The 144,179-nt window shown below is 40.6% G+C and overlaps 1 protein-coding gene across 1 annotated transcript; it reads left to right on the plus strand.

Annotated features, from left to right (window-relative positions):
* Positions 1–22,568: 22,568 nt before the first annotated feature.
* Positions 22,569–101,382, plus strand: ATXN10 (ataxin 10). The gene is made up of 11 exons (XM_030960534.1): positions 22,569–22,660; positions 26,871–27,062; positions 28,189–28,271; positions 44,716–44,812; positions 45,698–45,862; positions 56,368–56,448; positions 61,486–61,651; positions 65,335–65,443; positions 66,399–66,568; positions 84,145–84,208; positions 100,671–101,382. The coding sequence occupies exons 1-11, from the start codon at positions 22,572–22,574 to the stop codon at positions 100,856–100,858; spliced, it is 1,404 nt and encodes a 467-aa protein (XP_030816394.1). The 5' UTR covers positions 22,569–22,571; the 3' UTR covers positions 100,859–101,382.
* Positions 101,383–144,179: the final 42,797 nt, after the last annotated feature.

The raw sequence follows: 144,179 nt of genomic DNA on the forward strand, positions 1-144,179 counted from the left end.
TTGAAGGGCACTGAGAAAATGAGCTGCTGTTTTTTTCTCCTAAAGATTTTTTCCCTTTTTTTTTCCCCCTAAACCCACAAGATTTCCCAGATCTGCAGATGCACTGCTCACTGGGACGGGGTCAGAAAGCCACTAAAGCAGAGTTCCATGGACATGGGCTTACCTGGGCAGGGGCACAAGGACTCTGACCAGGCACACGCAGTCAGTGAGGCAGGATCTGGAAACCCCCTCTTTGGCAGTGGTGTGGTATTCCATGCTTGGAATAGAGGCTGCCTCTAGAGCCTGTCTGAACCCAGGACATTCCTCTGACTGCCCTGGGGGATCAGAGACCCTGGCAAGGGGCTCAGAGACCTTGGCATGGAGTCAAAAACACCTGTGCCTTTGATTTTAGCCCATGGAAACAATTACCAACTTTGGGTGAGGAGTTACAAGCCACAAAGGTTTGAGTAGAATGACAGTGAATTTATCACAGGGTGAAAAAGTAGAATTTTGGGGTTTTTAGAATGGGGGTTCAGGAGGCAAGATGGAGGAATTTGGGTGTGTCCAGTCTTTCTTCTTCTTGTCCTCCATCTTCTGCTGTGATGGTGACACTGTTTGATTGGTTTAGAATAGAGACAGACTGTCTAACATAGGTAATAGGTATTGGAAAATTGTTGTAAATAATGTACATGTAGTTTTTAGTATAAAAAGATAACACCACCCTGAAGGCAGTCAGTGTGCCACAACCCAACCTGCTGGACAGATCTCAGCAGGTCAGGAAAATAGTGTTTTAGATAACAAAGAATAAACAACCTTGAGAACCAGAGCCGAAGAATCCTGGCTCCTCCTTCGGCTGGGAAAAAGACTTGCTAACACCTCAGTGTCATCTCAACACCAGAGACCTCTACAGGAGCCTCTCTGTTGGGAGAGAAATGGGAGAGCAGCAGCTCCATGAGGTCAGCAGAGCCTCTCCAGAGTCTCTGCAGCAAAGCTCAGCCTCCCATTCCCTGGACTCCCATCTCCTCTGACACACATTGGCAGGGCTTTGGCAAGAGGGACAGGGACCCACCTGCTCCATCCTCCCACCCATGGTGGTTCAGGATGACCTGGTGACATGGAGAGGCCGTGGTGCTGGACTGATGGCTGTGTGCTGTTGGACCCAGGGATGCTCAGCAGCCAGAGTGCAGCCCTGGGAGCCCATGGAGGGGAGGAATACCCTGGAACTGGGGTTCCAGGGGCTCCTTGTACCCAGCCTGCCCTCCCACCTGCTCAGCTGCTGGGACAGGGCCTGGATGGTTTCTCTGGGGCCAGCCAAGGAGGTCCAGGGCCTGGGGGGTTCTGAAATTATCTAAAGCAGAGCCATCCAATTACTCTCTGCAACTGCACTGGGGGCAGGACATTTTGACTTTCATTTCTTCTTCTGGCAATGATATTAAAAGCCTAAACTGATGTCCATTGAAGTTAATGAAGAGTTCCTGATTTATCAGGCACACAGCATTTCAAAGAGACCTTGAACAAGCGTTTTACTTCTTCACGTTTTATCCATTCCTTCTGTGTATGGAGATTATGTAGATAGGTATCAGAAAAACCCACATTCTGATATTTTGTAAATAAAAGCCAGTTGTACTGAACCCTTGGGTGGCAGACTCTTTGAGAGAACGTGGAACTGTTATTAACTGCTTTGTCTTTAATATGTATCTTTAGCTGTAGAAAAATGTTAAGAGAGGCTTTGGAAGTGTTTTAAATTCATAACCCAGCAACTTGATAGAAAGAGTGGAAAGGCTGTCTGGGACCACTGCAAGGTGGCAATAGTTACTGGGGAGGTCAAAAGGGAAAATCTCTTCAGCAGAGAGCACAGCTCTGCCCCCATGTTCTGGGGGATGCTCACAGGGTGGTTTCCATTGGCTCTTGCTGTGGAATATCCTGAGCTGGGAGGATCCTGAAGGGTTGGTCTGATCCTGCAGAGCGAGTCCAAGGGCTCAGTACCCTGAAGTGCTCCCACCTACAGCTCTTGGTCCTTAGGTCCTTCTTTCCTTGAACTGTCAGAAGCCTTTAAAATGACAAATAACTACTTTTGGGGTGGGAGAGATCATTTTCTCCCTATAAGTGGGAGAGAGAAAAATGTCATACCAAAAATAAAGCATAGCTATAACCAAATTAGCCATGACTAATTTACATGTGCTCTGTTGGGGGCTATCAGATACATACAAGTTCAACAAATCACCTTCAAACCACAGAGGCCTCACTCAAGGCTGTAAGTCTCACATATGTGAGGTTAAAGGAAATCCAAGAATGCAATTACTTGCAGTATGTTTTTAAAAAAAGTTTACATGAGGTTTTTTGAAGGAGTCTGTAAAAGCAGTCTATCTGCAGCTATGTTCTGCTTATTTAATCTCCTTTTCAATTCTAGTGGTACACACGTTTTCCTCCCTGCCCTCTACAGTTTGGCACCTGCCAGGCTCTCTGGCATTTCTTTGGAATATCATGTAAGCCACTGGGTTGATGTAAACTGCTCTCTTGTGTAGCTGGTAATTGTTCATGAAACTGAACTCATGCTCAGATAAGGAGCCTTTGGATAAGTGCAGCCTTGGGTCTGCCTCAGAAATGCATCACACTGAAATGACTGAGTAGCATCTGTCTCTGAAGTTACCCTGCATGCGTGTCTTGTCCACACAAGTTTCTTTGATTCTCTTTGAGTTGCAGTTCATGGTCTGAATTTGCTTTTTTGAAGTCCAAGGAGCATTGCCATTAGTTTTGACCAGTGAATTTCAATATTTTGCTAGTTCTCTCCCTAACATCTGTTTTCCTTTTGATTATTCTACAATTCTTAATGCATTAGATCCTCTATAACATATCAACCGTATTTTTTATTTACCAAAAATGAAACTCTTGAGAGGGGGGAACCCAAGAAATATTTGACAGGCTCTATGGATCCAAAGCTGTTTTCCACATGGCCAGATTTCTGAAGATCTGCAGATGCCTAGTTACATTGTCATAAGAGTTAAGACAGATTAGCTATCTGTGGTATTTTGGTATGTCAGTGCATTTTATTATCTACCCCTTAATCTCAAAATTTGGCTGTATAACAAATAAGAAAGTATGTGCTAAGGTATTTACAGAAAGACATTTTTTAATGACATCTTTCTGTGACTAGAACATGAAAACAGAATATATTGAACTTGCTAGGAAGTAACATTGTGTTTTCCCACTGTCCATCCTTAAATTTAAACCAGAGATTATGTATGTAAAACTTGCAGCAAATTGAGCATGGTATTGACCCTTCAGCTGGGACTGAGGACTAGAAATGCCAGTATTTTATAAGAGTCCAAGGCAATATGAATGAAACAAACACAACCAACCTAGACAGCAGTCACTCATTAAACAGTAGAAGAAAGTCACTGATGCATGAGCTGCATCCTCTCCACCTTAATAAATCTCACTTGAAAAGTGATACTGCCACTTACCCTGTCAGCACCAAGCTGCATCATTCCTAGTCTCACAGGATTTGTCCTGTTGGCCTATTATTAGCCATGTGATGTCAGCATCCATGGCTGGGTTTTATCAGAAGCCAGGGGGTGGAATTGTCCCAGGTCACTGTGGAGCTCACTGATGGAAACAGAAGCACTTTTCTGTGGGAAAGGAAGAGAGAAAAGGCTTGGACAAGAGGGATACCTTAGGCTTCAGCAGCCAGGTAGACTTTAGGTGCACATGTTTTAGGTGAAAGCATCAGATCTCACCAAGGCTCTTTGATATTGAAACCATTTTAAGTTTTCATTATCAAGCGCTTAATTCTCTGCCAAACAGCATGCCCTGAAGTGTCAACCTGACCTTCAAAATTCCCACCTCCTGCCTTGGGTCATGAGGGATGCATGCTGCATCTCTGCAGTCTCTCAGTTCCCTGTGGAGCCCAGTTTGTCAGGTGGGCCAGCCCCTTTGCTTCTCAGGCACTGGACTAGACCAATTCTATGTCATCTCTAGAATAAACCAAATATTCTGAAGGGGGCCTGGTCCTAGTTGTCTGTCACAGACATCTTTTATGAAAAATCCTTTCCTTAGGATTTTTCCTCCTGAGAGGCTGAGAGGCCTCAGGAACAAAATGTAAACAATGATTATCTGCTGCTGTGGAATGCAACAGGTGGATCTGTGATTGGTCTCATGTTGGATGTTCCTAATTAATGGCCAATCACAGCCCAGCTGGCTTGGACAGAGAGTCCGAGCCACAAACCTTTGTTATCATTCTTATTCTATTCTTAGCTAGCCTTCTGATGAAATCCTTTCTTCTATTCTTTTAGTATAGTTTTAATGTAATACATATCATAAAATAATAAATCAAGCCTTCTGAAACATGGAGTCAGATCCTCATCTCTTCCCTCAACCTAAGACCCCTGTGAACTCGGTCACAGTTGTCATACAAACTTTGAACAAAAAGGTGATAAAAATATAAGAAATCTTAGAATGGAAAATGGAGTTTGAAGGAAAAGTGTCTGCAGCCAATGGTATTACAATGCTGCTGAAATTAACTGTTTGTGTTCCAAGAAAGGGCATTCATTTATACAAAATGTCCCAAATCCAAGGCAATTCTGTTCCACAGGTGGCCATGTAAATGTGGCAGTCAGGCTGTTCTGCTGGAAGAGCCTGCCTTCAGCTATATTGCTTGAGAGATTGCAGGTGTCCTACAGCAGCATAGAGCTGTGACTGTGCTTACTTTGGGATTATATTTTGAAATGGGAACAATGAATTCAGAGTAGAGCAGGAGAAGCTGCATGACTTTACTTAGTTCTAGTTGTGTAACTGGATTAAAATGGCATTGCACAATAGCAGACCTGTACTTGACATCCCAATTTTTCTTCCTTAAAGGGTTTTCCATGCCTTCAGCTGCCTTTTTTTTAAACTTGTGGTAAGAGTTAGGATGCCAGTTTGGAGGGGTTAGATATGTGTTTCAGCAATATTATGATTACTTTTTCTTTAGCTTTTTTAAAATGTTGACATATGAAATATAAATTTTTACAAATTCAAACAAATAAACTGGCTTTAAAACCATAATACATGTTCATTTTAGCAGCAGATCTGTAAGGAAAGCAGGGTAGTGTCTTTATTGTTAAAAGCTGCTGCTAAAGGGATGCACACAAAAAGCTGTTTGCAATGCATGGAAGGAAGCTTGATCTGGTCTGGGAGAAATCAGTGCCATCCACTTGGAATTCATCCATCAGCAATTAGCATTCCTCCACACACATCTCCTTTCCAGGATGTGCCCATTTTTCTGCTCCTGTGAAATGGAGCTGTGCAGTATGGCAGAGCATGGCCAGACGCTCAGAGGAGCCAGCACAAACCAGAGGAATCAGTCTGGAGCAGAGCCCTGGGACTGTGGGAGGAATGATGCTGTGGTCCCACTCAGTCTGATTTTTACACTGCAGTGTATTTCCCCATGCATTTGTGCAGTGTTTTGTCTTGCCAGCATCTCAGGGCTGACAAATTATGGGCAGAAGCAAGAGCCAGACTATCCAGCCCAGAGATAATATTCTTGCATTTAAGGAATTTCACCTCATCCCAGGCAGGTAATGGAAAGCAGGTCCAGCAGCTCTGCTCTCTGTATTGCAGCAGCTTTTCTTGGCTTCACCCTTGCTGTCCTGCTGCTCTCCCAGTCCAAGGAGATATTGTGTCTCTACTTCGTGTGTTTGTTGCTGTCCTTGGCTCCTGAGCTTCTCCTGGCAGTGGGATGCGATTTTGGAGAAAATGAGGCTTGACTGCAGATGTGAGGCAGCTTTAGGAATCTTAGTCCAGTTAAATTCCTCTAATGAAAAGTTTGTTTTGTATACAAAGTCTAGCTAATGCTAGAGTTTTTTGCTAAACCAAGATAGGAGAGAATCCTGAAGTCAAAACAATTAAAGGAACAAAGTTTCCCTTTCTCCTCTGAACCCACAGGCCAGTAGATTTAGTTGACAGAGGGATTGGAAAATCTGATACATGCAGACAGATGCAGACATGTACAAGATACATAAAGTAGTTACCTGTAGGCATAAGGATTAGCATACAAACATACTGAGATTTGTCCTTGCAAAGATGGGAATGCCAGCACAAATACTGAGGTGGTGGTTTCTATACATGACATAATGATTAATTTTTGAGCCTTGATAATGTGTTATCTATTCTGTGGATGAGCACAGAAGCAATCTGTCCCTCTGATGGCTCAGGGCTGCCTGCACAGGCTTAGGTATCTGAAACTGGCTGAGATCTTGTCAAGGCTCCTTTACAGCCTGCCTGGGCTCTGAGTGCCCCTCTGGAAGGTGTGTTTCTTCCACAGCCCCTGCATCACTTCTGCCAGGCTGCTGTGGGTAGCACAGCTAGCCCAAATCACCTATCTCTGTTCAGGTGCCTGAACTGCTCCCTTCAGGAACCTTGTTGGAGCCTGTATTCAGAATTTTGACCATAGTGGAGTTTTGCCATTGGGAAGACCAACACACTGTGGAAGGAAGAAAAAAATTAGGATGGATTACATAGGGATTGCCTGACTAAAATGCTACCAGCTGTGTGTTGGAGCAGGGAGTTCTGTTACTGCAGGGAGGAAAGGAAGAAAAATGCCCACTTTGTTAGCTGAGAAAACCCAATTTGTAAAGTTCAAATCTGTGTTCAGACCAGAGTCCAGGGTTATTTTGATCAAAGGGGTGAGTACAGCTTGCTGAGGACAAAAACAGGCAGGGAGGGAGCCAAGGCTTTCAGCCACCAGCTTCTCATATCTTGGGAGCATTGGGCCTGGATATGGCTGTCTGGGAGTGAATAAGTGCACAAAGCAGCCACATTTGGGGGCACTGAGGCTCTGGTAGGCAGATAAAGCACGAGGAGGAGATTAGATTGCAGTGTGTTGATGGAACATGGGTTTTGGAGGACAGCAGGAGGAACAGAAAGAAAAAGACAGTATCATGTGCAGAAGATATGGTTTTGAAAGTATTGTCAATTATTAGAATTTCTGGATTTCCAGAAGGGTTCTCCTTGTCCAACCATTGGTGAAATTCCCTGCTGGCAAGGAGCTGTGTCCTTGCAGGAGGTGCAAGGAATTTGCATGTGATGGTCACTGCAGCAGAGAATGGTCAGTTCAAAATCACACTTGATTTAAGGTAGTGAACCATACCAATGACAGGGCTTATGATGTTGTAAAAGAAGAATCTGCATTGCTCAGGGTTATTTAAAAACTGTCTTTACTGAATCACTGTTTGAGTCAACAAGATGAATTTAACAGCACAAACCACTCCTGCTCACCCCTTTTTAATTTTTTTATCTCTCTGCATGTTGTGCTTTTGTCCTGAAAAAATACAAATAAGTGATCCTAACAACACCAGTCGTTTGAAGAAATGAAAATGCTGACAGGAGGGAATGGCTCAGCAGCAGAGAGCAATTTGGTACTTAGGGTTGCAGAGGCTACAGAGAGCTTCAAGTGCTGCATTCCCAATGAGAATACCACTATTGATTTATTTCATAACTTCACCTGCCTCTCACTGATAGACGGCTGCTTGTTTTGATCCCTGGAAAACAGTTCTGCACAATAACATAGGTGCATTGAATGCTCCAAAGGTCAGGCAGCTTGAGCATGGGAAAATATTTGTGAATGAGGCCCAAAAAAACTACTGAAAGAGGTGATTTCTGGCTCAAAGATTAGTCTTCATTTAGAGACTGAGAATTTATTGCTGCCCAAACCAGCATTATCAGCTTTCTGTCAGCAACAATCATCAGGATTTCCTTTCCCAATCAACATGAGCTGTGACCTCATCGCTGCAAAGGTGAAACCCTGACAGGGATTAAAGGCCAATAGAAAGAAATGAGGTAGCAGGGCTGAACAAAGAGGAGCTTGTTACACAGCAATGGCCAACTCAGGCAGAATGTTGCAGCTGAAACACGAGCCACTGAACTGAAGGCAAAAAGGAGTATTTTTAAGGGCCTGAGTAATGCTTGGTCTCCCCATCTTTCAGTGGAGAAGGAAGGCAGACTGCTGTCCTTGCCATCCGAAATTTTTGAAGTGGGATTAGCATAGCCTTGTGGTTTGTCAAGTGTTTAATTGCAATTCTGCAGGGATGCAGGCTCAAAGACACTGGAAGCCAGTTTAACAATCATGCCTATCATTACAGACACCAAATTGCTCCTGTGCACAAATAATATTCAGCAGTCTGAAACAGAGAGGCTGAGTCTAGGGCAAGGTTTAGAACGTGAAAAGTGATGAAAGGCAAATACATGTCTGATATTCATCAAAGCAACTTAATCCATGGTGGAAGAGTGAAAAGAGGTAGAAATGGGTTTAGGTTGTTGATCTGTGAGTTGCTAGTTTTTTCAGTCATCCCCCAAGTTCCTGGAACCAACAAGTGAGGCCATTTTTTGGGGGGGGATTCCTTCCTCTTAAAGGTCACCCCTGACTCCCACAATATCTTTTTATCCTAAAACCCACCACAGACTTGGTTCAAGTCCCTGTGCAAGCCATAACTTTCAATGAACTCTGGAAAAATCCCTTTGTCAGTCACCAACACACCCCTGCCTTTTCCAGCAGAGGTAGACTCGTGCTGTAGTCCAGATCCAAGTCTCTTGGAAGTTTATGGCATCCAGGATGCTTTCTGCATGTTTCAAATATCTTCAGCCCACCAACACAGGATAGCATCTCCTCGTGCTGTGTGCTGGGCTCTTTCAAAAAGGGACAGGATCATTTGACCTCTCACTGGAGCACAGAAATCCCCTAACAGGGCTCAGGGTACTTGACACCTCATGGCATGAAGTCTCTGGGCTGCAGCCTATTGTGAGGCTGCAAGTGGAGGATTAGAAACCAAATCCATCTCAAACATACAAGAATAATATTGAATTTGATGTGGACCAGATACTGTCATATTCCACATGCTGTACTTTGAGCACCTCTCAATCCAGCACAAAGAATCCAAGTGAATCTTAAGCAGAAAGGATGAAAGGAAACATTCTTGTTATAAGTACATGCATAAATCAGGTTCCTTGCTGATGCTGAGCAGAAACTATTCAGAATAAAAATATCTCCAGCCTACCCATTATAGAGTTTCTGTGAGGAATCAATGCATCTTTAAAACCTCCAAGGTGCTTCATTTTTTGTATTTTAGAGATTAATGTTAGCACAAATACAACAAAGTTAAGTCCTTTTCTTGTAAAGAAATCACCATCTCAAGCAGTCTGGTTGATCCCCAGCTCCCAAAAGGTGGAGCTGCAGGAACTGCCTTCAGCAGCTTCTGAAATGTTTGTAAGCTTTCTCCAAACCCTGAGGTCAAGCCATGTGGATAATCCCCAGCCCAGCATTAGGATGCAATGTTCATAGCTGCAGAGGGTAGCCTGGCTGAAATTCAACTAATGATGAAAACCTCTGCAGCAGCTCTTGAAGGCTGGGCACAGTCTGTGTCCTTTCTGGGCTGATTTGGGTGATTTGGTATGGCTAAAACGTTTCACTCAATGGCAGCAAGATATTTAATTGTATGAAAACCTTAGAAATTTTAGATTTTTAGATGCTATGGCTTGAGTTCCTTTCTTTTAGTACTCTCAGCTTAAATAAATATGAAGCTGATTGGGGTAGAGGAATAATGAACCCTGTAGCAAAACCCAAATTTATGAAAATTGCATGGATTGATGTTTGGCAAACTAATTTCCATGAATAGTTTATTAATTTATATGATTTCTTTTGTTTTTCAATTTAATTTTTATTACCACCTGCAAACAAAGTTAATTTTTCTCTTTTTTTTCCCCTCCATCAAGTCTTCAGAGGTGATTAAAAAGGATCCATTTCAGTTGCTGTCTTTCTTGAGAAGTTATTGTTTTGAACAACTTAATTTTGTTCATGCTATTTATGCTTCACGCAGAAATAGCACTGGCTCTCCAGGCACAAGAAAACTAAAAAGAATGCAAGGCTTCAGTCTATTTTAAAGCTGGGCTTGAAAATTTTTCCTAACTGAGAATGGAGGAAGTTTTGCAGATTTTTACAACGTATTTTAACGACAAACTCAGAAGTCTCGTATCTCTTGTTCCCATGTCTTTGTCAGGAGTGAAACTGGAAATTTCACACTGGCGTGTGGCCTAAGGCACCTGTATCTCCCTCAGCTCACAAGGCATACTGGCAGTCCTACCAAACCTCTTATCCTACTGAATTAAGATATGTTCCTTTGAGATCTTTTCCTGGTATGTTTGAGTACCTTTTTATTTGTATTATAATCAGCTTGAAAGCATGCCAAGGGAAAGAGCTGTGCCCTCCACAACAGCACCTATTAAAGGCAGAGCTCAGCATTACTCAGCTACAACTATCAGAGCCTTCCTCATTTCCTCCCTTTCTCTGCAAACACACTCTAATCTGGAGTGAGCTAGAACTATATTTTTTTCCCCTGCATAGATTGAAGACAGACTTGGTGTTTGTATTGGCACAGGGCCTGACACGGCATTTGTGAGGATGAGCCACAGGCATGTGTACTTCAGCTAGGCTGAGCTAGGGAAATGTCTGCTAAAATCAGGAAAAACCTTCTTCCCCTCTCCCTCTGCTTCCAAACCAATAAGGCAAGGGGGAAAACACCCTTCAGGCTTCTCATTTGCAACCTGTGGCCACAAATTCCTCTCATCTCTCTTGACATGCACACATGAGGCCCCTTCACAGGGCTGGGCACCATCATGGCTGCACCAGCATATTTTGGGAGGTGGCTTTTGCATGGATGCAAGGGGAGGAAGACAGAAGTGGCCATACATGGCACTTTTGCTTTCTTCTCCAGTAATTTGTGAGGCAACACAGCTAAACTTGAATGGAAGAGAAGATAATATGGCCCTAATATGGGCAGTAATTGAGCATATTCTGAACTAGGACACAGTGGAGAGATGTCTCCAAGGAGGCAGTTATAACTCTGTTATCTGAATTTTGTCTCTGGTGTGCTCCTGGAGTAGCCCTGCTCCCAGCCCCAGTAACTTACTGTGATGAGCAAAACTCCACGTCATTTTACAAGGATATGTTCTGTAGTAAGGTTAATCTGAAATGTACAGAGGAGGGGTTTGCTGTGTGGAGCAGGGAATGAATTGTGGGACCTTTTCACTCGGCGGCCATCAGTTCAGATCTCACCCAAACTGGTACCAGCCAAACTCCCCTATGCCGACTCTCCTGCTCTTGGGTGCCTTTCACAGGGAATTGTGGCTTTTTCACTGCTGCCCCAACATCCACTACAAACAGCTCCTTGCTTGGTAACTTCCCAGAGACAGAGTGGTCCTGTACCAACCGAGCCAAGAATTAATCCCTTTTCAGCAGCTTCTTGTAGCTATTCTTGTCAGTGGCAGCCCTAGTAAGCTTTGCTTTCAAAAAAACATCTACTCTCCACCTGTGCTCAGCAGTGTGTTGCTCATCTCCTGGAGGTAACTCCTACAAAGTATCTTGGTTTGCAGTATGACTGGAAAAAATACTGTCAGTTCAGTTCATCAGATACTTTGAGTAATTAACAGTATTATTTCTGCTCCTAAATCAGAAAATTTGGTCTGGATTTTTTAATTTTTTTTACAATATTCCTTGAGACTGTAATATTGGCACTTAGTATTTGCAGTACTCTCTACTTATATTGTGATTATAAAAGTAGTTGTGTGTTGTCATTCCTACCCAAACTGGGATACACTCTATTTACTCCTGTTTTATCCAGATGCTGCAAATCCTTTAATGAACTTTTCTTTCCCCCATCAAATTAAAATTCTCATAAACATTTTAATCCTCACTTCAAAATTGGGAAAATTTCAGAGAATAATATATCCAAGAAGGAAAAAAAAATTACTGTTTTTGTAAAAAAAAAAAGGAAAATCATTTTATTTTATCTAAATTCAAAAATGTGCAAAGGTGATATCATCCAAAATTTAGAAAGCTTTCCAAAGAACTGAGTCAGTTTTATTGACTCTAACAAACTGGATATAGTGTGCTAGGGGGTTTTTGTGATTCTGAAATGGATAAAACCTCTTGATGTTTAAGGTTAGGAAGGGCTAACTGACACAGTCACCTCAGCATCTCCTCTAAGTAAATTATTAAGAATGCAAAGGTAGAAAAATCAGGAAACTGCAGTTAATATGTTTCCCTGATAGATTCCTCAGTCATTTATACCTCCTCTTTTTGTTTAATCATTAAATCAGTCAATCTTTCCTGCTTCACATGTATCTAACTTCTATCGCTGTGTAGCGATCTCAGACAACTTTTCTCTCAGAAACCCTGCAGGGATTAACAAGATGTTTTTATAAATCAAAGGCAAAAAAATTTTAAAAAAGAGATTTTTTTTTCTATAAGTAGTCTGGCTTTACTTTCTTTGGAATTTTTTTCCCCTTTACTCTCAATAAGAAAAAATAATCTCCCTACCTGGCTTACTGTGAAGTGCTCTTTGCAAGTTTCTTAAATGCAAAGGACAAGTAGGATGGTGGTTTTAAAAGAGATTATTGGACAGAGTGTCTGAAGAGGTTGAAATACAACTTTAAATAGAAGGTATTTTTAAGAATTTGGGCTTGAGGGAAAAAAGTTGCTGTCAGCTCAACTCTTTGTTTGCCAGAGGTCAATGAATGATGAGGAAGAGATTACACAGCAAGCAAATAATGTTGAATAACGAGTTTGAAACTCTTCTGAAACTTTAAGCTTGTGTTTACTCCTTTTGTTTCTTCTGCATTGGTCTGAAAAAATCTTTTTAATCAAAGAAATCAACATCTGGAACAAATATTGATTTGTCATGTAGACCACAGGGCTCAGCAAATGTTCTTGCTGTTTCTGGCCTTGGCAGACTGAGTGTGTGGTTATGGCTGTGCTGTACCTGCTCAGAGGATGTACCCTGTAGGGTTTGGTCCATCCACCCCTTCTTGGGAATGTTTTCCCTTGGATGTAATTCTCTAGAGCTATCCATGACAGGCATCTTTCTGCCCTGTGCTCAGATAGGTCTGGACAGCCCTGTGCTGTCCTGTCCCAGGATGGAAGAGAAAAGATGCAGATGTCACTTTTGTTCACGAGCTGCCTGTGGTTTCCTTGGGTTTGTTCTAGCTCTGAGCTCTCACAGCACTACAGGTGCTGTGCCATCTGCCCAGCACAAACTGCAAAGTTCATCTTCCTTTCCAGCTCTGACTTGTCTTCCCAAAATTCCCAATGCTCTGTGGGAAGGTGGCAATGCTGGTTATCACATCCTGCCCTCTCACACTTCCTGTCCCTTGCTCCTGCAGGCCCCCATCTCCTGCCTTGTGTCGTGGTACGTGTTGAACCACTCCATGGTGGATCAGCATTGGGAACTAATAAAAATAATAGCAAGAATATGATCATGCAAAATTGGAGCTGGTAAATCCAGTCACCAGCCCACAGGGATGAGGTGTGGGACACCAGCAACCAAGAGCAGCAGGAGGAGGAAGGGCAGAGAGTCCTGGAGTCAACTTCCAGCTTTCCTGCTGGATCAGCCCTCTCAATCAGCTTCTCTTCTACTGGGTCACTGAGTGATAGACCTCAAACAATGGAGCAAGGATGGGAAGTGGCCCCCAGGGCAAAGCAGGACTTCCCCTTTCTGTCAGCTCCAACATCAATCTGCAGCCATCACGTGCACCTGGCTCAGCTCCCTGAGCCAGACCACCAGCAATCACCGCTGGAGGAAGGAGGCCAGACCAATTCAAGGCAGACTATTTAAGTCAGCTTTGGCTTCTGAAAGTTCAGTCTCCTGCAGGATACTCACTGCTGTTCCCTCCATCCTTGCCTACCTACCAGGGAATACCACGGGGTAGAAGTAGGGCCGTGAGGTGCACTGGCAACCTCCTGTTGATGTTTGCCACTGCACCAAGTGCTGAAATATATCCCAGTTAATGACACCCCAGTACAATACCAGTGTGCCAGAACAGAGCTACATTTCTCTTGTTTAAAGGAATATATGAGAGGATAGCCTGTTGAGAATGAATGTATCCTCTGAAATAAGGAGAGGAGCTCCTTAGAAAGGCTCCTTCCAGCATATTAACAAGTATCGATACTGGAGTAAAGCAACCCAGCTTGTTTAAGACTGGGATCTTTGTTAAACAGTGAATGCAAGCTGAATGTACTGTTGTGTTTAAATCTCAGCTGTCATTAATGGGATGGGAGAGGGGAGGAAGAAAAGACAGAAACAACCCATTCATGACAAAACCAGTCACTGTTTCTTCCTTTACAAACAAAGGAGGGGGAAAAAAGGAAAAGAGCTCTCATAAGAACCTGTATGAATTTCCTTAAGAGAGTGTACTTTAGATGGAGAATAAGTGAAATTCTGTGAGATGTTGGGGTTACCAGGGTAACAATGTTTTGAATACAAAACCAAATAGATGTATGAGCCCAAAGTAAATCATTAATGTGCATCAGTATATTTGAGATGGGTTGGAGTGACTTACATATTGTAGTCCTTCTTTATTTAATATTTCAAAAGTGTTCTTTGATTTAAAAGCAAACACTTAACAGGCCTCTTTTCAGACAATTATGTCCCCTTTTCTACAAAGCACTCTGAAAAGAGACTAGTCATTGATGCCATCTAATAGAACAAACACACAAATTTGATGGAGTCAAACAGAATAAAGGGGCCTTGGTACATCAAGGAACTTAAACATGGGCATTATTTTAAGCTTGGTAATCATCCCAAGACTACTCTGTTTCTTGCAAACTTGCATTCAGCGCCCTGCTGAATTCAAGCTTACATGGACAATCTGCAATATACTTTTTGACTACAAGGAACATTTCTTGGTAGCTATTTTTGAACTAAATCTTTCTATAATAGATGAAAAGAGTTGTTATAGATAGGCTGGGGCTGGATGCAACTGTTTCCCAATCAAATATCTTCTTATTCATACCTGTTTTCCTTGTTTAATACAATTAATTCCGTCCAGGAGGTGTCTTCATAGTAACATGATAAAAAACAGCAAAAGTAAGTTAAATGGTCAATTGAAGAGATCTCTTACAGGATCCTAAATTAGCCCTGGCAAGTACTGAACCAACTGGTTAACAGTTGCTAGCAACTGTGAGTGATTGCTTTCTTCTCAACATTTCTTCCCATCCTCACTGCTATTCTAGGGACATACTCAAAGCTTGGGCTTCATAATTAGTAGGAGTAAAACACAGTCATTTAACAATGCCACTAAGCTGGAACAAATGGAGTTACTTTGCTTATTGAAGTTTGGGGCAAACACCAGAGAATAATGTCATAGAAGAGAAAAAACATACTGCATGCCTAAGGTTATGGAAGGGAATTAAACTCTGACTTGCAGTTAGAAAATCGTTGTAACTACTTTCCTTAGTCCAATAAAAGAAACTCAGTTCTTCTCTGAAATAGGAAGTGTTAAATTTGTGGCAATTTACTAAATGCTGGAGTTTTTGCAGTTCACACTGTACTTGAATGATTATAAAAAACAAGTTCTTAAGCGCTGAAGTAGTGTTTCTTCCAAGGATTATTTTTGGAAGCTCCTATTTGCTGGATGTTATTTGTGTCCCTTTCCAAGTGGATACAAATGGGAATAAGGAGTTCACCAATGTGAATAAGAACTCCTCTGGCTCCTGCAACTCTGCTAATGGTCTGACCAAACACACCTTCCTGGGGGAGAGCAGCTGCATGGTTTAAAGGTCAGCACAAGAGGAAGGGGAGCTCTGCGTCCTTCCCTGGGAAGCTCCAGCCAGATGACAGTACCACACCACATCACTACTGACAGTTCCTTGAGCAGATTCCTTCCATGGGCAATTAGCCTTCACAAAGCATGAACAGACTAGTTTTTTATGAGGAGACTGAATTTTAGCTGACAAATTAGACAGGTTCCCTGAGGCCAGAGTTATGCGGCTTTGCCAGTCTCACTAAAAATGTGATTTATAACAGATTCCTCAGCAGAGGCACTCCTTGCTTCAGGAATGAAGGTGCACACTGTACTCAGACTCTTCATCTAACCTGATGATCTTACAAACCTTTGTCTTGTGCAGGAAAAATTGACTGTTACTTGCTTTTGACTTATCAAGTGACTCCTCATCTGTCCATGAATGGATAGCGGGAAACTACAGTGCATATTTAGAAGTCAGGCGTGCACTGGTGTAAATAACATTTTAGGAGGTAAGAGTATATTATGTTGGGAAGTTAAGTCAGATGTAGCTGGATGGAGTTTCTAGCTGTGAAAACAATGCAACAGATTTTGTCTAAGATGTGTCTCTGGCTTTTGATGACTCTGGCATACAACAGAAGCAGAGGAGCAGAGGTTGTGGTGCACAGGACTGCACTAATTATACGTGAAGTATCTCACCCTGCATGTTCCCAGCACTGGGTGCTGGGCAGGTGACTCCTGATGCCTGCTGGTTGTGATGCACCCTGGGGGCAGGATGAGCCAAAGTGGCTGTTCCATCAGTGCAGGGCAAGCAAGGGTGAGAGGCAAAAATAAACTCTACCAGACACAAATATCATATTGGGCTTTGTTGCCTTTAGTTCTGCCTTTAAACCAGACCACTCTGAAAGGGAGACAAAAAAAAAAAGTTTCCCAAAGGTAATGGAAGACTCAGAGTTTTTGTGCAGTTGCAGAGTCACAAAAATAATGGGCAAGGAGAAAAGGGAAGAGAGAAGTCAGGCCCCAGACCCAATTCCTGCCAACTGAGGCTGCACCTCTGACTCATCACAAGGTTTTCTCCTTGTTTCCCCCTCTGGTGAAACCACTATTTGTATTCTGTGAATATCAGCACTTGCTCAGATCAAAAAGCAGGCTCACCCATCCCTGACAGTGTCTTCAACATGTCTGTGTTTGCATGGAATTAACAGTTAATATTTTAATTATTAATTTATATTACTTAATAACTGCCTGCTATGTTACTGAGGTATGAGGCACACTCAGAGACTGGTAAGGTATGGGAGGGGAGGCTAACAAAGCTTAGGTAGCCTAAATCTAGCAAGTGGATAATGTGTGGCACACAGATGCAGACACAGGGGGCTGATTTTATTTGGATGAGTTTTGGACTTAAGGAGAACACTGCACAGGTGAACAGATGGACAAATGTCTCCTTCAATATCTGCTTTTATCTCCATGTGAGCTTGGAAATTTATAACTCTGAAGTATTATTACTCCCAGTCATTAAAGAATGTGGGATTTTTGAATTTAGAAGCCTGTCATAGACATACAAATAATGACTTCTGCAGGGGCCAAATCTTATAATCAATAGATGGAGATGGAAACTATCAAACTTTACTTATATTTGTGTCTGTTTAAAAAAAATGTTAGTTAAAAAAAATTAATAACCTATCACTTTAGTCTTCTGACATGGCCTTGTGGAAAAAGACATATAAAACAGGAATGGATCAAAGCTTCTCTTCAGATACATAACTAGACAAATGGTTTTGTCCAGTCCAGCCTTTACATACTGGTTTAAAAGAAACTGAATTTTCTTTTTTGCAGACCTGCAGGTATGACAGGGAAGTTTCATCAGATATTTCTTCAATGGGTTAAGGTTTTGAAATTTAAAGGCAACAAAATATCCTTATATATGAACCTTCTGAAATCTTCAGATGATGTTATTTTAGTAGCAATATTTGTTTTGGTTTTTTTTTAAGTTTAGGTTGTGTGTTTCTTTCAATGAATATTAAGCTAGGATAGGAAAATTCTGAGAAAATAAATTCTGAGGTTTTTAACTAGAACTTCACAAGATTCATAGTATTATATCAAAATGAATGCTCACAATTTTCAATAACTTTTTTCTTGTAAGTATCTCAGCTTTTCTTATAGCTGCAAAAATTGACCAAGATCTAAAGAAAAAGATTCTGTAGAACTGAAATTTAACCCTTTATTTCTCCGTTCTATCAGTCTAGCAACTCTATGTAACTGCATATATTTTCTCCTTAGAGACAAATAGATCATGTATGTAGCAACTTCTAGTTACCAGTAGCATCTTCTCAAATATTATTCCTTAAGATGAAATTAGACATTAGACTGGCTTTCATAAATTCTGCAAAAGCAAACTTTGTAGGTATTTGTCTCCTAACATGAAGACACCAATCCCAGGCCTACTGCTCCCACCTTACAAAGCTTATCTGCTGACAGATGTTGTACATAAAGGCTGAGATTATTGTGCTTTAGAATCCTAAGTTATCCTGAGTTGGAAGGGACATGTATCCTGTGATTTTAGTGTACAATAAAGATGAGCAGACTAATTAATATTTCACAGATGGAATTAACAAATTTAATGGACTCTACACCAGCAGTGAATAATAGAAACTCTGCACTTGAATGGTTTTAGGCGGAGTTCTGCTGCCCACTATTTTACCTCCACTAGATGTCAGGCTTTTGACAGAGCTGGAGTGGTTTAATCTCTATTTTTCAGTATGAAGCTTGGTCAGGATCACAGCTACAATTCTCCAACTCCAAGCACCAGCAGTAACCCAAAATAGGAGATACTCTGAGTCGCTGTATGGGTTTTTCTTGCTCTTCATTCTTTTATGCCTTGTTTTTTCCCTGCAGCAAAAATTTCTCAGCATTGACAAGGTACACCAATGCTGGTAAATGGGAGCACTTCCAAGGAATGTGGGATTCCCTGTGGGCATTTCCCTTTGCTCCTCCATTCACTGTCTTGACACATCTGTTCAGGAAGACTATATAATAACTGGTGAGTTCCTCGAAAATATTCAAGCATGTGCCTCTTCACTCTCTGAGAGCAACCAGATGGCGGGGAACTTTTCAGTTATTTCTGCTCCCTAGTAGGTATATTTATTTCTATTTTCTGGGAATGAGATACAGTTTCAGTGAGTATTCCCCTCTCTCCAACAGCATCTTTGTGAGATATCTGAAGGAGCCAGGTTGGCCTCCAAGCTCAGCAGATGAATTACATTTTCCAAGCAACAGAAGGCAGATAGCATTTCCAGGGCTTTGCACAGGATTTTGTAAGACTTTGCTCACAGATGCTAAGCCGTGGCTGTCACAGTCCCCAAAAAGTGAGTTTCCCATGTGGAGCTCAGCAAATACAGAGCAATCCCAGCAGGTTTAATGTGCATGTGGAGAGTGACTCCACACTGTGCAAGAGCAATGAGTCTGCTTGAACTCCCTGTCCTGTGCCACAGAGTGACTCCACAGAAGCACAAAAGCCTGGTGAGCTCAGCACAGAGCACAGAGTTGATTTATGCGCACTGCCTTAATAGCAGCTTTTTGGCTGTTCAGTTGTCTGGGCTGCTGAAGTCCAGAAAAGCTGTTGCTGCAAGGAAAACCAGGAAAAGCCAAGATTTTCACATGAGAGATGAGATCTGATTGTATTTCTATGAAAAATGTACATGATATGGCAAAAGTGTCAAATCTAGCTCCCACTTCACTGCTTGTTGGGAGCATTTTCACACTGGCTTCTAGGACCTAAAGTAACACTGGAATAGTGGAAAAGGTCACAAGAGGAGACTAGTAAGTGCATGCTCTCACCTTCACAGTCCTCCTCAAGAATCCTTCTTTATCACAAAACCTTAAACAAGACCCTTAGAACTTACTTTCAGACATGTTGTCTCTATGCAGCATTTCTGCAAGCTCATAGCTTACTGCCACATTCCCCACATCCAGCTTTTTTCCTTCAGCCTCATGACTGGAGTCAAGGGCAGCCTGCCTTGTGGAGAGAGATGTCCTTCCCTGCTTTGTGTAAGCCCTGCTGCATCCCTGTCCTTTCCTACAGAAATTAAACTGTGGCAACCAATTTCTTTCCCCTGCAGCAGTGTTGAACTATATACTACTCACTATCATAGAATCATGGAGTGGTTTGGGTTGGAAGGGACCTTAAAGAGCATTTCATCCCACTCCCCTGCCTTGGGCAGGAGCACTTTCCTCTAGAATAGGTTGCTCCAAGCCCTGTCCAGCCTGACCTTGAACACTTGCAGGGATGAGGCATCACCTGACACTCAAGAAGAGGTGGAATCAGTGACTTTTTTAAGGTTTAGTTTCCTCCAAATTTGTGTTAACTCTGTAACAGGGACATTCTTTATCCATGAGAATAAACTCCTAAGCAGAAGGAGGCCTTTCCCTGGCACCTCATAGCATGGGAAAAGCTGCAGGATAACACAAGCTAACACACACAAAACCTCCTTGAATTCAGCACCATCCTTCTTACAATTCAGCTGCATTTTCTTCTGTGCCAGACAAACCCCCGACTCTAAATTCTACATATTATAAATCAACTGCTACATGAATTCATGTACCATGAAATTCCCCAGGCTACCAGGGAACCAGACTTTGGGTACCAGATATCCTCAGCAGCATCTCTTTCACCCAGCTGACCGGGGCAAGGATAGTGTCTTTCCACATGCTTATGCCATTGGCTGATATGATGAGGATAATGCTGATCCCAACAAAAACACTCCATGCAAATGTGGCACAAAACCTTTGTGAAGGGCAGATGACAGTCACAAAATTCCTCATTGCCTCTAAAAACTGGTCTGCATCTAACAAATGAGGCAAGAGTCCCTGCAGTGACTCGGAGCCTGGCAACTGTGCAGCTGACAGCATTTCATCTGCATCTCCTTCTCAGAAGACATCACTGGTTTCCAGGACAAAATGCAAGGGCTTTGAACATCTCCTCTGAGGCCCTGCAGGCTTTTTTTTTTTTCCAGATGGAGGGATTTATTTCTTATAAAGAATTAAATTTATTTATGATATTACATAACAAACAAGTGACACATAAATCTCAACATCAAAAATAACTGCTCTTTTATGGCCTTCAGACACATGTGTAACACCTCACCTGAAGCCAAATAAACTCTGTAGCTGGCTTCAGATTGCAGTAGTTATTCTTGGGTTCGAGACAGTCTGCAGTATCCATTTCATATGGATTCTGTTTTAATTCTGATGTTTAAAAAGATGGTGCTACCTCCTCTCAGATCTGCTCTTCCTCATCTTAATTTAGGTGTTCAGAATTCCTTGGCAAGGTAAGGAATGCCTGTAATTTGCCCAGTGTAAGCAGGAAACTGAGGGCATGATGGCAGGGTGTGCTCCACAGATTTAGCAACAGAGGCTAATGAAAAGCATTTTTCCAAGTGCATCGATCAATTTCACTAGATCCCATTAAATAACAGAACAAAAATAAAAGCTTTTGGTCTACAGCTTCAAAGCTGTGTGGGCTAAGTCATACTTAATATAACACAGGCCCAAAATAAGAGTCAGAAAACGAGTATTTATGCCGGAAACATATAAAATATTTATGCTGCAGGATTTGCTTCTTTACTGTAATTTTTTCCAGAGCCCAAATTTTATCTTCTGATGGAAGCTGCCCCCAGTAAAAAAGGGGCACAGTCAGTGTACATATTGAGATTAGAGCAAGTGGCCCTCTGACAACATTTGAGGTAGGAGGGATTCAATGTCTTTGACCTGCTTTGCCTCCTGCAGAGCCAGCATTTGCTGGAGTGGGGCAATTTTCTTCCAGAGTCTTAGCTAAGACAGGTCCTTCCCTGTTTCCAGCTTCAAACACTGTTGCCTCAAGAGTGTGGTCTATCTCTTAATTTGATGGAGAATTCTTTAAAAGAAATTCTGCATAGCCTTATTTTCAGGTGTAGTTGACTCTAGGAGGAGTGTTTCCCTTGTAGATCCCTAAAGCTGTGCTAAGAAAAAGAAATGTTATTTAGACTCTAAACTCCCTGGGGGAAAAGCTGCATCTTTAAGGGATCTGCCTGTTGTTCACAGAATTAGGTAGATCAGATGAGCTTAGCATACAACATCCACGAGTGATCTGGAAAAAAACGTTTAATTTTATAATTTTATAATCTATATAAGAATTGGCTGGATGGTTGAACTCTAAGAGTGTCTTCCCTGTCCCTGGAAGTGTCCAAGGCCAGGGTGAATGAGGCTGGGAGCAACCCGGGACAATGGAAGTTGTCCCTGCCCATGGCAGGATGTGGCACTGGTTGAGTTTTAGGGTCCCTTCCAAGCCAAACCAGTCTGTGATTTGATGCTGATTGTCTGACAAAGCTTTCTATAGTGTTTGGCCACAATTAGTCTTTTTAACCGCTGGAAGGTTAATGGTTACCTTCCACTACCTTACCACACACATACAGATGAATTTTTCATACAAGTTTAGAAAATGCTGAACAATGTTTTTAGAAAATAAATATTAAAAATGTAACATTTACTTTAAAAATATTTTAAAACCTGAAGCAAAGTAGTATTTACTTCAGAGAATCGCAGAAAGGCTTGGACCGGGAAGGACCTTAGAAATCGCCTATTTTCACATCCCAGCCACAGGCTGGGAAATCTCTATATAATTAGGATATCAAGCATGAAATAATTATTCGCGCATTTTATGTGTTTTTATATTAATTTAATATTTGTTTTGTTTAGACACGGGTATCCCCAAGAGCACACGGGGTGCGGTGTGGGGCGCGCAACAGCAGCTGCGTGAAGAGAGCGGGCCGCGGTGAGTTTCTGACCGCGGCAGCTCAGGTACGAAAAGAAAAGGTGGAGGGGAAGGAAAAACATGGAAAAGGCAAAGATAAAGGACCCGATAAGGAAACAGACAGGGAAATGCCACACATCTCCCGGCCAGAGCGGCCATCTTCCCGCTGGCTCCGCGCACCCTCCCAGCGCAGCCGGGGGGCGGCACCGCCGCCATTTCCGCGCGGCGGGGGCGGAGCGGGGCCGGGCCGGGGCGGGCGATGGCGGCGGCGGCGGCGGAAGCTTTGCCCGCGGCCCGCCTGGAGAGCGTGCGGGCGCTGTCGGGTCTGTTCCGGGAGGCGCAGCCCAGGTAGAGGGGAGCAGGGAGCGGCGGTGCCGGTGGATGTCGGGCAAGACTCGCCTGGGCTCCCAGCGAGGTCCTGCCCCTCGTGGAGTTGGCTGCGGGATGGAAAAGGGGCTCTCCGTACCCCTACAGGGGGTGAATCAAGTGCCTTTTCCTGGGGCTGTGTTTCTGGGGGGTGAGCTGTCCCTTCTCCTGTCCTGCCCCAGGGGGCCCATGAGGAGCTGCAGTGAGCTCAGTCCTTGTGCCTGTCGTAGGGAGGAAAGGTGTTTGTCTCTTAGTCGTGGGTGGCATAAAATGTCCTGGAGATACAGAATGGCTTGGGTTGCAGGAACATGACAGCTCATCCCATCCCACCCTTGCTATGGGCAAGGAAACCTTCCACTGTCCCAGGTTGCTCCAAGCCCTGTCCAGCCTGGCCTTGGGCATTTCCAGGGATGGGGCAGCCAAAGCTTCTTTGGGCAACCTGTCCCAGGACCTCACTACCTTCACTGGGAAAGATTTCTTCCTAACATCCAGTCTAAACCTACTCTGTCAGACTGAAGCCATTGCCCCTTGTTCTGTCACTTCAGGCCTGTGTAAATAATTTCCATCTTCCTTGCAGGCTCCTGTCAGGTACTGAAAGGCATCATTTAGGTCAGCCCAAAGCTGCTCTTCTCTCAGGCTGAGCACTCCCAATTCTCTCAGCCTTTCCTAATAATAGCAGAGCTGCTCCATCTGTCTAAACAACAACACCTAAACAGGTGCCTCCTCTGAATTCTCTCCCAACAGCTCCATGTCCTTTCGATCCCACGGCTCAAGGCAAGTGGGGTCTCACCTGAGCAGGGCAGAGAAGCAGAATCCCCGTCCCCTGCTGCCCACGCTGGGGGCTCAGCCCAGCACAGGGGGCTCTGGCTCCAGCACACAGGGCCAGGGCACGGCCAGCTCTCACCACCAGCACCCCAAAGTCATTCTCCCAGGGCCTCTCCATCTGCTCATCCCCGAGGATTCTCCTTACCCAGGTGCAGCACCAGCACTTCGTGTTGTTGACCGAGTTGTTGACACTTGGCTGTGTGATTTACTTGAGGCTTCCAGTGCTTTTAGTTGATTTCTTTATGCTTCCTTTACTAAGCTACAGAAAAAAAAAAAAAAAAAAGAAAATGGCTTTATTTTGTTCCTGGGAATGTTGTGAGGATAAGTACTTTAAAGGCTTTTTAGGGACTGCTTACAGGAATGGAGTTGTGCAAGTACCTAAAACTTAGAGTGGAAATGCAGAATTGTAAATTTGTGGATTTGATCGCGTCGTTCCTGACTAATTTTGTGGGGGGTTTTTTTGAGCTAATCTTTTGAACACAGTTTCATTACTGTTTCTAACTCCATGTTCACTAGAGTGGTATCTTGCAGAGCTTCAGTTTTTAACAATCAAACAGGTCTTACAAGTAGTGACAGTAATCTTCCTTTTGGCATGGGTGCAGGAATTCTGACTCTTTCTTTTGACTTTACAAGAAATTGTGCGTGTCTTCCTTGTCCAAGAGCTGGGCTGCTGTGCCCTTTGCCTCTGCTTCCTTTTGTATTCCTGCAGAACTTGCTGTGGAAATGAAGGACAGGTAGCAATAGCAAAATGTGGAGTTGCTGTGTTAGGCACCCAGATACAGGAAACTGAAGTTTGTGGAATACCCACAGAGCTGTTCTGGATGGATTTCAAGGGCTGTTTACAATGCAAGGTATTTTTTAATCTAAAATCCACTTAGGGGGCTCTTTGGTAGTTTTATAAATTAAAAATTAGGGAAAAGATGTTTTCCATTTCAAAAATATATTTTAAATATTTATAGCTGCTTTCTATGTGAATCTTTGTTGTACTGCTGTAACTGTAACAGTTTTAAAAAACTGTTAGTAAGCATTGCTGTGGAACAGTTTTCTCAAGTCAGTCTTGACTAGTTTCTTAATATCAGCTAAATATTTTCTGCTGTTCTTGCTAATTTGAGGAATTTTTTTTTTATTCAGAAGGACGGTTTTATTTAAATTCCTTTGTAGTATGCACTCAAATTGCAGTGCTATTGAATGCTTAGGTACAAGAGTCATATGTTAAGTTTTCTCAGAACAGAATCCTGCTCTATCAAACAACATTTAAGTCAGTCTGTGTTCATTTGGAATACCTTTGGCTTGCTTGCTTAGGCTTTCAGATTTGATTTCTGCCCGCAATGATCTGGCTTGAGCAGTCTCATAGTGTTTAAGAGACAGATTTGGAGTTCTGTCTCTCCTCAATGATGTAAAAAAATCATCATCTTCCACGTTTACCCCGAGGACAGACACTTCCTTGTGTACCCCGCACTTGTTCCATTAGGACACACAAAGTTTTCATCTTCATATTTTACTGGAAATGTCTGTAGTCTTAGGTTTTCTTTTACCTTCAATCTAATTTTAAAAGAAAAATTGTCACAGCAGCTCAGCGTGCTTCTGATCCAGTGTCTGACTAAAAGTTCTGTTCTGCTGCATAGCTCTGCTAGGAGAGTGGAGCTTTTCCAGCACAAGAATAACTGTTATCCTTTTACCCATTTAGTCACAAAAATGTGCACAAAAGTTCTTCTGGCTTCTTTAATTTCTCTTTTTACCAATTTAAATAAGTGAACGTTGTACAGTAGTATGTCTTGCACTGACCACTGGGTTCTGTATTTTGCAGTTGTGTCAGGAAATGTTTGGTTTCATGGGATAATCCAACAAAAGGCACAGGCAGATAGAAGGAAACTACAGTGGGCTGAGTGTTCCCATTTTAAAGTAATGTCAGAGTTTAAGAACTTGGAACAGCAAATGGTTTTGCTCAGTGTAGAAAGCACTGAGCTGTGTAGAAGCACACTGGCTGGGGACTACCTTACCAGACTGTAGCTCTTGTGACATTTAGAAAAACTTGTCTCTGGTGCATTTCCCATGGGGACTGTGGTATGTCAACCACTGAGTCTTCTCTTGGCACATCATGAGGTGGCAGGAGCTACACTGCTTCTTGTAAGCTGAAGGTTCAAGTTCCATGAATATATTGTCTTCGGTCTTGAAACCAAAACCAAATTCCAAACTTTCTTTCTGGTTATGTAACCTCTGCTATTTTCTTTAAGACTGAGGACCAGCTCTGCTTTTGGTCATTGTTTTTTTTGTGCTACTTTGGTATTTTCCCTTCAGTATTGCACCACTGTAAAATGTAACTTCTTCCCCATAATGCTCAAGTGATGCTTTTTAATGTTTCAGTGTAGATGGAGAACGTGTAAATATATTGGTCTTGGTCAACTGTGAGGTTGCAGAATAAAATACATACTTCCTGGAGATCTGAAACTTAATGTTGTGGTAATTTACTGACATTAGTGTATGTTGTTGTATTTCTTAGCACACTCTCCTTTCTTTTTAAGTTTCCTCCACCCCCTAACAGACCTCAATATTGGAGACCCTGTCCTGTCAGTATGATGTAGCCTAGCATAAAAGTGTCACTATTGCAGCAGCAAATCTGATAAGGAACTTAGAAAATGTGAACTCTGAGTAAAGACTAAGAGAGTTTTGTTTAGTCTAGGAAAGGAAACATGGCAGGAGCAGAGGTGGGAAATAATGGCTCCAGACACATCCAAGGGTGTGCTTAGGGACAAGGTGGATTGGCAGTGTTTGGTTAATGTTGAACTTGATGATCTGAAGGATCTTTTCCAACCTTGCTGATTCTATGGTTTGATTTATGGATGTGATCACTTAGGAAAGAGGAGGTAAAATTTCTAATTGTGCAAATGTGTAGGCATTTGAGTGAGCATCAGAATGCAGGTAATGCCATATCACCCAGTAGTGTTTCATCAAGAGGATTTTTAATTCTCCTTTAGGAAGAGTTTTCTGCATGAACATTTTATTTAATGCTACTTTGCATTTCCTCTCATCTCATGCAGTGTCATGTATATACCTACCAGCTATACATATTAGGGAGAATTTTTTGTTTCCTTTTCATTAAAATTCCAAAGAGCTGTTGAAAAGTCACGAGGAATACTAAGGCAATGCCACTCTCCTACAGCCCCTTTTCTGAAAAGGCTAATGGGAGAATTGTGTCAAGTTTTTATTCCTTCGACTTAAAATTTCAACTATGAGTAGTTGAATACTCAGAATAGTTAAAGATTGCTGCAGAAAATCTTTGGGTTTACAATAAGAAGTGCCAGTGTCATAGGCTTTTTGGTAGGAGTGCATTTTTGTTTTTTCTTCACCACAAATTTATGTATTTCAGAGAAACGGCGGAAGAAAGTGTATTTCAGGATGTCCTGGACATCCTGACAAGCACCTCAAGTGCCATTGAGCAGAGCTGTAAGGACTCCTGTGGAGTGGCAGATCTAGACACCTGCCTGCTGCTCATAGCAGAGTGCTTCAGGTGTCTGAGGAATGCCTGTGTGGAGTGTGCCAAGAATCAACATGTCTTGAGGTACAGTTATTAACCCTTTTAGCCCAGACCAAAGTACCACCGTCTGATGTCGGTGTGGTTTTATAAAAGAGACTCTTATTTTATATTGCTGTGTTAGCTGATTTATTAACTGGCATTTCCTGCTTGATGGAATCGCTTGAATTCAGATATGCAAGAAACAAAAATAGCTGACCTATTTGTAGGCCAGTTTGGGGCCCTGCTCAGCAACAGAACAAAGTATTTGGGTCCACAATCCAAGTTGATTACACAAATGATATAAGCCTGTTGGAAGCCTGACTGTAGCACTATCCTTTTTTTCTCTTTCTTTAATTTTTTTTAATAACATAATGAATAATTAAATGGTTATAATAATCAGTTACAGAATTAGTATGTCTTTTAAGGTTCATTTAAATCTGTCTGGCTTTCCTGGGAAAACACAGCATGTAAAACTGTGCATATTAATCCTGATATATATATATATATATATATACACACAAGCAAGTTGAGCTTAAAGGATATTAAATCAATCTGGTTCCTTAAGTTATTTAGCCTCTCTATTCTTTGCAATGCAAATCATTCTGAGAGTCTACCTGTGGTTTCTCCTCACTGGAGAAAGGATAAATGATTACTTGGCCTTCTCTGCTTCTCTCTGAGAGTTGTGGATGTTTCCCTTTGAGCTGGCCCTGTTGTTTTTTGGTAGCTGTCACTAATTGCTTTGTTGGCATTGAAAATCCTCCAAGTTTATTATGAAGTAAGATACATGACTCTTGTTCTGGATGCTTGACCTCCAGACAAAGCAAAGTTTTTACAGAAATAAAGCTGTTTAAATTATAGGAATAACTTGATAATGTTTAATGTCTGATAGGAAGAATAGCAAAAAATGAGGAAAGGGTACTTAGCTCTGAAGGTTCTGTGCCCAAAATTGGTAAAATGCAGAATAATGTAATAAACTCCTTTGATTTGCTTCTGATGGTAGTAATGTGGCTGCTGATAGGCAGGCAGCAATGTAGGAGAAAGTATTTTTGTTTCAGAGGTCCTGAAGATGCTAAACATTTCCTGTTAACTTCAGTGAAAAGCCTTTTAAATTTTTTTTGAGTGTATTTAATATCACGTGAATTATTGTGTTTTATTCCCAATTTAAAAATAGGAACTTGGGTCTCATCTCCACATCTGTCCATTTGATAAAGTTGCTTCATGGAATACAAATCAAAGAAGAATTGTTACTGACTGGTAAGGCTGGGGATTTTGTTAAATGTGTAGCCTGCATTATATTTTTTTACACATGTGGTATGATATCACTTTACTGATGCATTTGTTTTGTAAATAAGCTTAATTCTTTCTTGAATTGCAGTTAAGAATTGGCCCTCTCTTAGACTGCTTGAAAAATGTCTCAGCCTCAAGTCTAGTTCACCTGTATTTTCACTGAACTGTTCCTTATAGATTGCTAAAGGAAAGATATTTGGAAACGTTTTAATATGAAGCAGAAAAATTGGGTTTTATAAAAGGAAAAGTTCCTTTAGTACCTCCATTCAGCATACATTCTGCTGTTTTACTGTCTTTTTATTTGCTGATACTTAAGATAATTTATCTGATTCCAGGAAGCAAATTTTGGCTTCTTAAAAATTATTTTTAATTTTCATTGGGGTACCATGGCTGCTGGCCAGTCTGGGTGGTATCTGCCAAGAGTTAAGTACTGATTTGAGTAGTGTTCGCATTTCCTTAACAGATGATTTTTTTTCTTTCAATGCAGTGAAGAGAAAATGTGACTCTGTAGTACTAGTGGTAGTTATTGCTACTCATTTCACTGGATATTAAAGGTTTTCAGTAATTCTCACAATCTGTGTTTCCCAGTGTGTGCATGTGGAGCTTTATACATTGGACTGCAGTTGTGACTGTCTGTGGTTGCAGACAGCGTAGCATGTTTGTTTTCTTGTGTGTCAGTTATTTCTTTTCACTCCTGTTCCTCAGATGAAGTTTTTTACTGGATTCCTGCTGCTGCTTTTCTGCTGTTTTGTGAAAGCAGGTGAAACAGCTGTCATACAGTTACAGTTATGCTATACAAAAACTATACTAAAGAAAGAGAGAGGATACATCAGAAGGCTAGACAAGAATGAATAATAAAAACCTGTGACTGACCAGAGAGTCCAACACAGCTGGACTGTGATTGGCCATTAAGAAAAACAATTTACATGGAACCAATCAAACATTCACCTGTTGGTAAACAATGTCCAAGCCACATTCCAAAGCAGCAAAACAGGGAGATGCAAGTCAGATAATTATTGTCTACATTTCTCTCTGAGGCTTCTCAGCTTCCCTGGAGAAAATCCTGAGCAAAGAGGATTTTTTCAGAAAATATCATGGTGACACTGTCCAGCCTGTCATTGTGTGTGCTGGGGCCTTGGACAGCAGTGGGTTTACAAAGCTGTACAGGTAAAGTGGGCTTGCCACCTTCAGCCCCTTGAAAGCATCAGGAAGATGCTACAGTGGTGTAAGAATGCCACCTGCCAGAGGTGCTGCCCAGCACCTGCAGGAGAGGGAGCAGGGTGTGCTCACTGTTGGATGCAGGCATGGCCTCAGGTCTTCCCTTTGGCCTGATGGCTGCTGGTCCCTGCTGGGCTGTCATGTGTGTGTGCTGGGCTCTGCTCTTGGGTTTGAAGAAGGAAGGGGAATGCTATTGAGCAAAAAGCCAAGGGGGTAAAACCCAGTAATTTGATTATCTGCTTCAGGTACTTTTTCCTAGCCAGAAGATGGTGTAAAAATCTCTGTTTATCAACACTGAATATAAGGGTGACATTGACAAGAGAGTTTTTAACAGAATTTTGGTAGAAGTTGTTTTATGAGTGCTACTCTACATAGTCATTCAGTACATACATCTGAGTTAAGATTTGCTGTATTGGCCCAGGGTATGTGCTTCATTTGATGCTGCAAGTAGCATTGATCACCTTGGGGAACCTCTGCAAGGATCATGTCTTATATATTCTATGTATGTTAGTACAACAACAGAAAAATTGTAGGCAAGCAAATGTTGCTAATTCCTTGCTGAGTGATCTTATGAACTTTGTTGTAAGTGGAAGTTAATGTAGTGCCTAGAGCCACAGGTTCCTTTGGCAGGGTTTACCTCAAAAGTTAACTGTTAAATTTGGCTGTTAGTTGTACTGAAGAAAATTGCTAAATTGGACTGCTGAAACAAAAGAGACCCATGAAATTAGTAAATGGTACTGTATTTATTAACTGTGGTTCTGTTTCATGATTCTCCTCATGTTTCATATAGGAAATCAGGTCACAGGGCTAGAGTAGCAAGTGTATTTTGTTCTTGCAGGTGTTAAGTGGAGTATTTCAAGTTGTTCATTTGGGTGTGTATCATTTCCTCTCTCAAATGGCTGCTTGGGTTGGATGATCCGTCGTGGTGCCTGTGTATTTTCTTAAGGTTTTTAAAATACCTTCATATTGCTTCCACAGCAACAAAGTACAAGGAGGAGGAGGTAAGGCTGTACTGCAGGATGAGCAGCACTAAATAATGTTTATGTTCCGAAATGTCACATGTTCATTTGAAAAATTCCCAGCACAAATTATTGTAGGCTAAATAAACTTGAAGTTCCGACATTATTGTATTTACAAAGATGAGATTAAAAATTCTTTCTACAGACTGAAAAATTCATTTAACCTGATCTATGGCAGGTTTGCACTCTAATCCATTGGTAGCTGTTAAGGCTAGTAAGTGAGTGGTGTGCTAATTTTTGTAAGAAAGTTCAGTGTAGTACAATTTCAAATGAATAAAACTAGAAGTGAAATAAAAAGTATGTAATGTGTGACCACTGCTGTGACCAGTGTGATGGTTAAGGGAGAGGACATGATCAAAGAAACAAAAAAGGAGGTGTTGTGCAAAGTGGTATGACTAAAAACTGTTGCTAATATTTATTCAAATAAATCCAGACTCCTTTGCATCCTCTCTGCTATGAGTAGTACTTTAAAAATAGCTGCCCAGGGGTTATATACATGGTTATTTTGGCTTGTCAATTCAGTATGTTTACTGAAACAACTGTACTGCATGTTTTCACCGTAGATCTTACTTTTTCTTTTTTTCACTGCTTTACAAAAATGAGATAAATTACTGTATGTTTGTAATGCTTGTCCCAGCTAGCTGTGGAAAAAGTTACTGTTTTGATTACATAATATAGCACTAAGGCAGTGGGCCAAAATCCTTGAAGGTGAGTTAGAATGTCTGTCCTGAAATAGCTCTTTGAAACTTCAGGTAGGTTGAAAAATAGTTAATTCATGCATACAGCATTCAGAGATTGTTCAATCCCTTGTACAATCCAGCTGTCCCTGTAGTAAGAGTCTCCTTTCTTTTTAATACTTGTATTAAAAAACCACAAACATTTTTAGTCCTTTCTTTTATGGTATTGCTAGAGTTAGCTGTTTGCCCCCATTCTTCCTCCTTGCCACACCATTGCTGGTACAGAATGTTTGGAGCCTGTGTTTGTGTCACAGGCACTGCTGGGGATCTCAGCCAAAACCTGTGTCCAGGTGTGCTGCCTGTTAAGAGCAAGGTTTGGAGTGTTTCTGCTCGTAATTTTACAAAATCCAGAAATTTGGTTAAAATGTATTGGATTATAGCTTGAATCCGTGAACAGGAATTTGACTTTGCTTCCAATTTTCTGCAGTGTGTTCAGGTGTAGTTAAGCAGCTACAGATACTCTCTTCAGAACAGAACTTACAGCATGCCTTTAAAAGCAGTGATGAAAGATGACTCTATGTAAGTTTTTTAATACTGCGCTTATTATAGTAACCTGAGCATTTTCTGGTAGGATGTTCAGCAGCATGAATATCATATGTCTAACACCTGTTCATGCTTCCTTTGGTGAGGGAGGATGTGTGGGAAAATATGTGATATTTTAAACATTTTTCAAGTACTACAAGTGCCGTGTTCTTATAAGGGAGCTATAAAAAATGTTCCTTTCTTTGAGCTTTTTTTCTCCCTCTTGTTGTTTTTTCCTCTTGTCTTTTTTTCTCTTTTTTCTCTCCTTTTTTCCTATCCTTCTTTTTCTTTCTCCTATTTTTATCCTCTTTTTTCCTTTATCCTTCTGTTTTCTCTCATCAGCTGCCTTTTTTTCCTTTCTCCTCTTTCCACCCAGACCATTAGTAGTACCATGGATTCATCCCCAGTGTTGTTGAACGGCTCCAGCTGTTCTGGACCTGATTGGTTCTCATGCATATTTTTCTTTTAGTTAATGACAACCCAGTTTTTCTTGACCCATGGTGCTTTATGGGTTGCTCATGGTCTGGGAAGAAAGTGCCTTTGGAAGTATTTTGTAATCCATCAGTGTGGAGGAGAAACACTCTGCAGATGAGATATCGATGAGTAACCTTTGAATTCAGAACTTTGTGTAAATAAAACCATCACTCCTTCACAGATGCTAAAAATAAATTTTAAAAAGCATAGGGTTATGCACATGCCTCAAAAATGACATGTAAGGGACCTAGGCCTGTGTATAGTTTCCAGAGATTGTTTCTTGTAAAAGCCAAATGGGATGGAAGAATTTCATCTTTGATGAAGTAAGAAGACAAAAGCTCCCCTGAGGTCTACAGGAGAGCATCACATGGCTGAGCCGAGAAGGATACTTGATTTTTTTATAAGCTTTTGAAGGTTAAGACATGCAGGGTTTCAAAAGTCACTAAATATAAGCTGTAGGTGCTCATATAGTACTAGAAAATCATGTTGACATTTCCTTGGGAGAGATGGCTGAGAATAAATGGCAAGAGGAAATAAATTTCCAGCTGCTAAATTGGATACCTTCTCAGTTCTAAAAAGGTGTTAATTCAAAGTACTTTTCAAAGGTTTACAGAAAAGGAGATATTTAATCAAATGTTTTTGTTTTTCTGAAGAAGAACATGAGTAAAACAGAGTTAAATAATGTTAGCAGAAGTATTCCTGAAAACAAAAATGAGTAAATTCCAGTGAACTGATTTCTGCTTTTTCAGGAGGGTGTAGGGGAAACAAAACTTTTAGTTCTGTCCTCACTCAGTGAAAAAAACAGGAGATGTTTCTTTGCTCTGACCTTTTCCATTTCTGCACTCAAGGATTGGCAGTTTGGAATTACAGTGGAAAATCAAGACTGGCTAATTTTGAAGGTACAGAAGAGCAAGGGAAGAAAATGCTTTTCAGGCCTGCTAAAGCACACTGAGTTAGTTTTCCTGTATTCCTTCTTAAATGGGCAGCCATGTGTCCTTAACTGTTTACTGTTTCTTGTCAATATTTATTTATCTCTTTCTTTATTTTCTTCCCCTAGAAGAAAAGGGGAAGAAGCCTTCCCCTAAGGCTATGGTCCCCTTAAAAAGATTATTTTGGCAGTAGGAGAATGAGCTAGAAGTAAATACTTGGACTTCTGGAAATGCATTTGAGTGGTACCTTTGCAGAACCAGTGAGTAGAAAAATCTGGGCATTTAAGGCTTAGTTAGTTTGAAAATCTGAGCATTAGAGTCTTATGTACTGGCATCACAGTCTAACTAGCTTTCACCTATGCTTGAAATTATTTGAAATGCCTGGTCAATCAGTGAAGTATTTTAAATCAACAGGAAACATAGTGGTCAGTTATGGAACCTAAATGTTCTTAAATGAATGCCAATATTGACTGAAAGAGTCAACTCTCATCTTTTGTGCTTCCCTTTTATCTCTTGTCCAGTATTTTTCATTCTTCTCTTTTATTCTTTTAGAAACCTGCGTTTTGCTTTCACTTCTTTTTGTAGTTCTTTAATCATGTTGCAATCGAATGGTTTAATTTCCAAATTACTGCTCATGTTTTCTATATAAAAAATAAATATTTTAAAGCTTGCTTAGAAAGTGTGGTGGAACACAGATAGTAACTTTTTGCTAGACAGACGTCATAGCAGAGCTTACCCAATGCATTTGGGAAACCAGATTTTTATTGTCTATAAAAAGAGGCCTGTAACTGAGCAAGTGTCTTCAAACAGGCTTGTTTATAGGGATTTGGAGAAGGTGTAATTTCTAAATTGTGTCTTGGAGACTTTCACAGACAATGGCTACTAAATTTAAACCAGCAGGATTAAGGAAGGAAAGTTAATCTTTCCTCTCGTCCCACGTCAGTGCCCCAAATATTTATCTATGAAGGAGGAGTCGTACTGTTTGGTTGGAGATCTTGAGGGTGTTTGTGACCAAACAGTAAATTCTTGTGCTGCAGATTTTTTTGTACTAGTCATGTTACTTGCTGATTTACATGGAATGAGTGAGTGGGTATAAAGCTTGAACCATTTTAGCTGTCATACAGTCACCATGAATGGTTGATAGGTGACATTTCTCAATTTAGGTTCACATTAACTTTTCTTCTGAGGGAGAGGAAGAGGGAGAAAGCAGGTCCTGAATAGACCCATAGTCCATGGGATTAAATCCCAAAAAGTAGCATGAAAGAACATACCTCAGCTGCATGGAAGAAAAGAGAATTTAAAAATCTGCACTACCATTTATTTTTGTATTTGGGGTTTCCTTTTGCTTACAGCTAGCATAATTAAAACTACATATGTATTACAGCTTAAATAAACCAGCTGCTAACTTTAAACAGACTTTTTTTAGACATAAGAATAAAGGACAGCTCTGACCTTAGGAGTTGCCAGTTTCAATGTGTGATCTTTGCTTTGTCTGTTAGGGTTTTTGTATGGGGGACTGGTGCCAATACTTTGCTGCCACTGTTAAAGTAAAAACTATAATTACATTGTCAAAATAATATTTATAGTATTTTCAGGGAATAATTGTGGGAGTGTGATGAATATATTATACTCATCAAACTTTTATGTAAACATAAGCATGAGTTTTTTATTTGAGTTATTGGTGTTGTTTTTGGCCTTTGTGTTTTTCCAATCTGTAAAAATAATATTGGGATTTTCATGGTCTCTAGCATTTGCAGAGTGTGTGCCCTAACAATCAGTCGATATGCTATCTGGTAGAAGTAAACTACTAGTTGCACTTGTATTGGGATTTTGGTTTCATGTTTCCATAGCTTAAGAAAATCCTCTGTTTTTTGAGTTTTCCTATCCCCTAATTACTATAGCTCAGAGCATTTTGCTACTTTACCAAACAGGAAAGTTTTAAGTAATTGGTTTGTACTTTTCTACCATTTGGGGTTTTTTGTTGTTGTTCTTGTTTTTCCCTTGTGTTTACCTCTTTTTTTTTTTCTTAAATGAGTCAGAGTTCCTCTTAAAAGTGAATATGAACATCTCCCAGAAACATACATGGTAAGAAGCAGTTGTGAGGTTTTCTAGAAATAGGCAGTCATCCCTTGGCTGGTTAAAGGTACAGGCAGAATTTGCTGCTGGGCACTGGCAACTTACCAGATGCACATATGCTCCAGTCCTGCCCTGTATGGAAGCTTTAACTGTACAATATTCTGTCTCTGCTCTGTTTTGGTGAATATTGGCAGAGATTGTTAATTGACTGTCTTCAGAACACCTACAGCAAGGATGTGTGACTTCACGTTCCCAAATCATGTCAAGCTGATGCAGCCTCCTGTGGACAAGAATGTTCTCTTGGTTCTTGTAGTTTGGTCCAAAATTCATGGAAGGCTGTGGAAAGACTCTGATTTGGGTGAGTCTTGGTTTAGGTCATTGTTCCAAGGCTTTGTGCTTTGGCCTTTTTGCAGGAACTCCAAAACAGGGAACCAACCTTTACACCACTTCCAGCTGTCTGTGAAAGAAAAAGAGCCAAACCTGGACCAAGAGCACTCAAACTGATGAGTTGTCCTGAGTTAGCAAATACAGAATTCTCTTTAGCTCTTGTGCAGTACTGGCCTTACCTGCAGTGGTTAACTCTTGCCCCATTCACTGGGATTTCCCACACTTTGGATCTCGCACAGCTCCCTGTGCCCTGCAGGTCTGGGGCATTTGTGTGCATTGGTGTCATACAGCAGGAGCTGAGATTTTGAGTAAATGCCAGTGTCACCAGTGTTTTCAACCTGACATGTCTGTATAATGCTGGCTGTGACTTCTGGTATTAATGTGGGAACTTGATGCATGCCTTAATTTCTTTTTTCGCTTTTTAAGATTTGGAGTAGGGTGGGGTTTGCGAGAGTTTAGATCCACTGAAGAAGAGCATTGTAGGATCCATTGTAGGACCAGGGACTCTACTTAAATGCAGCACTTTGTTATCTTGAATGGAGAAAAAAAGGAAGAGGGATTGGGGCTTCCAACTTCCAGCAGGGTTGGCATCTTCATTACTACAGCCTGTTGTAGTAGTTGTAGACTCTTGTCTCCAAATATAGTAAGCTCCAGTTTGCTGTGTTTATCCCTTATTAGTCCCATGGAAGGATCTCATCTCATTTTAAACCCTTTTCCTAACTGTAGTCTAAATGTCCTACTGTTGGAATGCAGTGATTCATGGTAGGGGTTTTTTTCTCCCTACTGAGGGCTTGATTCTCTCCTTGAGTCTTGCTGCTTCTGCAGTAGAGGTCTGATTTAGAATCACAGAATGGCCTGGGTTGGAAAGGGCATTAAAGATCATCTTGAAGATCATCTTGATCATCCACACTTCCTCCCATGGTTCCACTATCCCAGGTTGCTCCAGGCCCCATCCAGCCTGGCCTTGGACACTTCCAGGGCTGAGGCAGCCACAGCTTCTCTGGGCAGCTTGTGCCAGGGCCTCACCACCTTCACAGGGGAGAATTCCTCTATAATATCTCATCTAACCCTGCCTTCTGGCAGTGGGAAGGCATTCACTCTTGTTCTGTTAGTCCAGGCCTGTGTAAATTGTTTTTCTCTGTTTAAGCTGTGCTGAACTGAATTATTTTATCGACTGTGTATATGTGAGTATAAAAATATTTTATTGCAGCAAGTTGTGGAGGCACAATTTGAACTGCAGACCAGATCCTGCCTATTGGGGTTTGCCTGTCAGGTACTGATGACATGGTTGGCATTGGAAGCAGACTTTGAAATAGTGATTAAAAAACTGGTGCTTCCCAGCAGTTTGATCCTTGTACTGATGGTCAAAGCTGTCCTTGTGGTGGTACTCATGGAAAGATGTTTTGATTGCTGTACTGGGAGGCAGAGGCAGTGACTGTCTGAGTGTCTGTAAATCATTTTCCTGCTTCTAGGAGAGAGAGTAACCTGGGGAAATATCTCTAAGTCAGAACAATTAGTAGGTCAGTGGGCTGCCCTGTGGGCTTCCCTGGTCTCATTGCTGGTACAGCTTTTAGACAGTGTGTAGAGCTAGTTTGTTTTTTTCCTGCTTCTGCAAATTGGAGGCTTTCTAGTATAGCCTGCCAAGATGTTGCTGATTTATGCCACATGCATAGTGGTTTTATAATGTGGACTGATATCCACTTGGAGCACAAAGGAAATAGGAGTTTGCTGATGTCTATTTAATTAGAATGGTTTCTGGTTACTTTGGTTGAGGCTTGAAATGAATGGTAATGCCTATATTTCTGTGGATCTCTAAATACAGTGTTCTTTAAGTCCTTTCCTTCCTTCCTTGCTCTTTAGTGTCCCCTACCCAACCCCAGCAAATAATGTCAGCAAGATTCATAATGAGGCAGGTTTCTGTTCTACACAAATATATGTGAATCAAACCTTACAGAAACATCCCTAGATTTAAGATGGTCACAATGTTTTTTACAGGGCCATTAGGATCTCAAGATAAAGGTGGGAAGAATGGGGCAAACAAACCTTTTAATTGCAGAGAGCTTCCTAAAGAGAGAGCGTCATAAATTTAATGCAGGGAGAAGAAGCTTAACTTTTTTTCCCATGTGCTGAGAGGAAATATCCCTTCTAAAGAGTCTCCCACAGAGGCCCCAAGGGGGCTATATTTTTTCCTTCAGGGAGAGTGAAGATGGAAGGAGGGTGAAAAGAAGCTAGAGGAAGATCTGGGCAGAGGGAAGCAATGGGAGGCATCTGTTGCCTGTTGGGAAAAAAATCCAAGTGGTTATAATTATGTAGGAGTTACACATGTCACTCTCTCAGCTGTTTGATTATCATTGCCATGGCACAACTTCCATACTCCCAGTTACAGGAGCATTGTTCTGGTGGAAAAGAGGGAGTTGTCTAACCATGGCTTTCCAGATAACAAAGCTACAGGACTTTCATGTCCCATTCTGCAGCACCCTTTTTTGCTAGCACCTTTGGGCTTGGAAAGAAATGTGTCTCTCCCTTTTTGCTGAGAAGTTTAGGGAATATTGTCAAGTTACATGATGTGTAGATACATCAAGAAATTTTGTGAGACACATCAAGTTCTTTCCTTTTCTTCCATCCTCTGGGCATATACCATGTGTGGTACAAAAGGGGCCATAACATGGCAATGAGAAGAGGTAAGCTGCCTTTACAGGTATTAAAATAAATTATAATGCCCCAAAAAGTTGATGCTAAAACTGTGCTGTACGTTAATGTGGACATGCAAGTAAAAATACTAAGTGCAAGTTTGCTAGTAATTCTGTATTCCAAAAGGACTGTGGTCCATTTATTAGCCAGGTACAGAATATAAATGGTACAAGTAAGCGGGGGGAAGTCTGATACTCTTTGCACAGACTTAGAGAAAAAGATCATTCAGCTCTTTGAGGGCAAATATAAGCACTTCAGTGGAAATTTTGGGTTAAATGAAACAACGTACACAGTATGCTATCAAAAGTAATTGGAGATATTTGTTCATAATCTTGGTTAGTACTTTACATGTTAATAATTTTTTCTTCTTTTTTTTTTTCAGACCTGTGCAAAGTATCATGTAGGAGGAGTGTGTCTCACAGTCAGACACCACTAATAGTGCATAGTGGGTGGCCAGTCCTTCTTATTTTGCTTGGTTTCCTGGTATGGTTTAAGCCTGGTTTGAGACTCCCCAGTACTTCAAACTCGCTGATTTCCCTGCTGCAGGACCTTTAAAGAGACATTGCATTAGATTTAGGCTCAGCTTTTGGGCTGATTCAAGAACAAGATTTTACATCCTAGTGCATGCAGAAAGCTAATAAAGGTAGTTCCCAGGTGTGCAAGCACTTAAAAATGTTTCACTTCACATAGGAGAGTCTCAGGCATGTGCTTTTGCTACTTGAGGGGATGTAACAGGAGTCCTATTTCATATGCCTTTAGATTTTAACAGATAATTTGTTAAAGAAATGAGCACATTTATGTTTACTTTCTAAAACTGAAATGATGCAATTAAAATAACAGGAGACAGAGAAAATTGTTCTAGTGCTGCATTTAATAAGCCTTGCTAGTGCTTATGAATCAGAGTAGGTTTGAACCTGATCTCAAGAGGTCTGTCAAACTGATTCTTAGTAAATGTACACGTTTTTTATTTAATCTCCCATTATGAGACCTCATTAGAACTTAATTTGCATCAGAGGCTAATTTGATGTGTGGTCTGATGGTTTCTTCCAGCTCCCTTCTAATTTATTTGTAGACCCATGTTTTTAATAGCATGGCAAGAATTTTACTTGCCTTTAAATCAAATTCTCATTTTAAGTCAGAACAAAGTGTTGATCTTTTGCCTAGACATTTATCTTCCAAGAATACAAGAGTTGTCCAATCAATGCACATAACATTCTGTTAAAATTAGAGTTGGCACTTCTAAAGGGAAAGAAAAAAAAGTAAGAGTGCGACTTTGTTTCCGAGGTAAAGGAGATGGAGGGGAGGGTGAGCAGAAACTTGCTAAACACAACATTCTTGCTGTTCCACAGGTGGTAAAAATGGGTTTCTAGTCTGCCCTGCAGCAAGTGCAGTAACACCAAGGTGGAAGTATAAAAGGTAGCTAGACAATGATTTTATTTACAGCAATAAAATACTAAGTACTATTTTAATAACATTAAATGACAGAGCCCATATGTGTATTGTACATTCAATTTCAGTAGTCTAGACAGACTGTTTTCCAAGGAAAATACATTTTCATCAGTATTTGTGGTATGATTCATGGTGGTGAAGAGGCAAATAACTCTTTATGACTGGAAGTTGCTTTAACTTGCAGCCACAAGGAAACAAGTCAATGACCGGATGATAGTGGTGGAAACTGACATTTTATAGTAATAGAGGTCTGCACCTTATGCTGAGTTGGAAGTTTTATTTTTCTGGGACAGGCAGTCTATCACAGAGCATTCTGCGATTATGTACAAACAGCCAGGGCTGCTCCGCATGGCAGCTGACAGCCCACAGTTTAGATTTGCAAAGCTCTCAGGAGACTCTGAAAGTGTGCAGGCTCTTGGGAGCCTGGGATGTGGTCCAATGACTTCCTAGGCTTTGTGTCTGCCCCAGGGCAGAGGGGGCACTCCAGCTCTATTTCTCCTGTGTTACTACTGGTTAGAGTATTAAGAGAGATGCAAGTTTTTAAGTATTATGTTTGCAGTCTGACAAGCAGTGATGTACAGTTTTGTATGTGCTTTGGTTGGATCTATTTTATATCTCTAATTGTTTTATAACTCCAGTAAAGGCAGAGGTTTGTACTCACAGTTGTTGTCTGGCCCAAATAAAGAGAATGGAAATCTCTTAGGACTGTTTTAAGCCTCTACAGTTGCTGTCAAGGTTTTTTGAAATGATTGCTGAACATGTTTATGGGCTTCTGTTCTAACCATGTGAAACAGAAGGAAACAAATATTGAATTTTAAAATTCTAATGCTTAAAGTCTTTGTCCTCAGAACTTCAGGGATTTTAATTTTCATCTAATACACAATCTGATTCTGCAGATGGCACTGTGTGAAATGATGTCTTTGTGTGGACTGCAGCATCTCCCTGGCAGGGAAAGGCTGAGGGAGCTGGGGCTGTCCAGCCTGGAGAGGAGCCCCAGCTGAGAGGGGCCCTCAGCCCTGGGTGTCCCTGTGTGCAGGGAGGGGCAGAGCAGGGCCCAGGCTCTGCTCTGGGGCCCAGCAATGGCACCAGAGCCACGGGCAGGAACTGATGCCAGGAGGTTCCACCTGGACATGGGGCAGAACTTCTGCCCTGGGCAGTGCCCAGGCACTGAACAGATTGTCCAGAGAGGGTGAGGAGTCTCCTCACTGGAGATATTCCAGACTCCTCTGGACACAACCCTGTGCTCTGGGCTCTGGGATGGCCCTGCTGGAGCAGGGAGGTGGGACCAGATGAGTCCTGTGCTCCTTTAGACCATATCAGGTAATCGTTAAATGAGATAATGTCAATATAATAATTAAATGAAAAGCATGCACTGGAGTCTGGCTCAGTTGTTCTGTGATAATAAAGGACTGGAAGGAAGAAAGGGGGCTGTGATCTTGAGGGTACTGAACTGCTGGAGAGCATTTAAACCATCTTCATACAGGGCCATCAAGTATCAGCTGTCTCACCTTTGTCATGGGTGGCCTTGAGTGACTAAATGTTCAGTTTACATGGAGACAAACATTGAGGTACCAGAATTCATTAGGTGAAGAGTCAGTGTTTCTGCTTGTACCCTTTGCCCTGTTGTGTAAAGAGGTTATTTTTGTAGAACCTAGCAAAGTCTCCTTAAGCCATTGCAGACTGGTTGTGAAAGCAACATGTAATTTGTGTATTTGCTAAAGAACACCTGCTTTTACAGGAGCTGTTGAAATCTTGGTGAGGGGAAATCTCTTCAGCTCCAGGGTTGATTTGTGTATCACAAGTTACATCTTAGTACATGCAATTTCACCGTGGTTGACCATCAGGTTAAAAATACTCTTCTTGACCACACACAGAGTAACCTTTTTTTAAAGTAAAATTTAGCTATGCTGATAGCTACAGAATTGTTTAAGAATATTGTTTTTAGCTTTGTAAAGCTAAAGCTCTGTACATTTTTGGGGATAAGTGAAATTTTCTTGTCTTTTTTCCCCCCTCTTTTATGTTTTTCTTTTCCTCTCCCTCCTTTCAGAAAGCTCATGGCTCATTGATTGGATGGCAGAATGGAAATCTGTCTTCATCACCTTCTACATTTTCTTGCTTTTGCTGTAAGGACATGGAAGGGCCATGGAAGGAAATTGCCTCAAATTGTGCCAGGGGACGTTCACATTAGATATCAGGGAAAATTCCTTCATGGAATGGGTGGGCAGGCATTGGAATGGACTGCCCAGGGAGACAGTGGAGTTACCATCTTGGAGGTATTCACAAAAGGTGTGGATGTGATACCCGAGAACCTGCTTTAGTGGTAAACATGATTGTGCTGGGTGGACAGTTGGGCTTCATGATCTTAAAGGTCTTTTCCAAGCTTAATAATTCTAGTTCTGTGATTTTATGATGAAGAGATTCTTAAAAGAGGAGAAAAGCAGTATTTGTATTGTACAGATATCCAAGCATATATATGCTGCAGCAGTCAAGTCCAATAGAGGTAAAGCAGAAAAGGAAAACATGGAAACTGAATGCTAAGAAAAGAGTTCCTTAGTTTGAAATGCAATAGTTTCCTTTTATGGCAGTGTTTGCTTTTGTTAATACACACATACCTTGCTGTGAGTTAACTTCTCTGGTTGGATTTTGGGGGAATTTCTTATTTAAAGCATAAATACCATAGTATAGATTTTCATTGCTTCTATCAAAATTGACTGTCTCTTGGTAGCTTGGTGCTAGGCTAGTACATTTTCCATGGAGTTATATTTGGAGAGAATCACTGCATGAGACATTTATGTATTCCAAGACACCACCTGTGCGTTCTGGGGGAGAGGTGTTGGTTTTTTAAACACAACCATACAGATATTGCTGTGCTGTGGTTCAGAGAATGTGCTGTGATGAGCTGCTCTAGGTGTGGTATGATGGCTTTTCATGCTGTTTGTGCCTCTTCATCTGTGCTTTGCTTTCTGCGGCTGCTGGACATGGTGTGTGACCTGGACCCCGTGCTTTGCTCAGCTGCTTTGAGTGCTTATTTCTGTGTGTAGAATCACATCTTCCAAATTGCTGAGATTCTTCATGTGAGAGTATTTATATGGCAAAATGTTGCATTATCAAGGCATCCTCTCTCTGCTTAGCTGGGAATAGATGCGATAGGTTTAGTCTTACAGAATATCCACTTAGCCATGTATTGGTTTGTGTACTCAAATTAAAAGAAAAATCCTAACTCCTACTAGTTAAGAACAAGCACTTAGTGATGAAACTGGTTTTTCCATGGGTGCATCCACAGAATTGTTACTTTTTCCTGTATCTTCCTCCCTGGTTCAGGACATCCCTGTTGGACAAGGGCAGTGTTGGTTGGTTTCACAAATACTGAAATTTGTAGCTATTTATTACTGTAAATGTGTTCATGGCATTTCCTCTTTGGTACAGTAAGAATGGTAACTTTACAAGATCCTGAACATTTTTCCTTCATCTTTAGAACTTTTTGGACAGACTAATTTCTAAACAACCAAGGTGTAGTAGCTGAAAAAGGTCAAGCACATTTCAGGGAAAAATTGGAATATAGTCAACCAACCTTATGTTCCTTTGGGAAACCTTTCTTATTGCTGTATAGGTAAGGAATTCACCAAGGGAAATAATACCCTGTTCCTAGGATTTACTGCCTAGGTTTTGTTTTTTTCTAGCAGGGAAGTATTTCTATAAAATGTCTGCTGGCATGCCCATGCTTGCTGTCCTTCAGAAACTCCTTAGTCAGCAGGATGGGAACCAGATGGGTGGGAGAAACGGAAGCGCAGTGATGAGCAGAAAATAATAAACCAATGCAGATGTGCAGGGGGAGAGAACAGAGATCTTAATAACTAGAGGAGAATATAGTTCAAGATGTATTCTGGGGAATACTTACATATTTTGGGCTTAAATATCTATCTATCTATCTATGTCTATATATAAATATATATGGCAAAAAAAAGTAACCTTTTTCTAAGCCCAAGTGACCACCTCTCAAAAAAAGTAACCTTTTTCTAAGCCCAAGTGACCACTTCTCAAGAAGAAAGACTTGCTTTCTTCTTGTTCTCAAGAGGACATATGCCCAGACCTGTTTAGGAAATCTGGCTGCCAACTGGCACAGGGGCACAACACCTTTCCAAGAGATCTAATTTTAGATGTGCAGAACCTGGCAGTAATAGCCACCTCCATGTGTATTAGGCTGTTGTTTGTATTATCTGTTAAACTGAATTTGAACATGTGATTTCAAGTTTCTCTGCCAACTTATTAATAAGGGCCAGGCTATTGAGAGCTGTTGATAGGGACAAAATAAATGTTTTAATTTCATGAAGTCTTTGGGTTCATGCTATTGTGTTTTATGACTTTACACCTTTTGGTGGCTGCTCTAGGATATTAACTTGTGTGGTGAAATGTCATCTTTTTGTATTTTAAATCTGTATTGAGAGAAGGCTAAAATAAGTCCTTTGGAGCAAGAACAGAAATCAGCCATGTTAAATTCAGTGTCAAAGATGGAGGCAGAGCTATTTGGAGAGCTGTCTTTCATTTTTCTAGGATAGAAATTCTGGAATAGAAGGTACTGAGCACATCATAATCATCTATAATGATTTTTCCAGCTAACCAGAATATAATGTGAGAAGCAAGAACCTGTCAGTTAGTTCTTGTAACCACCAGTAGCCAGTGTGTAGTACTCAGACAAGTCTTGGGTGTAATTCTAAAATACTTTGTAAAATTATTTGTATTAGAAGAGAATATGCAAATATTTATGTACAGTACCTGTGAAATGCTGCACCTAAAGCTTGCTGGAGATGGACTCTGCAGTGTGCATCTGGAATATTGAAGTATGGATTTTTGTGAAATTTATCAGTGTTTCTTTGAACTCTCGTTAATATATTTTCTGGATTTCTTTCAGCTCTTCGTTGTAGTCTTCAGTTTCTTGGAAACATTGCAGCAGGAAATGGAGATTCCCAGAATAGCATTTGGAAGTGTGCTTTCCCAGATCTCTTCTTGTAAGCATGGATGTGGATTTTTTTCTAGTGTCATTTCTGTGGTTGTATTCAAATCTTTTGTACATGATAGTTGTGCCTTTGCTAGCACCATGAAACTCTGAAAAATAACTTTGGTGAGAATGGGCTGGTTGAGACCATATCCTGTAGATGGTTTTTGTTAGTCAACCACAGGAGTCAGAACCTTTAAAAACCTGCTTGTTCTAAACTATCAGTAAATAGATGTAATTTAACAGAAACTGGAAGAAAACTATTTTGAATGACGAGCTTCAAACTTAAGTTTTATTTCAGACATGTTTTCAAGTAGTTACACACATTTCCAATAACACAGCATTTTCTTTTCTCGTGTTGCTGCTGTGCAGTTCTGTCAGTATTGGTGGATCAGATGTAGTCTATAAAAGTTCCTTAATCTTCATCTCTTTCAATCCTTCCATCCCCCTCCTAACCTCCCCAGAAAATCTTCCTGGGGATTTGATGACATATGTGTAAGGAAATATTACATAAAGTATTTTGTGCAGACACATGACAGCATGGTTGATGTGTTCAGCCAGATTTTTTTGTAGTAAGCTGGTAACAAAGGCACTTCGATTCAATTTGATAATCATTCTCCATGGGTTTTTGGAGCCCAGTTGTAAAAAGTGTAGGAAGACTTTATGGTAAGAAAAGCAGTTCCAATTTAGCGTTAATTTTGTAAACTTCCTGTGAAGTTTGACCTTCAGCAGTGAGTTGGGTATTTTTCCTTGCAGGTGACTTTTACCCTTCTTAGGCAGTGACAAACTTGTGGTTCTCTAAAAGACAGCAAAGGACAACTCAGCAAGCTCAATGCCCCTTGCCTGTTTTTCCAGGGTCCATTTCAGCTTGCCCTTAACTCCTTATTTTCTCTTGAAGGACATGTCTGACATACAGTGATGAGAAAATTGTCTCCTATTGCTGCATGGTTCTGTTCACCTGCCTGAATTCAGAGCGAGTGAGAGAACTGCTGGATCCTGGAAACTTGGCTGTGCCTCTTCATGTCCTGAGAGTCTACAAAGAGCAGTTGGATTCTGAGTGGTCGTACGTATCCTTAAATTTTCTTTTTCATTTTCTTAAATTTTCTTTTTCCTCACTTCTTAATTAGATGTTTTTCTGGTGTAAATCACTATATTAAAATGTCTAAACTTGTGACATCGCAAAGTAGTAAATGAAGATCTAATTAGAAATTAGTAGTTTATAATAGAGATAATTTCCATGGTATTTTCATGACTCTTTTGACTGTTGCTAAATTAAGACTCCATTTTTTGTTGAGGACATAGGAATTTTCAAATCATGGTCTGGTTTTCTTTCATTTATGAAATGGGGTTTAGAATGCAAGCTAATTTATACTTGTGGAGATTTTTTTAAAGTCAGCACAGAATAGTGTCGCAGACAGGTCATGCTAGGAAGACTTGTATGTCTGTTGCTTGGGAGTGCTACATAAAACCTGGAGTTTTTCCTTTTTTCCTTTTTTAACATAGCCCTTTTTTACTGCAACATGCAGTCATTTTTATACCAGAATAGGGAAGACTTTTTTTGTGAATCTTCATTTCATACTTTAGGAGCACCTAATCATTGGTTTTATCCCTCTGAACTTTTGTATTTTTTACTAATGGCCATTCTTCTAAATATTGTTGTCAGATATGCCTTTGATAAATGTGCTGCCCTCCATAGCAAGGATGCACATTCAGCTAATTGTTACACCGTGTGTTCCAAGGGGAAAATAATTAATTGTATGTTTTAGTAGCATTCTCTTTAAGGTCATGTTTGAATTTAAAATTTAATTAGGAAGAATTGTTGGTTCTTTAGAAGCTGTATGGAAAGTCTCAACACAGACTTATGATTGAATGAAAAGTAAATGTCATTTTCTACTTTTCTTTTGTACTGAAAAAAATGACCCAAATTTGTTTGTGGCTGGGCTTTTTTAATGGCAGGGTCAGTTTGCTTATGACATAAGTAGTTTTCAAAAAACAAAATGTAAGTTTAGGGTCACACAATGAGACTTCTGTTTCAAAAGTGACAAACCAGGTCCTTAGTTTTGTCACCTGTCAATACCACACATGTAAAGTGTTGCTTTTCAGATAATTATTCTGATTATCCTTAATTTTTGAAATTTGTTTTGACTGAGATACCAAAGTCGTAGTGGCAAATTTATGTTTTGAAGGTAAATACAGAGTAAATGCAGCATCAAAATAGATGCTGAGGGATGCATCTCCCTGATCTCTGTAGTGTGAAGTAGATTCAATTGATATTATGATGAAAATGTGTTACCTCCACTGTGGATGTTTGATGTGGGTGGAGAATGGTCTCTTTTCAGGATAGTCTTGAAATGAAAAAGGGGCAAATTCTTAAGACTGAAAATTTGCAGCTGTACTTCAGCTCTCACTGAAGTACATCTACATCCCAGTAGGCTTGCTGAGAGGAATTTGCATGGCTGTGGCATTTGCAGAGAGGAATGTCCTGTTGGAAAGGTTTGGGTCTCTTATGCCACCGCTGGCAAAAGTGCACAGCAACCATTCTACACTATTATATGACTGGACTGAAATACAGATTATTCTTGGTGGTTATGCTCAATGCTTACTCACAAGTAACTGAAATTAAAATGTTCTTACCTAAAGTTAAAAATACCACTTAATTCCTGCCTACCTTTTTGTCTCTGAGCTGGAGCATCTGATTTCGTGTTAAAACAAATAAGAAGTGACTGCCACATGTGTATTTATTCTTCCTGTTGACTGAGCTTTCTTGCTGTCAATTGCTGCTTTTAGGTATTGGAACTCTTTATTTTAATAACTAGGTAAGTTTTGGACATAGGCAGAATTTCTATTCATTATTTTATTCCCTTTTATTGTACACTGAAATTTATAAAATTAATGTTCCTCTAAGACAGTACCCAGTGTATTCCACAGGTAAACAACTATGATGCTCAAACTATTTTTGCAGTTGCTGTTGTGAATTGTTAGGACAGAGGGAGGATATCCAGGATAAATATTTGGATTTAAGGCCATTGACTGTAATGTAGTCCCTTCCATGGAGTGCTCACTACTCCATTCAGCCAGCACACTTGGATTCTCTATTCCTCACCCATCCCAGGAATGCAAGCACACCTTTCGGGTCTTTATTTTGATGAGCTGACAGTTCTTCCCCTGTTAATAATCCTGTATTCATGTTTAGAGTCCAGTTTCCCATCTTCTAGTTGGAAAAGTCCTTAGGAAAAGTTCAGGAGGACCCTCCTTCCTAGTGTGATGCCTTTTGCCTCTTCCACAGCAACTTTGTATCCAAGGAAATCTGAGATTGTTCTGAGCAGCTCCTCAGAGCTTCTTTTTTAGGGGCAGCAGTTGGTAGCAGAACTTTTGCTGTTCTTCCTCTCTCTGCCATAAACTCCTCTCCAGCTAGAGAGAGCAGAGGAAGGGTCTTTAAAGATTGGATGTAGCTTTCTGGAATTTTCCTGTCACTTTTGCCTACTTCTTAGGTCACAAGATATTTGGTAGAAGGCTAAGATTTTGGGTCAGGAAAGAGGGAATATCTGAGGTGTTGACTTTGCTTCCTGAGAGGGGTGGGTCATGGGAAATAAGATCTCAGTTCAGCAAGTTATGATCCTAATCGGTGATGGAAAGCCAAGTCATTCACTTCCTAAGCAGTTTCTGAAGCAGAGAAGAACTGTTTTGCAGATCAGCCTAGTGGAATTTCTAGACTAAGCCCTGATGCAGTTTTAAAATCTTTGTACATTGACAACATAACAAAAAATTGCCTTAGAACTTGAAAGAATGAGAGGTAACAGTGCTGTGATGCACATCTGAATGTGTTTCTTGAGTGATACACGTTCTGTTAAGTATTTTTGTGGCGTGCTGTGAGCTAAGAAATAGTTAATAAAGGAGAAGTCAGTTTTCTAAGGAATGCCCTGGTCAAATTTTGTGTTCAGTTCTTCTGTGATCGTGTTTCTCTGGATCAGATGGTCTGAAGGCTTATTTCATTAAGCTTGTGGTTACTTGTCAGCCTCAGAAATGCTTCTATCTCTGAAATCTCTGAAGCTGGAGAATGTAATACACACATTTAATAAATATTCTAATGATTAAAGAACTGATGCATCCTTCTCTTTCTCTTTTAGAAGCTTGATCTTCTCAACAGCTCCAGGATTATTTACATATTGCTGTCTTTGCCATTTTTAATGATAGGTGCTGAATGGCATATTAAAATAATATTAATTAACATCTATTAGACAATGTATTTTTACACTGCTGCTAAACTATTCAGTAGAGCTCCTCAGCTTATGTCAGGCTAGCAGTCCTGTAATCTTGAATGCTGGGAGCTCATCTGAGGTTGCTGCTGCTGGTCTGACTCTCAAGAGCGGTGGTCTGGTAAGCAGATGGTATGTAAGTTGTGAGATGGTGTACAAGTTCTGAGGATCTTAAAAATATTTGTCTGACTGGCTCATACCCCTTTGTAGCTGGGCTTGTGGAGAGTGCCCAGAGCTTGCTGCTTTGGAAAGTTGCAAGGTGGATGATGTTACAGAATGCATTTCAAAGAGTAAGTCTTTGCAAAGACACTAACTCTGCAGAAACAAGTTTGCTTCCTTTCTTGGATCTGATTTCTGGCATACACTGATTAACTGATCCTATCTCATCCGTCGTTCTTTGCTGTGCAGTTGTCTTCTAGAAAACATCCTGTTCTTCACAAAGTGAGCTGCTGTCTCCTAAACTCTTAGTGATTTTCTGCATCTTTCTGGGTCTGCTTCTTCCATCCCTCCCTTCCATCTTATATTTCTATTCAAAGAGATGAGCATGGTTTTCAAGTCCTTGTGTGACAGTAATTTATTTTCTGTGTATCTTCCATTTTTCCAAAGTATCTCTGATGATACACAAATTTAATTCTGAACTGTTGATATAATGAGTTGAATATAAAGAATTGTAGGAAGGTTTGGGTTGGAAGGGGCCTTGAAGTTCATCCCGTTCCAACTCCCTGCTGATAAGGACAAGTAGAACTGAACAGCATTTTATTCACTTGATAAGGATAGCAGAACAGAACAACATTTTACTCTTATCACATAAGAGCCTATGTAGCCTTGGAGAAGCAGACAAAACAGAATTCATGCAAAATGCAAGCAGGATGCCAGCTCAGCTCTACAAGGCTGACAAAGTGGAAGTTAGTGCCAAACAATTATTTGACCCCCCACTCAAAAGTGGGGGTCAAGGAGCAGCCACCTAAAAAGGACACTGGACGTTGAAGACAGACCCCGAAGAACCATTTAAGGACTTCCAGTAAGGGGTGTTACTGTGTCAAATAAAGTCGAGGAAGTGGAAATAGCTCATGAATATGTAATCAGAGTGTCTGATAAAAGTTCTGTTCATCTCATGCCGGGAGCACTCAGTTGAAAGAAGGATCCCCCTGGGTCCCCAGTGCTGCCATAAAGAATTCCTGCTTTCTGATACTCAAACTGTGTTAGAAAGTTTCTATTGGTTCAATTTTGGTAGCAGTGCCGTGGGCAGGGACACCTTCCACTATCCCAGGCTGCTCCAAGCTCTGTCCAGCCTGGGCTTGGACACTTCCAGGGATGGGGCAGCCAGAGCTTCTCTGGGCAACCTGTGCCAGGGCCTCACCATCCTCATAGGAGGAATTTCTTCCCTGTATCTAATCTAAACCTACTCTCTGTCAGTTTGTATCCATGCCCCTTGTCTTATCACTACAGTTCCTGATGAAAAGTCCCTCTCCAGCTTCCCTGTAACCCTTTCAGATACTGGAAAGTTATGTGAGGTCTCCACACAACCTTCTCTTGTCCAGGCTGAACAACCCCAACTCTGTCGTCCTGTCTCCGTAAGGGAAGTGCTTCAGTCCCTTTATCAACTTCTGGACTTGCTCCATCAGTTTAAATGTGTTAATGTTTAAATATCTTAAACACATAAGCAAACCTGCTCCGTAAGCTGATTCTTGTTCTGGTGCTGCTTGCTTTCAACAGCCACTTCCTACCAAAGGATGCTGTCAGGAAATTGGACATATCCATCCTTTAGGAAAGAAAGCTGGAATATAACTGACTATAACTGTTTAATAACTGATATGTATTTTCTACTCTGTTTCTTTGTGAATACTACCAAGACCTAAAGAACCCTCTGTTACAAACTCCTGTGCATTTCCAAAGAAATACTGTGTCTTATTTTTATTTTCAGTACTAGCTTCTCCTAAACACATGCAGAGAGCCTTTGGCTCTGGAAGATTGTGGAGCCTAACAAAAGTTGTTTTTCTGTGTTTCCACGTAGATTCACATTCACTCCCTCTTGGGTTTGTGTTAATCAGTAGCAAAGTATGTCACAGAGTGTAGAAGGTAATGTATTTAGAAAAGAAACCAACAGAGAATGCCACATGAGATCTATTTTAGAATGTGAACCTGGAAAAATGTGTCTTTTAAAAATAATTAGGAAAAAGTAGTAAAAACAATACATTGTAATTTATCCTAACCAAGATCAATGTGTGTTTTAAAAGCTGTTTATTTTAGAAATACCTTGGTGGCTCCATTAGAGATGACAGTATAGCTTGTGTCATCAGTTTTTCCAAGTGTGTGCATGGCGAAGTTCAGCCAATATGGATAGGAAAAACAGGTTGTATTTTTGATTCTTGAAGAGCAAAGTATGAAAATCCTCCATTTTAAAATAAGAGGCATAATGTGCTTTTTGGCTTTCAGAAAAATGATATTAGGAGTGTGGTCAGCTGTTTGGCATTGAAGTAAGTTTTGCTGAACATCCACTTTCTCTTTTTGAAACCACAGCTTAATGATTACTGTAAAGATTAGGATGTGGGGCTACCCCTCCCCAGTTTTTTGCCTTTGGGTTTTTTGTCCTGGCTTATGGAAATATGTGTGGACAGAAACTGGTACTCCTGTGGCAAGGAGTCTCAACTATGGGCACAGATTTAAAGGCAAGGATAGAACTCTTCAGTGCTGCTCTTTTTGCTTAATTGGGGTGTGGGGATGTGTATGTGTGGGGGGTGAAGTAACTTTATTTTTTCATTGGGCTGGCAACTCAGTTTCTTCTGTCAGACAGTTTAGGATGTCCTCTACCCCCTTCTTCTGTTCTCTAGAAAATAATTACTTTTTAATTCCAGGAAAGTTGAAGTTACGTTGCAGGTTCCAAGTTCAGCTGTGGTTTTAAATAGTACTGACACTTGGAAAAGTTTCCTTAATTTTAGAGATCTGAGTAACTTCTACTTTCTATTTGCAGTAACAGTGGATTGGCACAGATTTCTTCAATCTTTCAAAGCTCAGCCTCATACATTTAATTATCTTGTCACCTCTTTCTTGTGTATACTGGGGAGAGGGGGGAGCAGGAAGTGCTATTAGCCATTGCTAATCATCTTCCATTTATTTCTTGGTAGCTCTTTAGAAAAAATTATTTCGATTTTACATATAAATTAGATTTAACCTCTGTTTAGTGCCTTTCACATTTAACTGTCAAATTCAGTGGGAGTGTCCTCTGAATCAGAGAAATAATGCACATAATTTGAATTTAGTCTTCTAGACCTCAGATTTTACTTAGTGGGGGCTATCATGGCCAGTAGGGAGGATGCTTTCATTGAGGGAAGGCCCTTGGAAGGTGGAAGGATGTTCACTGTTGTGCTTGGTTCAGCACGGGAGAGGAGTATTGTGATGGTTGATGTTTGATAGGACCAAGCTTCCATATGAAGATGTGTTTCTTTGTTCTCCTTCTGAACAAGAAGTGCTGGTGTGGGAATGGGGTGAATTACCTCTTTTCTAGGGATTTTTTGGCAACGCACGTTCCATTTGTTATTGAATAGCTTTATACTTGTAATTGTTTATTTAAATGGTTTTGGTAGTGTTCTTCTGTTCTTGTGCAAGGATGAAATATGCTTCTTCTAAAATGTGCTCTGATTCCAAATAATTCCTCATGAGGCCTATTGCTTTTTTAGCATCTAAAAAGGCTGGTGATGATGTTTGAAGGTTGGCTGAAAGCAGCTGAACTTCTTTACTTTCCTTCAAAATGTGGATGATCTATTGCATTTGTTTGTTAAATTACAGTAAAAAGATAGCTATTTAGTTCTTACTAAATATTTTGGATAGAGTGGCATTATTGTAGGGTAATGAAAAGTGCTTTTGGCTTTGAGATTGAAAAAGAAGATTGTTGTTCTTTGTACTTGGAAAACATGTGGGGTTGTCTTCCTCTTTTCCTGAGACTGAGGAAATTGCTCCCTAAATTTGCTAATGGGATAAAATCAACTTAATATGGATCATGACATTTGATGATAAAGTTGATTGCTTACACCCAGCTTTGATTGGAGCAAGCTTAGTGGCCATCTGGGATATACTGAGTGCAAATGTAGCTCATGCCACTTTGTCTTGGCTGCTTTGGAGCTGCAGTTTGGTACAATACAGCCCTTGTGCTGTTATAAAGTCTTTGAACATCTCCTCCTGTATTTATCTACTATAGAAGCACTTGATTTTTTTAGGATTTTAGCCAAACAATTTTTAAAGAGTCAAGAAGATTGGCATATTTAACACTATTCATTTCTTTCTGTGTTACGCTCTCATAACAGCTTTAATTTTCATGATTTCCTTGACTAAATTACAGTGGTCTTCAGTTTATTCCAGTGGTTCTGCTGTTGGCCCCCAAAGAGAGTTTAAATCTCCTACCAAAGCCTTTTATGTGCATTTGAAATGCCATGTTCAGTCAGTAACCCAAAACTGAATATCTTTTTATATTTTAGAATTGTGGATGATCTTACTTTTCGTCGTCTTTTCTCGTGCCACAAATGAAAAACAGGAGTGCTGAGAGGACTAAAGATAGTGCATTGAATTTGCTGCATCCTTGCTTAGCTACCTCCAAAATTGGTAGGCATGGTGAAGGAGTTGGAAGTGCTTTACTCCACTGTTAGTTCTTCTGTTATCTCTTGGTGATGATGCTCATGCTCTGTTCTTTGTGATACAGTAGTGCAGAAAGTGGATGAGGTAAAAGGAACACTTAATTCAGAAGCAGATACTTCATAGAATCACACACTGGTTTGGGTTGGGATGGACTTAAAGCTCATCTCATTCCACTCTCTGCCATGGGCAAGGACCCCTTCCACTATCCCAGGTTGCTCCAAGCCCTGTCCAGCGTGGCCTTGGGCACTTCCTGGGATGGGGCAGCCAAAGCTTTTTGTTTTCTGAGGTGTTGCATCACATCATGAAACCAGAAGGTATGAACCAGAAATTTTAGTCTTAAAATACTCCCAAGCTCCTCAAGCAGTAGAGGTCTAGTCCACAGAATCTGCAAAATGCAAAACTAATTTGGAGGAAATGCAGGAGCACTGACCCAAGGAACAGCTGAATTGTGGGCCTTCCACTTTGCAGTAGTGATCAGGAGCATCAACCCAGTAGCAGCAGATCTTTTTCTGTGATAATTACTGATCACTTTTTAATTATAAGACAAGTAGGCAAGAAGGTTTCCTCAGCGTAGTCTTAAACGTGAAAATTAAGCTTTAAATTAAATAGCCCCAGTTGCAAAATAGAAAAATTGTGCTTCAGGCTGTCTCCTCAAGTGCACTTTTTTTTTTTGCTCTACTGCCTTGTCAGCTGAAATTTGTACATTCTTAGGCCAAGTTCTGTGTTCTGCACAGCAGTGATCTGTGCTATTTTCTTCTGCAGCTCCACACAAAAGTTTGTGGTTCTGCTTAAATCCATGGAAAATGGAGTTGGTTGTGATGATTCTGAAGGTTTAACTGTGGATGGCTGTGAGATGTTAGTTCAGGAACTGTGGAAGAGTTGCCCTTGACTGCCCTGCTGATGGCTCCACTTGGGTGTTACAGCTGAGTCTGCACAGCTCAGCTGGACGCATTCATTTGGGCGAGTCTTCATGTTTTTTGAAATTTGTATAGAAAAACTCTTGGATCAATGATACACTCCTCAGCATGCCAGTTTTAAGTTGATGATTCCTTACACCTCTGCATATTTTTTTAATGAATGGATGTGAGAATATCAGTAAAAAGAAGTGCAGGAGAAAATAGTTTTTCTTCCTCCCCCTCTTAAAAATGTCAAGTTTTCAGTAACTGGATCAGATGCTGGCTAAGTCCACAGTTAGGATTAGAAATATAATAGCTATTAATCTTTTGGCCCTCTTAGTCTCCTATTTGCCCAGTTGGCATTGAGTACTTGTCCAAAAAATACTTTGTTGCAGCTGGAAGACTTCTTTATGATCTTTTTATTAGCCATGTAATAGATTATGGCTATGCAAAATAAAGGCTGTCAGCAGAGGGAAAACTAGGGAGGAGGTGAGGGGAATATTGAAATAACTTGATTTTGATATTATTTTAGCTGTTCCTTCTCTCTAACTTCATCACCTCAGAGAATGCTTTGAGACTTAACTTGTAATTATTGTAGCCGAGACAAGCTACTTTAAAAATGCATCATCTAGTTTGAGTGTACCTATGCACCATAAATATCACTGCTAGTGCTCCTGGGGATGTGATTTGAAGAGCTAAATACTTTTACCTGCTTTGTTTTTTTCCCCATAGCTGGGAGTATGAGTCTGGGTTGAAATTAAATGAGTGTCACCTGCTGTGGACTCCTGTGGATGGTGCTTGGGAGAGCAAACAGTGAAAATACTGGCATTAGCACAAGGCCAAGGCTGACCATATTTTCCAGAGAAAGTATTAAGAAGAAATAATGAGCCATTGCCAGTTTTAGATAGATTGTTTTTTAAAGAGACTCTTTTTTGAGGAAGGTTGATACCATAGATCCTTTGCAATATTTTGGTGAAGAGAAAGAGGGAACCAGTGACCAGTTTTAGTCATTTGTTGGTCTTTTTGTATTCCAGACAGAAACCCCAAATCTGGTGTGAGAAAGGGAAGGTGGTGATAATTTATTACAGAATATACTTCACTAGATTTTGGCTGGCAAGATCCTTGTGTTAAAGCTGGGGGTGTCTTGTGCAGGGCCAGGAGTTGAATTTGATGATCTTTGTGGGTCCCTTCCAGAATATGAGACTCTATGATTCTATATCTACCTTCCTTGTAAAGCAAGGACTTGGGATTGGTTCTCAGCTTAGGTCTCTATTACACAAGGAGGGTTTTTGAACTTGAGAAAAGTGCTTTGCTGCCTTGTATCTGACACAGAAGTTCCCATTTGCTTTGATGCTTTGTTAGATTGCCTTTTTGAAAGAAAAATCAATATATTATTTGGCACTTTTTTGACTGTTTGGGCTTACAGACAGTGTTGTGATGAACAGAATAATAATTTTCAAGCTTGAACTTTGTCTTTTTGTATAAACCATTGGATGAGTGTTTCATTGTTTGAATTGTGGTGCCTATAACTGGCCTAAGACTCCAGCCAGCTTTCCTTCAAGCATGTGAGTAAAATGTGCTGAACTGATGAGAAATGGTCATTGCCATGATAGGGGAAAAACTGCAGGACAGCATGCAGTTATTTTGTGCCAATTTGTATCTATTAGTGAGTAGGACCAAAAGCACGACACACATTAATCTGCAAGTAAAACTAACCAGCACCATTTGGAGTAAATGTGGGTACTGCTTTTATAGCTCTAATAAGACTTTCTTTTTCTTTCCCTTAGGTTCCTGATTGTTACAGAACATTTGCTGAAATGTCCAGAGCTGGTAAAAGCCCTCTATGCCAAACTGAGCAATCAAGAAAGGTAACCCCAAAACCAGTGTGGCTTTTAGTATTTAGCATTCCATATAGAGTATCCTGTTCACATGATTGAAAAACTGTGTGGTTTCATAGTTGGCACAAAATCTCTAAATACATGTTTCTATGTCAGTAATGGTTTTAAATTGGTTGGTTAACATTACAGCTTAGCCACAACTGGCAGTGATTTATGTAGGGTTGCAGAATCCAGGTTGGCGCCATTACTCGGTAAAGAAATACTTCACACACAAAAAAGGACAGGATTTCATGCCTGGGTCTTGATTTCATAAGAGCACCACACCCTGCAGAGTTTTACAGCTCGATTAGAAATGTCCAGAGCTCTTCATACTTCTGTTGTTATGTCCAGAAATTAAGAGGAAGCCTCTAAGAAACATGGAAGTGTGTCTCATACTGGTTAGCAGAACCTACAAAACATAGATGAGCAGATGCCTGTGATTACTTAGTCTTTAATGTTTCCACTGTTGAAAAGCTTCAACAAACCTTCACCTTGTAAAAGCATTGATAGCTTCCTTCAAGTGTTAGAGTAAATGTGTGCTGAATTGATGAGAAATGGCCACTGCTATAATGGAAAAATGCTCATTGCTTTAATAGAGAATTGAGGAAGATTAAAAAAGATACTTTATTAAGACAATCAAATTTGGGAAACACTGCTAGAATTCTGCACCTCCTCCAACTGCTTGCAGATTTTGTGGTCTCATTTATGTGTTTAATGTGCCTACATTGTTCTGCATCCACCCAGGGAAGCTGCAAGTTCCTCTCTAGTTTTTGCAGGTGAAAGACAAAGCACTAAATGAAACAGTGCCTTTGTGGTTTTTTCTGTGTTTTGTGTTGTTTCCAGTGTTACCACAGGTCAGGAGTCAGGTACTGGTTAGAGATTATAAGAAAACTGAAAGGATATCAGACAAAGAAAGAATATGCAATAGGTTTGAACTGTAAATAAAAGACCATTACTGTATAGGGATGGGATGGGAATGATAAGGAGGCCTGAAATAAATCCTGTGTTAATGTGATCAGGTTTTCAGTGATATTCTGGTCTGGAGAAGTGCATGGCGTTGTGACAATGCCTGCTGGTTCTCTGGAAGGGATTATTGTGGAAGGATATGGCCATTGAGGTGAAAGAGTGTAGATTGTTGAATTCTTTGCCAGATTTAAGATATTCCTGCATATGTGTACAGGTGTTTGCCAGAAGTATTTAGAAAAAGCCTGGTTTGTGTTCATCCAAGGTAGCCTTGAGCATGGACACACTAAGTTCATGCCTTGCTTGTCTTAATTATAAAATCTTCAAAAATGAGCACATCTGTTGTTGTCCCTTCCAAGAGTGGGTTTTGCTTTAATTAGCAGCATGAAAAAGTGCAGCTGAACAACTTCATGTGTTTTTAAGATACTCAAGTACTTGCATCTCTAATCTTGATTTTAGTGCTGTTGATTTTAGTTTTAGGTGAAGTGTCCTGAGTGAAGGATGCAGCCATTGATGGAATTGCCTGCCAGGAAATGGGCACTCAGCTCCTGTAAGCAGCAGCACTTCTTGCTAATGCTCAGCTACAGGGCTGCCATTGTCAGTGCTTGCAATGGTTTTGTTCCTGGCAATGCTCACAGCCATAGAGTAGCTGAAGGTAGCACTGATCTACAGCTGCTCACAAATTTACCAGTTTTCATTTAATGTGATGCTTGCAAGTATCATTTGAAGATGAAAGAAGTGAAAGTTTTCAGGAAGGAGAAGCCTCAGTCACAGAGGAAGAATGTCTCAAGTGTCTGGCCCTTGCTAAGAGGTTATAAACAAAGTACAGTTGATGCAAACATTTTGTGATGCTAAGAAAATCAATGGAATTTTACACTGCTAGTTTTAGGCTTAGTGAGGCAGCATTTTATTGTGTAGTAATGAGCTTCCAGATTTAAATTGCATTTGAATTCTGTTGTTTATTTGCAAGCTGCAGGAAGCAGAAGTTTGTTTTACTGATGACTGCAGATACCTTATAGTGGCTGTTCTAAGTTTATGCCAATTTTGTCAGCTTCAGGAAGAACTGGTTTAAATTTGGCTAGGGGGAAAAAAACTGCAAGAGATTCACAAAAGATCTCCCTCAGTAGTGCCTAAAGAAGAGTAAGATGACATGGCATGATTATTTCCAAACAGAAGTATAATTGTAAATATAATACACAGAATTAGATTTGAGATACTGAACTGAGTTTGCAGAAATTCAGCTGGTACTGGCAGTTGTCATATCTGTAGTATTTAGCTGCAGGCAAACAAGGAGAAGGAGATGCTGTCATTTGAGTGGCTGAACAGTTGTGAGATCATTTAAAAGAAATGGGCAAATTGCATTGTCTCGGAGAATTAACTTCAAAAAATTAGGGTGAATCTTGAAAGAAGACTGAGAGAAACAACAGAAAAAAGGAATGTAATGGAACTTGCACCAGAACGAAAAACTGCACTCTCAGGAAAATACTGGCTGAATGGCAAGACCTGCTTGAAATTCAGGGAAAGAGGGGCATGTCCTGAATGACTGTGCCTGGAAGAAAACTCAGGAAAATGGTTTGACTTGAATGCCTGAAGAGACCAGAAAACTTCAAAAGAAATTACATTCAGGTGGTGTTTTAAAGAAGGACTGCATTTGTTGAAAAAGGAATCCATTCATGTTGCAAAGGGAAGAATAGTGCAAAAAATTTCCCTATTTGCAACCATTTAATCTATTAATTTGGGTTTATGGAAGCGTGGTGACTCTCCAGCTTGGTTACAAAAGGATTCTTGTCAGTTTTAAACATTTATTATTTGGATTATTGGTGCAAGAAGGGCTGACCAGAATCCTGTCAAGGAGAAGATAGTATTTGTTTTAGGTTTGCATGGCCTGGTTTTGGTAGCAGGGATTACAGAGGTGGTTTCTGTGAGAAGCTGCTGGAAGCTTCCTCCATGTCTGGCAGAGCCAATCCCTGGCAGCTTCCAAGATGGACAAGCCACTGGTCAAGGCTGGGACAATTAGAAGTGGTGGTGAAGCTTCTGTGATAAAATATTTAAGAAGAAAGGAAAAAAGGAGTTTTTGCACAGATGTAATTGCAGCCAGAAAAGAACAGAGTGAAAATATGTGAGAGAAACAACTCTGCAGACCCCAAGGTCAGTGAAGAAGGAGAACAGGAGGTGTTCCAGGCAGGAGAAACAGTGGGTGATGAACTGAGCTAATTCCCATTGCCTGTCTCCCTTCACCGCTGGGGTAGGAGATAGAGCTGGGAAGAGGGGGGTGGGAGGAAGGTGTTTTTAAGGTTTTATTTTACTTCTCATTATTCTGCTCTGATTTTGTTAGTAATAAATTTAAGTTATATCTCAAATTTTGAGCCTGTTTTGCCCATGACAGTATTGGATGAGTGATCTCTCATGGCCCTTATTTAAACCCACGGACCCTTTGTGAAGTTTTCTCTCTCCTGTCCAGCTAACGGGGGAAGGAGAGAGGAGGGAAGTGAGGGAATGGCTTTGGTAGGTGCCTGGCATCTGGCCAGGGTCAACCCACTGAAATACTGGAATGATTCCTTTGTTCATCAAGTCTGTGACCAGCCTGTGTTCTTAGCTGAGCCTGTGCTTGAAAGGTTCTAAACTTGGTGAAAACTGACATGTCCAGCCCTGTGTCAGGGGCAAATGACAGATCTAGGGGCTTGGGTTTTGTATGGGATGCCAAATGGGAAAGCCTTTAGTCAGTGTGGGGTGTTGGGGAGCTGGACTCTGGTTGTTTGGAGATGGGCAGGGTTACCTGGCTGTAACCTGCAGGGCAAACAGACAGTGAGCAGAGCCCCTGAGAGAGGCTGCTCCAGCCTTCTGCCCGCAGTCCCCCCTTTGCCAAGGGTCCCAGCAGCACTTCTGTGCTGCTGTGGTGAAAAAGCTTTTTGTCCTCCTTCAGATAATAGTTTAGTGCAGCTGTATTAATGACACTGAGAATTGAGTTTAACAAGGACTAAGTAGCTGTTTTGTGATTAATAGAGGTGGGTTCTTGGAAGTTAATAAAGCAGTGACCGAGCTTTTTCCACAGAAAAAGATGTTTCTTTTCCTCTTCTGACAACCTGCTTGGTAAATTTAAAAGAAAAAGCATTTGAGCTATTCCACATGTTTGAATGTCATTTGTTCCATCTGAATTTCAAATATTTCACTGGAAGAAAATCCTGAGCTGGCTTTTGAATTAATTCAATAAACAGTGTTCTTGCAGTTTGAGGGAATGACAGTGAGACTTCACCAGTCCCTGTGTGCTGGACTGGGGCAGGGACCTGTGGGAGGGCCTCTGCAATATCCAAGTCCTACTTCCACAAAATGCTTCTAGTTTGCCCTGACAACATGAAAGGACATTGGAAATAAAATAACATTAAAGCTTTTAAAATCCCAACCCAAGCAGATTTCATGCAGCAGCTTCATTTTGTATCTTGTTACTTGCCAACTTCATACATTGAATATCTCTGAGTGGTACATGAGTGATTAATTTGGATTTGCTCAGTCCATCTAGTAACAATTATAAAGTTATTGTAAAGAACAGAGTGTGCATATCAATTTTTATGTTCCCTAGTTAGTCTCAGAATTGGCTTGGGATTGTGGGGGAGAGTTAGTGAAGGGCTATGAGCAAGGCAAGGTTTGTGAAAACCTGTATTTTTCAAACAGAAACTGTCAAATAGGCTGTGCTTATTTTGCTGTGCTTAACAGCTTATAACAGCTGGTTTGCTGGAAAATTTAGATGTAGGGAATATGCAATCTCAGTAATGTTTTGTTAGGACATAAGAAAATGTAAATTGAAATAGACCTGAGAAAAATATTGACTGTCTGGCCAGATGTATTAATTGAATGATGAATTAAATTAATTCTGTGCAGAAAAAAAGACCCCAGCAGACAGAAACTGATTACCAGTATTCATGAGGCTTGTTAATTTTTAAAATCCTCTCTGTTTAAAAATCCTCATGATAATTGTTTTTATAATTTTTAACGATTTTAACTACTTATTCTACTGATAATGGTATGTGGCTCAGTGAATCTGACTAACAAATTGTTTTCTGTCTCCAGAGTTACTTTGTTAGAGCTGATGATGGTGAAAGTAAGCGACAAGAACTCAGTTAGCAGTGAAGAAATGAACGTGTTTGAGAGACATGCTGACTTCCTTGCAGACTGCTTCCAGGAGAAATGTGGAGCTGTGCTCAAGTTAACTGCAGCAGCAGCTGCAGAAGATGAGGTATGACTGATAACCATTTAAGTACTAGAATTTGATGTGGTAAATCCTCCTTGCCACTGTTGCCCAGGGGGACACACATAACAGTATCTTTTCCAGTTTACCTTAGGAAGGCAATGGCAGAGCACACAGTAGAGTCTATAGGACAGCAGCCAACTTTTGCTTTTAATTTGAGGATGGCAAAGGATATGGTCCATTAGAATAAGTCTACCCCATTGTTAAATATTTCAAAATCTAAAAAGTGTTCAAGTTGTCACATATTTGGATATTTTATTATCTTACCAAGCATCACTTCTGTAATTTATTTGAGTTGTCAATTGTGATTAATTCAAATTTAGAAGGGTGTGTAGTGACAGGACAAGGGGGAATGGCTTCACCCTGATGGAGAGTAAAGATAGAAGTTAGGAAGAAATAGAAAGATAGATTAGATGTTAGGAAGAAATTCTTCCCTGTGAGGGTGGTGAGGCTCTGGCACAGGGTGCCCAGAGAAGCTGTGGCTGCCCCATCCCTGGAAGTGCCCAAGGCCAGGCTGAACAAGGCTTGGAGCAACCTGGGATAGTGGAAGGTGTCCCTGCCCAGGGCAGGGGTGGAACAGGATGAGCTTTAAGGTGCCTTCCAACCCAGACCATGACTGAGATGAGCTCAGCTGATCAGAGCATGATGCTGGTAACACCAAGGTTGTGGGTTTGACCATTCACCTAAGAGTTGGGCTTGATGATCCTTGTGGCTGCCTTTCAGTTCAGAATAGTTTGTGATTCTACGATGACCCTACGATTCAAATATGAACCAAACCAAAAATATTTATTCTGTTCATAGATGGGAAGCAGTAATATACATGTAGTCTGAATCATCTTAATGTTAATACAAAACCAATATGCAATAGTTTCACTTCTAGAAACTCTAGAGAAGAAGCGTCATAAATAATTTATTAGCAAAGTAAAAAAACATCTTAAATTCTTTTAAAAAGTGTTGGACTTGCTTGGGTTTTTTTGTTTAAATAGGCACAAGGATTTTAAAAGTAGGTTTGAGACGTCTTGTGAACAAGTACCATAAATCACTTTATGGGGAGGTGGTAGTTGGATGTGTTAAAAAAACCAAAACACAAACCAGCAAGCACACAATCTCTTCTTATCTTTCCAAGAAACACAGACTTCCCCACTGCCCCAGCTATTTAGTCTAAGTTATGTCAGATAACTTAATTGACTACTTCTGGAAAAGGTACTAACTTGGCAGTGAGAGGACATACACTGAGACAATTCCATCTTCACTTTTTTTTCCCTGCCTTCTCTTTTTTGTTTTTTTATCCTTTGTGGTTACTTTGCAAACAACTTTCTGTGGTTTCTGTTCATGGAAAAAAACCTATTTGTTTGCACACCAGAAGGAGGTCTCTGTCCAACCAGAAGGTGCTGGGACAGCAGTATTGTGAATATTACTGCATAACTTGCCCTGCTTGACACTGACTTCTCATTCTTCTCTCACATAAACAAGAGGTATAAGCTGAGAATCACTGTTTGGTGGGAAAATGGGGCTCATTGAATGAATAGAAAATACTAATCCTAATAGATGAATAAATGTGGGGCAGTATGTGTTTATGCATACCTGTGTACACATTTGTTCGCAACATATTATTGCCATGGGAAAAGAGAGCTGCCAGTCTAAATTCATAAAACTCTTTTCTTACAAGAAATTATAAAGAATTGCACCAATTTCTCCTCATTTGTATAGGTATTTTTAGGTTTTTTTGTAGCAGTTGTATTTAACTGCAGAAAATGTGGTTGTGCATGTAGAGTCTGTCATTAACAATGCTTTAGGCAGCATCTGTGATACTCAGCCTGGCTTTTCCTGGCCTTTTCTGTGGCCCACAAGCCAAGTGCCTTGCTCAGGCCATGTCTGTAGTAGTAAGCTGCCTTAGACTCCAGAACTCTGAGGCCACATTTAAAAACTTTTGGGAACAGTCCTTGGACTGGCCCTACTCCCAGAACATTGTCTGGGTGTCCCATCCACTGTTTAATTTGTTAAGTGTAGACACTGCTTTGTTTTCTTAAGGAACATCAGGTCTTGTAGCTTGCATCTTAAACCCATGAGAAGCTAATCATATGCTTTTGCAGTGCTTAAACCAATGTTTAAAATAGCTTTTCCATTCAAAGCCCTGACTTGAGCATCAGTTTGCTTAACTTTCAACCATACTTGCAAAATAAAACCCTTCCCTGGACTAAGTTCATCTCTTCATAAAGAACATCTTTTCTGCATCTTTCTCTAAATATGTTTATTTTAAAAAGTTTTCAGTTATTTCCTTATTTACTTTTCAGATTATATCCATAGCAAGATGTCTGTCAGATTTCAAACTATTTTGGGTTTTGAAATTCAAAAGGAAGTATTTTCCTTTACTGCCTTTCTTTTGTACAGGTGGAGGGCAAAAAAACCCCAATTTGGACAGTCAGCAGCAGGAAAGGAACTTATTTTTTAACTGAGCAAGTTTCAAATATACATGAAAATTTGGGAGTTCTTTTATGGTTTTTAAATAATCTGTTCCTCTTAAAAATTGTAATAAGCTGGTTACTGTCTCTTAAATGCAGTTGGGGAATTATTACTTTGTAACAGGATAATGGCTGATGTATTTAGAGTCCGCCTTTGTGCTGATGAAAGCAGTTTATTGAATAATTTAGGGCAAGACTTGCACCTTCCTACACCTGTATGGGTCAAAAAATAAAAATACAGCTTTAGGACCCGGGCCCTATAGCAATTTGGTGTTTTCAAGGAGTAACAAATGAATATAGTTGTACTACTTAATTACTGAACACTATTGTTGATGATTTGAATAATGTTATATGGATCCAAAATACTACAGTTTACACATTGGTAAGTAAGCCTTTTGTTTTTTCCTGGACCAGACAAGGCAGTCAGTAATAGTTACTGTGACCACTCTATGAGCCTTTTCATGGCTAGTTGCAGTTTATGTAACACTCCTGGAGTGGGATCATCTTGCAGTCACAACCTGCCTTTTGAGCAATATGTGGTGTTCCAGATTCTGTCACGTGCCCTTAAGGTATTTTCTGTAAGCACTGGATTGTCATTTATGAGCAGGACCAACGTATTCTGTGAGAAAAAATAGTTCTGTGGCTGAATAAATAATATGCAAATGAAATTGTGTCTCATCCCTAACCAAAATGCTGCATCTCTGATCACAATCCTATTTACCCAAGAATAATGTAAATTCTCACAGCCAAAGTTTGTGTGACCACAGAACTTTACAGAATTCCTGCGGATAACAAATTGGTGTCTTGCAGGCGGTGTTTGTGTCTTTAAAGTGGAACACTCAGACTGAATAAACTCAAAGAAAACATTTATACAGAAATAATTTTCTCAGCTAGTAATTTTCTGTATTTCTGCTTTTGGAAGCTACTGTGTTTTTGTTAAAATTTTATCCCTTATGGCTCTGTTTTGGTTCCCCCATGATTTTTCAGGCAGATATAACACTAACTGTAGAAAAGAAATTATTGCAATCTAATGCGTTATTGTTATTTTAGAAAGTTGCCCTAATTTTATATAAATTTATTCTTGGCAGTATGGAAGACCTGCACAGAACCTGAGGAGCTGAGAGTTCCTGTGCCCTGTTTACATTTCTGGGTTTATGTTTTTATGATAACCTTCATAAGCCATTTTCAGAAATGCAGTTTTCATTCCAGGAAGCACTGGTGACAATTCGTCTTCTCGATGTGCTTTGTGAAATGACCTCAAACAGCAGCCAGCTGGAACATCTGCAGGCATTCCCTGGGTTGCTTGAAACAGCTGTAGGTGAGTGAGCTGCCACAAGGCTTAACTGTTGGTGCTCAGTGAATGAAAACATGTTTTTCATGACTGGTGGTTGTTCTAATTCTGACCTTTGAATGAGATAAATAAATAGAAGATGGAGTTAATCTGCATATTCAAATATTTGATTTGTTCCTGGAAATTTTCTGCTTCTCCACTTTCTCTGTTGGCTTGTGTTGCCCAACAGAGCCTGGATTCAAGTATCAGCAATGCTCTTTTCTTACTGAAAGTGTTGCAAGGGACAGTTGCTTCCTACATTCCTACATTCCTTTCTACATTCTGGCTGAATGCATAGAAGAGTTTCTTCAAGAAGTAGAAAAAGGACTTTTCCTCCATGCCTGGTTCCTTCTGTTTCCCAAATTTCTGAAATTTAAGTGCAGTTTGCATGTTATTAACCAAATCCAGTGACTTTTAAAGGTCAGCTTTAAAGAAACAGCAAGGGAAGGACTGTACACAAATAAAATCATGCCAAGATATTCCAGAGTTGCTCAAGGCAGGAAGGAGGAGTGATACATAACATGGCCAGTGCTTTTATACATTTTGGCACTTTGAGACTGAGGTATGCTACCATTTTGTGAGAAAATTGTAAAAGTTTGTGTATTTCTGAGACAAATAGGTAAAAATTAAAAAATAAAGAGGTTGAAACAGCTCTATTCTAACTCTTTAGGTGGAGATTAGTAGCAGCAGCCTTTAACCTTCATGTGTCAACTATGTAAGGGTGTAAAAAGTACTCAAAAATGCCTTCTGACATTGGGCTGGTCTTTTATGGTTGGTTATATTAGGCCAAATCACACAATGAGGTAAACTTTCAAAGTGCTTTGACATAATGTTGAATATCAGAAATTATGTTGCTTATTGTTGAACTCCACAATTAATAATAAAGCTCTCTGCCAAGTGAGACTGATTTTCTCATGGTGATGTATTAAAATGTTTTCTCTAGATACCCTGAGATTAACTCACCTTGCTGGGAAACAGGCTGTAAATATTTTCACTGCCACACATGCTGTGACAGGGCAGGAGGAAGTTTCACATCCCGCTGTTGGTTTCAAATCTCATCTCATTCGTTTGATTGGAAATCTGTGTTACAAGAATAAGGAAAACCAAGACAAGGTGAGCTTGTACATTTTTCTGGCAGAACTCTGATGTGTGAACAGATGCCTGACTATAAGGTAACTGAAATATAGTGTTGGTCTAGAAATTGATTTGTAAATTGTAGAATTGATTGTGTAAAGGAGGCTTTTTTTTTGTGCCTATGAATTATGAATTACTATCACAATTATGCTGATTTTTTAATAACAATGCAATGTTTGACTGCTACCTTTTGTTTCAGCCCTGTATGAATGCAAGCCAGTGCTTAATTCCTTTATGGTTTTCACTTTTGCACTTTCTTTGAAAAGTCTCAAACTAAATTTCAACTTCACATTGAAGGGAAATAGATGTGATTTGTTGCGTGAACTTAATTTTAAATCTTTGAATTAGTCTAATGTTTTTTCTTCCTTTTTCATGTCACTTTAAAAATGGAGGCATGTCTTTATCAAATCACTTGAAAACCTTTATCTTATAATTCCTATATAGAAAATCAGTTTTGTTTCCATGGTGGGGCAAAAGACGAAACAGCAGCAAGCTTTAAATTTTTTATTTTTTTTTTGAGTGATAAAAGATGTGGCTTTCCTCCAGGATCTGTTAGACTATCTTAGTTTCAGCAAGAAAAACACTTCCAAAAGTGTCTTTGTCTGACGAATTCTAGTAATATGATCCTCTGGATAGGTAATATGGGAATGATTTTTCACTTCCTCATTCATATTAAGAGTATGTAATCAAAGCTTTTAATATGTCTGAAAAATATTATTAATACTATTAATCACTCTTGCATAATGTGTCTCTGACCCATTATGATGTAAGCATGTGTTTGTGGAAGTGAAATACGTTTTTGTGGAATACCTAATGATAGCAGAGGGGAGGAGGTTGCTTTCATTTTGAAAGGGTTAATTTACAGCTTATTGTCCTTTTTGTTGGGATTTTCAAAGGGCACTGGAGCAATTAAGCATGCAGGCTTAATGTTTTCAGTGGAAGTTGGGTATTAAGTGGCTGTAAACTGCCTGAAAATATTATACTGTCTTAAAAAATATTTAGATTCTGGTAATATTTAGATATTACCATTCTATTACCATGGTAATATCATGGTACATAACTTAAGTGCCATTGAAACTTCAGAAATGCCAATTGTATCATATCCTGTCTGCGCCTTCAGTTCATTTCATAAATTTTGAACCAATTTAAATTCCTTCAAATACATGCACTTGCCATTTGTAAGGCAGTTTTCATACATAAACACATGCTTGTGAGGACAGGACAAGCAGTTGCTGTCATTGCACAGACAAGAAGAGTTCTGAGATGAGTTAATTGTTGTAAGTGCTGCATGGCTCAGACCTAGAGCTGGGTTCCCACCTCTCTTCAGACCTGTATCTCACAATATAGGTCTGATTTTGTATGCTTTACTGGATTTACACGGAGTTTGCTGTCTGTATTCAATCAGAAGCAAGGTAAAAAGGATAGATTGTGATTTGTGTAACAAGCCAAGTGAGCAGTGCTGTGAAAGACCTTGGGCTGCACCAGTGGCTGTGACTTACAGTGGGAGCTATAGGAATGGGCTGGGGAAGCAGCTTTCCCTCAGGACAGCTTGGATGGGTGCCTTGGAGGAGGGGGCAGCAGGGCAGGAAAAGCCTGGAAACAGCCTTACCAAAGGCTCTCCAGCAGCACTCCTAGAATTCAGGCTCTTCAATGGACTGAGGTTTTCATGCTTGTTTTCTCTAATATTTTTTCCAGAATTTCCAGTTGCAGTAGAGCTCTTTCTCCAGTAACAATGCTAATGAATTAGTAAGTGGAGTGATAGCACACTGCTAATAATAAATAATAAAAAAATATAACCCCTATATTTATAATAGGGGCTATGTATGTGGGGGGGAATATATAATTGGAGAGAGAAGAGAAAAAAGAGGAAGAGAAGAGGAGATCATAGCAGCCTACAGGGAAGTCAGGGAGGAACTCTTTATCAGAAACCATAGTGACAGGGACAGGTCAAGGGGCAATGGCTTCAAACTGACAGCAAGCAGGTTTAGATGAGAAATTAAGAAGAAGTTCTTGGCTGTGAGGATGGTGAGGCCCTGACACTGGTTGTCCAGAGAAGAGCTGTCAAGAGTTACTGTCATACACGTGGGGCAGCCCTCTGGCTTGTGTTGTGTTCCATCTCCTTCACAAAGATGCACTGTTTTTATTAAATACAGTGGAAGGAAGGAGGTGGGTTCTCAGGTTGAGCCAGGGATGGAGGTTTTGGCTGGTGGGTGATGAATGGAGCTGTCAGATGGAAAAGGTGAAAATTCTTCCATACTCACATTACCTTGTTAGACTTGCCTTCTAAACACCTCACTTTTATCATCCAGACAGAATTTTCTTGACAGATTTCTTGGGGGAAGGCTTTAGATATTTATTTTCCACTCCCACTCAGAGCTGTGACAGGATGGATTCATTCAGCTTATTCTGCTGCTTTACTATAGAACTGTTTAATAAAGAGTAAAACTTATGAAAGAAACCTAATGAATGAGTTACAGAGGATATGTTTCTTTATTGTAGAAATGAAATTAATACAAAATAGGTCATAGCAGTTAATCTGCACCCTTGTTTCTGTGTTCCTTTACATGAATCATATACATGGAAGGGAAGATGACTGATCTCTGCCTTACTGTGACACCCAGCACTGCTCTGCACAACCTTATTTCCTGTCCCTAAAGCTACCAAGGACATTTTAGGTACTATGGATGCTGATGAACTCCATCATAGCATCCTAAACTTGGAATCTGTTTCTTTGGTAAAGCTGTTCAGTTGTTCATATAGGGGGAAAATTTAAATATGTGGTTGCCTTTGGTACTGGCACCTTCTTACCTAGGTAGAGTCACTGTAATGAGGTGAACACTTTATAAGGGATAATTTTGTTCATGTGCCTGTATTTATTTGAGGTGGTAGCAGTGCTTTCTCTGATGCTGTAATGCTGTTTTTTATCAATGCAGAGATGAAAAAAGGAAGTCTTCTGGGAGGAAAGGGAAAAGAAAAACACTTCTACTGTTAAAATTAATCTTAATAAAAGTAGCAAGTAAAACATCTGGATGCTATTTAGTGTATCTAAATTATCCTGGATTTATATGTATATATAGATCTCTAAGCCAAATTGTTTTATTTGACACTGGCTTCCTAATTTGAAGACTGTTCTGCCTGAAAATATGAACAAGATTTAACTTGTTTGGAATTCAGTTTTCAATTCCTTTTTTTTCATGGGGGCAAGCTGTGCAAGAAATCCACTTAGTTAGCAAAAGGTGCCAACATCCATAGATCAAACTGTGACCACCCAGATCCTCAACTTCATCGTGCTGTAGTGATTATAAAATAGAAAAGCTCCTATTAAAGAGACATGCTTTGTTTTTGCAGTGTCACAGAATAGTTTGGGTTGCAAGGAATTTTAAAGACCATCTTGTTTCACCCCCTGCCATGGGCAGGGACAACTTCCACTATCCCAGGTTGTTTCAAGTCCTATCTATCCTGGCCTTGGGCACTTCAGGGATGGGGCAGCCACAGCTTCTCTGGGCACCCTGTGCCAGAGCTTCATCACCCTCACAGGGAAGAATATTTCTATAATACCTATCTAAACTTTTACCCTCTTTCAGTTTGAAGCCATTCCCCCTTGACCTTTCACTATACTAAGTTATTTAACAAATGGTTCTTTCTCACCTAAGGTTTTTCGAAAAACTCCATGAGCTTATCTGTTCTTCTTCAAGATTAATGTAACTTTTTAAAAATGATTACATTCTGGCATAGGATGATTTGAAATTACTTGCAGTGAAGATCATCCCACATTTAGCTGAATATGCTATTCAGAGGTGGTGGGGGAGAACTAAACCTCTTGGATTTCTTAAGTAGAAACTTGCATCATTGTGATTATAATATTTTCCTAATGTTAAACAGAAGCTAAAATGGAAGAAAGATTCTTGGTTTACAGTTGAACAAAAGAGGGAGCCTTTTGGACCTGGATGGTCTGAAGTGGAGCTCCTGCACACCTACCAAAAATTCTGCATGGTTCCACTGGTTGGGTGGGGCTGTTCTCATGGAGCTCTCTGTATCTTTTAATGCTTTGCTAGATAAGGGCAAAATACTCAGGGTGTTGCAGGACTGAGCTCTGTAATTGGTAAGTTTTGTCTGGGTATGGCACTGTGAAAGTCAGCAGGAAAGCTGAAAATGGGCCTTCTGACAGAAGTCCTTTTGAAAGCCTATTAAAAGCTTTTAAAAGGGGTTTTGCTGTGGAGATGAGGGCTCTACCTAACTGATACAGGAGTACACCAAGTAACAAAGTGTCTGTGGCTCAAGAGTGTTTTTCAGAGTACCTGTTGGGACATATAAGGGAACTGTCCTGGTCCCATGTTGTTATTATGTTATTGTGTTAGTCTTCAGCTTTGTTGCAATCATGAAGTCTTAATAAGGTGCTAAGATTTCCATCAAAGTGTAAAGACTGGTAAACAAAAGAGAATCAGGCTTTCTCTCAAGGGGCAGGACAAAATGAGTAATAAAGGGTTGGTGTGAGGTTTTTTCCTTGAGGTCAGAGATGAATGCAGAGTGTGCAGTATTATTTGTAAAGCAATGGATTATTTTGTAACAAGGTGACTCATTTGTCCTTAGGGAATAATACAAAACTTTATTTTGTTGTGCTGCCCCTTCAGCAGCAGCGAGTTAATGTTCCCTCTTGCCCTGCTCCTATTCCCTCTTCTGCCCCTCCAGTTGTTGCAGCTGATACATGCAGTTGATCCATGGTGACTTGTCCAGTTTGGCCAATTTCACCTGAAACCTTGATCATACAAAGAATGGAAAGTTAAAAAAGAAAACAAGCTGGCTCTGTATGCATTTCGAAAGAATCAGTACCAACTTGTCAGCTTCCTGGCTGGCTTTTGACTCTGGATGTTGGTGGATTTTTTGGAGCCCTCTTTGGTGATGAACATTATCATCATAGTGGTACAGCACAGCCCTTTTTAAAGGAAAGCTTGGTACACCAGTGTCAAAAGCTCTTTCCAGACCTCTTTCTGCACTTAGCTAAGTCTTGAAACTGCATCTGTGGCATTTCTTTTTAATGTGCCTGTTGAAGGTGTAAAATACTCATTTTCCCAGACAAAAATCTAAAAATAAGGCAACTGACCTTTGTGTATGGAAGAGTTCTCAAGAGATTTCTGCAACTTCTTTCCTGGTCCAGCAGGCTGAGTAATAGTTGTCATACCTGTGGTAACTACTTCAAACATGAATTAAGCTTGCTATTCACCAAAGGGTTTTGTGCTGTTGCTCTTTCCTTTCTTCATCCTCAAATGATTCTGTAAGGCATGGATTATGAAAATTCTAGTCACTTGAGAAATATTTAGAGATTTTCAGAGATTTTTTGTTGTTACCTCTATCATACTCAGTGAAGTGAAGAGCACCATATCAACTAAAAACATTCCTTGCTAGTTTACTAAGTGGTGAAGAACAGGATTTGTTTGGAGAACACAATGTTAGAAAAACTTATTAAAATAACACCTTCTGATGTGGTTAAGTGAGTTTTATTTTTTTAAGAGATTCAGAAGATCTAATACACCCTGTATTGCAGGAAGGGGGTTATCTGTGGTTCCTGGGGTTTGCCAGTGGTAGAGAATGCTGGACGCAGGAACCCCAAATGTGGAAGAGCATCTACCTTTCTGAATGCTCCTTCTCTGGCTCAAAATGAGCTGTTAATCCAAATTCTTTCTGCTTTACTGGTATCAGATACAAGTGACATATTTTCCAGTGTTACAACAAGAAGTTTCATCAGTTTTCTGTGTTGTTTCTCATTGTCCTAACCTCAACATGAACTGAATTTCTCCATGTTCTCTGAACTGCCATCCTGCATACAATCTCTTCAGGATGTTTTGTTTATTGGGTTTTGGGGTTTTTTAAAGCTGTACCAGGCTTCACAATGGGCTGATGTTATAATGCTGTGAGTGTTGGATGTGATCCTTTTTAGATATACAACTTTCTTCTCTTTCCACTTAAAAGAGGTTGTGCTTGCTATTTTAATTACCCTGAGAGGCACAGGAATCATTCATTGTTTCATCTGTTTCCTGAGAAGTGGTTTTGGTTACTGTGAGATATTAAAGTTTCTCAGCTTAGACTTTTATGACAATCCTGAAGTTTATAGGAACTAGCAGAAAAAAATATTTCAAGCATTGAGATTTGGCCACCACTGCTTATAATGTAGCTCAGTTCACATTTTGAAATAAAATAGTTCCATGGGGGAAATAATGGAGCATGACATGTGAAAGACTACATTTTGTGGTGAGTTTACTGCAGTAGCTTGGTTTTAGTGGCACCCTGTGCTGCATTCAGGGTGAGGAGAGCACCAAGGAGATGTTGTGTGTTAGGGGGTGGTGGAAGAGCCCTTCCCTGTGATCAGCAAGCTAGATGTTAAGCACATGCCACTGAATCCTGCTACTAACTTTCCCACCAAAATCAGAGAAGCACTGAGCTAGACAGAAGCTCACAATGTGCTACCAGTTCTAGTTCCATCTCAGTGGGGTTCAGTTATTGACCCCCTCCCCTGGGACAGCTGTTATCAGGTTCAGTAGAGGTGTGACGGCATGCAGGCTTCAGCCCAGCTTTGCCTTGTCAAAAAGCAGCTGTCAGCCTTCAGTTCTCTCTGCCTGTGTGCCTCTGAACCAGTCTGAATTCTCTTACCAGTCCTGAAAATTAGAATTACAGAATAGAGTCTCCTGAGGTAGAAGGGAACCACAAGTATCATGCAGTCCAAATGACACCCCAGCAATCCCACCCTGTGCCTGAAAGTGCTGTCCAAACACTCCTGGAGCTCTGGCAGCCTTGGGGCTGTGACTGCTGCCCTGGGGAGCCTTTTCAGTGCCTGTCCACCCTCTGGAGGAAAAATATTTTCCTAATATCCAGCCTTAACCTCCTCTGACACACCTCTAGCTGTTAATTAATTGTTTTCTAAAACTCCTACGGAAGGATGTGAGGCCATGTCAGAGCACCTAGTCTTCAGAGAGAGACCAAGCATTTGATTTTATTAGGTTTTTTTCCCATTTTTCCTCTTTTCAGAGGAGCCAGAAAGTGTAGTGATAGTCATCTGCAGATTTGAATTTCTGCCATTGGGTGATGCTGTTTGTTCTAAATTGTAGCCCTGCAGGATTCTGCCTCTTGCTCTTCAGCATGGCAATGCTTGAGCCAAGTTAATTCATTCCTGCACCCGAAGGAATCAGAGGACTGGTCTCATTTTTAAAGAGGCTGGGAATGAGATTGCACAAGTCCATGTGAGCAAAGGTTCTGCCCATTCAGCTCTTATTTGCAGAACTCCATACAGTTATCTTTTCTGCTTGAAATGTGGGCTCTTCAAAGAGCGCTGATGTTATAAAAGGGTTGCAATGATATAAAAATAAGTGGTGGTCACTTCTGCATGCTTTTATCAACTAATGTAATCTGCCTGCTATCCTCAGCCAATGATTAGAAGAAACCTACTTAGCTTTTTATGTAAGCAGTGGTAGAACAGGTGACAAGAATAGAACTTGCAGTCTTTAAGGGGATTTTAGAAAAATATCTTCAATTCTTGCATTGTTTAAGGGCTTCATAAATATTCAGGATCTTCTGCCTGTGTTTTGAGAGAGAACAGACTTAATATTCCTTTTACAGTCTATTGATATCTTCAGCATGCTTATTCACATTAACTGTGCTGTTTGAAAGCCTTCTATTATTTAACCAAAAAAGTTCGGTATTTCAATCAAGAAGTGACAAAGAATTGCCTCATTCATGAGTATTTCAGTGTTTAGAACTGTGAGTCTCCAAGTTTGCCTCATAATTGCAGTCAATCAGATGTGTTCAGATTGTTATGGCAGAAGTGGTTTGCTGGAAAGATTTCAAAGGGACATTGACCAAAGATCTCATAAAGACACTGGAAAAACAATTGGGTTTAAGTTCCTTGAATGGAGCACGGCCTATATTTAGATATTGTAGCAGTGGGAGCAAGATCAAAGTATGTCAAGTAATCTCTATGCTGAAAGTCAGAGCACAAGAAGATATTGAATTAATCCTCTGCTGTTTGTGAAATGCAGAATGAGGTAGATATGCAAAAGCCAAGATGTATGTATTAAGATTTAGTTAATTAAAGACTGCCAGCAAGATTCCTTCCCTCTTGCCCCGAAGCATTTCCAGTGGGTAACACCACAAGACTGATTCCTTCCATCACATGTGCTGACACTAAACTCTCCTCTAACCAAAGAGAAACCTGTGCTACCAGTGTGATTTTCCTTCTTGCTCATAAGGGGGTCACTCAGTGGGGCAAGAGGAAGCACTTGCTGAGAGTCACTGCATGTTCAGGTCCCCATAGGCTCAGCCTGAGGGAGACTGAGGAAGCAGACAACAGGTTGGCACATAAACTAGAATAAGTATTGAATATAAGTGCCTCTCCTCTATGTTTTTCTGCATGTTTTAGCATTACAGTCAGCTTTGGTTTGACATTAATCTTACCTATAACAAAATAAGAAGGATTTAGATTTTGGTCCAGCAATTACTGTTCTAAAGCACAATTATGGAGCTCAGTGGATTCATATTGAAGCTGGCAACACATGTTGAATTTTAATAAGGGGAAATTATAGCATTTACCTTCAAATCAGTTTTTTCCTGTCTTTTTAGAAATGAGGGTTGCTACCCATGGAGCTGTTCAGGGCTTGAAATTTTACATAGGAGAGTTTCCAACTGCTCTAAAAATCTCTTCATCCTTAAGTCCAGGAAATGTATGATTGTGCATTTGGCTTTGGAAATACTGAAGGCCTTTATTTGGAAATATTGAAGGCTTTTATTTCAGGCAATTCTTCAGCATTGTAGCTAAAAATAATAATAATAAAGAAAGCAGTGTTTTACCTGCAACAAAAATGCAAACAGCTCCGTGTAATTAGGTATAAATTTGTTGGTTCCCTTTAACCTGCATCTAACTTTTGTTCCCTGCTACTTGAATGTCACTCCCTCAGTATTTTCCAGCCAGGTCTGTTTATTTGTCTCAGCTCTGCCTGTTCCCCAGAGCTGCAGGCGCAGGAAGCAGAGGCAGTTTGGGAGGACACTGACTGCTGCCTGTTCTTTGAGTACCTACAATCCAAATGGGGTATTTGGTGGCTGGGAGTGTCACCTCTTAGTTCCAGCTCTTGAGCTACACAGATTCATGAGCACCTTACTGTTCAATGCACTTATTAAAAAATGCTTTTAGAATTTGTAGCTGCTGAGAAAAAAAAGCTTATAATTCCCCTGCAGTAGATCAACCTGGTGTCAGCTGATTGAGGTTCTGATTCAAGGCTTTTTCTCCTCTCACCTTCTGACCCACCATTACTGTCAACCTGTTCCTGCAGGCATTTCTATGAAAGTGTTGACCTGCTCCTTTGAAAATCAACTTCAAATGAAAATGTTTATTATTAAGCTCCTGTGGAGATTTTCTTCCTATGTAAGAATAGTAAAAAAAATGAACTTACAGAATTCAAAGTTTTTTGAAAAAGTTTCTAGTTTTTATAATTGCATTAATTATGGTGGGAATTTCATCTATGGAAATGTACCTTTAAGCTCTGTTCAAATGAGATTTTTTTTTCTTGTTAATGGACTTGCTAGGAGGAATTGGCTGTGCTTGCATAGCTTACTTTTAAATAATTTTTAATAATATGGTGTATATATACTTAATATAGACTAATGAAAAGGCCTTGAAACAAGAACTCTTTTTATTTTTCAGTTAACATATACAGTCTTGTCTTTATAGGCTGTCATCAAATTAATGATCTGTTGCAAGAAAATAAATAACAATGCAAATAAAGCAAAACAACATTCAAAACTGTATAAGCAATTGGCTTAGTGCTTGAGTACATATATATACACACACATATGCACGTAGTGCAATAATATTTTCAGGTAAATATTTTAGTTTAGTGCAATAATATTTTCAGGTAAATTAACCCTATGAAAGGATACATTTATCCTTTAAATATAAAGGATATTTAAAAAAGGATATTAAACAGGGAGTTTTTAAAACCACTTGAACTTTGAACAACGCTTGCAAATTTGAAAATTTTGTTGTCACAGATAGAGGAGTTCAGCTAGAAATGGGGAATCTTACTTTTGTAGTACCTGCAGTTGTTATTACCAGACTACAAGACATTTAGAGGCACAAATACTCAGAAAACCCTCTGGTAGTTGTAATTTAGAGGCAAATTAAGAACCAACTATGCAATCTCCTTGTGTACAGCTTCATGTATAATCTCGCTCAGTAGCCGGAGGCATCAGCAAGCTTTCAGCATGAAATTTAGTGCTAGAGCATGCATTCCTGAGTTTTTGTATATCATGCATACCATATAGATGGCTTTTATAGACATAAAAATCACAACATCAGGAGTCTTGTTTTCTAAATGTAGAGTTGATCTTAATCTCAACAAGGTGGCTAAATTTATCTTAATAAGAGAGTTGGATCCTGTGCAAAGTTTATGCTTGGAAAATCATTAAAAGGAAATGTGTATTCTTAGAATTTTAGGTAAATGCAGAGAATAGTTGCTCAGCTTTCTTTAAGTCTGGATTGTCAGCAAAGAAACAGGGTCAATGTCACTTGAGGGCTGGGCCAGTCCATGGTAGGTACAGCAAAGTGAGTGTTTGAGGGAGCATTTCTAGCCTTGAGGGCAAATTGCAGAGTTTGGCATAGCTCACATGCACATCCCAGCATTCTCCTCTTCCTCCCCTCAATCTTCCCCCACCAAAATCAAATCACAGAAGCGCCTTTCCTTTTCTTGGGCAGAGCCCATGGCCTGCACTGTGTACTCAGCAGTTCCTGAGTGTTGCCCAGAGGAGTGGAGGTTCTCAGGAGCCAGCAGCCCCAGGGATCATCTGAAAAATGCAGCAAGGCAGTGCCAAATTCTGGCATCCCAGCTCTGTGTCTGCTCATGCACTCAGAAGCTCTGCTGAAATGAGCTGTATCAACCCAAGTTTATTGCAGCCTTCAAACTTCACTAGTGTATTGTTCCCTTCAGATGAGGTTGATTAATCTTGTCCTTCCTTCCACCCTGTGTTCCACGCCTCCTGTAATGGTGGTTGTAATTTTTTTGGTCACACTGGGAGGGATTAGACCTTGGGTCCCATTGGCTTGGGCAATGGAGACCTGCACTTCAAAATGTTCTATGTGGGTAAACCTTTGGCAGATCATTGCTAGTTCATTTGCTCACCTCTTGAATCAGCACATGTGGTTTTCAATCTGCAAGGTGCCCTGCTCCTGTAATAACCTCATGACATTCTCTGCTTCCTAACCTATCCAGTAGGTTATTTCTTGAAAATAGTTTTCAAAATAAAGACAGCTCCCAAGCCACAGAGAGGTTTGTTAAGTAGTGCATTTATCTGCTTGTCCAGGGTGGGCAGGCATTCAGGATCAGCAGTGGTATTTTAGAGTGCAGTTGGGCATTCTCTAAGTCCTGTGGGGAGCTGGAGAGGCTCAGCCTGGAGAAAAGGAGGCTCAGGGGTGATTTTCTGGCTCTCCACAACTCCTGACAGGAGGGGGCAGCCAGATGGGGGGCAGGCTCTGCTCTCAGGAAACAAGGGACAGAATGAGGGGAAACTGCCTCAAGGGAAAGTTCAGGTCGGACGTCAGGAGGAATTTCTTCATGGAAAGGTTGGGCAGGCATTGGAAGGGGCTGCCCAGGGCGGTAATGGAGTCCCCATCCCTGGAGGTGTTCAGTGACATGGCACTCAGTGCTCTGGTGTGGGTGACAAGGTGGGGATCAGTCACAGGCTGGATTTGGTGATCTTGGAGGTCTTTGTCAGTGTTAGTTATTCTGTGGATCTGAGCTCTGTTATGATCCAAGTGGACCATATCATTTGATGACTGATGTCTTTGGTGGTGATGGGGGAACAGTGTAAGGTGCAAGGATTTATTCTGCTTTTATTTATTGCTGTGGTTGTAGATAATTGCTGAAAGCGTGTAAATACTTAACTATTATACTACTGTAACCTAGAGTATCATTCAGCTTGTTTTCTGAATTCTTCTGTGGTTTGGCCATTTGGGACTTCCCAAAACTATAATGGAAAAGATACGAAAACTTTATGCTGCCAGAATCACACTTTGTAAAAATTGTCAGTGGAAAAACTCTGTGAGTTACTTTTAACTGCAGTTACATCAGCAAAATGGGTTGCAAATGTCAAAAATGATGAGCCATCATAAAAAAATCATAATTCAGATTTCTTTTGCTGTTAAAAATGAAACACCATTACTGGCAAAATCCTGAATGTGTAAAAGGTGTGAAAAAGACCCCAAACCAAAGGAAACCCCTCTCTGCTCTCCAGTGTAGGAAACATTAAACTTTCCAATAATATGTATACACAGGGATTTCCCCCACTTCTTTGGTTAAGCTGATCAGAGTCATAGAATCCCAGAATGGTTTGGGTTGGAAGGGACCTTAAAGCTTCTCTCATCCCACCCCCTGCTATGGGCAGGGACACCTTCCACTAGACCAGGGCTCTCCAAGCCCTGTCCACCCTGGCTCTGTTAAAGAATAACAGCTGTATTCAACCTGTTTACAAACCTTAGATTATTACTTTTCTCTTCAAAAAGCAGAGAAGACTTCTTTGTCATGCTCATATACAGTGGCATTTTCCAGATTTTATATTTGCATACAGTGCTGCTGGCTGCTCTGTAACCAGCCAGCACTCCAGAACACCTTTGTTAGTATATCTCTGCTTTTCATTAAAGAAAGAGATTATAGAACACACAGCTGATGAGAAACCGAGTAAAAATTGATTTTAAAATAATAAATCAAATGTGGAAAATTACATTTGTGGAAAGAGTCCCCTTTTCTTCTCAGGGTGAACATTCATTCGTTAATGAATGTTAACTTGAATAAATTTTCTCAATGTATTTAAACATTTTTTTCTACAGAAAAGTATTTCTCTCATGCCACAGCTTCCCTTGTTTAAATACTACCAAATCTTTTAAATACATCACTGAAAATCTTTGGTTTTCTTTGTTTCGTTTCAGCATGTGAGAGATCATTTAGTTTGTCTGGGGTACTCTGATTTCAAGAGAGTATCTTCTTCAGGCAAAGTTCTTAATCATAAGGGGGTTTTATTTGTAAAATGTGTGACTGTTGTCTCAGTAAAATTGTTGCTGAAGTAGTTTGTGACATTAGTTCAATTATGCAGAAATAAATTTGTCTGGAAGAGTGTGTGATCACTAGTGTAGAACAGTAATGAGGAAATCTTCAACAGGAGTGTTCAGTGGTAATCTGTTTTTTTGTCAATGTCAGGGATTTTGAAAATCACTATTTTTTATGGGTTGTCTGGAATTCTGTTCCAGAAGAAAAGTTATTCTGATGTAATATAAAATGTAAAACAGGAGAGAACAAAACTTTAAACAAACAAACAAAAAAAAAATATCCCCCAAAAAATAACAAGCCTGGACACACAACCCACAAAACAAACTCTCTCATTTTAATTGAGATGCTCATAAAATGCTTTTTAAAGCCTGACAACATGGAAGACAAAAATACTGTAGCCACCAAAACAGTGGCAGCTTGCCAGACTGACTTGGAACTTCCTATTACAACAGTGATTAAAAAGGCTGAAATGTCATGTGATTTTTTTTATTCAACCTTTATCCCTGTATTTTTTCAGAACTTCAAAGTGAGAAGTCTTCAGTTTTCACTTTGCTTTAGAACTAAATACATTTTTGAAGTTCCGATGGTCTTGTAGAAGTTGTCTCTAGTCACATAAGAGACTAGAGACAACACTTAATTTCCATCTAGTTTTTTTTTGGTCTGATGAAAGAAGACGAGAGAATTAAGAATCACTTTTAGAGCAGTGGTTGGAAATCAGCAAATGAAGATTGTCTGATTACTGGGTTTCATGGACTGCGAATAGGAGAGTGTGTGACTAGAAGTACATAAATTTATACTGTGGTGCTGATGCAAATTTGTACAAATTCACCTGAATTAGAGGGCAGTGTTGAATACTGGATGATGTTTAGCACCATTTTTCTCTACTACTGCTGCTGCCAGGATGGGCAAAGGCTATACTAGCAAGTATTGTGTGTTTCAAGGAAAATGAGTCTGGGTTGGACCTGCTTTATCCACATCACAGATCTAAACCATACCAGAGCAAACAGCCTGCTTCTCATGGCAGCATCCATTTGTTGTGGTTTCTGGTGTAGGAGTTGTACAGGAAAGCTGCATTGTTTAAAAAGCAAATGTTCCAGTTGTGTTACTGTCTCTTGTAGGAATCTATTCTGAATTCTCCAGTGTTTGTATTATCATCTTAATGGCTGGAAACTCCTGTGTTTTGCTCTTGGAAAGACTAGTTGAAAATATGATTCAGCAGCTGAGTTAGCCTGTTACCCTCTCCTCTCAGCTGGACTCTCTGCATCTGCTTATTTTGGCTCAGGCCTGATGGTGTGCCTGGAACTTTCATCTTCCTTTCCTCTTCCATAAGGCCAAAACCCTCTTTTTCTAAACCAGTTCTCTGAGGAAAGGTTTAGGACATCACAAAGGTACCCACATTTAGATTCTAAGATTTTTTTTTTTTTTACCTCCAAGAAAGAGGCAAGGCTCTCTACTTTTAGGAGAGTTGAAATAAACCTCATGGCTCTCTGGGAAATAATGCTGAAAGAGAGCAAATATCATTGAAATCAATGTAGCAGGAGCAACAGATTTTGCTGCCCTGATTTCTGAGTTTCAGACATTAAAATGTGAAATTCATGCTTCCCTAGGTGGTGTAGAGGTGGAAGAGTGTTCTGCAGATGTTGCCTTGGTTGAAGTGGACCTTGGAAAAACAAGCAAAAAGCCCAAAACCAAGAGTCAGAATTGAAATAAATGAAGTAATGTTTTTCAGTATCAGCATAGATGCAGAGGAGCCTGTTTGGAAACCTACAGCTGCTGTGTTCCTACTCTTACTGAGCTCTTCTGTTACCCACACTGGATGCTGGATTCTGCCCAGATGTCTAAACACTCATTAACTATTTGTTGAGGAGGTCTTGGAGAAAAATTGACTACTGTGAGTCAGCCTGTTTGGTGTCAGGGTCTGAAGGATGTATTTCTCACTACATAAGTCACTGTGTGGTCTCATGTGGTACATTCAGAAGGAGTAAAGCTTAAAAATGTCTTTAATGGTGGCCAAAGACTGGCAACAAATCCCCAGTGTATATTTCATTGGAATCCTTTTCTTTGGCATAATTTAGCATTCTAGTGTGACTTTCATACCATATTTAAAATAAGATTAGAGTTTTGTGCAGTATTAACTCCTTCCCCAAGCCCTGCAGAAGATCCCTGCAAAAGCTCTTCTTGCTTGCTGTACGCTGAGCATTTCACAGACAGCTCTCTTCAAAGCAAAAACTCTAAAAAGAGACCAATAATTAGTTGGAAGAGTTCCCAGAGCACTTTCTGTTGGGCAGTGTAGTTCCAATGGATCTGTGTAAGAGGTTGAGGTGTGAGACGATTTCTCAATGTTTGCAAAATGTGCTGGTTTGGGAGGAAAGGAGATGAGAGCAACAGGATTTGAGACTCTCAGCAATGCAGCTGGCATGGACTGGAACTTTTCTAATAGTGGTTGCTCAGGATTTGACCTCTTCATCTCGTGAGTCACTTGGAGTATATTGGTTTGTCTTGGGTAGGTACATTGTAAGGTTTTTCTTCTTGTTCTTTTGCCTGTGTAGTAAGTCATAGGTGACATTCCAGAGCTGGCATTGTGGTGACAAAAGCTGTGCCTAACTCCTGCAAATTGTATGTACAGTTGAATTGTATGAAGGTAAAGAAATTCCAAGGGGGGAGGTGCAATGCAGTGGTAGTTAGCAACTTGTTTTTCCATTAAGGCATCACTGAGGCTGTGGTTTGCTGCTGCTGTTCCCACATAACTTCGAAGGAATCTTGTCATACTCTTGCAGTAACTTTTTCAAATGTTGTTGGATCCTAATTAGAATTTTGCTTTCCCAAAATGCTTACTCTGTTAAGTAGCCATCTCATTTGAATCAAACTGGAGCATATTATTGCATGCTTTCTTTCTGTTGACAGCACTTTATCCCAATTATTTTCTACTGGTGGGGAAATAGGAGGTAGCATTGCAGGCACATCAGAGTTTGGCTACAGCCTGCACATCAAAGAACCAGCATTTCCCAGGCATGTGCAAGTGCTGTGCTGCTTAAAGGTCACTGCTTGTTCAAGCTTTGAAGTGTGATACTGCACATGGTGCGTGGCTTTTGGAGAAAACACAAACATTTAGTGGAAGGAATGGATATTTTTAAACTTGTATTATTAACTGTATTTCATGTAAGTAAAGTTAGGCATGTTAGCACAGATGTGCAAGGTGGGTTTTAAGACCTAGCAGTGCTGTTTCCTTCTTATACATGTAGGCATTGCCTATTTGTCACCCCTGCTTTCTCATGTAGCTTGAGACTCGGCAATAACATTATCTGGAAAGGAACTTAAAAGAGGCATGTGCTCATATTTGTCTCTGAATTCAGTTTTATTGATTCATAGGCTGCTTGGGATTTCCCATCTAAATGTGCTCAACTTGCTTCTCTTACCGCAAAACTTCTGTTTCAGAAAGCTGATGATCCTGCAGTGTAAATTTTGAGATTTATTGTTTTCCTTGGTACATAAAAATGCATCTTGTTTGGGGCAAAAAAGATGGAATAGAGAACACCATCATCAAGCCATGGCCTAAGTTGCCATTATATTAAATTCCTTTAACTGGCAGTTCTTGGTTTGAAATTAAATTTTAAGAAATTAAAGAACTTAAGATTTGGAAAAGTATAGCTTGGCTATCACAGAATGGTTGAGGTTGGAAGGGACGTGTGAAGCTGTAAATATGCATGTGTGATGTTACAATGTACCTTAGGAGTCTACATAAATTTCTTATGGAACATACTTTCCATAAGATAATAATGCTCCATGTTTATTATTAAAATCAGCTTGTCCCAAGTACTTGGTAAAGTGTATGTTTATGAGTCTGTTAGGATTATATGTTCTTATCTCATGCACACATGCAGGTGTAGCAGTGCAATTTATGAACTCCCATGTGTGCGTATGCACAGGGAACTAAAGGCACCAGATCTCATCTTTGCTCATTTGCCAGTTACATAAGGAGCACTTTCTCAAAGGAAAAACGTCCATGGCTCTTACTTGATATAAAGAATTTGTGCTGGGTATGTACAAGTAACACATTGCTACTGAAGGTACAGCAGATGTGGTCTTATCCAAAACTTGTGTGTGTGCATGTGTAGGTGTATTTTTCAACTTCTTTTTTTCCCCATTTTTTGCTCTTACGTTTTGTTTTTGATGGTTCTTCCTTCTGGAAGCAAGCAGGAGCTTTAAGTGAGCATAGCTTATCTGGCTCAGTGTCAGAAACAGAAAATACCTCAGTCAAACACTTGATAAATGAAGGGAGAATATGAAATTAGAGCCCACTTGTTACTGTTTTGTGATACTCATGCTGAAAACACAGGTTTACTCTGCAATTCATGTTAACATGTTTAATATTTTTGATGAAGCAAACATCCCTGTTATATTTTTATATATCTCTTGCATGAAACATTGTTAGTATTGTTGAGACATCTGTTAAATTAAACTTCTGGGTTTTTTTAGGTGTATGACTTGGATGGCATTTCCTTGATTCTGGACAATTGCAGCATTGATGACAACAATCCTTGTATCCTTTAACAAATAATTCTGTTTATTGAATATGACTCATGAGAAAAGGTGTGGGGGTTTCATGGATTTATGCCGGCATTGCTTTCACAGGGTATCTAAATGGAACTGGCCTCATAAGCTTCTTTGTTATATTTAAATGGTTCAGAAGTGAGCAAGGGCACAAATAGGCTTCTATGAACTGGATTCTGAGTAAGGTAACTGTGGTTATATTCTATTTCCTAAAATAATAAATATTACTAGTTTGCAAATGCCTATTCAAAGAGCTGTGTCAGAAATCTGAATTCAGACTCTAGTCATTGTATCAGATTTTAGAGCTTTTGCTTCCACTGAAATCTGTTCAGGAAAGTGAAATAAGTACCTCATCAATTCTCTACACTTGTTAAATCAGATTGGGGAGCTTATTCTAAGCACAAAGACAAGGCTAGCAAGCTGTTATGAAAATCTGTATAGTTGAGAAAATAAATTATGCAAATTACTGAAATGTTGGGGAGATTTTAATATAAATGCTGTTGCGCTTCATATTAGAGATTTTTTTCCTGGAATTTAAGAGCAGAAACTTTCAAAAATAGATTGCTATTGGAGGGAAATAATCTTATATTGAAGATAAGGAGTACTTAAGCAGAGTTATCCATCTCTTCAAGTAATACAAGTATGTTCAGTGACTGAGCTGTGATTTTCTGCCATGCAATCATTAGCTTTTTGTAAGTTTCTGATAATTGCATCTGGAAATCAAATGTCTTTCCTGTACAGAGTCATGTCAGCTTTTTTATACTGAACACATGAAATAGGTTTTCAAATGATTATATAAGAAAAAGCACATTCTTTTTAGCAAGTATAACAAGCAAAAGGAGTAGTGAAAATATTTCATAGTCTCTCGGTTGTGTTCTGCAGAACATCATGTACATATAAATATATCCTAAAATGATGAAATAATGTAGATGATAGCACAATGTTAACAAACTGGGTGGAGGAACAATGGGTGGTAAGTATCTTCTGAGTTCAGTTCGATGCTTTATATCCACAAGTTTTACATCTTCAGTATTCCTGCAGTTTGAGACCTGACAGTGCACTGAGTGGCAGCATTTTATTTCCATGGTCCAGAGCTGGTAATGGGCACTGCTGGATGTGGTGGGATGGGCAGGGAAATTTACCTTTCCCTGAGTGGAAAAGCAGCCCTGAGAAAACCTAGAAAGGAGTTTTTGTCCCACGTGACTCTGTTTGCTGGAAAGCATAGCTGTGTGACCACTTCTAGGATTAATCCTTTATTTTAGCTGTAGCAGAAGAGGATAAAGTTGGAGACTCTCAAAGGGTAGACTTGTAATTTATGGTCTCGAATGAAAGGAAAATAAAATACCATGAGAGTCTTTACTGCGTTTTGAGCAAAGTGGAACTTCTTGCACCTTTTGATACAGGCTGACATTTTATGGTATAGCCATAAACTTACTAGAGGATAAAACTTTGTTTACTTGGTTTTTAAAACCATAATAACACCTCTTAATGTGAGCTTTCACCAGTGATCCATAGCATACAGCATTGGGGGATATGGAAAAGTGAGTAGCACATGAGCACAGGGAGGACTTGCCTGCTGTGACAAAGTTTGCTGTATCAGCTTCTGGAGTGCAGCTAGCTCCTGGTGATGCCTTAAGTTTTAGCTTTCATATTTTTTAGATTTTGTACTGCCTTAGTGTGTGACTGAACTTCATATAAAGTGTTAGCAAATTCCCTTCACAGGGCAGTCAGACAAAACAATCCTTTTGCAGCCTGAGAACCAAGGACTCTGTTACAGCTTTGGGGTCAAGAAGTGTAAAGAATGGCAAATTGAGGAGAGCAACCTGGGAGGATGGGACTTCATAACCTGAAGCTGCAATTGGACAATTGACCCCAATATGTAAATGGACCAAAACTTAGAAAAGTATGAGAACTCGTGACTGCTCATCCATTTTGGGTCCATCTTGGGCAGAGCCACAATCAGGCTCCTGTTCCAGCCAAAATGAAGGCCTTTGAAGGCCTTCTAATAAATACCTGCTTTATTCCTTTAACTCTGTCTAGCCTCTGTTCCAGGTCAGCCTCTTTAGGCATCACTGACTATGGCTGTTTATTGTTTTGACCTCTTGCTATTCCAGGTGCTACATGAAGTTAATGCTCCCCTGCTTCTCTCCTGCCTCTAACATTCCTCATCTGCTGCCTTCCCAGCAGGTCACACACAGGGAAGCAGAGGACAAGTTTGCAGTTCAGATCTGTCTCTACTTTCATCTGCTTTGCAGTAGGTTCTGCTGCTTCTGGACACCTGATGCCTGAATCCATTGCATAATGTTTTTCTGAAGGGATTTGACAGTTTCTTTGCCCTCTCTGTGTGCTCCAGTCCTGCCTGGCACAAATCCCAGAATCACTGAATGGGTAAGGCTGGAAGGAACCACAGTGGCTCATCTGCAGTTTTCCAAGGTGGGGTGGAAAGCTGCAGGAAAGAGCTCAGCATAGCTCTTCAAACATGGCTCCTTCAGGAAGTCATGTCCAGAAAGTTCATTTTACATTCTTATTCCTGGTGCCTGTTTTTGTGGTTTCAGGCTGTGTTACTTGGATTTCTCCTTGGATAAAGCTGACTGAAAAAAGTTTCACCCAGAATACTTTGATATAATAATTTCTTAGATTCTTAGAAAGTCTTGGTAGATGCACATTTTTGTTGAATCTGTTTTGGAGTCACCCAAGCTCTACAGTTGTTTTCTCCTTTTTACTAGAAAAGTTCTGCCTTCAAATTACACATACAAAATTTCTCACCAAAAATGTTACTTTTGTAGTAAAAGCAATAGTATATTTTTCTGGATGGAAAAAAAATAATTTCCCCAAAGTGTGCAATTTGTCAGGGGAAGCTGGACTGCCATGGTAGATGTTAAAGGAGTTCTTCATTACATTTGAGAGGAAAAATTCTTTGATAAATCTTTTTATTTGTAGCATATGGAAGTATACTGAAAGAGGAAATGGTTCTTCTCTTATGCTAAATCAAATTCCTTTGTAAACCTGTCATTACCTTAAAATTGCTTTCTTTGAGATCCTGAACAGTTCTTTAATGTGCGTAGGAATACCAAGGAGTTTGTAGCTTACAAAGTTCAACTGACATGTTTGCATTGCTGTAATTAATTGTTTAAATTCATCTTTCAGTCTGAGTTTGGGAGAACTGTTATATTGTCTGATTATACCTCAGACCTGTAACTTCTACACTTATACTAGCAAACAGGTTTTTTCCTTCAGGATATTTCATGAGTAAAAACAAACAAACCACCACTCTCATAGTTACAGAAAAGAAGATTATTATGGACAGTTAAAAACAAATTTACTGTACCTCTGTAATTATTTGAATTGGTATTTTAATTTTCCAGCTGCTACAGCTTTGCATGTAAATGCAGCAGAGATGCTGAAGGGTGTCAGATTTTCTGTGGCTCTTAGGTTTTCAGCACAGGACAAAGGGTGAACAGAGTGAGACTGGGGTGAAGCAGTTCATTAAGAGTTAAACTTCAAAGAAGGTTTAATACCACTTTTTCTATACCTAGTAAATCTTCCATGGGTTGGCTGTGTCCTAGTCATAACTCTCCTTCTGTTTCAAAGGAAAACAAGGTGTTTCAAAATTCAAGCAGAGTTATTTGCCTTTAGATTAAGGAGAGATTCCTGTATGAGCTAATCTTTATTTTTGAAAATTCAGTTTCTTGCTCTGCTTCTGAAAAGTGGGAACATCGTGCTTTACCTTTGTAACCTGTGCTTAAAAACAAGTAAAGTCAACCTGCTATAGGATAGCAGAGTGGGTTGGAGATGCCTATCTGGGTAATACCAGTAAAAAATTTACTCCAAATCCTGCTTTTCAGGTTACTTGTGTTGAAAAGGTGTTCTAAATTCAAATCAATTCTATTTTGCTCTCTGAATCATCATCTTCCTCTTCTCTGACTGGCTCTATCATCAGACAAGAGCCCTTCCTTTTGTTCTTGCTTTTACCTCATCCTAAGCTCTTCCTGCTCCTTCCAGCTTAATTTCTGCCCTTTCACAGGTTCCATTTCCTTAAGGTAAACATGAGCAGGGAGGTCAGCCTGTTGTGATCAAAATACTTTTGACCCTAATCACTCAAAAAAAGGTGCTTATGAGAGGCTTTAAGTAAACTGACCTGTTTATTATTGAAGACTTTTCAGTTTACCTTAACTAAGCTGCTTGGTTTTTCACTTCTTCCTAACGTTTGTGCTCATGAGTAACACACACAGATATGCCTTTTTTTTGCTTTTCAGTGGCTGTCCATAGAAATATTTATTACTATTTGGGGGAAAAATTATTATCCAGAGTACTGCAATATAATACCTGTTAGTTAGTGGTAAAACTTGAAAGTCAGAAGTGAACTGCAGTTTTGAGGATGGAATATTCTTGTTTTTTGAGGCTGCTTGCCAATATTACCCTTTTGAGATTCTTATAGGTGTCTCAATAAATTGATTTTGTGAATGTCTGGATTTAATCAGAGTGACCTTATATAAGTATCTGTTTTATATAAACTGTTAATTAACACAGTTTTCTATTAGCCAAGAAATCAGTCGTACATGAAGAAAATGTATCCTGCTGTGAGGACATATATTTTTACATATATGTGTATATATACACATATGTATGTTATATATGTGAGTAAACACCTAGCCAGCTGTGTTTTAGGAGTAAAAATTTTCATCATTTCTGAAAGGAAAAGCTTGAGATGGGAAGGAAAAGGTTGATATGAATTTCCATACACAGATCCCTTAGTATGAATAATGGATGAAAATGTAGAAAGAGTAAGTTAATTTCCAGATACTCCTTCCAAAACTGCTTCTATTATATTCAGTCATCTGAGAGGTAGATTGAAAATACTTTTGACTTCATGGCAGCAGCAAGTATAATTGTGGTTCATGAAACTGGCTAAAGCTGGAGGAAATCAAGTTGCTATGGTCTACAACAATGGCAGTTTGTTTTTGCAAGATGCCAGCAAGGACTTTTGGGGGAGCTGACAGACATTTTTATCTAAGTTACAGAGTGCAACCTTAAACAGGCCACATGCTGTAAAACAGCCTCACCACTGAATGGGAGCCAGTAGAAAGCAAAAATAGGGAGAGTGAGTTGACTTTTTGGAATGACCCATCACAGAGCTGAGTATTTTCATGCATTTGTGATATCCCATGTGTGTTGCTGAGAAAATACAGCACAATGTCACTTCAGCAATGGTTGTGTTTTTTTGGAAAGCTCATTTCAGGCACTGACTGTGCATTATGAAGTTTGATGTGACCTCTTTGATTCTGTATTTTTATAAGCATACACCAAATCATGTTATTATATGATCACTGTAAAGGACCCACTGATGAGTACAGAACTTGGCCCTCCCAACCCAGGAAATGGAATTACCATTTTCCTCCTCACAGCGACATTTGCTTTGCTGCACAATTTGAAGGCTACCTAGGCAAAGGGGGAGTGCATTCTTTGGTAGAAGGCAGTCAATTTTGCATTATTGTTGGTTGCTATGTGTCATCCAGGGATGACAGAGAGTGCTGCAAACATCTTACTTTTTATCAACCAGTACTGAATGTGTCACTGTGATTTGACAAGCAGTGTCAGCAGGGGAAGAATGGGTCTTGTCTGCACAGGTTAAGAACATAAATTGGTTGGCCTGAACCCTTCATTGATAGAGCCAAAGCCAAAATAAAATAACAGCTGAGTGGAAGCCAGCTCTACCTCTTCTCACTGGCACAGCTTGCCCAGAGAAGCTGTGGCTGCCCCATCCCTGGAATTGTTCAAGGCCAGGTTGTACAAGGCTTGGAGCAACATGGGATAGTGGAAGGTGTCCCTGCCCATGGAATTAGATGAGTTTGGAAGTAGAGGTGGAGCTGGTTTGGAACTCAGTGAGCTTTAAGGTCCCTTCCAACCCAAACCAGTCTGTGATTCTAGTCTGTGATTCCACCATAGATGGAACTAGGAAACCAAGAAGTCGGTGTATTGCCATGCTCAGACCAATTCAATTCCTGTGTGCTGAGAATTGTTTTTAAAGAGAGTGGAGAGAGTGAAGGGTTCCTGCCTGGTGACATCTGCACAAACCTGAGCTCTGTCTGAATGTAATTTTAAGGTACAGAGAAGAACTGGTCAGACAAGAAGCTGGAACAGGTACAAGTGTGGTTATTCATTGAGCAGGAGCAGCCTGAGAGGGGCTTATTTCTTTCACCTTATTCAGTAGATGAAATCCTGCCCTGCTCTGCAAGTTGCTCTGAATTCTTTGTAGCTGTATTTTGTTAGTGGCTAAGGGAGTCCAGGGGCCTGTAGGGGTTTGGAAGGGAATCCCTCAATGTTGTTTCAGGGTGGGGTTTTAGCAGGCTGGTTTCTGAAGTGATTCCCAAGAGGCTTCAGCCAAGCAGCTATTTCCAAACACCATATGTGGTTGTACTTGGGAAGGTCACCTGCCTACCAGTGCCTGCTGCTGTCACTCTCTGTAAAGGGTATTTTTTTACACTCTTGTAAGAAGCATTACCAGATTATCCAGTCTTTTCTTACATCAGCTTTAATTGACCAAAGAGATCTCAATTCCAAGTAGATTTTTCAGTATATTGCCTAAAGTGTCCTGAGTGGGATTATTAAAAAGCTCCAAAGGGGGAGGAGCTGATTGCTACTCCCTGTTGGAAATGGCACATTTATAGCTTGTTTTAAATCCCACTAAACATTGGCTGCACATCCCAAGAATTGGGATAACATAGCTTCCATGTCTTAACTCATTGTTTATCTTTTCTGGATGCTGCAAACTCTTTAGGGCAAAACTCAGTTAAATGTGGAAAACCAAGGGAAAAACCTACCGCATTAAGCATATTTGGTAGATCTAAATTCTGACACAAAGACTGTAATTCTCAAGTATTTATTGCTAGAAAATGTTTATTTTAAATGAAAACAAATATACCAAGTGAGATGCATTACATTGCTAATTCTGTCTTCCACACTGTTCCCCAGGAAAACTCTTCTCCTGTCAAATGCAACATTCTCCTCATATGAAAAATACTTGAGACCACAGAAAGAATGCATTGTGCAGTACAGAAATAGATACTCAGAGAAATTAAAGGACTTAACCCTTTTGTCTTCCAAAAATGACCACAGATCACACTTTGTGTTTTATCATTCAACAAAGTTACAATTTCTAATGATATATTTCAGGTTGCTGATTGTGTAATTCCTAAAATTCATTTTTTTAGAGCACCTGCAGGATGATTAAAATACTGGAAATACTTACAATGGTTTAAAAATATTGAACTTCAGAGTTTGGAGCAGGGAGGGGGGTGTGGTGTTAGTAATTTCCTTGAGAGTTTATAAAATACTAGCACAGATTTGCAGAGATGTGAATATGAATCTATTCTTCAGTATCTCTTTTCTACCAAGCTATCACCATTAAGAAACATGTGATGCACAGGGTCCCTCTTAAAGCTGAAGGAAATATAACAGAGCTGTACAGAATGTGAGGAGGCTCTTTCAAATGTTACATTCTAATATTTCTAATCCCTTGTGAGGAGTAATCTCTGTAGGCACCAACTCATGCATGTAAAAGTGAGGAATTAAAGTTAATAACTCTGTTTCTAAACCAAATATTGTCATATTTGTCCTCTTCTCTAATCCTCTTGGTGGATTAAAATCCATGACAGGCTTGAATTCTTGAAAAAAAACCAGGTCTTTAGTTATCAGCAGCACCTCAAAAAAATTTCACTGCTTTTATAGCTCAAACAGCTTCCTTGATTTTTCTGTACACTTACTTTTGAAAAATTCCCCTCTGGGCTGAGATGGAGCACTAGAAATTTGAGAGGCAAAGATTTTTGGTTTTTTTAAGTAAAGCTAGGAGTGGTTCAGAAATATTGTTGAGAATGGAATGCCTTCTACATCCACCTTATCATATTTCAGTCTGTCTTCTTGGCATTTTTTCTTGTGCATACCTCCAAAGAATATTTGGATGTCATCTGGCCAATGCTTCGAATAATATTTTTATTCTGGCATTTTTCTGGTGCCCCATTTTTCTTCACTGTAATTAGAACAGTTTTATCTTCAGCTGGTGAATATGTGTGGCTGTGTGTGGCTCCTTCCTGAGCCTTAAATTGTTTCCTCTCACTTCCTCAGATCTTTGGTTAAAATTTGTTCTTTAGATTTGCTAATAGTTTTTAAAACCTAACCTTTCCTTCCTCTCTCAGATATATTTGCAGTCCTTTCCACTTGTGGATTTGTTCCTTTCTTTTGGAGTGTGGAGATTTACTCAAGGAGATGCAGCCATTCCCTGAAATTGTAGAGAGGATTGTGGCTAATGGCTATTTTGCTAAACAAATAGCTGGTTATAATTTAGCTGCATCTTTCAAAACACCCATTTATTTAATGGTTGTTATTTTTGGATGCACACTGGGCATCATTTGGTGTCTTTGACCATGGAACTGGAGTTTCATTTACCTTCAGTGTTATGATTATTTGTCATAAAGTGACATTTGAAATGGCCATAAGCAGCAGGAGGGAAGGTATGCCACAGAAGTTACTCAGAGACCCTGAATTAATAAAATACATGTGTACTGTGCTGAAAGATAAGGTGGCATAAAATCCTTGTTGAATCTCTATAAATGGGTGACTGTCTGGCATTTCTAAACAGAGAAAGAGTTTCAGTCCAAATTGTGTCAGCTCAACTCACCATCTGTCTGAGAGTGCTGAATTGTAATTAGCTGAACCACATCTCAGGCATGAATTAGATTGGCTTTTTAAGTGTAGTGCCAAATTTCTGAAAGTTTTATTTGACTCCTGTAATTGCCATTTTAAAGCATTTTAGAAAAGGTATTTATTTCTGCACATAAATACACGTGAATGTATTTCTGTGTAAAGGTGGAGCCTTTTTCTTTCTATGTCCCAGGAAATTTGACGGGACTACAGCCTGCCTGATGAGCAGTTTGTGAACAGTTACCATCCCCCTGTGCTTCATTGTTTCACATCTGTGTTTGTGGGAGGTTTTAATAGTAATTTGATGCGTGAGTTTCAACTTAATGAAATGTTGCATTTTTTTTTTCTGTACTTGGGAAGAGAAGGTAAAGTAAGGCATTTTTAAGTAAGGCAACAGCAGTTGAACTTTTTAACAAACCAGCCTGCTAACTCTGGTACCTCTTACAGATAGCTAATAGATTTAATTATGAACTCCTCAAATGGAATTATTATAAAAGAAGGGATTGAGAGAACCGAGTAGTCTAACTGTGAAGTACTAGCTTGAGATCGATCAAGAGTGTGATTCTTTCTGTTTTAAAACCAGATGATTTGTAGTTGCTCATAAATTATGGGTTTCTATTAAAAATGTAAGTCATAATTTAAAAAAAAAAATTGGCAGCCTAAGCAGCAAAAAATGAATGTGTCATATTCTTGGTTTTAAGCTAGTATTACAAGTCTGAGTATAGGAATAAGGAAAACAAGCTGGAGGTTATGGCTTAATTTTTTTGGAAAGTTCTGTAAGTTTTGGCATAGGAGACATTATAATAAAAATAGCCTGACAGAGCTAAACATGTCCTATGGCTTTTGTAGCTCTGAAGTGCTGGACCCAAATTTTTCGTTCAAGTGCATAGTATGCTAAGTTGTCCTGGCATTGGGTTTTAAGTCCCACAGAACATGAAAGGCTGCACATAGAATATAGATGAAATGTTTAGTTGGCAGGCTTTAAACACTAATATCAATCTGGGTGCATAATACTGCTCTGAACTGTTAACCCAGAAATACCAATGGTCCAGAGAGAAAAATTCCTGTATGACTCTAGTTAAGAAATGTCCCAGTAAATTTCAAATTTCTGAAGTAGTAAACCTCATTTAATGAACATAGGGTGCCATTTAGCTGGACATCACTGACATGAGGATGTAGTTAAAAACGGGAAGCCTTGGAACTCAAATGAGCCTTATGATCTGCCCTGGCTGTCAGTACTGGACAGTGCTGAAAATATATAAAAATGTGAAAGGCTGGAGAGCTTGGACTCTACTTCTGGGAGCACAGTAAATATTACATTTACATATATATTCATAATTATCTATTAGATATACAGCAACTGGATTTTGTGAGATGTTGTTTTTCTCTTTCTGAACTACTTGCAGCCAAAGGACCAGGAAACTGCTGTACCTGTAATCAGCCACACAGCAAATTTTGGCAGATTTTATTACTTATCTGGTGCCTGTCCTTCAAAAAAAAATGCTGAAAAGCATAAATTGAGGGAAGAGACACAAAAATTATGCAAAACTTGGAGCAGCTCTCTTGGTTTCTTTCTTTAGTTCATGCAAAAAATACCGAATGCTGGTTATGATCTGGGAATTTTTTATTTTAATCTATGCTGAAAAGCTGTGTTTGGGAACAATTCTGAACAAATCTAAGCCAGAAATAAATCACAGGCTGTAATGAGTGAGATATTTACCCACTAGGAAAGTTTATTTAGGGACACAGTGAAATCTTCCAGTTCAACACAATTTTTTTCAGAGAAGAGGCATGAAAGCATCTTGTGCACAAAACAGAATTTACAGGCTTGATTTCAAGAGGAGCTGACCTTTGGTCATCTGTGTTTATGCAGAAGTGTTGGGCTAAAGAGGTTTAGTAGTCCATTGTGGTCTTCAGAATTTATTTGTTGGCCATAGATCCTTAAATGGATTAATTGTCCCCAAAAGTCATACATGAGGTTTAATGTGTCTGTGTTACGTTTAATGTGTCTGGTTATAGAGAAGGTGTAGGTCCCATTTTAAAGCTTGTGTCCCACAAGGCACACTTTAAGATATGGATTCATCATTGCAGACCTTGGGTAGACTGCTCAGAGAGTGGATAAATGCAAGTAGCCAGAAGGAAGGTGTTTGTCTGCAAGAGGAACTGGAGTTTCCACTGCTGGCATGGGAGGATGGTGAGGGCTACAGAACTGGAAAAAGTACCTCATGTACAATTATTTTGTGCTGTCCTGTTGCTTGTAGGCTGTGAATTACAGAGAATATTGCCTTAGCATTGAAGTTGTTTCGGTGCCTTTAAACCAAATGGTTTTGCCCATTTGTCTGTTTTGAGATGATGTAGTTTGAAACCTCTGCCAAAGCCATGTTCTGCAGGGTGCAATTCAAGCTGCAAACCCCAGTTCAGGTTTTTGGAGATAGACTTTCTTTTTACTGGGATATTTTGTGGAAGCGTTTCCTTTGGGGAGGGCTGCAGGTGAGGAGTGGAAGGGCTGCAGGCTCCTCATGCCACACGTGCTGTCCAGTGAAGCTTTGCTGCCACGCTGTGGTGGAGATGGAGCCTTGTTTGGCACTGGATGGTCCAACCCTCTGACTGATCCCTTGGGCCAGGTGAGAGTTGCCTGTAGCAAAAACATCTGCTCTCACTTCCCCAGTGTTGCAAATCTTATCCCTGAAATGTGTGATCAGGAATAAATACCTCTGGCAGCATCCAGCGGTGCCTCTGTATTTTGGAGCCTTCTGGACTGGATGGGTTGTGCTACATCAGCTCTGCAAGAGCAAAGTCACACAGAGGGGGGAGGAGGGGACATTCCCAGATTACACAGTACTGCCCATTTCTAGCTTTGGAACCCAGAATGTGGTGACTGCAATCACAGGTGATAAGAACTGTGGAATACAGAAAATACAGGCAACTGAAATATTCTAGACTTTTTCTTTCCTACATTCTAGACAAAATATTTTTAGTTTGTATATAGGATGAATTCCTAATGTTTTCTGGTGCTGGTAGTTCAGTATAAATAGAGTCTAAAGCATTAATTCTAAAAATTAATTAGCTTTTTGAAAATTAATTAGCTTTTTGAAAATAAGTAAGTAAATTAAGATAAAGCGTTTAATTCATTACATTTTCTGTTATTACTTTTTTTGGTAATGTCTTAATCACAGGTAGAAGTCACATAAAAATATAGAGGAATTTAAAATATATAAGGAATATAAATATAAAAATATATAAAGAATTTCTCTGATCTTATACAGCTTCTAGAACTTCATTAAACTACTAAACCCCAGACAGAAAGAAACTTGTAGAGCTTTGTAAGCAGTTTGGCTGGTGGTTAGGGGCCAGGGTCCTGATGTGTGGTCCATCACAGCTCCAAACTGTGACAAACAACTTTGGTAGTTGGCTAGAGACCTTTTTTAATGGTGGGAGGAATTGTCTTCAAGATGCTGTAGAACAGAAGTGCTTGAAAGGAGTGAAAGTCTGGAAAGAAGAATGATTTATGTCTTTTCAAAGTGCAGTCCAGTCAGGTCTGCAAGTGGAAGTGACTCTTAAGAGATGCTTCAGTATTTCATTCCAGTCTGCAGAGGTTCTAGTGATGATTGGATTACTTGTTGGAGGCCATAAAGAAATATAGTTATTGTACAATACAGATATTATATTTTCATTACCTCTGGTTTTCAGTCATACAGTCCTGTTCCAGAATACATCTTTGAAAAATTGGGTGGCTTTAAGAAAGGGATTACATGAGCAGCCTATTTGATGGTGGTTCTGATCTGTGAGTGCTGGCTTTCTTAATAAGGTTTTGTATCTCTTCCTGTATTTGATTAGAATGTAGTTGCTATTGGAATAGTAAAAAAATTTCTTTAAATGAGGTAATGGGATTGGGCAAAGAATTCCCTCTTTTTCGCATAAGACCTAATTACTTGTAAGGAAGAAAGCTCCTAAGTAATAATTTAGTTATGGAAAACTGACTGTAGTGCAGGAAACAGTCTAATTAAAAAAAAGTCCCTAGACTATGTAATAAATCAAACTCTCCACTAAGAATGTTATATTTAGAGATCCTTCAGTATTAATAACTATGAAGGGGACTTAGGAAAACAGATGTATGTATTTCATTCTCCTTGTCATCCCTTCAGCATCCTGTATTAGTTAATGATAATAATTAACTTCTAAAACTTGCCTTTTTCAAGCAACATACTTCCAAGCTTACTTGTGCATTGCCTTTTATCTACCTCATCAGCTTCCAGCCTCATTAATAATTTTTTCTGTTCTCTGTCATCCATAGAATCCAAATTGCTTTATGGAACAGTTCTTTTGGGTCCTGGTGGCTACAGTGGGCTTGTCAATAATGTTTAGTTCTAATTGGACTAAGAATGAGAAGGTGGAACCCTCTCCCTGAGAAATGGTCTGTGTGTCCTCCTCTGCAGCAGTATTGGTTAGCAGTTCCTGGCAGGACATCCTTGTATTTTCACACCCCATTAAGTTTACAAACCAGTCCCTGTGCTCTTGCATTGACTCCAGCAACCTCTTGTAGCAGAATCCAAGTGAAAAGAACTGGGAGAATTGTGAAAAGTTCCCTTTGCAGTCAGGGACAAGACTTACACAGGATTTAGTGACACAGATTTCCGTGGCTTCCAGATAGTAATATTTTTCATCCCTAAGGGACAGTTTTCTCCACCTTTCTTCCCTTCTCTTTGTGTTCCCCTCTCCTGACAATCAAAGTTACAACCCAGAGGACGATTTTAAATTTTAAATTGTGGAATGAAGATGTAACTTCAGTATGGAAGGTAGGACAAGTTGATTCAGTCACAATAGCATAGGAATTCCAAAGCACAGAGTACTGAAAGATTTTGGAAAAGTGTTGCTATAAATGCACAGAAATGTTTGTTTTCAGTGCCTAAGCACAGATAGTCTAGTGATGAGGCTTCTGCAAAATAAAATGAATTGTTTTCTTCCTTTTGTATGCCCTCTTCTCTGTGACAGAATATCATAATCTTCACTCGTCTATAATACTAATTTATTTGAGAGTGTAATATGCCAGGTTGGAAAAATCTAGACAAGTCTGTGCAATCAGATCTGCTGTGCTTGCTGTGTTGCTTCTCTTTGGTGCAGTTTCACAACAAACAGGCTCACACTCATATTTTTAGTAACTATGGCAACTTTAGAAGCCCCCTTTCTAAAGCTGAGCATACAATAAAGTGCCGAAAGTGTAGGTAGGATTAGAGACTCTCGAATATGTTTAATTTTCTCTCTGTGTCTCTGTCTTTGGAGAGGAGCAAGAGGGTAATGTGAGTATTAGCTGGGGACTGGCTTTAATCTCCACAGACACTCAAGTCTGCCAGGGTCTGCTCCCAGCTGTCCAAAGGCCTCATCCTTCCCCAGCATGCGAACAAGGGGACGATGAATATTCATGGCTGTGGTCACAATGGAAAACCTACACACAGAAAGGGGTTTCTGAAGGAGTGAAAATGTTATTGAAACCATTTTGCAGCTTCAGCTACAGTAGTCAGTAATGATAAATGCCACAATGGTGATAGAGTTCATAAGATAATGGGGATGTCTTCGATATTATGTAAGCATGAATGGATCTGGTAATAGGAAAAGAGCATTTGCCATGGGGTTTAGCAGCGGGTTTGTGCCGAAGGACATAAAGACTATAGTGGCAGGATCATTCTCAAGGCTAATACACACAAAAGTTTTGAGAGTACTTTTTTGTCTGTGTGGCACTTTGTGTGATTGAGAACTGTGAGTCTCTGAAAATTGCTGTTAATATTACAGAAAATATGCTTTTATGCAAGTGCTGTATTTTATGCAGAAGCCGTATTTTAGGAACACAGCAAGGAAAGTCTGCTTCTCATCCAGGAGCTGAGCCAGGGTGGTAGGATGTTTTTCACAGTCCACTGGGAGAACTTGGTGTTACTTTTTGGCACTCATGGCATGCCCTAAATCAGACCTGGAAAAGACCTGGTGGGTGTAAGCCTTGGTTTGTCTGCATTCATCAGCTTGCATGCTTTGCTGCTGTGAAATCTGTTCTCACCATTGGCACTTATGACTGAGAGTTTGCACATATATGATTTTATTACTTCAGCATCTTACTGTTTTATATAGTCAAATGTAATCTTCAGTGCAAATACCAAGTTTATGTAACTTAAATGTAGATTGGCAGTTGTCTTGTTTACTTAATTTTAGTAGTGATACGCTGACAGAAGAGAATATATTGACATTCTCTGTTGTGTTCACCTGTTAAGGCTTTGATGAGATGCATAATTTGTTTTGGTCTTAATTTCTCTCTGTCATTACGTCACACTGGAATTTTTTTGAATAAAGAAGGTGTACAGCATGCTTCCTGACAAAGTTTAAAGAGGTCTATCAGGCAAAGAAAGAAAGGTCCATAGTAGTTAACACTGTATTATTTTTTATTTTCAATTCTGGACTTCTTGAATTTGAAAATAAATATAAACTGCTACAGAAAGGCTGTTTTACTGACACATGCCAATGTAGGGCTGTTCCCTTATGTTTATGTCCAAGCTGCTTTTCATCTAAACTCTACTCTCTCTGTTGAGGTTGTGTAAGATTGTTTAAGTCCAGTTCCTCTCTTACGTTGTTTTGTCTGAAGTTCCCCTCTGTCTGAGTTTTCCCCTCCTGTCACCCTGTGGCAAATGCCCACAAGAACATTTATTTCTGTGCTTAGATGCTCCCCAACCCAAAAGACGTCAAGGAGATGAGTAAATTATGCATATTCTTCTACTGGATGTGAAGCTACATGTAGTAAATAATTGGTGCCCTGCAGGCAAACCACTCATGGGATTCAGAAAGGCTTGGCTCCTGTATGGGTAACTTGGGAAAGATTATATCATAACAACTTTTCAGCTGCAGAATTGGGACCAACATCTCTGACACTTCATAAAAGGAACACTGTAGTTCACTTGGAAGATGCCTGGCTGATAATCCTGGGAATTTAAATCCTTTGTCTACATCCCTGACATGTGCCTCAATCCTGGCCTCAAGGGACCACCTTGGGAGGTGAATGAGTTGCAGCTTGTGCCCATTTAAACATCAGCAGGAGCTCCCTGCCAGTGATCATAGTGTCTGGTCTCCTGGCAAGTGTGTAAAAGCACCCAGGCATAAAGGACTGGGTTTAGGTAATATTAGTAAGTCAAAGAATTTTAATTGTCTCTGATATTATTTGTGCTATTTTCAGATATTAACCTGGATAAGTTGTCTATTTCTACATCTCTTCAACTTTTGCAGTGAAAATAAGAGTCATCTTTCCTGTGCATGATGTACAGCTTATTTTGTTTGCCAGTGCTTGGAAGTGTAGTGTTGAAGTGTTCAGATCATAAACAACTGACTTATATTTATTTAAACTCACTAGGGAGATCATTGGAACATTTCAATTGACTGTAATTTTGGTTTAAAACAGTATGTCTTTTTAATTCCTGCAGTTCATTTGCTTGGGGATTTTTGTTTGCTTGGGGTTTCTTTGACTTAATGTAAACTCTGTAGTAAATTTGTGTGAAGTTTAAGGGTAAACCTCTTTTAAAATTAAATTGCCTCATATGCAAGTATTTGCAGGTTCAGTGTCAGCACTTGTAAACATCTTACTTGTGCAAACCCTTGATTTCTAGTAGTTTTCTGAGTTTAAGGGATTGGAGGAGGGCTGGGGGAGGTGAATGCAGTAATAAATCAAAATAATCAATGTTTCATCTTTAAATAAATGAATGTTCCTTGACTGTGCCCTGTAGTTGTGAGCCAGTGGGCAGTTTATGCCATCCGGAATCTGACGGAGCAGAACGAGCAGAACCAGGCGCTGATCGCACAGATGGAGCGCAAGGGGCTGGCAGACAGCTCTGCCCTCCAGAGCATGGGTTTGGACATACAGCAGAGAGATGGCAAGTTAATCCTGCAGTCAACCAGGAAAAAGCCCTCCTGAGCAAAAATATTAGCAATAGACTGGAAGGCTATTTCTCTTACAAAACATTTTCCCTTGCTCAGCAACTGTTTTTTTCACTTTTAGTCCCAGTCTGTTGAAAATGTTGTGTTTGTTCTCAGAAAAGCTGCCAGATTATGCTCCTGCCTCCTTTTGCTGTAAATAAAAGGTCACCTGTGTGTTTTCTGTGTACCTGAGTAAATCAGGTCCTTCTTGTCAGTTGGTTGCAATTTCATCACTTCCTTTTTCATCAGCAGAAGAATGTCACACGTGCAGTATCGACTTGTCATAATTCCCTTTGCTGAACATGGAGATAACTATCATTAAAAAACTCTTCAAAGAAAGAGCTCCTTTGCAGGCTGCCTTCTCTCTGTAAAAGATCTGTGCTGAGTCAGGGCTAAACAAGCAAAGTTACTAATTTTCAATCATGGGACCTAAATATCTCTGTTTATATAAGCATCAAGAGAATGTTGGATGTACTTAAATATTTACTGAATTAAACACAACATGGCTTTTGTCTATTTAAATTATTAGTAAACTGTCTTTTCTACCTTGATACCTATCAGTCTTCATGACAAGTATATTAAAACCAAAGCTGAAGCTGTTGTGGCAACAGATGCTGCATTCCTTTGCACTGGGGCATGTCTCTGTTTTGGAGACTTGGGTGTTTGTTTGAATGTTATTTGTTCCTTTGGAGGGTAAGTCAGCCCACTTTCCTTTTATTTTGCACTTCTCATGGGTTTTCTGAACTTTGGCAGACTGCTGAAGAGGTAGTTTCTCACTGTGATTAATTCTAGCAGTTTCTTTTCACCCCTCTGCCTTTCCAAAACATTGACAAAACTCATTTCCAGTTAATTAATTCAAGAGAGGCAGAAGAATAGAAGGCCCTGCCTCTTCATTTTGGGTACCCTCCTATATTGTTGTTGGACCCTGCCACTGTGGAATGTGGCATGAATGAGATGGGGGAGAAGGGGGGGTGAAACTGGGGGGCAGGGGGAGGAGGGCACAGTTAACTCTGTGTGTGCCATAGCTTTGCCCTGGAAGCCAAAAAACATAAGCCTCCCTGCACAAGCAAAACAGGAATTACAGCTTTATATTGCTGGTTACTGTCGTTGGATTATCTTCAGCCATGTCTCATCTCAGAGGTCTCAGAAAAATTAACATGTTCATGTTCTTGTTGCTATTTAATCCTATTCTTAAATAGAAAGGCAAGTTCATGTCCTTAAACTCCAAATTACATGTAAACAGACCTTCATTCATGTGCATGAGCTTTTGCTCCTTCAGCTGAATTTTTGATTTAAAAATGGAAGAAAGCACGCAGTGCTTTTAGAAACACATTGTACTGCTTAAAACTGATGGTGAGTAGAGCTGGACTGCTGAGGTCATTTCAAGTTAACAGAAAGAGGTTGGTGTCTGCCACGCCAGCCTGGTGGGACTGTGGAATGGATTTTAGACACCTGTTGGTTTTAAAGGCAAGGATACAAAATTCCTGTCTACAGCTGTTTGTTGAGTGAATGATGTCTGAAAAGCGATAATGGCAATAGCAACAAGGACTCTTAACTCTTATTTCTTTTAGTGACTTTTTTCTTTAAAAATAAATAGGGGAGAACAATTTGCTTTGCTTTAGCAAGGAGTAAATGTGAATATAAGCAAATTGATTTGTTTACTTTTAAAAAATAACTTGACTATTTTGTTGGGTGTTAAAATTGTGTTGAAGTGCTGTCATATACAGGTAGGTTTGTTGGCTTTTGCTGGCTGAATGGAAATGTGATTGTGGTTCTTCTTGAGCACACGGTTTCTCATTGATTTCCTTAAGCCTTAATGATTGTGTTTAGGCCAGAATTCATTTAACATTTTCATTACTGTCACATAAGATTTACAACTGGGTTTGTAAGGGGTTTTGCTCTTGTCTCCATAACACAATGGAAGATTCATACTTCTAGCACCTAAATGGAAAAAAAAATTCTACTCTTATAGAAAAAGAAAAAAAAAAAGCAGTTATTTGGAAGACTGCATCATTTAGCTTTAAAAGGAAAGAATTTAACTTTTGCTAACAAAGGAGCATCAGATATGACCCTATCTGAAATAAAGTGAAGTTGTTCTTAATTTGGTAATTAGAAAAATACAAACACTTTTATTTTAGTGCCACTACTTAGGAGACTCATGGTAGATAATTTAACAAAGTGAGGGAAAAAATTATTCTGAACAGAAAATGGACTTTCTGTGCTTTCTGTGTAAGGAAAAAAATGCAAAGAATTTCCTTTTATATGGGGTGATAAAGAGTTAAAATCTTGTTCACAAAACAAATCCAGAGAGAACTTTGGTTGTGGAAAAAGCAGTGGGAGTCCCTTTTCTTTTTAAGCAGTGAGGAATAGACAGGGTGGGGTTTTTTTAACTTGATGGTTGCATACCCACCAATAGAATACACACGAACCCATAAATATAAGCCAAATAATAACAAACACAAAAAAGATTAAAAGAGTTTTGTGTGTTTCAGTACATAATGGAGTAATAGTTGTGTTTTCTAAAAGGGAAATGTAGGGCTTTCATAGTGGAGAACATGCTGATTACTGTATTGTGAGTGGCTGGCTTTTGATTTTCCAGGATGGATTAATTCTCGGAAGACAACAGCTTCCCTGTCCTCCCCCAGTGGAGTCCTGGTCTCCAATAGACTCGTTTTATATGCTTGGGGATTAATACAGCACAGCAATCAGTCATAAAAAGCAAGCTTTAGTGAGTTTGTAAAGGGGCAGAACAGGCAAATCAAGTCTTGTGACCATCTTACTGCTTTCGAGTGCTTTCAAACAATAGTGATCAGATTTTTTTTTCTTTTTTTTTTTAAGGTCCATTTGTTATTAAAAGAGAATAGGGAGTTGGTTTTTCATCCTGAGTGGAGAGATTCTGGAAGAACTTTCTGGCAAATTGTGAGAGATAACCTGAAATGTTTGCAAAGCTCTGAATATGCTTCTAATAATTTAAGTGATTTTTGCGTAAAGTGCTTGTAAAATAGGTTTTTAAATACAACCCAAAAAAGGAGAAAAAGTCACAGGCAGTGTGTGCCATTGTCACAACCTTTATTTAACAGTCAGTTTGTATTTTGAGGCTGGTGCGAGTGTTTGTGTAGTGAGAATCAAAAGAAAAAAAAAAGTCTACTTGATTTGCAAATGAGAAACTACTAAAAATGTGGGGCTCTACCCAAAATAACCCTCAGTTTTTGTACCAAGCCTGAGCTGTGTTGTTGGGTTGTATTGATTTAGAAATCCCTGTCTTCTTAGTGTGGACTTCTTTGTATTAAATGGGGGGGTTTATGAAGCAGTGCAGAAGCATTTTAGTAAGACATTGTTCCCTGTGAGGCTGGGGAGGCCCTGGCACAGGTTTCCCAAAGCAGCTGTGGCTGCCCCATCCCTGGAAGTGTCCCAGGCTGGGTTGGATGGGGCTGGGAGCAACCTGGGATAGTGGAAGATGTCCCTGCCCATGGCAGAGGGGACTTGGAACTGGGTGATCTTTAAGGTCTTTGCAACACAAACCATTCTGTGACTCTGCGATTCCCTGGACTTCCCATTTCCTTCTGAAAATGCCCGTGTCCTCCTTAGGCTGCTCCGCCGGCTCCCTGCGGTGCTGTCCAGGGTCCTGACTGAGAGCTGCCCCCTCTCTGGAGCTCTTTCTGGATCGAGCCTCTCCATGCCGAGAGCTGGTTCCAGTCCCCTGCAGCTTGGCCAAGGCATAACCATTCCAGTGGTGGGGGTTCATCCTGCTTTAGGCTTAATGGGTTTCTCTAAGGGAACCTTCTCTCCCGGTAGTTTCTGATAACATCCAGCCATTGATGAGGATGAGAAACTGACATTGATTTTTGAATAGGTCTTCAGTATCCCTAGAACAACTTTGTTTTGGAAGCTTTAGCTATTCCTGAGATAAATGAGGGTAGTGAATTTTCCTTTTGCATAATCCAGCCTGAATTTCACCACATTGTAAGCTCTGAAAAACTTTTAGTTTATACACTGGAAGTAGAGACATGGGGGCTGAGCTGCTAATTTTGCTGAATTGATGTTCCAGTCATGGATCCAGTGTCTATAAGGACATTTCCCACAGCTGTTGCCCCTCCCTAGGGTGGTGCTGGCAAAAGAAGGCAAGAACTGAGAGACTCCCTGCATTTCTCTCAGACCTGCCTGGCGGTGTCCCTCTAACCTGGAATTAGGAACCAGACTGGAGAAGGCAGAAGCAAATAAAAGTGGATTTGTGGGGTGAGAGAGGGAGGAGTTCAGGTCCCAAGGAGAGCTCCTGGGAGGTGGAAAACACGTTGTCAGTCAAATGAGAGAGTCTTGTTAGTTTGCATCTTCCCTCCTGCTGTCTGGACACTCGCAGAAATTTGCTGTCCAGAAAGTATCTTTTTAGGAAGAGCCTCCCCTTCTCTGGGCTAAGATAAAAGAGTTGTCTTCTTTCACCCCAGGAATTGGCATTATATTGCTTTTAATTGCCTTATAGAATCATGAAACCATTAAGGTTGGAAAAGAGCTCCAAGATTATCAAGGATGCTCTGGAGTTTTGCTCAGCATTTTCTGCAGCCTTACAGCTTACTCTAAAAGTAGTATATAAATCAGAGAATACCTAAATAGTTAAAATGTTTAAATAGTAAAGAGAAAATATACAAACAAATTAGAGAATTCCAGTTTGGCATGGATTTTCATGGGAAGGGAAAACACAACTGGAGTTAAAGACCAGGGGAAGCCAGAGCATTTAAAATTAACCTCCTGGTTTTTTGCTGCATGGCATCTCATCTCATCTCATCTCAGTACAAAAGTGGAGCTGATGCCACACCAGTGATGCCATGGAGATGTCACAGAAGTTCCTGAGCAAGACACACTGTAAGTTGCACTTGGTTTTGTTTGAATGTAGGATGGTTTCCATAACACATTTATGCTAAACTTTAAAGTTTCCTTTCATTTTTGAGTACAACTAAATTTTAATGTAGGAACATAATTGCCCAAAAGGGATTTGTGTTTGATTTTTTCATTTTGTTATTTAGAAAGTATTTCAACCTGTTTGTCCACCTGCAGAATTGTTACACAATGCCTTTAGTTCTGTAACAATTAGAGAGTTCTGAAAATCTTCATGCTTTAGCATACATTCATAGTCAATGTTTGTTATAAGACAAACAGTCCAGTCAGTTATGGTTTTTTTGGTGGGTTTGTTCTTAAAACATTTCCTTCTCCTGGAGTTTTGAAAATGTGACCAAAGTAAGCACAAAAGCTGTGTTGCCTAAGGGGAAAAGTCTTGATAAAGCTCTGCAGTGGTGGTGCATTAGTCACTGAGAGACTAATGGTAGTGTTAACTCTGAAACATAAGCAGAACAAATGGTGATGATCACTCTTCTGCTGCAGACCTTGTTCTCAGAAATACATGTTCATGTAGTATTCATAGCACAGTAATAAGAAAAAAAAATTAAGGTAAATTAAATAATCCATACCAAGTCTTCAGTCTGGGTGGAGAGGAGATTTTCAGCTGTTGTGCTGGGCAGTTTTGGTTTTGAAATTGTGTTTACTGGAAGTTATTATAATCATAGAATGGTTTGGATTGGAAGAGATCTCTTAAGACCGTTGGGTCCAGCCATTCCTCCAGCACTGCCAAGGCCACCACTAACCCATGTCTGCAAGTGCCACATCCACATGGCTGTTAAACCCCTCCAGGAATGGTGTAGTGAACAAGTAAAAAGTAAGGAATGTTTCTCCAATGCCTCTCTGAATATTAAGTCTTGAAAGTTAGTCTTGAACTGCCTCTAACAAAAATTTTAGCAACAGCTTTGTTTTAGAAAATAAGGCACCCTGTTTGAAGGCCATTAAAATCACCTGTTGGTACATCAGGCAAACAAGCAAACAATAAAGTTTTGATAAATGAGAAAAGCAATCAATAAACTTTTTCATGCATTAAGGGAACTTTGCCTGGATGCCAGTGAGCAGCCAATGAACTTTAAGGGAGCAGAGATGAAGTTCTCCCCAGACATGCTGTTGCTCTAAGGTAGGTACAACATGGCCACTCTATGGACCATGTTGAGTTTGTAGGTTTTGAAACCTGCCCAACCTCCTGCAGGTTGCAAAACCTACAAAGTGTCAGAGTCTTTGCTGTGTGTGCTGTTATTTGCTGTCCTGGCTGCTCCTGGCTGTCATTTGCTGTGAGGCTGCTTGTGCCCCACCCTGCTGCTCCTGCTGCTGTGGCTCTGCCCTGCTGCTGAGTCCCTGGCAGCTCTTGCAGGGACTTCACTGGGCATGGTTTTCCCCATTGCACTCCATGAGCTAGGACTGCACTCATAGAGGTGGTAACCCCTTTCCTGTGCATCTTGTAGTTGTTCTTGGCATTTTCCTACTTTGCTGTTTTATCTCTTTCTTTCCTTCTTTAGAAAAAAAAAAAAAAGGAGCTGAATAATTGCCTTGGATTCCAACATTTAAGCTCATTTGGGTTTTAATCTTGTTTTCCACTATGCTGAGAACCTAATTCCTTTCTGCCATTTTAGATTGGGGCAAAACTCACCTGTCTTCACCTTCAGCAGATCAGAACAGATGGGGATGCCACCACTGCCCTGGGCAGCCTGTGCCAGGGCTGGATGGCCCTTTCCAGGAGGAGTTTTCCTAAATAGCCACCCTAAATCGCCCTGGCACAGCTTGAGGCCATTTCTCCATGTCCTGTGTCTTGCTATTCAGGAGAACAGACCAATCCCAACCTGGCTGCACCCTCCTGGCAGGGAGTTGTGGAGAGCTAGAAGGTCTCCCCTGAGCCTCCTTTTCTGCAGGCTGAGCCCCTTTCCCAGCTCCCTCAGCTGCTCCTGGTGTTCCAGCCCCTTCCCCAGTTCTGTTCCCTTCTCTGGACACTCTCCAGCCCCTCAATGCCTTTCCTGCAGTGAGGGACCCAGAACAGGCTCCCAAATTCACAGTGCCTCAGCAGGGCCAGCACAGTGAGCTGTTTAGTGGCTGCTTAGAAAAGCATTTGGCTTTCGTGATAAATCCTGTGTCTATTGCGTCTTTTAAATGTATTTAAACAACTTTGACTAGGAATCGGTTTAACACTGAGCATTTGCATGTTCTGTGTTGGCACTTTTCTGAACAGGTGGAAATAGTGTACTTGGGCAGGTGATGGAAATAGTGTACATGGGCTTTTTTGAGGGGGGGAGTTGGGGGAGAAGAACCAGTTTGCTGCTTCAGATTATCTCTTTATTAATTGTGGAGGAAGTTATCTACATGTGCTGCAGAACTATTGAGCGGTTAATGTTAAATGTGAGAATTAAAGTGGAGGAAGGGAAGAGCATGCAGGAAGAATATATGAGATAGGCTGAGTAAAAAAGATAATCCCTAGAAAAAAGAGATCTAAGCAGCTATAGAATCATAGAATGGTTTGGGTTGGAAGGGACCTTAAAGCTTATCACATTCCACCCTCATGCCATGGACAGGGACACCTTCCACTATCCCGGGCTGCTCCAAGCCCTGTCCAGCCTGGTCTTGGAAATTTCCAGGGATGGGGCAGCCACAGCTTCTCTGGGCACCCTGTGCCAAGCCTGACCACCCTCACAGGGAAGAATTTCCTCCTAATATCTAATCTAAGGCTACTCTCTTTCAGTTTGAATCCATCCCCCCTTGTCCTGTCACTCCGTGTTCTTGTAAATAGTCTCTCTCCATGCAAGTCCAAGCTGACAGTGTCTTAACAAAAAAAGTTGGAATAAACCTTGCAGATCAAGGCACTGTGGCAGAGGAGAAGTAGGTTTTTACTTTAGCGGTGATTTTAAAAGAGAAAAAAAACCCAAATTCTGAAATTGTTCATAAAACATTTATAAAACCACATTTTCCCAGACATGGGATGTAGAGTGGCTGATATTTCTGTTTCTTGCCCCCTTTATTCTGCACCATGCATTTCTTTTCTTATGAACATCACAGATTAGAAGTGAGGCTGATTTACATACACAAGGGGGGAAAAAGGCAGTGTTACATGTGCAATAAATGGGAAAACATTGATAAGAAAATAGTGGATGAAAATGCCCAGTTATTTTCTGAGGGTAAAAAGCATCCTTAGTGACTCCTTTGAGGAGCCTCACCCTTAATTTTAAGCCTTCTAAACTGGGCCAAGAGGCTTGAGCACATCATTTCTGCCCCTCACCAAGGGTAAAGTGAGTGCATAACACTGCAACAAATCCCCAAGGGATCTTACTAATAGTGTCATTAAAATTAGAGCACATCCCTTGCCACTGTAAACGTTTGTGTGTCACATAACTGTTGGCTTCACTCTCTTCTCCTTGTCTTGCAAACTCTTCCTTAGTGGAATTGTTTATTACTAAATTTAGACAGACCTTGGCACCTCCTATCAACTGCTCTCTAGGCCAACATGAAGTTTTGTTTTAGAAGCAGCTTTTTTAGCCACATACTTTATAAAGTGGTGCAATTCCAGTCTTTGCCCCAAGCCCATGTTTGATGGAAGAGTTTCCTCCTCAGTTCTGTGTATTTCTCATTGCCAGGGCTTTTTTTCTAAATTGCAGCCATCTGTGGTGAGCCTGCACTGCATGGGTTAACGTTTATTTTTATATTAAGACAAGCTTTCATTATGTTTTCCCTCTTTCCCCCTTTCTCCCACCTCCCCCTCAGTTTGGAGCTTTAGGCTTTCTAGTTAAGCTTTTATGGTGGCCACAAACAGGTGCGTGCCTCACAGAGGATCTCATTCTGCAGCTCCCACTGGCATCCCTGGCCTCCTGAACTCCCTTTTGCTACCTCCTTCCCCCTCAATAATTTTTTATGAATGATAGCTTTTCAGCCCCCTGGGAACAGCCTGTTGGGAAGAACGCTCTTTGTGGGGTGCAGTCAAATCCTACACATTTCTCTGAGGGTTTTCTGTGAAAGGGCTGGCTCTGTGCTGCAGGTATGACGTACGTGTGGACTCCCCCTCCCTGCTGGCTCCCCCGCCTCCCCCCTCTGTGATTCACTGTGACAAATCTGCTTTTTAATAAATGCTGGTAGACTCTCACCACAGGTGCTTCTCAATTAAAATCCACTTTGTTTAAAAACTGCAGGCTTGTTTAACTGAGCCCCTGGGGAGAGTTGTCAGATCCCAGGATAGGTGACACAAATGGATCGGTGACCCTCTGGAGCTGCATTGAAAATACCATATCCTGGGGGACCAGAGGGCAGCACCACTCTGAAAACAAATCCTCACATTCGAGAAACCCTGGGACTTGTCATTTCAGTGTGGGGCCTTTTTAATCCATCTTTTAACATTTTGTTTTGTTCCCTGCTACCCTTCTCACACCCCCTCCCCCCACCCCCAAGTACTTTTGCCTTCTTTCTAATACTGATTTAGCTGTTTAGAAAATACAAAGGTAAAAGGAACTTTTTTTCTTCCAAGAACAGTCTCTCTTTTCTAAATATACTTAAGTATTCTAAAGATTTTTAAAGATTCTAAAGATATTTGAGTATTCTAAAGATATTTAAAGTATTCTAAAGATATTTTCAAGATATTAATTGAATGGCAAAGCAGGGTATGGAAAAAATACATGGAAAAAAAAAGAAAAAGCAAATTGAAAATGAATTACCTTTTTATTATTATTATTTTATTTTTAAAGAGAAAGGAAAATGTACTCTTGAGTGATCTGAACTTTTCCCTGCCTTCTTAGATGTGTATTTTTAGCATTTTGAATACATGTAATGTTCTCAGATATTGCTTACCAGAGCACTTTGAAATAACTATAGAGGGTGGATGGGATGACTCAGGGGACTGGTAATTGAATGCGGAGCCTTTTCACCTCCAAGTCCCCAGCTTGAATCGAGCCCAAGCTGAGAGGGACCTTGTGGTTACCCTCAGATGGGTGTTTAGTGGCCTGTCTGAAGTGAGTTGGTGGTCTCAGTCCAGCTCTTGGCAAGCAGCTCCCACATCACAGCAACCACGGCCGCAGTCGGTGCCAATTATCAGCCGGGCTGGCAGTGCCGGCAGCGAGGGCAAGGGTGGAATTAGTGTGTGCTGTGCTGCTGTCAGAGGTGGTCCCTGCTGCTCCTGGAGCCCTGCAGCAGCAGCAGCAGCTGGGTTTGGTGCTGCTGGCCTTGTGGGATGTGTGTTCCTGCACTCTGGGGTGATGGCAGCTCCAGAGAGCTGAGCTGGGTTTGGGTTTGCTTGGCCTCTGCAGGTTATTGGTCCCTCTGTTCAAGGGCACCTCCAGGCATGGGGATTTCCTACACACCCTTTGACATCTCTGCTAAGCATGCCAAAAAAGAGATTAGTCACATTTGTGAGTCCAGAGAAGGGAATGGAACTGGGGAAAGGGCCTGGAGTAGCAGGAACAGCTGAGGGAGCTGGGGGAGCTCAGCCTGGAGAAAAGGAGGCTCAGGAGGGACCTTCTGGCTCTGCACAACTCCCTGACTGGAGTGGGGTAGTCAGGCTCTGCTCCCAGGGAACAAGGTGTGCCAGGGGAGGTGCAGGTTGGGCATCAGGAGGGATTTCTTCACCAAAAGGGTGCTCAGGCATTGGCAGGGATGGCCCAGGGAGGTGGTGGCGTCCCCATCCCTGGAGGTGTCCAAGGAATGCCTGGACATGGCACTCAGTGCTCTGCTCTAGGTGACAAGGTGGGGATCAGTCACAGGCTGGACTCAATGGCCTTGGAGGTCTTTCCTAACCTGAGTGGTTCTATGAGTCTGTGATTTCAGCCCCTTTGTTTGATAACAGTAGTCACACTTCTGGTAACTCTCAGCTCCCAAAATTTCCATACCACCCCATTATTTTGCAATCCTCTTTCTGACGTGGCTTTGCATTTATCTCGGAAGAAGTTTGGTTTTTTTTCTGAAGCTAAACTAAAATGTAGTAATTTTGAAAGTGTGAGGACAAAATAGATAATTCTTATCCTTTAAAATCCCTTACAGCTGAAAAAAATTCTTGCATAAATTTCTTGTATTTTGGGAGTTTTAGAGTATAACCCTCACAGAGATTCTGGATGGAGCTTTAACGGATTCCAAAGGCCACAGAGGATCTGCAGTAAGATTTTGGGTTGATAAACAAATCTTATATGTGGCAATCTGTCTGCAAAATCATGACAATTTTCACATGTTTCAGAAAAGTTGAATTAAATATGGTTTGCAACATTTTATGCTGAGAGACAGTTGTTTCCAAAAACGGGGAGTTCATTTTTCACATTCTACATTTCATTCAAGGAATGATGGTAACACAATTCTAATCAAAATAGAGTGGGTTTTTCCCCAAGTACTAAACTAAGTCCCTTAGAAACCCATTTTTTATTTTTTGCCCCTCACTCTTAATGTTAACTGTGGTTTCTGTAAAAATAAACATTTCCTCAAGGTATTGGCAGCCCAAATAGAGATGCTGAAACTGAATGTAACAAGAGTGAATTTATGAGGATTTTTTACCTCTCAATTGAGACAAATGACTGAAGTGAATAGCACAAATAGAAACAATGAAGGTTTTTAAGCTTTTGATTAAGCTTAAAAATTTAAGCTGGTATTGGTAAAATGGTAAGGAATATTTTGTATAAAAGGAGATCTAAGTATTGCCTGTTGAGGAGGACAGGGATGCAACTTTTGGGATCTGTAGTTTAGGTTGGGGTAACATCCTGCTGCACACATGCAAGTAACCAGTTAGGTTGATTTCCTCATTTCTGGTCACTCACTGATAGATGATTTGGCCAGGCTTCACTGGGAGGGGATGGATTTGGGCTGTCTTTGCAGGATATTGTTTATTTTTATCCAAGAGTAAGATTTAAGGAAGCAGTTGGGAGACCAGCTTTCTGGCTGGGAACAGCACTGCTGGAGATGAAGGGAAGCCTGGCTCAGGGCTTTCTCTTGTCTTTTGGACAAGATCAGGAAATTAACTCTTGGAAGGGTCTACAAGGTTAATCCCATGCTTGGTGTCTTGAGCAGCCCAGAAGAGAGGCAAAAATAATTGCTGTTTGCAGGTTGAGATTAGTGGGTAAAGCCAAGAAGATGTTGTGAGTGATTTGCCTCAGCTGAGAAACAGATTTGTCCCTCACCTGGAGCTGATGGTGGCAGAGCTTTCCCTCTTTAAAGCTCAGGCAGGAAGGAGGACTGTGCATAAGATTGCCCTGAAAACCTCTCTTGGAGCACATGCTCATAGTGGAAATGCTGTAAGCCTGGAGGAGATGAAGTCTTCTAAATAATGGTGGTTTTATGGAGGAGGTGATGCTTTCTTCTCACAAAGGAAGGACATGGAAAAAGCTGAAGTGGAAACAGTTGGCAAGGTCACTCTGTCTTGTCTCAGAATGTCAGGAAGGAGGCCTCTAAACGAACCAAAGCCCTAGGAGTGGGGCTATCACCATTTCTTCCTGCTCAAACAGAATTCTTGTTCAAGGCATTTCCAAATAAGGGTGAGGAACTGAGCACTGCAACCGCAAGATGACAGTGCAAGGCTGTTAAAACCAAGGCTCCTTTTTCTTTCTACTTAAAATAATCCATGTCCAGCCATGAATCAAAGTGCCTCTATAACCTGCCTTGCTCCAAAATAGACTGACAGAAACATATACAAATCCTCCTGGAAAAATAAATGATGATAAAAGCTTTAGCTGGAAACTCCAGAGTGAGAATGATTAGCAAGTTGCACCGTTGACTTAACGTGATTTTAATCATGGGCTAATTGTTCATCTCAAGGCTAAAAATGCCATGATGAGTGAGGTGAGAACAAGGCAGGTAGAAATTCCATGGCAAAAGTAGCATTTGCATAATATGGTAACAGTAGAAGCAAAAAAAAAAAAGAAAAGGGGCAGAATTTCCTGGCTGGTATGAATTAGCCTGAAATCAATGGAGCTTTACTAATCCATACCTTTGAAACCCTCCCCTTCAGCATGCCAGTGCTACAGCAGCAGTGAGCTATGGGATAGTTGCTGAGATGCCTCACTGAAGTAAGAATCAAACCACTGTGCCACTGAGGGAAAGAAGGAAGAACAATTTTAGCATGTAAGATTAGGGCGGTGCTCAGGGTGGGACCAGCCTGGAGTTTGCCAGTGCTTGAGCCCACTTACACTTTATATAAACTTCTAAATATTCGGGAAACCTTTCCATGATGTTTTGATTTCAAAAGCTATCTGGCAGCCTGAGTGCCCATACCTAACAATTAAACCAATAAATTCAGAGGCCAGTCTTTAAAGTTCAGAGCTTCAAATGCTCTCACTAGTGCATTATTCATGGGCTTGGTTTTTTCCTTTGATATCTCTCTATGGTGTGATCTGTATGGCAGAAGAGAACCCACATCTGTCTGTTTACACCACCCTGGAAAGTCTTGTGGGCAAACAAAAAAGTCAACCACAAATAACAGCTGGGCTACCAACAAACAGTATCTGGAGTGCCTCCACCCACCTGCCATCAGGCAGGCTTCTAAATCCCATTTGAAATGGGAAAAGTCAGATCAGGGTGGGAGGGAGGAGTAGACGGAGGGCTGGGGGGGAAAAAAATTAGATTGAAAGACTAACCTGAAATTAGCAGAACTAGGAATTTTGCTTTATTTTTTTTTTTTTTACATGGAGTAGGTCACATGTGGGCCCTGAGCTGAGCATCATGGCATGGCACAGTGGATGTCCTTCAGTCAGATCCTTTGACTCATTGTGAGGTTGAGGACTGAACCCATTTGTACTAAAAGGAGTCAGGTTCTTCTGAGCTGAGGAAAAGGAAAGGTGAACAGAAAAAGTCCTGTAAACCATTTTAAAATTCATGAAAGATTCTCCAATAGGATGCTGGAAAACGCTGTAAATTCCTGTTTCACTTGAGCCACTGGGGAGTCAGGTCATTCCCACTTCAGCTGCAGGGTCTCTTTACATTGTTGTGGGTCTTATTGGAGAGATTTCCATTTTCAATTTCCATTGGCTTGAAAAGCTTCCCAAAGCTTCCAGTGATGACTTCCTTACCAAGGCTTTCACTCACCCAGATATTTTCATGTACCTGAACTAAAGCATTTGGGTAGCGTTCTCAAAATCAATGGAAGTAGTTACATGCTTAAAAGTAGGCATCCACAAAGTTGGATCTCATCCTATGACCCTTTAATTCTTGAGAAGTATGGAAAAGACTGATTTATTAAGCTGATCCTACACGATGCTTCTCGATTTGCAGTATTCAGAGAGTTTTAATTGTTATTTACCTCACACTAATATCCAATCACTTGGATGTTTCACCTTAACTTGATTTATGACTAAAAAAATAAAGCCATGGTGGAGTTGAGGATTTCATTGTCCATAAATAGCTTTTCAGTCAGGTGTTACATCTATTTCTGAGGCTTTAATTCTTGGTGAGGTAATTTCTCCCCAGTGCAGATCATCTCATGTGCTGCAGTATACTCCACTAATGTTGACTCCCCTGCTTGGAAATGTGTTCATCTTACAGCTTTTATTTCCTGAATCTGGGGAACAGTTTTTCCCCTTCCAGTTGTGTTCATTTTTCTGAGAAAGGGGTGCCTTTTTGACTTGTCCTGACTTTCTCCCTTGTTCTGTTTATCCTTGCTGCAGAAGATGGCCACGATTCCTCCATTTCGTGCAAGTTGGAGGTAGTGCTGGGGTCCCTGGCAAGTTCCCAATACAGGTCTCAGATGACTTAAATGCTTCCCATGGGTACATTGACACATTATTGAGCAATTACATTCTCTTGTGGCAGTCATCTGTGGAATAAGTAAACTGCCTCTGTGAGCCCCACGGTGATATCATGCACCATAAATGCATGCTTGGCCTCCATTGTGTCAACAATCCCTCACGTTCTCAAAGGCAGAAATGCCAGTATAATTCTCAAACTACACTGACTAATAAACAGGTTCATTTTATTACTTGTTTCTACCTTGAAGGGCAAGATTAAATCTAATTTATAAGGCTACCATAAAAGGAGAAGGCATATGGGTAAGCATATGTGATTATTTGTTTATTCACTCTAAATTTATTGATTTGAGGTTTGGGGAGTGAAAAGGGAGGCCAGCAGAAGAGAGTGACTTACATTTAAGTCTTATTTTTTTTTTTTCTTCTGAGTAGGGGAAGGTTGGTCATGAAGATCATTTTCTCATCAGTAACTTTGGCAAGACTATGACATACATTACTGATAACTCCCAGATCTGCTTGCACAAGCAGAATATTTATGCAACAAGATGTCAAGTAACACTCTCCTGAAAATTAGGAGATCTTTGATTACACAGTCTAGTGTAAAGTTAATGGTGTAATAAGTCTTTTTTTTTCCCCTCCCTTCAAAAAACTAGCATCTAAATGTTTTGTAAAACTTTGAAAACTCCCAAGGAGAAAGTGGAGCTATAAAGGTGTCATAAGTACTTGTGTACTCATTAATAGCTGTCATTAATGAGCTAGCCTGTGCTTTGGTGCTTTCTCCAGCCTTTGTGTGTCGTTCAGTGATGTGTGGTTGATGCTGATCACTCTCAGCCCAGCACATGGGGAGTTTGGGGTCCCAGCACACACAGCTGGAGCACCCATTAGCACCCCCAAGTCCTTCCCCAAGGGCTGCTCTGCATGACACTGTCCTCAGGCAAATTTTATGGCCACCAGGTGTGTTGAGACCTCTGAAAGAGGGAAGCCCAGCACTCCTGCCTGAATCACCCTGAAAGTGGATGTGACAGCACAGGGTGTCCTACACACGAGGCCAGTCGGGTTGTTTCCTGTGGATCTTTGTTGTGGCTGGGGACAGGACACAGATCCCAGCGTGCTTTTCAGGGTTGTGCAGTGTTATTCAGTCTGGTTGAATAACTACCCTCTGCTTTGTCATCAGAGAATATTTATGACCATCGAAGGAAGGCCGAGTTCCTGGAGACGGGATAACGCACGGCTTTCTGCTGCCAGACACAGAGTTCCTTTCCGTGGTCACACCAATGTTTGTTCATACTCCCACGGACACCACAACTTTTTTGGATAAGGAAGAAGATGATGGAACACAGATGAGGGAAAGAAATGGCCTCAGAGAACTTGGATACGTGGGGGTATTTTTACCCTTTGGGGTTTTTTCTTCCTGAATTTCAATGAGTGACTTATTGGAAACTTCTTTGGGTTTGAAGTGGTTTTTTTTTTCTCTTGTTCCACACACACGAAACTGTTTTGGGTTGTTTTGTTTGTCTTTGTTTATAATGCAGCTGAGATAGGGTGACTTGATATTTTTAAAATAGAAAACTGATGCCTTCTGAGGGAATAGGCGGAAGAGAGGAGGACTTCACTAGCTGGAAAAGTCCTGTGGGTCATACCAAGGACAGCTTGCTACTGTGAAGGTTGTGCTGGATATGGCAGGGAGGATTTGGTAGGAGCTGGTATGGAGGCAGTAGTGCTGCTTCTCCTTGGGTGCCAAATCCACTGCTGGTTCTCCCAATGCCAGATCCCAAAGATCCCTGCACCACAGCCACATATTTCTTTTGATTTATTAACTGGTTTTTCCCTCTTTTGATTTATTAACTGTTTTTTTCCCCTCTTTCTTTTAAAGCAAATTGTAGATTAAGCTTTTCCAACCCATGGCATTAGAAACTGTCAGGCGCTGAATGCCAAGCAGGTGCCTTCAATTTCACTCGCTGACATCCTGCTATCCTCTATCACTCAATGAAAATAAAGCTAAAACAAACAAAAAAATCTTGTCTTATTGGTGAGGTAAATGAATGGTATTACAGATCCAGTTTTTTAATTTCTAAGATGCAGAACCCTCACAGAAAATGCTCAGCATCTTGACCTTTCTCATTTTGATCATTGCCAAAGCCTACAAGGCACTGAGAGTTTAGGAGCATCTTCTGGAGCCTGTTATGTGCTGGAGGCTACCCAGCACACCCTGAAGTGACAGCAGGTTTTCAGAGAAAGAAATCGTCAGTGAAAAGGAATGTATGGCAATGACAAAGTGTCTTCCAGGGATTACCATCCAAATGAACAGCATGAGTCTCCACAAGAGGCTCCTCCACTTGTTGCCTGTTGGGAAAAGCCCAGTGCTGTTTTCCATGTTGTGCGATTGAATTAGTGAATAGTATAAATTATTCTACTTTTTCAAAACCATCACCCTGGGGATAACTTAATATTTTGAAAGGAATATTTAATATTTCCTTGTCATTTCTATGTCTGTGTTAAAAGTATTATGCTAATATTGGCAAATGATCACTCTAGGGTAAGTCTCTGTGATGGTAATCCTCTTTCCCTTCTCTGCTGTCACTGCCATTTCAAAGCTTCCAGAGCTTGCTGTGGGAATTATTCCAGCTGGAGACAGGGGCTAGAAATCAATGAAATAATTGCTGTTGTTCTGAGATTTCTGAAAAACATGTTTGCACTGGTGCTGATGGGTTCAAACCCAAAATTTGAATATGCTTTGCTGACTCCTGCAGGTGGACTGAGAGAGAGGGAGAAGGTGGCTTTGGTTTTGCATATCTATTATAATCTAATTTTGATTTTGTTGTTCTGAAATACTTGAGGGTTCATATATTTTGAGAAGTTCAGCAAAGGTCCACTTTGTGCAGATGCACTTCAAGCATCAGCAGATGAGCTCCAGGAAATCATGTTGGACAGGGCACTGTTACAGTCATCCTTTCTACCACTTCCTCTCAAACTGATATAAACAGATGCATGTTTTTATGTCCTTTCCCTTGGGAAAGGGAGAACTCTGAGCACAAATGATCAATATGTGGCTTTTCCGTGGTTACTTGGGAAACTTCATCCCTGAAAACTTTTTTTAATCACAGGACAGAATCCAGCTATCTGTTTTTCATCTGCTGTAAGTTATAAAATCTGGACAAGAGGAACAAAGCTGAATGAGCTGGTTTATGCAACAATAAAAACAGGTATGTGTGTTTGTGAAAACTAAGGAGCTGTAAAAAGGGAAATAATCACTGCTTTTAAAATAGTGATAATTTTAGATTTTTGATGTACTGTAGACTTCCATATTCATTTACTGCTCCTTCCAAACATTTTTCATGTTTTATTTTCTCCTTCAGCATTTTTAGCAGATTTATGGAAGCTGGATTTGATGGCTTCTGGCACACTATGATTTCTCTTCACTTAGGAAGGCCGTAAGTAAGGCAGCCCTGTGTGAACATGAGGTGCAGTGGCTGTTCTGTGGTGATCAGTGCCAAGACACACTGGTGTGCAACTCCTAGATTGTATTTCTGGTTGTATTGCAGCTCTGGACAAATCACACCTGGGAGGTTTTGGAGGGCACATGTCTGGTGTTTATTTCCCACTGAAATGCAGTAACAGGAGTGGTTAAGAGCTGGTTGAATTTTTCTGAATCCCTCCCATACAGTCTTTTGGTTTCCATGTTCTCAGTTATCCCAAATGAAAGGTGAAGGCTTTGGGGTTATCTTCTCTGGAAATGAAGCTCTGCAAAAATATACTTGCAAAGGTCCCTCCAAGAGCAGCAGCAGCTCGTTCCTACAGCTGGAGCTGCGGGGCACCAGGTGAGCATGGGCATCCCAGACTGGATGTGAAAGGGGTTCCTTCTAGACACTGATGGGTGGGGGAGACTTTGCACACCACGCTGCCAGATTTGCAGGTTTGGCAATTAAATTGTGAGGCAGATTGTTCAGAGGGCTGGAGGAGGTGGGAGGTCTGTGGGGTCCTTTTCGTAGGATGGGAGAGAGATGAGATTGTCATTTGTGTGTCTGGGAGCTGTGCTGAGAGATGCTCCTGGACCTTCCCCCAGCTTTGAGGGGGGGTTAGGACTTGTGAGGCCAAACATGGGGGTTGTTGGAGATGACAGCTGGTGTTTTCTAATGGTATTGAGAGAGATTTTAACAACGCCAGGTGAGGACAAACACTATTACAGGTACACAATAATGGCACTAGTCAAAAGGCACAATGGCCCTGTGGTGCACACGATGGAGAGGAGCTGGGAGCTCTTGGATCAGTTTTTGACTTTGCCACAGACCTCCAGTGCTACTTTCAGGCAGTCCCTTAATCTCTGCATCCACCCTCTGTGAAGCAGCCAGGCTTGGAACAGTTTGTGTCTCTGGAATCATGTATCTAATTCAGCTGTTATTATCAAAATTAAATATTAAAGAACTGTTGTGTTATCATAGGATAAAACCATGCCACACCATTTTCACTGTGAACTTTGTTCTTTTGCTACTACATTTTCTTTACATTACATTTTTCAGGAAAAACAATGTTTTCACTGCATAAAAGTAAGTTAGGCAGAAATTCATGATGCATGTTGTGCAAGCTAGACTTGTGGATTTGATGGCTGACACTAAAATAAGAGATGCATGTTAAATGCCACTAGGAAGACTTCAGGGCTGGTTGTTCAATAAAATGAGGCACAAGTCTGGGCATTGAAAGTAAACAAATAATGTAAGACTTTGTAGAGATCAGCCTTCCAAAGCTGTTTGGAAAGTTCCATAACTTGGGGCTCACTGTAGGCACTCCTGATCCCCTTGGTGACAGGCATGCTGCTCTGAATTTGTTGTTCAAACTTCCACTAATATTCTGTGTCAGACAAGGAAATAACTTAGATAAGATCAATTTTCAAACATACTTCTTCAGGAAGGAACTAAAGACAAGTCCTGAAAAATATGGAATGGAAAAATCCTGATCTTTGGGAAAATAAAGGAACTGCTGTGTGAGAGGAAAAATGTCAATACATTTGGAGGACAGGTGAGTTTTTTTGCCAAACAACCTTTAAGTTGTCTTTGAAAGTGCATGGTCAGTTTATGAGGAGGTGCTTTCAGTTTTAGGAAGCACTGGTAAATGTCAAAACTATTTACATTTTTCACGTAATGGAACATGGAAGCTTCCTGTGACAATTGGCAATTTGCCCGTGTGGGGGAGAGGTGAATGGCAACTTTGGAGAAGTTAATTTTGGGTTTAATTGTGTTTTTCAGTATTACTGATGCTGTGCAAGGTGATAATTACCTAGTTGAAGTCTGGATAATGTAACTCCCCAGCAGACACCTGCAGCACTGTCCCATACACCCAAACAGGGAGGGATTTGGGCAACCTGGGGCCATCCATGAGCTGTTCAACCAGCAGTTCCACCTTGCAGTGTCTTGGTTCTAGCTGATGAGAAGTTCTACAGCATAAAGGCAGCTTCTGAGGGATGGAACCCTCAAACCCACATCTTTGCTCACCCCTCCAGCCCTAAGCAGAGTGTAACAATAACCCACAGGTTTGTACAGAATTTCAAATATTTCACCTGTGTTGCATCTACATTGCCACATGCACTGATGTGTCATCCCTGAAACATTTCTACTGCCCTGTTAAGCATCCTGTTTCAGCTATCTCAAAACACTTTTTTTTTTAACCACTGAGTATTTAAAATGATCCACAGACTATTTCAGACTGGTTGTGAACAACTCCAGAACAATGTTTGGAGCAACTTTTGCTCCAAGATCTATAGGATAGATCTTTCCATAAGCTCCAAAAAGCATGCCTGGAGCTTACAAATCGGGGAGAAGTATTCAGTTGGGAAAACTTTTCTCTTTAGTGGAAGAAGAAAATCACCCATATTCTTTGGATGGCCTTTTGTAATGCAGGGACTGTCACAGACCTCTAAACCAGAGACCCCTAGGCCTGCTAGACTTTATATGGTAGTAGTGTAATAGGCCTTGGAAATACATATTTTAATGTATTATATAATTATAATACAATGTATAATATAATTATAATATATAATTATAATTATGTATGGATCATGTGTGATCTAGTAGGTCCTTTCTGCCTCTTTTCCCTTATACATGTGCTGAACCTTAAATACCACATGACACTTAATCCACACAGTCAGGCAGAAGGGTTCAATTTTAAGTTACTCATTTGAAGATCAAATATTTTTGTGCCTGATAGTGTCTCTGACAGTGAAAGGTCACAGAATAATTTAATTAAAAAGCTAAAGCAAAGCACTAATAATACATGGTATCTCACCAAACCCACAGTCACCTGCCCTGCAGCTGTTGGATTTGCAAAAAAAAAAAATAAAAAGCCATCAAATAATGGATTAAGGATGCTTTCCAGGCTGAAAGCTTTAAGTAATACACCAATGTATGATTCTTAATAGGAATATCATCATCTAGAAACCCAGCCAGCAAGCATTGGATGAATCTGTTTTTGTTGTTATTGTTGCAGGCTGGCAGTACTTCTCTCCAGATGTACCATTTGGCACATTAAGCAATTCTTTTCTTAGAAGGGGAACCTATGTTTTTGACATGTAATGCAAAACACCAATGGAATCACTACATAAGCAAAATGCCAGTAATGGTACAGTGGTCCAGCCACAAACATTGGTATGTTAATTTTGTTTTATTTTTCCTAGTGTGTCATCTGTAGTACTGTATTTTGTATCAGGGCTATGGCTGGGCTGTTTAGTATCAGATTTTAAAGTGTGTTTTCAGCAAGAGATTTAAGCAAGGAAACTAATGGTTGGGGGTTTTTTTTTTCTACTTAATATGGATGTAACTATAATTTTTCCTTGATCTTTGAGACCAGGCCAAATTTTCCCCTCAATTATAGCTGTTCTGTCATTCAGCTGTATGCATCCACTTTTGATAATGGTACCCAAATAGATTGAAAAGCAAGCAGTCTACACTAAGGCTGTGGCTTATACATGCCATTGCTTCCTAAGACTAGATAGGCCTTAAAAAAAAGTTTCAATTCATTTGTAAGAAGATTATTTAAATTACAGTAGTTAGCAGCTTTCTTTCTAGTTGATATGACAGATGTTTAGGGTTTTTCCTGCTATTCATCAGAAATCTCACCTTTATTTCTCCCATGTTAAATAAGTCAGTTCTGGCTTTTGCCTGTCCATACAGTTAGAAAATGAGACTTTCTGATTACTCTCCCCCTGCCTAAAAGCAATGGAAAAGCAACAGTGGGGGGGAAAAAGGAGTGGTTTCTCTCCAAGTTCCTAATTAAATGGGGTTGTGTGGCCTTTCCAGTCTGATTAACTCTGTGATTAATAATGACCAGGTGAGGCAGGGAAGTTATTTTTCTTTGGGTTTTTTCTGTCCCATGAATGCTGGGGAAGAATGCAAGGAAGGCACAGAGTTGTGAGAACACTTTCCTTCTCCTGTTGGCACAATTCCTACAATCTGGCCATGTTTTAAACTCCTGTGAAGAGCAAAATTTCATTCTTTCTCCTCTAGAGGATTTCTGCAAAGAAGGCAATGCTTGGTCCTGCTCAGCCCCTGGAGGGAAAGGGACAGTGTTAATGCTGTGCCCTGTTTTGGTTTCTCCAATTTTTTATTTTCTTTTTATTACTCTTTGAAGCAAGCAACCCAGGGCAAAACATGGTTTTGAAGGTTTGCAGCTACCCTTGGGGCTGAAGTGGAGAGAGCCACTGCAGCAGTGCTGTGAGCTCAGCCATGTGGGTCCAGCTTTGAGGGAACGCATATTTTTAAAAAAATACTGGCTAAATGTTTCAATGTGTGTTTTATCTTTTCCCACTCCTATTTGTGTTGCAGGAAGTGATCCTCTGCTACCCCTGGGGGGGATTGAGGTAGACTACGGGATTAGCACGGGATTGTTTCTTCTTTAAGGCAAATATGTTAAAGTTTGAGTTGGTGTGCAAATGAAACTCACAGCCCTGGCACTGCTTTACTCACCAGTGTGTTATCATTAGGAGTCCACCAAAGAAATGTGGATTAGGCAATCAGCCTGTGTAAGGCTTTTCCCTGTGGCACACCAGCTACTCTTCATGTTTGCTGTATTTTCATAATAATTGAATTTAACATACTCTCCATTCCAAAGTTCATTCAATTTCTTAGTACTTTTCTGTTAGAGGTGGCTTTTCACACCTGGCTGTCATCCAAATTGCATGGTGAAGGCATTTTTGAGGAAACTTGAAGTTTTAGAGTGTCAATAAAGTGCTGCCTGCAAAAATAAAGTCAGATTGGTTCAATGTTAATGTAAAAAAGTGGGTAAATAGTAAATACAGAAATATCAAAACAAATATAGATAATTTAAAAATATCACACTGTGCTCAAGGTAGGTTGGTGACATTTCTTGACCTGTTTTATTATTTTTCACTTAAAAATTATGCACTGCCATATGCTGAACATATCGAGCTGCCCTTCTACTGCTGCTCTTCATATATTAGTTATACAAAATAACTAACTGCTGTTCTATACTTATACCAAATCACATTTTGTTCTTTTCCTTCAAAATCTTCCTTGAACCTGCATCCCAGGAGTGCCAACAAACACAGTTTTGTCTACAGCTTATTGCAGGCGCTTTTACAAAGCTACTCTTTTGTCTTTTGACTGTCTGCCTGAATATGTAACTTCTCTTTTCACCTCTTTATTTGGGAGTCCTCTGAGGCAAGAGCCTCATACAGCACCTGGATCCTTGCCCATAATAATGCTCACTCTCTATACATCCAACAGCACATGGTTTTTCCTAAGAAGAGTGAGTCCTTTTCTTAGGAGAGGAGTTAGGTTGGTCTTTATGGGATTAGTTAGTTAGTTAGTTAACTTTTAGCTTAGTTATTGACTTGGTATGTTACTAGAGCTTTGGCACCAAACCAGTGCTCCCTTTACATGAGTTTTCCCCTAGGAAGGGGTGTCCAGCTCACTGGTAGGACACACCTGCAGCCTCTCCCCTTTGCCTCACACCTGCCCACGTCTTTGTCCAAAAATCTGGAGGTTGTTACACCATGTGCAAAATGTGGTTTTTGTGGGCTTGTTCTCCTGAGTGGTGGCATCATGATGGGCCATGTGGTGGAGATTGAGAGGAGAATGGTTCTGGTGCTGATCCCTGACCCACTGAGATCCAGAGGGTGCATTTTCATTTGCTTTACATGATCCACTGACAGGTATTATGTTGTTGTTTTCCAGGAAACAAGAGAAAGGAGGAGAGAAAGACTGGGAGAAGTGGTTGGACTCAAGGGTCATAAGGGTTTTTTCCAACCTAGATGGTTCTCTTTAGTGAAACCTTGAAAGGCTTTGCACGTATGAGCAAAGAAACTGGGTTCCAATACCACCAAGACAACCTTTACCACTTCTTTCAAGATGTCTTGAAGCACATATAAAATTCAACTTCACATCAGTTTTAATATGCTTTTATACTACCAGACTCCACTTTAAGTCAAAAGCAGCTCTTGGGTGAAGTTGGACTTGATGTAAAGAATAACATTATGTAATCACATAGGAAAGTGCTGCTTAACCACCAAAATATATTTAAAATACTTTTCCGAGTAGATTTGTTGCTAATTATACTATATAAATTTAAGAGTGGAAACTTTGTTTCTCCGTCACCATGGCTTGCATGTCTAATATTTTGCACTGAACCTTGGAGCGCAGCTGAAGTGCAGCTCTCCTTGTAAATGTGTTTTTGATCTAATCCCATTTTCTAGTTAAACATTTCAAATGAAATATACTGAGCAAGAAAAAGAGGGCTACTTTGTTTGGGGTATTCTATAGGCAGAAGATTGCCTGAGGACTTCCTTGTTGACTGTACCTTATCTTGCTGTGTATCCACTAACAGATCAAGTTGAAGTGTGGGTACCTCAAGCTCTGTTTAATTTTCTTTTTCTACTTTTTTTTTTCATCTCCAAGTACATGGATTAGAGCTATAAAGATGTTGGTCTAAGTCACAAGAGTTTTGGAGACCGGAAATGCTTGATTTAGGTAGTTGAATTTTAAGTTATCTGAAGGTAAATATTTCTTATCTAGATGGTGTGTAAATTGTGTATTCATCTGATTTCCTTTCCTTACTGGTTATCATTTTCCTTTGGTGAGTGGTTCGTTTGGCTTCCTAAGCAGAACTAGACAAACTCCTAAATCACTCCAAGCTTTCAGTGAGCTGTGTCACCTTTCTTTTTTTATTTTCTTTAATCATTCTTTTCATGCTTCCGGAACGAGCTGAAGTATTGTGAAAGATTTCCTATCATCTTTGGTGTGCCTGTCTCACACTTCATACCTCAATATTCAGCGTGTTTGATATTCAGCTACTTTCTTTGTAATATTGCATACTGGGAGGGTTGGGATTTCCAGCATGACTGCAAATTTTACCTTTCCAATGATATGTTGTGTTGGATTAAAAGGTGCAAACACAAAACTCCAGTATTCACAATTCTGGAGTTATGTGCCCTTACCAGTCTGGGGATCTGTAACCTGCTGCTGGAAATTCTTATTCAGGTTTCCCAAAGATAATACCTTGCTGGAATTCTCTGATAAATGGCTATTGTGTGTTGCTAAATAGTTTGTGTAGAGCCCAAAGCTGACTAAATTCCAATGATAGTCCCAGTTTTCCAAAAGGATGTGTGTGATGGATACTGTAATTGTATGGGCTTTTTTGCAAGTACCATATGTGGATGTTTGTTCTAATACCAAGTAATTCTAGCAATAAATGCCATTAATAGATTAGTTTATTCAATGCTTTCTACTCTGAGAAGTCATTTGGAAAAAATTTCACCTTTCCTCTATACCATTATCGCTCCATAGCACACCATTATCAGCAAATACCTGATAATATATCCCTACATGCTTGCTGTTGTGAAAGAAATTAATATTTATACTTTTATTGCTGCAAGCATTGCCAGAGTGTGTAGATGTCTCAATTTTTGAATATGTCTTGGCATTTTTAGCTATTTTGCTACTGTGGATGGAAATCCTGTCTTTAGTTTAGCATTGCTCTGTCTTGTGGGAAACAGGGAGTTGTCCCCATTGAGTTGAAAGCAGGAATTCCAGGGTTTGCCTCCTGGAATTTCTGTTCCCAGTGGTGCCATGTAGGCAAAATGGAAACCAGCTTGACTCCTGTCAGTGTCCAGGTGAACTTTTCCCAGCTTGGCAAAACATCAGTGCTGTGTTGCACAACAGATTGGTATGAGGAAGGATTGATGCACTAATGTCTCTAGGCTGACTGTATACCTTATGGTCATACAGTTAAAAATGTTTTTTAAAAAAAGAATATTCTCCCAGAAGCACTAACTGGATCTTCTTACAATCCCTACCTGGTCCCTGCATGTGCAAACCTGATGGTTCTGCATTTATCCCAGCAAGTCCTCTGTGGAGACACTTGTTTCCATCACAGCTCTTGATGTCCTTCCAGAGCTATTAATTTAAGAGCTGGCATGGTCTTCTTTGAATACCCCAGTGAGACATGGAGGAAGGAGGTGGAAGTTTGGTACCATCCACATGCATGTCAAATAATTTAAAAGCAAATTTGGAGGGGTTATAGCAGCAAAGAATGTAGGTGCAGTCCTGAAGTCACGTGCAAATACCACTGCTTTATAGATCTCTCTTAAAACTCTGACCATGCTGAAGTATTAATTTACTGGCTGAGAAGTTTTGAAAAACCTCAATTTCCATGTCAGCTACATGAAAAAAAAAAATAGGGTCTGGTCCTCTGGTTCTGTGGCCTTTTGTACTATTTTTTCTACGTGTTATGGATGGTCTCCACTGCTGCATGACCTTCCTGAGCAGGAATATTGATGCACTTCCAGTTAGGCTGAGGTAGTGATTCACTTTCTGGTGGCATTTATGCAGCCTCCCCTGCCAAAGTTGTGCAGCTGCTTTGCATTTCATCTGGGGAGCAGCATTTCCTTGAAACCAGTCTTGAGGAATCCAGTGTGTAACTTGGAGAGGGGGAGGGCATCCTCAATTTCATTAAAATTATATCCAGGACTTCTGTGGAGGAAAAGTCTTGGAGAAAGGGAAGAAGCCAGCATGCTATTAATGAAACATTATATTCCTTGCAGAGCACCACTTTCCTTGCAAGGCAAACCCCAAAAAGCGGAAGAAGTCCTTCTTGAGTTTCTGATTCCTGTGGCCCTTTGAGCTGATTTGCAGCACTGAGAAAAGGCGCCAATATCTTTGCATTGTTTGGCAGAGAAAAGATTACCTTGTAACTCATCTTGTCTGGCTATGGCCTGGCACTGGATCATGACCAGGTTGATGGCAGCCTGACAGTTTTAAAAGAATATGTTGGCATTTTATGAAAAGGGAAGTTATTACACTTGAAAGGAAGTAAAAACAAAACCAGAAAACCTATGCTTGTCAGTTTTATGGCAGAGAGGCTGTAAAAATTCTGGCATGTTACTTCAGCCAATCCCTGCAACAAATTACTGAACTAAATTGATTACAAAATCAAAGATGGATTTGCATAAGCATTTGTGTTTTAGTTACCCTGCTCTTAAAATGTGTCAGACACTCAAAAGAGTCAACCCCATGCCCCTTACAGTTAAAATTAGTTTACAGCCTAAATTTAGATGTGTAGCAGCAAGAAGGGAGCATGGAAAGAAAAGAAGAGCATGGGAAGGGATGAGACCTCCTGGGTCACTGGCTCCAATCCCCCCCAGTCTCAGGAAACCACATTGTCTTACCCTCTTTCAGGCTGTTATGGTCTTCTGACATTCTGTTAGATAATACAAAAGATGGGGAGTGAAATTTACAGATTTGTCCCAGTTCAGTATAGTTTTTGTCTGTCTCTGTTAACTGCAGGATTGGACCCACGCTGAGACTTATCACAAGTTTCTGCTGGTGGGCTCTGTTTTACAGCAGGAGATGTGCCAGGGAGCTGGGGACTGTGGAGACAAAGGCAGCAGCATTTGTGAGCAAAGTGTGAAGAACAAGGAGGATTCAGGGCAGCTCTTCCAGCAACAAGGAAGAGCATAAACTTGGGAAATCATGTTTCTGAACATTATAATTTCTCTTTCTGTTCCCAAGCTGCTGTCAGAGTAGTGAAGCAGATCACTTCACCCTGGGGTGAGCCAAGGAGGTTTGGGTGCTGTGGACAGGCTGAAGAGATGCCTGAGGAGCCACATGCTGTGCCAGCTGGGTGGCATTCCATGCTAGCTCAAGTGTTCTGCACTACAGGTCCCTGGAAACTCTTCCTCGTGCCATCCTTCAAAACCCTTTATTGAGTATCTTCATCTTCATGGGGGAGTTCCCTGTATAAGTGAGGGCTGCAAAGAAGGCTGGCTTGGTGAGTGCCGTGGCCTCAAAAGCAGTTCTGAGTTATTTTGCTTTGTCAGTCAGAACTGCAAACTGCACCTGCATGACTTTGGCTCCAGAGAGTGCTGCATGGAGTTCCTAGCATTATAGCATGCTTGTAGTCAGGCCACGTAGCCAAAGAAAACGATGAAACCAGACTTCTTCTTGCGGTCAGAAAGAAACAAACAATTTGTTTTGATTGAAGGCTCGGTGCTGTAGTGAGGCCTGGAGTTCTGAGCAGCTGCACAGGAATTACAGAGATATGGGCTGGTGGTTGACAGCACAGCTTACCTCTGTCACTGCTGAGCCCATGGCATGACGAGGGGATGGAGAGCTGAGGGCAAGGTTTGGAGCGAGAGACAGAGAGAGTTGAGAGCAAGGCTTGGAATGAGGGACACAGAGAGAACTGTCACTGAGCTGGAGAGCTGAGAGCAAGGCTTGGAGCTGAGACACAGAGTTGTCACTTCTGGCAAGGGAGGCCTTGGCCAAAGTGATCTGCTTTTCTTAATGCCAATCAAGATTTTTGTGTACCGAATGCAATTGCATGAGTAGATGCAAATAATCTGGGGGGGATTTTCTGCAGGAGTTCTGGCCCCTGTGTTGGGAAGGAGCATCCTGATGGAGGGAGCTTTGGGTCAGTAACATGTGCTATTACACCTGCCTGTGGCCAGAGAATCTACCACTTATGGCTCCATCCTTACAGTGCCTGTATCTCCTGGGCAATGCAGCCTTGTGTCCTGAGGCTTGCAGGTTTGTTTTTTTTCTTCAGGTGAATGCAATTCTTGCCCCATCACAGTTATTCAATCCAAGTAGGTCCAATGTTCAGATAAAACTGAACAAATTTGAATACATTTTCTTTAGATGCTGAAAACAAAGTCAGTTGGGTTTGGAGTTGAACTCAGTATAGAAAGCATGTTTTTGGTATGCTCAGATTCCTTCAAGGATTTTAGACCTTAAGACTCCTCCTAGTATGTAGCTCCCAAACAGGTTTTTCCATGAGATAAGAATAAAACCTCTCTTTTCTGAGGGTTCAGAAAGTTTTCAGTTTTGCGCAGGTATAGTGGGATAACCTAAATATTACTTAATAATTATTACTTATACTTACATTACTTAATTATAACCTATATTACTTATTTACTGGCTTTTTATTGAAAAATGTTTTGTCTAGAAAATATGTTTGAGAAAGATGTGCTCAGATTTAGAGTCCAGATTTCACCTTGAGGACATTGCATGCTGATGTTCAGACTTTGCCTTTTATTGTGGGTTTGTTGGGGAAGGTTTCCTAATTCCTATTTTACACATGGGAAATTCAAAACACTTCTTAACCATTCAGGGGTATTGTTAAGATAAATATATGAGGGAAAAAAAATAGCATGGTAATATAAAGTCACAGATGACATATGGTGAGCACCCCAATGTCAATTGTCAAAATCTCTAGTTGCTTCATGAAAGCAAAGGTGAATAGAAGAATCAGAGCTGCCATTTAAAAATGAGATTTGCCTAAAGCTGTGTTGGAACTGCATCTTGGGGATTTGCGCAAAAGGAATTTCTGCAGAGCTTGTTGTTAAGGAAATCTTGTGAGAAAATGTGGTAATTTTTGCTTTGAAGCCCTCGAGAAGAACTAAACCATGAACAAATGAAATTTAGAGCCTGAGTTTACTTTCAGAGCTCCACCATCCACCAGCTATCTGTCTGTAAGTCTGTCAGGCAGCTCTCTGTCTATCCCTGTAAATTTATGTGATGGAATATGGCCAAGACCAGCAAGAGCTGTGGATGAGGATGAAAATTGCCTGGCAGAGCTGCCTTGCTGCTCCAGATACCATCCAGAATACCATTTGGACATCAATCTGTTCAAATAGAGATGAGCTGGGACAATGTCACAGCTGCCCAAGATGAGCATGGGAAAGAAAAATACAGTGATAGGAGATACAGAATTGACTTGGTGTGCTGGCATTCCTTTCTTTTCAGGGTAAAGACCTGTGAAAGGGCTTGTCACTGACAGAAAGACCCTCTCACATTCTATTGGGGTGAAACTTTCATCTTCCAAATAACACCACGAGTTGTATGTTTCAAGGTGTAATTTGTGTACATGTATTCTTACACCATGGAATTCAGCATTGTCTTCTCACCCCACAGCCTCAGCAACTCAGAAATCTGCTGGTTTATTTGAGCAAAGGGTTGGGGTTTTGCTAATTTTTTAATTTTTAATGCATGTGTCTGGTAAATTGCATTTCCTTCTAATGTTAAATTCTATGCAGGCTGAGATCCTTCTGTTGTGCTTGATTAACTGAAACTCACGGATGAATCTTTAAAAGGAGAAGGTTTTCTCATTTCCATGGAGTGATTGCACTAGGGGATTAGGAATCTCATCTTGCATCTCTAAGCCTCTAAGCTCAAACAGCTCAAACTTTTAAGTTAGTGTAAGTGAAGCTCATTCTTGAGAAAAATTGAAACTGAGGAAGAAAATAATAGTATTTCTAAGGAAAAAAATGCAATGTACAGGGGGAGAGTTTATCCATCTGTATTCAACATGAAACCCTGTGTTGATTAGGGGCTTTGTGAAAAGTTGATTTTCCAGTTCAGCAAAACTTGTAGAAAAAACATTTGCTTCAGGTCAGCTGCAGCTAGTTGCCCTCCCTCTCACTCATTAAAATGAAAAGCAAGTGTTCTCACTTCATTCAACCTTTTTGACCTAAAGCAGAGCTTTAGGGCAGAGCTTCTCCTAGAGCTTGGTCCTGGTCACTGGACTCAGGAGGATCCTGGGTTTCTGTGGTTGCAATGGCACTTGAGGTCACACATGACCAGGCCCCAAAACAAGGAATGCAATCCAGGGTCCCAGCCCCTGATGGATGTCCAACCAATGGAATGCCATGGCTTGCAGAATAAATTCTCATCAGTCCCTTGAGAGGAGGAGTTTCACTTTGTCTGAGATGGGCCCCAGATGAGAGGATGTTGATCTGTAGCTGATGGAAAGTGTCCCTGTGCTGGGACTGCTGGGACACTGCAAATCCCATGGGCAGCTCTGGGCTCCTCACTGCAGGAAAGACCTTGAGGGGCTGGAGAGTGTCCAGAGAAGGGAATGGAGCTGGGGAAGGGGCTGGAGCACCAGGAGCAGCTGAGGGAGCTGGGAAAGGGGCTCAGCCTGAAGAAAAGCAGGCCCAGAGGGGACCTGCTGGCTCTGCACAACTCCCTGCCAGGAGGGAGCAGCCAGATTGGGATTGGTCAGTTCTCCCAAATAACAGGAGACAGGACATGGGGAAATGGCCTCAAGCTATGCCAGGGAGGTTCAGTTGGCCATTAAGGAAAATTTCTTCATAGAAAGGGTTTTCAAGCATGGGAAAAGGCTGGCTAGAGAATGGTGAAGTCATCATCCCTGGACATATTTAAAAGTCATGGATATGGCACGTGGGTCATGGTTTAGTGGTGGCCTTGGCGGTGTTCGATAAACAATTGGTCTTGATGTTTTTAGAGATCTCCTCCAGCCTAAATGATTTTGTGATTTATAGAACAGAACTTTGCCAAATAGCACTGAGATGCTGTATTAGCTTCTGAATTGGTAGGAAGCAGCAGTAGACTGGATTGGCTGTTGGTGGAATAACTTTTCCACATGGCCATAAGTTGACAGTTTAATCACAGTGTTAAGGAGGGTTTATTTTTTCAGTAATAACTTTGGTTAATTTTATTTTGTGTTTCGCTTTTCAGTCCAGCAATCTTCAATGCAAAAGAGTGGCTTCAAAAATAGAAGGGAGAAGGGGCAGTGTATAAGGGAGTGTGTCAAGCCTTAGGAAAAGTGCCCTGCAGTGTCAGATCTTACAGAGCAGGCCAACCAACATTTTTATGGTCGTTTTTGAAAAACCTGCCTTCTGCAAGTTTGGGAAAGAGAGCTCTGCTCATCTTCATGGTGAAGCAGTGGTGTTGAGATGGCCTTGTCACATGCAGATCCTCTGCTCTGGATGCTTTGGGGTTTGATGTTGTGCCTGAGAAGGTATGAGATCATAGCCTGACCTCATACCATCTGTGCAACAGATGGGTGTGCATGGCAAGGCTAATGGTTAAAAACCTGGCTCCACTTAGGTCAGTGGTATCAAGATCTTACCCACGACTGGAGGGGGAGGAAGAAAAAAGTGTCCAAAGATAGGTCTCCTAAATCACTGCTGGGAAAGCCTGTAGGCTTTAGAGCCTTGTTTATTTACCCTGCTGTCGTTTGGCTGATAGTTATTTGTGCTTGGCCCTTGGACAGAGGATTTGATCTTTATGTCTGTGTGTTTGTTGGTGCAGACTATTAATACATGTAACTGCTGAAAGATATGGGAGAAGTGCAGATCTTATTTCTAATCAAACTGTGAAAATTATAAACTTAGCTGGTATTGATCAGAATCCTGTTTGTCCATTCTGTTCTGTAATGAAAGTAGCACAAGTATAAATCATGTTTATTGGTAAGTCTAGGTGTTCTGCTTGCTGCACCAGACCAGGTGATTAGGTTGTTTTCTTCTTAGCTGAATTGCCCTCTTTTTTTTTCTTTATTTTCTTCTCTTTAAACACCCAACACCACACAGATCATCCCTGGATTTCTTTAACCCACAGAATACAATTTTTCTGCCCTCACTGAAATGTTAAAATTCTGTGGACTGGAACATGGCTGGGTGGGGCACTATTCAGTTTCCAGCCTAAAATACAGTCCCTGACAGATTGAACCCAGCTGTTGCACAGGTGCACTGAGGCTGTGCAGCAAGGAAGTTTGCCCACTTATAAACTTCTGCCTGTGTGCGTCATTAAACCAAGATATTTTTGGATCTCAACTATATACTTTTTGTTTTTTTGATTAGGCAAGGCAAGTGGTCTTCATTAAAGCCACAGACAGCAGAATGGTTTCATCTAAATTCTCCCCTGTAATTGCAGAAAGACAAACACAAGTCTCATAATGCTCCAGTTCTTCCCCATCCAGCTCATTCAGCCATTTCTATAATTGGGAGTAAAGCCTACAGAGTCTTAGTTGTTTGTCTAATCTGACACTTCAGCATCCAGCCTGCACTGAAATAGTGCGGAAATACATGGAGTTACATTTCATAAATTACTCTCAGTGACTCTGAAAGAGCTGTGATATCCCAGTAGGAATATAGTAAAGGTTCTAGAGAGTCAGTCCTACATGGAGCAGGTCAGGGAGCTGGGGGGGCTCAGAGTGAAGAAAAGGAGTCTCAGGGGGACATTCTGGCTCTCCACAGCTCCCTGACAGGAGGGTGCAGCTGGGGGTGTCAGGCTCTTTTCTCAGGGAACAAGGGACACGACAAAAAGAAATGGCCCCAGGCTGTGCTAGGGGAGGTTCAGCTTGGACATCAGGAGGAATTTCTTCATGAAAAGGCTTGTCAGGCATTGGCAGGGGCTGCCCAGGGAGGTGGTGGAGTCCCCATCCCTGGAGGTGTCCCAGGAATGCCTGGACATGGCAGTCAGTGCTCTGGTCTGGGTCACAAGGTGGGGATCAGTCACAGGCTGGACCCAATGGCCTTGGAGGTCTTTTCCAACCTGAATGGATCTGTGATTCCATGGAATGGCCCAGGGGGTAAATGTAGTAGAAAAGTTGCTTTGAAGAAATAGCATGGTGCATTTATCTGAGTGAATTCATGTGCAGACCCAGACTTCTCTTGCCTTTGCAGAATTCTGTAAATAATGTGCAATAAACTGTCCTGCAGGCAGGAAAATGTGACTAGAGCATGTAACTAACCCATGGTGGCTGCTGGGGGAGCCCCAGGTAGTGACAATCCATCTGTTCCTACTGATTCCAGCTGCAGGTGGGACTACAGGCAAGGGGAAGAAGAAAAACCAATTAGTCCCCACATGTTTTTGTTTCATAAAGACAATTCTCCTAATGTGTGCAGCCACTAATGATGGGGCTAATTGTAATCTCTGCCATAACCTTTCCTGGCTTGAAGACAAAGCTTGTCACTTGCAATGACCCTTCCTCAGGTGACAGCTACAGTCTGGAGGCAAAAAGCTCAGCATTTCCATGACTAAGAAAGGAGGGAGGTTGCAATTTTATGCAACTCTTTCCATACCACAATGTGCTGCCTTTCTGATTCTTGACTTGCTCCTGAACAGGACAGGAGTAAAAACAGCATGTCTCTGCACAGGAATCCCCTTGAAATTTTCTATTTTACTTTAAATACTTCTCTTGGTGCTTCTCCTGGCCAGAGGTTCAGTCTGCACTCCTGTTTTTTATAGCTGCTCACATATGCATTGTCATTGTATTTCTCTGATGGGATTTTTTATCTCAATCCCAAAGCCTCCTGTATCAGTGAGGTCTACAATTTAATTATGTGTTTTGGAAGAAAGCATTTCCTCCGTGTTTTTGATCTTATTATCTGACCATTGCATTAGATCTACATTTGTACTGTATTTGGAAGCAGTCTGCTGCTGTCAGTTCGACTTTAATGGGCTCCAAACAGAAGATTACCATGCTGATTCAATTACTGCATGCCACAGATTGTTGCAGGTCCTGAATGCTCAGGAACATTTTGCAGTTCCTGAAATGTCTACTTCCAAGCTGAAAATGGCAGCACAGCTAGGCATTGGCAATAAAATTTCAACCCAAATTTCACATAAGTCTTCAAGCTGCTATTGTCTGAAGTGGAATTTGGTGCAGAAATCCCATCTGGTAATTTATATTCTTGCAGAAAAAGTCACCATGAGGAATTGAACGCTTCAAAAGAATTGAGGCTCCAGTTACTTTTAATTCAAAAACAAATGTTTTAAATGGGGTTATGAAGCGGGAGCTCACTGCTGGGATCAATCCTCTCCTTGAAGGCTTGAGGCCTGATTAGGTTCAGGCTCTTAAATTGTGCACACAGCTGATACAGCAACTAATGGGGTTGTGATCATTGCCTTCAAATGCATCCAGCTGATCCCTGATGCTTCTGAGGTGGACATTAGCAAATATGGAACTTGGACTGTGTAGAACCTTCATTTTTGCTGTGAAGAGGCAATCAAGAGCCTTTCATTTTAAGGATGTTCTGCTTGTTTACCAAGGCCTGCTTTTTTGTGTTTCCATTTTAAAATAGGCTAATGTTTGTTTTTTAACTCTTGTTACATTTATGTCAATTTTTATTTCACTGTTTGCGTAAATCCATCAGTCTTGTTGCTGAGAATGCAAACTCTTTTACCTCTCCTCAGCTGATATGTGGTTGAATATCTATTGTCCCTCTCATAAGGGACTGCAGAATTGAATTTTGATCCAGTCCCACAGCTGACGTTCTGCTATGGGCTGTGGATGTCAATAATGTGGAATTTAAAAAGTGGATGAAAACTATTGTAAGAACATGTTTGTTGGGGTTACTGTATTATGCAGTCAATTTCACTGTATGAGCAAGCTGCTATCAAGGTGGAATGCATTTCGAACTTGAATTCTTCAGAAAATAACCTATAGATAAAGCTGTGATTGCATCAGAAAAATAGATATTTTGAATTCATTTTTGCAAATGAAGGATAAAATCAATGCCATAGTTTTCATAGGGGTTGTTTTCATGTTTTCAATCAAATAAATTTGATTGAAAGATGATGTGGGTCACTCTAGCTTCCCTCTTCATGGCTGATATTCTGCTGACATGCATGTGACTTTTCACATGATTCCAGTCTCACTTTAGGCACACCACCAACTCAAGAAAACCATTTTTTTTACTTATTTATGTTGTCCTCTAAATCACAGAATCATAGAATGGTTCAACCTTAAAGATCTGCAAGATCATACACTTTCAATCCCCTGCCATGGAGGGTATAAACATCTGGTGCAACTGTGGTAGAAAAAAAAAAGGAAACAAAAAAAAAGCACAATTGTTCTGGTTTTATTTAATAAAAGCTGCAAAGTCCAGCACAGGTGATTGAATTCCCAGCCTTCTGCCAGTACCTAAAGTGACCTCCACACTCACAGCATTTCCATTTGGCTTTTCCTCAGATACTCCTATGGGGAGAAGAAACTTATCATCTCTAGTCCAAAAGCACTTGTGAATTTTTTTTGAAAGTTGGTGGGAAATCCTCTTAGTCCTTTGGGATACAGGACAGTGAGCTCTTTCACAGCTTTGGAACACCTGAGCTGGGAATCCTGTGCTTGTCATCTGCCTATAAACAAGAGTGCTTCTACTTCTTTTTGTGTCTATGTGTTTGCAGAGCAGCTGAGAAGGGCTTCTACCTTTCTGTGTGTGTGTGACTGAAGGAGAAAAGGGAAACTCGGAGTAAAAGGTAAGGCAGATATTATTTGCATTTTTTATTTTACTTTAGGCTTATTTTTTTGCGAATGGTAAATGTAAAATCCATACACTGATCTGCAACAAACCATTTTCTATGATTTCTCTTATTTTATGTATTTCCTTGAGATCAACAGTATCAAACTTTTTAATATACCTTCATACAGAAAGTTTTTTTGTACAACAGATCATTTCTTTAGCAGCTCTTTTCTGTGGGGGTGATGGTAAAGCACATTCCAAGCTATTTGATTTGAAGTGCAGTGCCTGAGGTTGCTTTCCTTGTCACCATTGCTAAGTGTGAGTTTCTCATCAGAATAAGGTGAAGTTATTGTTTCAAAATGAGTTTGACAAACTCGTTGAGTTTGGACAAATGATAAATATGTCCCAGTTTAAGCCAGCAATGAATTTATAGTGCTTTTAGAAGTCCCTGGGCTTCTTTGTGTCAGGTACTCTTCCCAATTCTCCATGCAGCTGTGGCATTCCCCTTCTGTCCTGACTTGTCAGGACCTCTGATATTCCAGTCCAGGCTTTCTCTTCAGCAGAACTTTCCAGTGGTGCAGGGTTGTATGGTGGTTTTTCACTGTTGACAGAAGTCCACGAGGATGCAAACCACCAAACTCTCATTCTCACTGTGACCCAAACCAGGATTTAAACTGAAGTCTCTGGAGGTGAAAAACCAGACTACCAACAAGTGATGGGAGAGCCTCACATACCTTGGTTCAGATAAACATCTTAATGTTTAGCTTTTCTGAAACCATTCTGGTCCAGAAAGCAGCAATTCAGTCCCATGAGTGTAGCTTGCCTTTTCTGACTTATTGCATAACGAGATTGGGACTCCATTTCTGAAACACCAACAAAACCACTTTTTTTTTTTTTCATAACGAGTTTGACTAAAACTAGTGAGAAAAGACATTCGTGCAAACATTAAAACAAAGAAATAAACCTTCAGAAGGCCTCATGTTTTGCAATCTCAAACAAACTGGGTTTGTTTTCTGGAAAACAGTCTGGAAATGTTTCCTCTTACTTGAAATTTTGTTTTACCATAGTAGCAAGTCTCAATGGGAGAAGCAAAACTGGTGGTTATGCCAGAGGGGTCTAGAAGAAGGACTGGGTTTAAATAGATATTAGAAAAAGAAACTAATGGTGAGAATCTGGATCACTGGGACAAGACTGCCTAGGAAATGGGTGTCACATCCATCACTGAACATGAGTGGCTTGATAAAGATTTTGGAGAACTGAAAGATTTAGGGCTGATCCTAGGATAGGAGTGTGCATTATAAATTGTCTTCAGGTGGCTTCCAGGTTTATGATTCTGCAATTACTTGTCTGATGCAACAAAATTCTCAAGTGTATTAATCTTCATGTGGAAATATCATACTGAAAAAACCCTATATTTTAAAGATCACTCATAATTTACTGTATTTAGCACAGCTCAGCAAAGACTTCCCTGTGAAAATCATGGCAGCCTTTGCTTGCTGGGGCTTCATTTTGGTCTTCCAGAAAACCTTTGCACAGAGCACTTGGGAGATGCTAATTGACTAGTAACTGTATCCTGAAATTGCTGCTCTGATTTTAACCCCAAAAGAGTGGTTTATTTTGCATCCTGAAATGAATAGGGTGTTTTCACTTCCCTTATTCTTGATACTCAGAAGTTTAAATATGTGTGGGAGAGACATGCAGAGGAAGAACTGATGATGAGAGAAGTGCTAGATACAACTACTGGAAACAGTGGTTCCAGTAGATGAGACCCACTCAGATAATAAAAATGTGAGTCAGCTCTCACTCATGTGCTAACAGAGAAGTCAAATTTTCTCTAACCAACTGTTTTTAAATTTTCTACATAAACACAATGATGCATCAGGATATGTCTAAAAATAGTTCCTCCTCCCCTGAGGGATATGTCCACAAACCCTGCACAAAACCACTTGTGCTTCTCAAACACAACTACTGAGCTGCAAAGCCGTGGGTGAGTGAATGGGCTTGGTTATGATGAGTTTCAATCACAATTTAGTTAAAGAAAAGAAAAAAAAATAATTTATAGAATGTATGTTCTGAAGGGAAGCAACGAGCTGAATGTGCTACCATGGTTCCTCCATTTAAATGGGTTTGTCAAGTCTCACATTGCTCATTGGTGTGATGAGCTTCTCTGAGTTTCTCCTATTTTTGCTAGTTTCTGGAAGTGCTGTGTCCTTCCTAGCACAGCTTTTTGCCTTCTCAAGAACTATTAAAAGTGCCCCTCATCCAAGCTGCATAGTTTCATACAGAAATTTAATTCAGCTGAATTGACGTATGGCAAAAAATGTCGCCAGAGCTGTTAGCTCTGCTGTGGCCAGCTCGAGTAGGAGCTGGCTGAAAGGGCAAGATAATATTTGAATGGGATGTAGGGAAAGTGGTGTTACACTGGAAAGCAGGGGAAAAGTTCATTTATACATTTCTGCTTTTGCTTTTTAGAAATCAGCTCATAAACCTGTATTGATCTGCTATCAGATCAACGTGTATCTATCTGCTATCCGTGATCTTTAAGATACAGGGATTTTTTACAGTATATTTTCACATGAAGATTAATACCCTTGAGAGTTTTGTTGCATCAGACAAGTAATTACAGAATCATAAACCTGGGAGCCACCTGAAGACAATTTGTAATGCACACTCCTATCCTAGGATCTGCCCTAAATCTTTCAGCTCTCCAAAAGCTTTTATCTGCTCTGCTAAATTGAGCTGCTGCTGTGTAGCTCGGTGAGAGAAGAGATATTTTGGCTCTTTTGTACCTTCTTTCTGTTGCAATGTTAGCTGGGACTGGTTAAAGTGCGCACAGGTGTTCCATCTTGGATACCTCTTGAGTCGTGGGAAGCTGTATTCTTAAGAGGGTTAGTTCAATACCCTGCAAAAATGAGTTATTGTGGTCTAAATTAGGTAAAAATGGGCATCAATTTTGGATTTTCAAATGTCTTCTGAAATGACATAATCCTGCTCCCATTTAAGCCACTATTGGGATTGAGGTGGACTAGAGTTAGATGCAAAAGAAGTGCTTTTAGAAATCCCATCCTAAATACAGAAGAAGAGTTAGGGCTGTCAGTGTGTTGCATTCTTGAAAAGAAATAAAAAACAAAGAAACCCATTTGAAGTATGACTTCAACAAATCCTGTCATTTTATGCAAAGAGGCATTTCACAGATATGCACAGTTCCTAAACAGATAACTTCAGCTCTAAAATTTGAAAGATTAACAGTTATCTTTTACAAGTTAAAAAAAAAATTCTGGCTGGGCTTTTCAAAGCAGTTCTAAATTTTAAATATAAAATAGTAAGTGTTGCAAGGGTTGTATTTTGCCTTAATCCTCAAGTGCATAATCCCGAAATAAATTTTGAGCTAAGTCCCCTGTGACCAGAAATATTCCTTTAAACTCTAGGGACTGAGCCAGCTATAGTTTCATTTTATGCCAACTAGCCAGATGTATTTTAAAGAAATAAAATTCTATTCTAAGAAAAATAAATTCAAAACTCTTTACCATAAAGTCTAAAAAATAAAGCTGAAAACCAACATAGACTTTATTTCCACAACAGCTTAGAATAAATATGAACAAATATCTGTGTCACATGGGATCAGAACTGATGTTTGTGCATTGCAGGGGCATTGCCTGGGCAAGGACCCAGGGCAATTGCCTGGAAAGAAATTGCTGCAGGGGTTTTTTATATTTGATAGTGGCATCTTCCTTCTTACATAGCACTGAAACCTTTCTGACCAAAAACCATGGAAATTTTTGCAACTTTCATTGCTTGGCTGAGTTTCAAGGAGCTTTGCTTTGACTGAAAAGCTCTAAATAATGAAAGAGAAGCACAGGAGTGGACAGGATCTGATTCTTAAAGCAGTGAATGTGAGTGCAGGGAGGCTCCCCTGGGTACTGGGATCACACACACAGGTGGCTCCTAGGAATTTACAAACAGGGGCTTAGAACTGTTCTGAGGTTACACCCTCAAATGCCTGCTGGTTTTCTCCCATTCTCCTCCACCATCCTTTCCTTGCATTCCCTTTTCTGCACTCCTCTGTTGTGAATATTCCTCCATTCACAACCCCTGCTGCCTTTTTTCCCCTATTTGCTGCCATTTAGCATTACACCAGCAGAAAATTACTGCAGGAGGGGCTTCCATAAAGCAGCAAGTAGACTTGAAATCAAGGAACAGTTTCAAAGATGGGGTTGTTGTGTTCCTGTGAACATATCATAACTGTAATGAGGGTTTGCAATACTTTGACATATGCCATAGGGGTAACCTCATGGTTACCCACCCACAGTGACTCTGATCTTGAGTGATCTCATTCCATATCCTCAGCACAGTTCTGGCATGTTCCCCTCCCTATGGAGGGGCGAATAGAGAATGACCTTCCTTTGAAATCCTAGATGTATTTACATGAGACCATGCCAAATGCATTAACAAGTGGTGGAGTGGAAACCCTGAGTGAGTAAACATGGTCAGCCCAAACATATGTAAATATCTCCAAAATTTTGCAGTGTATCATGCTTTGATTTACACCACAAACTATAGGAGGAAATTCCAGGCCAGCGAGAATCTGCTCTGTTAATTTATTTTTAATTGGTGTTTTGTCTTGGCATAGCACGTCACGCCCTCAGGGAACTTTTAAATCTCCTCTTTGCAAAGTCGATTTGGTTCAGGTGACAGCTATGTTTTGTTGTGACTGACATGGCATCTCCTCACACATAGCAGCAGCTCTTGGTGGTGGTTATTTGTGATGTTGCACTCTTATATCCCTCCTTATCTGCTGCACTCCTGCCCAGAGAAAAAGAGAAAGCTGCTGCTAAGCTTGGAGTAGAGATTTGGCCGAGTGCTTCCCTGGTTTTGGACGGGCGTTCCTCCTTGGAGCAGCATGCCTGGGCTTTGAGAGGCACGTTGTGATGAGTGAACAGCTATATGAGGAACTTTCAAACTTTAAATTGTATCCAAGGAACCTCCAGTAATAAGGGCTTCAGCTTCTACCCACAAGTGGTCCTGCGGGAAAACTGGTCTTTGGGTTTTATTTCCTGAAAGGAAGGATTGTATGGCAGGGCTGGGGCTTCTGGGTCTGTATAATCAAGACTAGGCATGATGAATTTGATGTACTGGCATCTGTTCTGTGTGCTTTGTAAGGCTTCCAATAAAATATGAATTAAAAAGAAATATGTTTCATATGCCTATATGGGACATATGGCAGTTAAAGCTTTAGATATGGCATTTTTGTTGAGTTAAAAAGGATGTGTTAGAACACACATAAGTTGCACAGTTCTTACAAAAAAACCAGAGAGGCAGGGAAAGTTTAGGAAGCCAGTCAATGTAGATCTGACCTTCAGTGTGGGGCAATTTTCTGGGGTGCCAGGGTTTGCTTCAAGCTTACTGTACCTTTGAAAGCTGAGGCTGCAGACTGCATATAATCCTTCAAAGAGGGCAAGGTGTGAAAACAAGCTAATAAATGTATAAGGGCTAAAGGAGGAATTTTACAGATCAGAGTCGAGGTTGCCAACCTTTCCCCACCACAAAACCCCAACATCCCTCTCCAGGAACTCAACCCAGAATATTAGTTTTGGATGACTGCCTTTGCAAGTCAGTACAGTGCAGATGAGGACCCTCCCCCATTATCAACTTCCAGCCCTTCTATGAGTACAGAAAAGGCAAAAATAAAAGATGAAGCTGCAGTTTGGGTTATTTTGGTCTGGGATTGATTATTCAGCACTGTCAATGTGCCCTGTCTTTCCATTGTGATAATTAGAAACATGATTAGGTAAATCAGTCGTTTCCTATCTTGCTTGTGCAAAAGCAAAGCCAAACAGTCACTTTTTCTTCCTTGAGCTTTTTTCTTCAGCTCCTTCCCCTGGCTCCTCCTCAGGGCTGCCTGCCAGAGCTGCAGCCCAGCCCTGATGTGGGACAGACCAGAGAAGGAGCCGTGCCAGGAGCCTCCCCATGCTGGTCAAAGGTGACATCTCAGCCCAGCCCTCACCCCTGGTGTCACAGCTGTGGGCACTGCTGTGTTGCTGCCTGATCCCTGTCTGGGAACAGGGAAGGTTTTGGCAACCCCTCTGAGAAGCCCTTTGAAATGTTGGGGTTACACCCCTAAAGCAGAGGGGTGTTAGATCTTGCTGCATTTGAGCTCCTCCAGATGCTGTTTGTAGGTTTCTGAAGGAGCTACAGACCAGAGCTGAAAAAGAGAGTGCTCTTCCCTGGGAGGTGATCCAAGGGAATATTTGTGGAAGATACTTCACAAGCAATGGGTAGCTTATGAATCCCCTGCCTCAAATTTATGAGAGGAGTTGAGCAGAAGATGAAATGCTTTGTAACCTGATTTGGTTTCAGTCATTTGAGCTGATCATGAGCTACCCCCTGTTCAGACTGGCTGCTTGCAAGGGGAAGACATTGCCCTTGAAGAGTTTTTAAGTTCAGTGCACTGGACTGACAGAAAACAATTTATCTTCATCTTGTGCCATCTCCTTGGAGAGCTTTCTCTGGTCCAAGCACTGTGTGGTCTCTTCCACGTGGTGCCTGTGTTTCTACTGTTCCTGAATCCCCCAAAACTGTGAAACATCCATGTTTGCTCTGTTTTTATCCTGGCCCAGAAATGTCCTTTCCTGCATCCCACCTGGGACATAACTCACCATAGCAGCACTAACCCATATTCCACAGCTGGAAACAGTCTCCTGGGGACAAAGACCAAAGGCTGCTTCCACTTCTCAATCTTCTTCAGCATATGGGTGGGCTGGAGCCAGAACCCCTTGAGGGAAAACCTCTGAGGTGGGAAAATGTTTGAGAGGGACCTGAGGCCCCTGCTGGACAAGATGAGCCAGCAGTGCCCTGGGGGACAGGAGGGGCACTGGAACCCTGGGGTGCATCAGGAAGAGCAGTGCCAGCAGGTCAGGAGTGATCCTGCCCCTCTGCTCAGCCCTGTGAGGCACATCTGGAGAGCTGTGTCCAGCTCTGGGATCATCAGGACAGGAGGGACATGGAGCTCCTGGAGTGGGGCCAGCAGGGGCTGCAGAGATGATTTAGGGCCTGCAGCATCTCCCTGGCAGGGAAAGGCTGAGGGAGCTGGGGCTGTCCAGCCTGGAGAGGAGCCCCAGCTGAGAGGGGCCCTCAGCCCTGGGTGTCCCTGTGTGCAGGGAGGGGCAGAGCAGGGCCCAGGCTCTGCTCTGGGGGCCCAGCAATGGCACCAGAGCCACGGGCAGGAACTGATGCCAGGAGGTTCCACCTGGACATGAGGCAGAACTTCTGCCCTGGGCAGT

Source organism: Camarhynchus parvulus, chromosome 1A (assembly GCF_901933205.1).
Source record: "Camarhynchus parvulus chromosome 1A, STF_HiC, whole genome shotgun sequence".
Classification (NCBI taxonomy): domain Eukaryota; kingdom Metazoa; phylum Chordata; class Aves; order Passeriformes; family Thraupidae; genus Camarhynchus; species Camarhynchus parvulus.

What these genes read in the sequence shown, in the direction of transcription:
- ATXN10 (XM_030960534.1), top strand. Translation starts at nt 22,572, where the DNA reads ATGGCGGCGGCGGCGGCGGAAGCTTTGCCCGCGGCCCGCCTGGAGAGC. An exon ending in TTCCGGGAGGCGCAGCCCAG is followed by an intron (nt 22,661 to 26,870) that starts GTAGAGGGGAGC and finishes TATGTATTTCAG; the next exon opens with AGAAACGGCGGAAGAAAGTG. An exon ending in GTTGCTTGAAACAGCTGTAG is followed by an intron (nt 65,444 to 66,398) that starts GTGAGTGAGCTG and finishes TGTTTTCTCTAG; the next exon opens with ATACCCTGAGATTAACTCAC.